This window comes from Hypanus sabinus, unplaced genomic scaffold (genome assembly GCF_030144855.1).
Source record: "Hypanus sabinus isolate sHypSab1 unplaced genomic scaffold, sHypSab1.hap1 scaffold_1142, whole genome shotgun sequence".
Taxonomy (NCBI): domain Eukaryota; kingdom Metazoa; phylum Chordata; class Chondrichthyes; order Myliobatiformes; family Dasyatidae; genus Hypanus; species Hypanus sabinus.
This window is the reverse complement of record NW_026779200.1, coordinates 1-117,500: the sequence shown is the minus strand read 5'-3', so window position 1 is coordinate 117,500 and position 117,500 is coordinate 1. Positions and strand designations below refer to the sequence as shown.

The 117,500-nt window shown below is 48.3% G+C and overlaps 2 protein-coding genes across 20 annotated transcripts; one reads left to right on the top strand and one right to left on the bottom strand.

The window, feature by feature from the left end:
• Positions 1-21,372: 21,372 nt before the first annotated feature.
• On the bottom strand, positions 21,373-49,584 carry LOC132386398 (hepatoma-derived growth factor-related protein 2-like). Of its 10 annotated transcripts, XR_009509516.1 has the most exons (6): positions 44,056-45,206; positions 42,940-43,109; positions 41,948-42,045; positions 37,653-37,803; positions 28,697-28,813; positions 27,703-28,064 (listed from the first exon to the last, which is right to left on the bottom strand). XR_009509516.1 is itself a non-coding variant. In XM_059958670.1 (3 exons), exons 1-3 carry the CDS (start codon positions 43,170-43,172, stop codon positions 21,607-21,609), a joined length of 861 nt encoding a protein of 286 aa, XP_059814653.1. In that variant the 5' UTR covers positions 43,173-43,845; the 3' UTR covers positions 21,373-21,606. The 10 variants fall into 10 exon arrangements, 1 of the variants encoding a protein (XP_059814653.1); XR_009509513.1 differs by lacking the exons at positions 27,703-28,064; positions 28,697-28,813 and adding an exon at positions 21,373-22,136 and having other exon boundaries at positions 43,947-45,206; XR_009509512.1 differs by lacking the exons at positions 27,703-28,064; positions 28,697-28,813 and adding an exon at positions 21,373-22,136.
• Positions 49,585-50,900: 1,316 nt separating this feature from the next.
• On the top strand, positions 50,901-107,778 carry LOC132386397 (NACHT, LRR and PYD domains-containing protein 3-like). Of its 10 annotated transcripts, none has more exons than XM_059958663.1 (13): positions 50,902-51,003; positions 61,369-61,454; positions 65,749-65,913; positions 67,274-67,370; positions 69,459-69,728; positions 71,232-71,398; positions 79,632-79,803; positions 79,912-79,977; positions 94,322-96,059; positions 105,092-105,178; positions 105,323-105,493; positions 105,649-105,816; positions 105,979-107,778. In XM_059958663.1, exons 4-13 carry the CDS (start codon positions 67,361-67,363, stop codon positions 106,070-106,072), a joined length of 2,943 nt encoding a protein of 980 aa, XP_059814646.1. In that variant the 5' UTR covers positions 50,902-51,003; positions 61,369-61,454; positions 65,749-65,913; positions 67,274-67,360; the 3' UTR covers positions 106,073-107,778. The 10 variants fall into 10 exon arrangements, with proteins under 10 accessions (XP_059814643.1, XP_059814646.1, XP_059814644.1 ...); XM_059958661.1 differs by having other exon boundaries at positions 61,366-61,454; XM_059958659.1 differs by lacking the exon at positions 50,902-51,003 and adding an exon at positions 59,843-59,913 and having other exon boundaries at positions 61,366-61,454.
• Positions 107,779-117,500: the final 9,722 nt, after the last annotated feature.

The window sequence follows — 117,500 nt, the reverse complement described above, 5'->3', positions numbered from 1 at the left end:
TTTTGAGAGTATTTGTGGTACAATTGAACTTCTGAAGAACCTATGAGGAAGTAATGACCGCAGTTTCGTCTTTCTGACTTACCTATTATTAGCAGAATGTGAGGTGTTAAACTCTGCTGCAGAGCTAACGAATGCAATTGCAACATGCACCTTCCCTTGCTCCAGCAAAAGCAGGTAATGACCGATGTGTGCAGTTTCTATAGAATGCAGCACGGTTACTCGCTAGGACTATTCTGCGAGAACATTCGGACCTCTATTCACACCACTACCAAATACCTCACCCCCATCCTAACAACCGTTAGACAGGAATGGTCTGCAAGAATGGTCACAATTGGTGCAGCCTCTGCTGTGCAGCTCCCCAGTACAATAGGCATCAGTCGCAGCATCAAGGGGTGTGTGTGTGTGTGTGTGTAATATACATGCGCAATCTACAACTTATACATCACAGAACGTTGCAGCATAGAAATAGGCCTTTTGGCCTCTCCTGGTTCTGCCGTACCATTTTTCTGCCTTGTCCCATTGACCAGCAACCGACCCATATCCCTCCATACACCTCTCATCCGTGTAGCTGTTCAAGTTCTTCTTAAATTTTAAAAGTGAGCCTGCATTTACCACTTCATCTGGCAGCTCATTCCACACTTTCACCACTCTCTGCATGATGAAGCCCCCCCCCCCCCATGTTCTTTTCAATCTTTTCCCCCTTCACCCTTAACCCATCTCCTCTTGTTTTTTTTTTCTCCTCTAACCTCAGTGGAGAAGACTGATTTCATTAATTCTCTGTTGCCAAAATTATTTTATATACCTCTATCCAGTCTCCCCACATTTTTCCCCTCTCCAGGGAATAAAGTCCTAACCTATTCAACCTTCCTTTCTGTACTGTCGATTGTATCTTCCTAACTAAACCCCTATGCGGGACCCTGACAAAGGCCTTACTGAAGTCCACACAGGCAACATACACTGCCTTTCCTGCATTTGCACATGCACATCAAGCAACATATTTTCTCCCTGCTTCCTCGACCTGTTATACATCTCTCTCTTCCTCTTTACCAGAGTTCCACTACAGCAAGAGAACCAATGTTCCTTATCCTTAATCACTCTGCTTTTAATCCTGACATAAACATTCAAACTCTGTACTCTCAAACTTTCCCCTTTCAAGGCCTCCTACTTATCAACGACATCCTTGCCAAAGACCAACCTGTCCAAATCCACCTTTTTTATATCCTTCCTCATTTCTTCAAAATTGGCCTTTTCTCCCAGTTTTAGAACTTCAACCCAAGGATCATGTCTTATCTTCACCCATGATCAAGTTGAAACTACTGCCTGGAAACAAAATGTTCGTCCACACACACTTGCGTCGCCTGTCCTAACTCGTTTCCTAATAGGAGATCTAATATTGTATCCTCTCTCGTCGGTACCTCTATATACTGATCGAAACATGGGAAACAAACCGAGTTGCAGGAAACTTGCTGGGTGATTGGTGTGTGTCCTATGTTTTAGTAATTACTATATCCCTGAGAAACCGATTCAATGCTTGAAAGTCTGTTGAGAGTGGCTACAGTGAGGTGAGTATTAAAACCGTCAGTCCTGATGGATAAACAAACTGTTACTAACATGGACCTGTAAAACATTCAGCATGTATTTCACCATGAACTGGCCTGTGGTGCGGTGGGGGAGTGATCGATGGATAAGGAACTGCTCTATTTTGAGAGTATTCGTGGTACAATTGACCTTCTGAAGAACCTATGTGGAAGTAATGATCGCAGTTTCGTCTTTGTGACTTACCTATTATTAGCAGAATGTGAGGTGTTAAACTCTGCTACAGAGCAAACGAATGCAATTACAACATGGACCATCCTTGGCTCTAGCACCAGCAGGTAATGACCGATGTGTGCAGTTTCTATAGAATACAGTACGGTTACTCGCCCGGACTATTCTGCGAGAACATTCGGACCTCTATTCACACCACTACCAAATACCTCACCCCCAACCTAACAACCGTTCTCGCCCGGAGGGTGACGATCAGCAAAGAAAATGAGGAACTAAGTTAGACAGGAATGGTCTGCAAGAATGGTGACAATGGGTGCAGCCTCTGCTGTGCAGCTCCCCAGTACAATAGGCATCAGTCGCAGCATCACGGTGTGTGTGTGTGTGTGTGTGTGTGTGTGTGTGTGTGTGTGTGTGTGTGTGTGTGTGTAAAATACACCTCTCATCCATGCAGCTGTTCAAGTTCTTCTTAAATGTTAAAAGTGAGCCTCCATTTACCACTTCATCTGGCCGCTCATTCCACACTTTAAGCACTCTCTGTATGATGAAGCACCCCCCCATGTTCATTTCAATATTTCCCCCCTTCACCCTTAACCCATGTACTCTTGTATTTTTTTCTCCTCTAACCTCAGTGGAGAAAGCCTGATTTAATTAATTCTCTATTGCCAAAATTATTTTATATGCCTCTATCAAGTCTCCCCACATTCTTCCCCTCTCCAGGGAATAATGTCCTAACCTATTCAAATATACGGGCCCGTACCCTGTCTTTCGTATCCGGGCCCGCCACGCTGGAGCGCCACCCCGTGGCCGGTCTATCCGTATACGAGCTCGTCACCCCGGTCTACCGATATAGGGGCCCGTATCCTACATCCCGTATACGGGCCCGTCATAGATTCTACTGTCTTCAGTCAGTACGTATCTGTCCTTCACGTGCAGTTCTTTTCCGAGGTGAGCAATCCAAAATGGTAATCCAGTCACTGTTATAAACAGATCCATAGATTTATTGATGACATCGAGCTCTAGTCATTATTGAAAATGCTCCCGAATGTCTTTAGTTTTTAGTGCGCTCTGGTATACAGGACCACGCTTTTTCCCGTTCCTCCAAATGTAGTCTTTGCTCCTGGACAGTGGGTAGGTCAGGCAATTCTCCACCCCGATATACGTGGTAGCAGATGTAGCCTGTACGTACAATCTCCGGGAGCCATAGCACAATCCATACTGTAGCCAGAAGAATGGCACAAAAGACTCTGATCTACAAGGACACCGACGTGACTAGCAATGGTACGATCAGGGGCGCACAGAGTAGATTCCACACGAACGCCAGTGAAAGAAGGCCTGCGAGCTCGAGACATTAACTACTAGTAATTTTAGTAAACGAAATTTTATCTCCGATAAAGCTCTGCCAGACGCTGGCAAGCTGTGTAACCTCTTTTTGGAGACAGGATTTTACATTATGCTTCTTAAGTTTGCTCACGCTAGCTGCGATGTATTTGATGTATAGTAGAAATTCAAGAACCGATGTCGATATAGCGATTTACGAATGGACCAGTCAATTGTCAGCAGTCATTGAAGAAGTGAAGAAAACCTCTAAACTGATAAGATGAGGAACTGTATAATACTTGTAATGTAAATTACATGTAATAAACTATGCGTAGAGTAAATGTAAGAAACATATAAATATTGTATTGTATCTCTGGATGTATATTGATGAATATACTGATATACTCTATTAATAAAAAAGATATATTTTACACCATTATTATTGCTTCTATAATTCATAATATTATAAATCACCCCTTAATGGATCCACACCACCCCTTTAATAGATCCACACGATACCCATATTGGATCCACAGACATGGATGGCGCATGTGTAAGAGAGTATACCCGTCGCCCCCCTTAATAGAACAGTCCCAGATCTCTCAAGCAGAATTATTCTAAAATGAAGCAAGTATCTCAAAATTAACGAGCCTTAGATTCGTGTGCCTTTACTGCGCATGTACCAGTTTATTAACCAGAACTGAGTAATCTTGTATTGATGACTTAGTTGCTAATGTCCCAAACGACAGGAATGACTGACACAGCATACCCAAATCAAATATAACATGGGGCGGAGTTATAAGCCTCCAATGGAGAAAGGCGCCTGATTTGCACAATGCTCACTGCTGCGCCTCTATTAGCCATCTGGACTTCTTGAGAATGTTGCTGCCGTATATGGAACGGCTGTCCGGGAGTACATTCCACTGCCCACATACGGTTTAGACACCGGAAGGGGACTTTCCGTTACTCATATATGGGCCCATATCCCGCCAACCACATAGGGGCCCATATGTCGGTAGACAGGGGTGACGGGCACGTTTATGGTTGGCGGAATACGGGCCCGTCACGCCGGAGCGCCACCCGGTGGCCGGTCTATCCATATACGTGCCCGTCACCCCGGTCTACCGATATACGGGCCCGTCACCCCGGTCTACCGATATACGGGCCCGTATCCTGCCTCCCGTATACGTGCCCGTCACGCCGGAGCGCCACCCCGTGGCCGGTCTCTCCATATACGGGCCCGTCACACCCGTCTACCGATATCTGGGCCCGTATCCTGTCTCCCGATATACGGGACCGTATCCTGTCTCCCGTATACGGGCCCGTCACGCTGGAGCGCCACCCCGTGGCAATTCTATCCATATACGGGCCCGTCACCCCGGTCTACCGATATACGGGCCCGTATCCTGACTCCCGTATACGGGCACGTCACCCCCGTCTACCGATATACGGGCCCGTCACCCTGGTCTACCGATAAACGGGCCCGCATCCTGCCTCCCGTATACGGGCCCGTCACGCCGGAGCGCCATCCCGTGGCCTGTATATCCATATACGGCCCCGACACGCCGGACTACCGATATACGGGCCCGTATCCTGTCACCCGACATACGGGCCCGTATCCTGTCTCCCGTATACGGGCCCGTCACGCCGGAGCGCCATCCCGTGGCCTGTATATTCATATACGGCCCCAACACGCCGGACTACCGATATACGGGCCCGTATCCTGTCAGCCGACATACGGGCCCGTATCCTGTCTCCCGTATACGGGCCCGTCACGCTGGAGCGCCAACCCGTGGCCGGTCTCTCCGTCTACGAGCTCGTCACCCCGGTCTACCGATATACGGGCCCGTATCCTACATCCCGTATACGGGCCCGTCATAGATTCTACTGTCTTCAGTCAGTACGAATCTGTCCTTCACGTGCAGTTGTTTTCCGAGGTGAGCAAAACAAAATGGTAATCCAGTCACTGTTATAAACAGATCTATAGATATATTGATAACATCGAGCTCTGGTCATTATAGAAAATGTTCCCGAATGTCTTTAGTTGCTAGTGCGCTCTGGTATACAGGACCACGCTTTTTCCCGTTCCTCCAAATGTAGTCTTTGCTCCTGGACAGTGGGTAGGTCAGGCAATTCTCCACCTAGATATACGTGGTAGCAGATGTAGCCTGTACGTACAATCTCCGGGAGTCATAGCACAATCCATATAGTAGCCAGAAGAATGGCACAAAAGACTCTGATCTACAAGGACACCGACGTGACTAGCAATGGTTACGATCAGGGGCGCACAGAGGAGATTCCACACGAACGCCAGTGAAAGAAGGCCTGCGAGCTCGAGACAGTAAACTACTAGTAATTTTAGTAAACGAAATTTTATCTCAGATAAAGCTCTGCCAGACGCTGGCAAGCTGTGCAACCTCTTTTTGGAGACAGGATTTTACATTATGTTTCTTAGGTTTGCTCACGCTAGCTACGATGTATTTGATGTATAGTAGAAATTCAAGAACCGATGTCGATATAGCGATTTACGAATGGACCAGTCAATTGTCAGCAGTCATTGAAGAAGTGAAGAAAACCTCTAAACTGAAGATGAGGAACTGTATAATACTTGTAATGTAAATTACATGTAATAAGCTATGCGTACAGTAAATGTAAGAAACATATATATATATTACATTTTATCTCTAGATGTATATTGATGAATATACTGATATATTCTATTAATAAAAAAGATATATTTTATACAATTATTATTGCTTCTATAATTCATTATATTATAAATCACCCCTTCATGGATCCACACCACCCCCTTAACGGATTCACACCACCCCTTTAATAGATCCACACCATCCCCATAATGGATCCACAGACATGGATGGCGCATGTGTAAGAGAGTATACCCGTCGCCCCCTTAATAGAACAGTCCCAGATCTCTCAAGCAGAATTATTCTAAAATGAAGCAAGCATCTCAAAATTAACGAGCCTTAGATTCGTGTGCCTTTACTGCGCATGTACCAGTTTATTAACCATAATTGAGTAATCTTGTATTGATGACTTAGTTGCTAATGTCCCAAACGACAGGAATGACTGACACAGCATACCCAAATCAAATATAACATGGGGCGGAGTTATAAGCCTCCAATGGAGAAAGGCGCCTGATTTGCACAATGCTCACTGCTGTATTAGCCATCTGGACTTCTTGAGAATGTTGCTGCCGTATATGGAACGGCTGTCCGGGAGTACATTCCACTGCCCATATACGGTTTAGACACCGGAAGGGGACTTTCCGTTACTCATATATGGGCCCATATCCCGCCAACCACATAGGGGCCCATATGTCGGTAGACAGGGGTGACGGGCACGTTTATGGTTGGCGGAATACGGGCCCGTCACGCCGGAGCGCCACCCCGTGGCCGGTCTCTCCATATACGATTCCGTCACACCCGTCTACCGATATCTGGGCCCGTATCCTGTCTCCCGTATACGGGCCCGTCACGCTGGAGCGCCACCCCGTGGGAATTCTATCCATATACGGGCCCGTCACCCCGGTCTACCGATATACGGGCCCGTATCCTGACTCCCGTATACGGGCACGTCACCCCCGTCTACCGATATACTGGCCCGTCACCCTGGTCTACCGATAAACGGGCCCGCATCCTGCCTCCCGTATACGGGCCCGTCACGCCGGAGCGCCACCCCGTGGCCGGTCTATCCATATTCGGGCCCGTCATCCCGGTCTACCGACATACGGGCCCTCATGCTGCCTCCCGTATACGGGCCCGACACGCCGGAGCGCCATTCCGTGGCCGGTCTATCCATATACGGGCCCGTCACACCGGTCTACAGATATCCGGGCCCGTATCCGGTCTCCCGATATACGGGCCCGTATCCTGTCTCCCGTATACTGGCCCGTCACGCTGGAGCGCCAACCCGTGGCCGGTCTAAACGTATACGAGCTCGTCACCCCGGTCCTACCTCCCGTATACGGGCCCGTCATAGATTCTACTGTCTTCAGTCAGTACGTATCTGTCCTTCACGTGCAGTTCTTTTCCGAGGTGAGCAATCCAAAATGGTAATCCAGTCACTGTTATAAACAGATCTATAGATATATTGATGACATCGAGCTCTGGTCATTATAGAAAATGCTCCCGAATGTCTTTAGTTGCTAGTGCGCTCTGGTATACAGGACCACGCTTTTTCCCGTTCCTCCAAATGTAGTCTTTGCTCCTGGACAGTGGGTAGGTCAGGCAATTCTCCACCTAGATATACGTGGTAGCAGATGTAGCCTGTACGTACAATCTCCGGGAGCCATAGCACAATCCATACAGTAGCCAGAAGAATGGCAAAAAAGTCTCTGATCTACAAGGACACCGACGTGACTAGCAATGGTACGATCAGGGGCGCACAGAGGAGATTCCACACGAACGCCAGTGAAAGAAGGCCTGCGAGCTCGAGACAGTAAACTACTAGTAATTTTAGGAAACGAAATTTTATCTCTGATAAAGCTCTGCCAGACGCTGGCAAGCTGTGCAACCTCTTTTTGGAGACAGGATTTTACATTATGTTTCTTAGGTTTGCTCACGCTAGCTACGATGTATTTGATGTATAGTAGAAATTCAAGAACCGATGTCGATATAGCGATTTACGAATGGACCAGTCAATTGTCAGCAGTCATTGAAGAAGTGAAGAAAACCTCTAAACTGATAAGATGAGGAACTGTATAATACTTGTAATGTAAATTACATGTAATAAGCTATGCGTACAGTAAATGTAAGAAACATATATATATATTACATTTTATCTCTAGATGTATATTGATGAATATACTGATATATTCTATTAATAAAAAAGATATATTTTATACAATTATTATTGCTTCTATAATTCATTATATTATAAATCACCCCTTCATGGATCCACACCACCCCCTTAACGGATTCACACCACCCCTTTAATAGATCCACACCATCCCCATAATGGATCCACAGACATGGATGGCGCATGTGTAAGAGAGTATACCCGTCGCCCCCTTAATAGAACAGTCCCAGATCTCTCAAGCAGAATTATTCCAAAATGAAGCAAGCATCTCAAAATTAACGAGCCTTAGATTCGTGTGCCTTTACTGCGCATGTACCAGTTTATTAACCATAATTGAGTAATCTTGTATTGATGACTTAGTTGCTAATGTCCCTAACGACAGGAATGACTGACACAGCATAACGCAATCAAATATAACATGGGGTTGAGTTATAAGTGTTACGCCAGCCTCCAATGGAGAAAGGCGCCTGATTTGCAGAATGCTCACTGCTGCTCCTCTATTAGCCATCTGGACTTCTTGAGAATGTTGCTGCCGTATATGGAACGGCTGTCCGGGAGTACCTTCCGCTACCCATGTACGGTTTAGACCCCGGGGGGGACCTTCCGTTACTCATATATGGGCCCATATCCCGCAAACCATAGACGGGCCCGTCACGCCAGAGCGCCACCCGGTGGCCGGTCTATCCATATACGGGCCCGTCACTCCGGTCTACCGATATACGGGCCCGTCTCGCCGGAGCGCCACCCCTTGGCCGGTCTATCCATATACGGGCCCGTCACCCCGTTTAACCGATATACGGGCCCGTATCCTGTCTCCCGTATACGGGCCCGTCACGCCGGAGCGCCACCCCGTGGCAATTCTATCCATATACGGGCCCGTCACCCCGGTCTACCGATATACGGGCCCGTATCCTGCCTCCCGTATACGGGCCCGTCACGCCGGAGCGCCATCCCGTGGCCTGTATATCCATATAAGGTCCCGTCACCCCGTTTAACCGATATACGGGCCCGTATCCTGCCTCCCGTATACGTGCCCGTCACGCCGGAGCGCCACCCCGTGGACGGTCTATCCATATACGGGCCCGTCACACCGGTCTACCGATATACGGGTCCCTATGCGGCCTCCCGTATACGGGCCCGTCACGCCGGAGCGCCATTCCGTAGCCGGTCTATCCATATACGGGCCCGTCACTCCGGTCTACCGATATACGGGCCCGTATCCTGCCGCCCGTATACGGGCCCGTCACGCCGGAGCGCCACCTCGTGTCCGGTCTATCCATATACGGGCCCGTCACCCCGGTCGACTGATATACGGGCCCGTATCCTGCCGCCCGTATACGGGCCCGTCACGCCGGAGTGCCACCCCGTGGCAATTCTATCCATATACCGGCCCGTCACTCCGGTCTACCGATATACGGGCCCGTATACTGCCTCCCGTATACGGGCCCGTCACGCCGGAGCGCCATCCCGTGGCCTGTATATCCATATACGGCCCCGACACGCCGGCTACCGATATACGGGCCCGTATCCTGTCTCCCGTATACGGGCCCGTCACGCTGGAGCGCCACCCCGTGGCCGGTCTAAACGTATACGAGCTCGTCACCCCGGTCTACCGATATACGGGTCCGTCACCCCGGTCTACCGATATACGGGCCCGTATACTGCCTCCCGTATACGGGCCCGTCACGCCGGAGCGCCATCCCGTGGCCTGTATATCCATATACGGCCCCGACACGCCGGCTACCGATATACGGGCCCGTATCCTGTCTCCCGACATACGGGCCCGTATCCTGTCTCCCGTATACGGGCCCGTCACGCTGGAGCGCCACCCCGTGGCCGGTCTAAACGTATACGAGCTCGTCACCCCGGTCTACCGATATACGGGCCCGTATCCTACCTCCCGTATACGGGCCCGTCATAGATTCTACTGTCTTCAGTCAGTACGCATCTGTCCTTCACGTGCAGTTCTTTTCCGAGGTGAGCAATCCAGAATGGTAATCCAGTCAGTGTTATAAACAGATCTATAGATATATTGATTACATCGAGCTCTGGTCATTATAGAAAATGCTGCCGAATGTCTTTAGTTGCTAGTGCGCTCTGGTATACAGAACCACGCTTTTTCCCGTTCCTCCAAATGTAGTCTTTGCTCCTGGACAGTGGGTAGGTCAGGCAATTCTCCACCTCGATATACGTGGTAGCAGATGTAGCCTCTACGTACAATCTCCGGGAGCCATAGCACAATCCATACAGTAGCCAGAAGAATGGCACAAAAGACTCTGATCTACAAGGACACCGACGTGACTAGCAATGGTACGATCAGGGGCGCACAGAGGAGATTCCACAAGAACGCCAGTGAAAGAAGGCCTGCGAGCTCGAGACAGTAAACTACTAGTAATTTTAGTAATCTAAATTTTATCTCTGATAAAGCTCTGCCAGACGCTGGCAAGCTGTGCAACCCCTTTTTGGAGACAGGATTTTACATTATGTTTCTTAGGTTTGCTCACGCTAGCTACGATGTATTTGATGTATAGTAGAAATGCAAGAACCGATGTCGATATAGCGATTTACGAATGGACCAGTCAATTGTCAGCAGTCATTGAAGAAGTGAAGAAAACCTCTAAACTGATAAGATGAGGAACTGTATAATACTTGTAATGTAAATTACATGTAATAAACTATGCGTAGAGTAAATGTAAGAAACATATAAATATTGTATTGTATCTCTGGATGTATATTGATGAATATACTGATATATTCTATTAATAAAAAAGATATATTTTATACAATTATTATTGCTTCTATAATTCATTATATTATAAATCACCCCTTAATGGATCCATACCACCCCCTTAACGGATCCACACCACCCCCTTAATGGATCCACACCATCCCTTTAATGGATCCACAGACATGGATGGCGCATGTGTAAGAGAGTATACCCGTCGCCCCCCTTAATAGAACAGTCTCAGATCTCTCAAGCAAAATTATTCTAAAATGAAGCAAGCATCTCAAAATTAACGAGCCTTAGATTCGTGTGCCTTTACTGCGCATGTACCAGTTTATTAACCAGAACTGAGTAATCTTGTATTGATGACTTAGTTGCTAATGTCCCTAACGACAGGAATGACTGACACAGCATACCCCCATCAAATATAACATGGGGTGGAGTTACAAGTGTTACGCCAGCCTCCAATGGAGAAAGGCGCCTGATTTGCACAATGCTCACTACTGCTCCTCTATCAGCCAACTGGACTTCTTGAGAATGTTGCGGCCGTGTATGGAACGGCTGACCGGTAGTACCTTCCACTGCCCATATACGGTTTAGACCCCGTATATGGTTGGCGGAATACGGGCCCGTCACGCCGGAGCGCCACCCCTTGGCCGGTCTATCCATATACGGGTCCGTCACCCAGGTCTACCAATATACGGGACCGTATCCTGACTCCCGTATACGGGCACGTAACCCCCATCTACCGATATACGGGCCCGTCAACCTGGTCTACCGTTATACGGGCCCGCATCCTGCCTCCCGTATACGGCCCCGACACGCCGGAGCGCCGTCCCGTGGCCGGTCTATACATATACGGGCCCGTCACCCCGTTCAACCGATATACGGGCCCGTCTCCTGCCTAACGTATACGGGCCCGTCACCACGGTCTACCGATATACGGGCCCGTATTCTGACTCCCGTATACGGGCACGTAACCCCCGTCTACCGATATACGGGCCCGTATCCTGACTCCCGATATACGGGCCCGTATCCTGTCTCCCGTATACGGGCCCGTCACGCCGGACGCCACCCCTTGGACGGTCTATCCATATACGGGCCCGTCACACCGGTCGACCGATATACGGGCCCGTATGCTGCCTCCCGTAGACGGGCCGGTCACGCCGGAGCGCCACCCCGTGGCCGGTCTATCCATACCCGGGCCAGTCACCCCGGTCTACCGATATACGTGCCCGTATCCTGCCTCCCGTATACGGGCACGTAACCCCCGTCTACCGATATACGGGCCAGTATGCTGCCTCCCGTAGACGGGCCGGTCACGCCGGAGCGCCACCCCGTGGCCGGTCTATCCATATACGGGCCCGTCACCCGGTCTACCGATATACGGGCCCGTATCCTGACTCCCGTATATGGGCTCGTAACCCCCGTCTACCGATATACGGGCCCGTCACCCTGGTCTACCGTTATACGGGCCCGCATCCTGCCTCCCGTTTACGGGACCGTCCCGCCGGAGCGCCATCTCGTGGCCCGGTCTATCCATATACGGGCCCGTCACCCCAGTCTACCGATATACGGGCCCGTATCCTCTCTTCCGATATCCGGGCACGTATCCTTTCTCCCGTATACGGGACTGTCACGCTGGAGCGCCACCCCGTTGCCGGTCTATCCATATACGGGCCCGTCACACCGGTCTACCGATATACGGGCCCGTATCCTGACTCCCGTATACGGGCACGTAACCCCCGTCTACCGATATACGGGCCCGTCACACTGGTCTTCCGATATACGGGCCCGCATACTGCCTCCCGTATACGGGCCCGTCACGCCGGAGCGCCATTCCGTGGCCGGTCTATCCATATACGAGCTCGTCACCCCGGTCTACCGATATCCGGGCCGGTATCCTGTCTCCCGATATACGGGCCCGTATCCTGTCTCCCGTATACGGGCCCGTCACGCTGGAGCGCCACCCCGTGGCCGGTATAAACGTATACGAGCTCGTCACCCCGGTGTACCGATATACGGGCCCGTATCCTACCTCCCGTATACGGGCCCGTCATAGATTCTACTGTCTTCAGTCAGTACGTATCTGTCCTTCACGTGCAGTTCTTTTCCGAGGTGAGCAATCCAAAATGGTAATCCAGTCACTGTTACAAACATATCTATAGATATATTGATGACATCGAGCGCTGGTCATTATAGAAAATGCTCCCGAATGTCTTTAGTTGCTAGTGCGCTCTGGTATACAGGACCACGCTTTTTCCCGTTCCTCCAAATGTAGTCTTTGCTCCTGGACAGTGGGTAGGTCAGGCAATTCTCCACCTCGATATACGTGGTAGCAGATCTAGCCTGTACGTACAATCTCCGGGAGCCATAGCACAATCCATACAGTAGCCAGAAGAATGGCTCAAAAGACTCTGATCTACAAGGACACCGACGTGACTAGCAATGGTACGATCAGGGGCGCCCAGAGGAGATTCCACACGAACGCCAGTGAAAGAAGGCCTGCGAGCTCGAGACAGTAAACTACTAGTAATTTTAGTAAACTAAATTTTATCTCTGATAAAGCTCTGCCAGACGCTGGCAAGCTGTGCAACCTCTTTTTGGAGACAGGATTTTACATTATGTTTCTTAGGTTTGCTCACGCTATCTACGATGTATTTGATGTATAGTAGAAATGCAAGAACCGATGTCAATATAGTGATTTACGAATGGACCAGTCAATTGTCAGCAGTCATTAAAGAAGTGAAGAAAAGCTCTTAATTGATAAGATGAGGAACTGTATAATACTTGTAATGTAAATTACATGTAATAAGCTCTGCGTAGAGTAAATGTAAGAAACATATAAATATTGTATTGTATCTCTGGATGTATATTGAGGAATATACTGGTATATTCTATTAATAAAAAGATATATTTTATACAATTACTACTATAAATCATTATATTATAAATCACCCCTTAACGGATCCATACCACCCCCTTAATGGATCCACACCACCCCCTTAATGGATCCACACCATCCCCTTAATGGATCCACAGACATGGATGGCGCATATGTAAGAGAGTATACCCGTCGCCCCCCTTAATAGAACAGTCCCAGATCTCTCAAGCAGAATTATTCTAAAATGAAGCAAGCATATCAAAATTAACGGGCCTTAGATTCGTGTGCCTTTAACGCGCATGTACCAGTTTATTAACCATAATTCAGTAATCGTGTATTGATGACTTAGTTGCTAATGTCCCAAAGGACAGGAATGACTGACACAGCATACCCCAATCAAATATAACATGGGGCGGAGTTATAAGTGTTACGCCAGCCTCCAATGGAGAAAGGCGCCTGATTTGCACAATGCTCACTGCTGCTCCTCTATTAGCCATCTGGACTTCTTGAGAATGTTGCTGCCGTATATGGAACGGCTGTCCGGGAGTATCTTCCACTGCCCATATACGGTTTAGACCCCGGAGGGGGACTTTCCGTTACTCATATATGGGCCCATATCCCGCCAACCACATACGGGCCCGTATATCGGTAGAACGGGGTGACGGGCCCTTTTATGATTGGCGGAATACGGGCCCATCACGCCGCAGCGCCAACCCGTGGCCGGTCTATCCATATACGGGCCCGTCACCACGGTCTACCGATATACGGGCCCGTATCCTGCCTCCCGTATACGGGCCCGTCACGCCGGACCGCCTCTCCTTGGCCGGTCTATCCATATACGAGCCCGTCACCCCGTTCCACCGATATACGGGCCCGTATCCTGTCTCCCGATATACGGGCCCGTACCCTGTCTCCCGTAAACGGGCCCGTCACGCTGGAGCGCCACCCCGTGGCCGGTAAATCCATATACGGGCCCGTCACCCGGGTTGACCGATATACGGGCCGGTATCCTGCCTCCCGTATACGGGCCCATCACGCTGGAGCGCCACCCCGTGGCCGGTCTATCCATATACGGGCCAGTCACCCCGGTCTACCGATATACGGGTCCGTATCCTGACTCCCGTATACGGGCACGTAACCCCCGTCTACCGATATACGGGCCCGTCACCCTGGTCTACCGATATACGGGCCCGCATCCTGCCTCCCGTATACGGGCCCGTCACGCCGGAGCGCCATCCCGTGGCCGGTCTATCCATATACGGGCACGTAACCCCCATCTACCGATATACGGGCCCGTATCCTGTCTCCGGATATACGGCCCGTACCCTGTCTCACGTATACGGGCCCGTCACGCTGGAGCGCCACCCCGTGGCCGGTCAATCCATATACGGCCCCGTCACCCCGGTCTACCGATATACGGGCCCGTATCCTGCCTCCCGTATACGGGCACGTCATAGATTCTGCTGTCTTCACTCAGTACGTATCTGTCCTTCACGTGCAGATCTTTTCCGAGGTGAGCAATCCAAAATGGTAATCCAGTCAGTGTTATAAACAGATCTATAGATATATTGATGACATCGAGCTCTGGTCATTATAGAAAATGCTCCCGAATGTCTTTAGTTGCTAGTGCGCTCTGGTATACAGGACCACGCTTTTTCCCGTTCCTCCAAATGTAGTCTTTGCTCCTGGACAGTGGGTAGTTCAGGCAATTCTCCATCTCGATATACGTGGTAGCAGGTGTAGCCTGTACGTACAATCTCCGGGAGCCATAGCACAATCCATATAGTAGCCAGAAGAATGGCACAAAAGACTCTGATCTACAAGGACACCGACGTGACTAGCGATGGTACGATCAGGGACGCACAGAGGAGATTCCACAAGAACGCCAGTGAAGGAAGGCCTGCGAGCTCGAGACAGTAAACTACTAGTAATTTTAGTAATCTAAATTTTATCTCTGATAAAGCTCTGCCAGACGCTGGCAAGCTGTGCAACCTCTTTTTGGAGACAGGATTTTACATTATGTTTCTTAGGTTTGCTCACGCTAGCTACGATGTATTTGATGTATAGTAGAAATGCAGGAACCGATGTCGATATAGCGATTTACGAATGGACCAGTCAATTGTCAGCAGTCATTGAAGAAGTGAAGAAAACCTCTAAACTGATAAGATGAGGAACTGTATAATACTTGTAATGTAAATTGCATGTAATAAGCTATGCGTACAGTAAATATAAGAAACATATATATATATATATATAACATTTTATCTCTGGATGTATATTGATGAATATACTGATATATTCTATTAATAAAAAAGATATATTTTATACAATTATTATTGCTTCTATAATTCATTATATTAAAAATCACCCCTTAACAGATCCACACCACCCCTTTAATGGACCCACACCAACCCCTTAATGGATACACACCATCCCCTTAATGGATCCACAGACATGGATGGCGCATGTGTAAGAGAGTATACCCGTCGCACCCCTTAATAGAACAGTTCCAGATCTCTCAAGCAGAATTATTCAAAAATGAAGCAAGCATCTCAAAATTAACGGGCCTTAGATTCGTGTGACTTTACTGCGCATGTACCAGTTTATTAACAATAATTGAGTAATCTTGTATTGATGACTTAGTTGCTAATGTCCCTAACGACAGGAATGACTGACACAGCATACCCCCATCAAATATAACATGGGGTGGAGTTACAAGTGTTACGCCAGCCTCCAATGGAGAAAGGCGCCTGATTTGCTCAATGTTCACTGCTGCTCCTCTATTAGCCATCTGGACTTCTTGAGAATGTTGCTGCCGTATATGGAACGGCTGTCCGGGTGTACCTTCCACTGCCCATATACGGTTTAGACCCCGGAGGGGGACCTTCCGTTACTCTTATGTGGGCCCATATCCCGCCAACCATATACGGGCTCGTATATCGGTAGACCGGGGTGACGGGCCCGTATATGGTTGGCGGAATACGGGCCCGTCACGCCGGAGCGCCACCCGGTGGCCGGTCTATCCATATACGGGCCCGTCACCCTGGTCTACCGATATACGTGCCCGTCACGCCGGAGCGCCACCCCTTGGCCGGTCTATCCATATACGGGCCCGTCAACCGTTCAACCGATATACGGGCCCGTCTCCTGCCTCCCGTATACGGGCCCGTCACGCTGGAGCGCCACCCCGTGTCCGGTCTATCCATATACGGGATACCGATATAAGGGCCCGTATCATGACTCCCGTATACGGGCACGTAACCCCTGTCTATCCATATACGGGCCCGTCACCCCGGTCTACCGATATACGGGCCCGTATCCTGCCTCCCGTATACGGGCCCGTCATAGATTCTACTGTCTTCAGTCAGTATGTAACTGTCCTTCACGTTCAGTTCTTTTCCGAGGTGAGCAATCCAAAATGGTAATCCAGTCACTGTTATAAACAGATCCATAGATATATTGATGACATCGAGCTCTGGTCATTATTGAAAATGCTCCCGAATGTCTTTAGTTGCTAGTGCGCTCTGGTATACAGGACCAATGTTTTTCCCGTTCCTCCAAATGTAGTCTTTGCTCCTGGACAGTGGGTAGTTCAGGCAATTCTCCATCTCGATATACGTGGTAGCAGGTGTAGCCTGTACGTACAATCTCCGGGAGCCATAGCACAATCCATATAGTAGCCAGAAGAATGGCACAAAAGACTCTGATCTACAAGGACACCGACGTGACTGGCAATGGTACGATCAGGGGCGCACAGAGGAGATTCCACACGAACGCCAGTGAAAGAAGGCCTGTGAGCTCGAGACAGTGAACTACCAAGGAGACCATCGTCAATAGTATAATAGGCGATAGCGGTTTGTTCGTTGTGTGGTGTATATATAGCCAGATGGACGCGCCGCCTCCTGGTGATTAGTATCGTCTTCAAATTGGCGCTTCGTCAATTTGGCTTTGCGGCTGTCCGATGAGGCTCGCGACAACCATTATTGAATCGCGGATGGAAAGCTCCATCAAGAGCTGACAAGTGAATTGTAAAACATGAGGATGAAGCCATGGTAGAGCGACAAATGGCTGATATCTGATTGACGAGTGAAATGTAAAACACAAGTCATAAATGCGTGTTAGATGGACAAACGTTTGATATCTGGTTGACAGGTGAAATGTCACAGTTCATATTGTAATCACGGTTCATATTGGACCGAAGTTCTATCTGTCACCTAATTGATAAGTAAAGTGTAAAGTACAAAATGTAAATAACGGTGCGTAAACTATATGATGTATTTAATAAAATAATTATATTTTAAATTGTAAAAAAAAATTGTGATTGTTTTTACATTACAAAATAATTTATCTCGGATACCGACAGTACTAACGTTTAGGTTTTAGTCATCTCTGTTTCAACAATTATTGGTGATTGCGATTTTCTTTACAAACGCTGACAATACTGGTGTCTCTTTGTTCAACAACTACTGGTGGTTGAGATTGCCTTGGTTCTTTGTACAAACATTTTTGGTCAGTTAAAATACTGAATGTTCTGTGTCTACTCGTCGGCTTCCGGTTCTCCTTCGTCCCCATCATCTTCGTCGTGGCCTTGTCTGTCGTCGCTAAATGGTATACTACCGGTTGAAATGTATGCGCAGAAGACCGTGTCCTCCCCACAGTTGACCGAATTGATAAAACCGTTTATTTCATTCAAAAGTACGCGACTTTTCTTCTGTTCAGCGGGTACCAATTTGTACATGGCAAATCTCCCTGGCCCTAAGCTTAAATTCATGGAAGGTCTTTAGGTATGTTTCACAGTAAATTCATTAAACGTTAGGCTGATATTCTTATTTTGGGAGCTTTTGGAAACGATGGCCATGACAATCAGTCTCCGCTTATGATTGGGACCTGTACATTCTGACATGGCTTGGATGTCGCTTTGTTGGAAAGCTCTATTCTTCAAGCCAGGTGTGTACATTTGGAACGCTGTCATTACGTCCCTTTCCTTTGAGAGATAAAGTATTATCGTCTGTGGATTTACTATATCGCGGATCCCCTTTGATGGAAAGTTGAAGCCGTAGATCCTAATATCGTTAGGATCGTATCTCCTTGGGGTATGCCTTGGAGTCCAGCCCATTCCTCTTTGCATTCTTTTATTCGGAATATTACTGCGCCGGATGTCCAGTGATGCTCTGCTACCGGGGCTTACTTTTATTTCTACCATTGTTTTCGTCATTCCGTTTAGGGCAGGGAAGTCGGTGCCTGAGATACCGGTGAGTTGGTATTTTAGAAGTAGTTCTTTTCCCTTGTTTACTGCATATTCGTGATCAGGTGCTATTCTGTGTTTCTGCTTGCGGCGATTCGCATCTCTGATCGGTGAATGGTCGCGGTGAGCTGGTCTTGCGGCCCCGTCTGTATCGTCGCCGGTTCCGCCTCTGCGCCATTTACTAGTGAAGTGGCTAAATTTCTCATGTGCCCGCTGTTTCCTGCGCCGTCTGCGTTCTGTTTCGGGATCCCCCTGATGCTGATCTGTCTCCTCTTGGCCCTCTTGCTCTTCTTGTTCCATGTCCCCATGATCTTCCTCTTCACCTCCGTTGTCTCCATCACTGTCGTCATCGCTACTGGTACCGGAAGGTGGTGTGATTTACTCGGTTGCTCCTAATGGATGGCTTGTTGCCCCCGCGGGTCCTAGCTCGTCCGGTTCCTTCTTGATGATTGTTCGTACGGGTGTTGAGTGTGATGGTCCAGCTACGGCCTCTGTCTCTTCCGCTGAAGAATCGGACTCGATCAGAATCGGTTGCTCCGTTACCTGTTGCTGTTGTTCGATCGTGTTGCGTCGGCTTTCAAGGAGCTTGCGCTGCAACCAATGAGCCATGTCTTTACCTATGAGGAATTTAGAGTCCTCAATGTCATTGTCAGTCATTACTCCGAGGAAAGATTCATTGTTGTGTAGTTGATAGTGATGTTTTTGTGCGTGTTTAGTTAGTCTATATTTCCCGAGGGCGTCTTCGTTGGAGTGCACTGTGTCACCCTCTGGGACTGTCACAATTTCCACATCCTCCGAACGTCCGGCCTGTGCTGACGTGGATGGGGCTTGGTCGGTCGATTGCCGAATTTTAAATCCTATTGGTGGCGATTCATGGCTCATACTTGTCAAGGCTGGAGCTGGAAATGTGGTATTTTCTGGTGGCTTTAGTAGGATTTGTTTCATTTTTCTGTAGTGGGCGATTGCCCGTTGTATAGCTTTTGTCCCTTCGATGACAACTCCCTTCAAATTAATCAGCCTTTCTGTTAGGTCTTGGACCGTTTCTCGTGTCGATAACTTCCAGGCCGCCAGTTTTATGCTGTTTTTCACAAACTACAGGCCGTTATCGACTGTTATTGTAGTTCTCCTATTAAACCTATCTGCCATGATTAAATTGGGATTGATATCTATTCCACACCCTTTATAGTGAGTGTCTCTTGCTGAAGAAAAAGATCCATCGCTGTCGCTGCTGGGCTCGTGTAATTCAATACCTTCTGGTAGTCCTGGAGATTCAGCCATTGTAGGATTGGGGGTCTGACCTCTCCGTGCCCTGGATTTCCGTATTATGAGTGGCGCAGGGACGTGTTCTGGATTTAATACCGGCCCGTATTCTGTACTGCTTGTTGTTTGCCTGTCACGGTGACATCACAATCGCAATTTTCCGGACCCTCCTTCTCTGTTTGTGTCCTTTCTTCCGCGTTCCCGTTGCTTCCTTTCAGACGTCCGTTCCCTTCTTTCTCTCTCTGTACGTTTCCTTTCCTTTTCCTTTTTTCTTCTTTTCTTCCGCCTTTCAGTGTCCTCGTTGTCACCTGTGTTGTCGAATTCCTTGCTTGTTCCCGCCGTTTCTGCTCTCTTCTCCTCTGTGTGTCTTTCCATTTCTTGCCCACCCTCCTTTCCCGTGGGTCCTTCCTCTTCTCTTCCCCTCTCCTTTTCTGTGGGTCCTTCCTCGTCCCGTTGCGCTTCCCCTTCCGTGGAGTCTTCCTCTTCCTCCCAAGGAGGTACCGCTCCCGTTCCCCACTTCGCTACCGGTTCGTACCCCGCTGGCGGCTCTTCCCTTCTCCCGGGGGGTGGTCTCCGCCTCCGTCCTCCTCCCTCGATGGTGGTTCTCTCGTTCCGCCCTCCCCCTCTCCTGGGGGTTCGGCTTCTCCTCCATCGTCACCCTCCTCCACCGGGGGTTGGTCTCCCCCTCCGTCGTCCTCCTCTCCCTTCCTCGGGGGTTGGTCTCTTCCTCCGTCATCCTCCTCTCCCTCCCCTGGGGGTTGGTCTCCCCCTCCGTCGTCCTCCTACTCCCCCAGCGGTTGGTCCCCTCCATCGTCCCCCTCCTCCCCCGGGGGTTGCTCCCCCTCCGTCGTCAACCAGGGGTTGGTCTCCCCCTCCATCGTCCCCCTCCTCCACCGGGGGTTGGTCTCCCCCTCCGTCGTCCTCCTCTCCCTTCCACGGGGGTTGGTCTCTTCCTCCGTCATCCTCCTCTCTCTCCCCTGGTGGTTGGGCTCCCCCTCCGTCGTCCTCCTCCTCCCCCAGCGGTTGGTCCCCTCCATCGTCCCCCTCCTCCCCCGGGGGTTGGTCTCCCCCTCCGTCGTCCCCCAGGGGTTGGTCTCCCCCTCCATCGTCCCCCTCCTCCACCGGGGGTTGGTCTCTTCCTCCGTCATCCTCCTCCCCCTCCGTCGTCCTCCTTCCCCTCCCCCTCCCACAGTGGCTGCTCTCCCCTTCCATCCTCCGCCTCGCCCGGTGGCGACTCTCCCCTTCCGTACTGCCCCTCCGCTGGTGGCAGGTCCCCGCCTCCGTCTTCCTTCTCTCTCTCCCCCTCCCCCGGTGATGGGTCTCCGCTTCCGCCCTCCCCCTCCTCCGGTGGTGGTTCTCTCTTTCCGTCCTCCCCCGGTGGCAGCTGTCTCCCTCCGTCCTGCTCCTCCTCTCCCTCCCCTTGTGGTGTCTCTAGACCTCTGCCTTTCTCCTCTCCCTCACCCACTCCCTGTGTCGGGTCTTTGCTTCCGCCCTCCCCCTCCTCCGGTGGTGGTTCTCTCTTTCCGTCCTCCCCCGGTGGCGGCTGTCTCCCTCCGTCCTGCTCCTCCTCTCCCTCCCCTTGTGGTGTCTCTAGACCTCCGCCTTTCTCCTCTCCCTCACCCGCTCCCTGTGTCGGGTCTTTGCTTCCGCCCTCCCCCTCCTCCGCTGGTGGTTCTCTCTATCGTCCTCTCCTTCCCTCGGGGGTGTTTCGCTTTCTTTTGAGTGTCCCCGCTCCCCTTCTCCCGGTGAACACCCTTCCCTTTCCTGTCCCCCTTCACTCGGTGGTCCCTCTCCTTGCATCTCTCTCTCTTCCTCGGGTAGCGGCACTTTCGTCCCGGGTTGGTGCTCTGTTGTGTCTGTTAATCTGACCTTTTTCCCCTTTCTTCCTTTTTTCCCGTTTTGGCCTGCTTCTGTTGGGGCCTTTCGTTTACGACGCCGTATCGTTTTAAATTGTGGCGGTTCTTCATCTGAATTATCTGTGTCGATCCGGTGTTGGCGGTGGAGTTGGAGCTTTGCCTTAAAAGAAATGCGTTTCAGTCTTGGTGATAGCGGAGGCCTATCGCCTGAACGCAGTCGGGCTCTCGGGGGAGGTGATGGGCCTGTTCCTGGCATTTTAACACCTGTGTAAGAGAAATATATTAGATTATACGGTCAACAAACTCTGACTTGTACAGATCTTAAAATGGTAATAAACCCTGTAACTATATCTCGAGATAAAGACACCCTGAGACAGTACCCCGAGATATAGAGACCCGAGATAGGGACTCCTGAGACAGTCCTCCCAAATATACAGACCGGAGATAATACTCCCAAATATAAAACCCTGAGATATGTTTCTAGAATCTATTGTCTATTTAGTGGTATGACAGTAAGTTATTTGAAATACAGGACAATTACATCTATCGATGTTATATACGGCTACAGTTATCGCTTAGAGTAGTATACAGTCGAGAACTTTCAATAAATAGGTCTATGGGACCTTTTTACTTATAACTATTAGCGGGTACATTGTGTTAATAAATACGTCTGATACAGTTCATATACCAAGCTGAATTGTTGTTGTGTACAACCGGCACGGTGCCGTGTCTTTATAAATTAGTCTATATACTTTATCTACACAGTAATAGCTTATCAACGAGAGCCGATCTATTGAACAATTACTTATTGAGCAATGCCGTTTCTAGGTGAATCCGGTATAAGCACGCGTACAGACCCGATAGAGATGTTTCGGGGTGGTTGAAAATGTCACACAGTAAACGGCGGGCGCAGGTCAAGTGATACATAGCTGACTTATGGAGGAGACAAAAACCGAATTTGCTGTTAATTCTGATGCAATTGACGAATTGCTGACTGGGGGTATTGTGTCCCGGTCGTGATAGAAAGTCCGCTGCTAGTAAGGTGCCCCATCGTGGGTCCGACTCGTCCTAAAACACGAGTGTGGCTTTCTGCCTCTTTGTTGCTGTTAGTCGGGTGAGGTAACGACGCACGAGTGCTTTTTTGTAGCAATCTAGTATGGCGTTCCCGTGGTAGTCCAACAGGTTGACCTCGCCGGTAGGCCGCTAACGATGTCTGTACATTCCCCTTATCCATCAGCGATGTGATAGGTTTCCTTAACCCCTTGGCTAATTCCTGTAGTATCCCGGTAGTATCGTTTAATAGATTCCGAATGTCTTGGTCGACGACCCATCTACTGAAATGCATCCGTCTGGTACAGTATGGAGATGATGTGTTGGGGTCTGTTGTCTGTCCACGGGCAGGGTAATATGGCCACTACAGCCTGTGCAGGTGCATGGACGTCTGCGGAGGAAGAGTGGGTGCATAATGGCCCAGTGGATAGCGTGTATGGTCTGGGCGTTGGGGATGCCATTCCCGTCGTCCGAGGGGTGTTCCGCTGGGGGGAGGGTCCGTAGAGGGGGGATGCACGAACTTTCCGCGCAACCGGAACTATAAGGTGTTTCTGGGCAGTTAATCGTTGCCAGTATATAGTTAGATTGCTGTATACAATGCATTGCCATTAGTATTTACATCATATTTGTTACAGAGAGATATCGTTAGTTACACAAACCACCCGTTGGTGAGGCAGGTAAACATCTTCTTCATGGTATCTTATATAAGAAGCATTAGATGCGGTGGTATGACAGTGGTTTCTTCCAGTCTTGCAAAAAATAAAAAAACGACCTGTTGGTAAAGAGGGTGTGTTCTCTATTTCTTCGTAAGGACACTCCGTGTCCTATCCCTATCGCTATTCCCAGTATTATCACAAATTTCAAATGACCGAGGCGACCAGTTTCTGCGGCACTTCGGTTGCAATCATGCTTGTATTCCGCAGATTAATATTAAAATGACTTGATACTGTGATTAAACTATTAAACGAATTTAATAGTTATCATGACGCTGAACTTGGAACCATTAGGAACGCTAATAACAGCTGCTCCTGCGGGTGGGCTTATTGTTTATACAGCTCTTATGAAGCAGATCATTGCGAATGTGCACGCGACCGCCATTGCACAAAGTATCATTGCCAGAAAGCGAAGTGTTGCTGGTATTACAAATGAAAGGAAGAAGAGCTTGCAGCTGCTAGCTCCTATTACATTTCAAAAGCCCAACGAATTCAGGGTCGTTTATCAATCTTTGATATTTACGTAGCGTCATATGACTGTAAAAGAATTGACGTATTCTGAAGATCAGGCTCCACACGTATACGGGAAAGCACATTGATATGGCAGGGGTTCCAACCGATCTAAATGGGCGCGTAATCAATGACTCCCTTCACGATGTGCCTTTAATGGTTTTAATAGATTCACTGATGCAGAATAGACGACTGAATGAAAACGATGTTGTACGGGCGCGCCGGGAACGGCTACCCGAACATCTACGGCATCGATACAAAAATACACCTGAATATACATTTATCCTCTTGACCCGTAATGAATTCTATTCCAACATGTGTTCGATAGCTACATCTGATGAAATGTTTCGTCAAACGTTGGAACACACGACTAACTCGTTCGATGGCAGACAATTGCTAATTCATTACATATTTCAGCTCTTTCAGACGGACCCCGACCCCTCTGCGGCAATCGGGCTCAGTGGAGATCTAATACATGCAACGAAAGATATCATTACAGTTTGGTACCCTAATATCTTTTGCGAATTCATTTCGTGGTTCGTACTGATGCAGATGGTTCCATACGCCTACGTGACACTCACCGATCTGGGGAAATATATCAATTGTCCCGACCATCTATCTGCTTCCACCTGTTCCTTTTACACAACGGCCGATGCTGTGCGATTCCTGGAATCGCACAGACAGTTCATCGCTATTCTCAGACTTCTACATTAATCTGCTGATCAAACACTTGCTTTACTTCACGACCTGCAATTTGACGAATCGACCTGTCCCAATACTGCCGAGCTCCGACGTGGTAGACCTGACAATAGTTTGTCAAATACAGCGCGTAAATTATAGGTGTTGTTATACCAAACTATTGTTTACACCTGGTGACAAATAGGTGGTATATATAATATACATCGGTGAATACAGGTTATACCTAGTTATGATAGTTTGTATATCTATGCCATTTGTGCAATTCTGATATCATAATCAACCTGCAATTTGACGAATCCAAGGGAAGGCGTCTCTGTAGTCGGCCCACTATTAGATCTCTCTGCTGTGGCAACCGTACTCATCTGGCTAGTGTCTGGACGACCACTTAACGATCAGTTATGTCAGCGAGCTATGAGCATGAACACACCGTGTGTGACCCAGCGGGGCGCCGCTTACAGACGTTTGCTCATCAGATGCAGACGGAGTGGGCTTATGGAGTATTAGATTTATTCTTTCTCACCAGGGACACGTCTATGATGTTATTACTAACCGGTGACGCTGGGACCGGGAAGTCCTACTCGATCCGTCTTCTTGTTTCGCTAATGCACGATGTTGGATTGCATGATTGTACAACTCTAACTACAACTACCAGGGCTGCCGCCGGCGCGCTGAATAATCAGATACCGTTCCATGACGTCACAACATATTCGGAATAAATGACAGTGAGTTATTAAATACCGAGCAGGATCTAGATACAGAAATATAAAAGTAAATATCGGGATATCGTGCTGACTGGCATCAATGCACCATCATTGTATACGTCTCTCTTTGAGATGTAGAAAGCGTGCCACCCGCATAAAATTTGCCGTGACGTCGAGGTGCAGTTTTGCTCCTTCGTGCATCCGGAGCGCGGTTGTAGTCGTTGATGAATATGGCATCTCGTCAGCCCAGGCTATGCGAAAGTTATTTCGATCACCAGAGGAAACGGATGCGACCGAGCGCGATAAGAGGATCATTATCCTATCGGGCAGCGTCTCCCAGTTCGCACCACACGTGGATCCCAGATCAGACTCTTCTATACACCTGGCCAGGAGGGACGTGAAGAAAAGGATGTTTCATACTCAGATATTGTGGTTTAATCAAAGACAGATGGAGGACCCTTTATTTTCTGAGGCTATTGGATCTATGCAATTCAATGTTGTGACAAGGTGAACGGTTGATATTCTAAATTCAAGGGTCCTACCGGACGGGTGCGACCCCACAGACCCCCTGTACATTGCGGATATTCGACAGTAACAGGGGTAGGAGTGAATACACTGATAGTTGTTTCAGAGCAGCCAGGGGGCGGAGCCTACAGCTGTCATATAAGATCTCCTGTCGGAACCCAAATTTGGAAGCGAGACAGATGCAACAGCAGTTTCTAAGGTATCTCCAACAGAGATAGAGTTTCATCTTTACCGAGGAGGGGGCAAAGTATTTATGAGAAAGGTAACGTTTGGGTGGTACAGGGCAAGCAGATACCAACTTGCAGCAGACTTGCTGTTGTCGACCGTATAGAGGATGGGGTCGTGACCGTTCGGTATAATGATGGTACACATCAGGAAATCACGAGAGAAACAGTTGAATGTCAGATGTATAGTGGTCTTTATGTGACATTTTACCCTTTAGCCCCAGCGGCAGGAATCAACACCTACTCCGCCCAAGGACAAACTTTCGACTGTGATGTCATTTACCTCCCACCCTTAATTATCTTTTTTTCTCCAGTTAAACCATCAAAGGAAAAGGAACCATAAAAAGGAAATTGAGTTAGGATGCACTGTGAAATTCCCCTGAACAGTTTGGTAGAAAGGACTATGACCCCGCGTCCCTATTACATGACAGGTTTGCGGCTGCTATGAACCAATTAATAATAAATAACATAGCGACATGGTCCTGGTTTAGGGTCACTCTCGTCCCTGCTCTCGTCAAAGCGTTTTAGGGGCGGTAGGTCTGCCGCAGCGATGGCGGTGGCAACGTTTACAGCGTCGCTGCCCTGCCCACCCGCCATCGGCCTTCCCTGCGCTTCCATTACCGCTACCGACGCCGCATTCCTGCCTCGCCTGTTCTACTTCCATCTCCTCTTCTTCTTCCTCCATCTCTTCTCCTACAACGACTCTCCTGATCAGATCTGCTTTCTGCGACCCGAGCCACGGTCGGTCATCTCTTCTCCTACAACGACTCTCCTGATCAGATCTGCTTTCTGCGACCCGAGCCACGGTCGGTCATCTCTTCTCCTACAACGACTCTCCTGATCAGATCTGCTTTCTGCGACCCGAGCCACGGTCGGTCATCTCTTCTCCTACAACGACTCTCCTGATCAGATCTGCTTTCTGCGACCCGAGCCACGGTCGGTCATCTCTTCTCCTACAACGACTCTCCTGATCAGATCTGCTTTCTGCGACCCGAGCCACGGTCGGTCATCTCTTCTCCTACAACGACTCTCCTGATCAGATCTGCTTTCTGCGACCCGAGCCACGGTCGGTCATCTCTTCTCCTACAACGACTCTCCTGATCAGATCTGCTTTCTGCGACCCGAGCCACGGTCGGTCATCTCTTCTCCTACAACGACTCTCCTGATCAGATCTGCTTTCTGCGACCCGAGCCACGGTCGGTCATCTCTTTTCCTACAACGACTCTCCTGATCAGATCTGCTTTCTGCGATCCGAGCCACGGTCGGTCATCTCTTCTCCTACAACGACCCTCCTGATCAGATCTGCTTTCTGCGACCCGAGCCACGGTCGGCCATCTCTTCTCCTACAACGACTCTCCTGATCAGATCTGCTTTCTGCGACCCGAGCCACGGTCGGTCATCTCTTCTCCTACAACGACTCTCCTGATCAGATCTGCTTTCTGCGACCCGAGCCACGGTCGGTCATCTCTTCTCCTACAACGACTCTCCTGATCAGATCTGCTTTCTGCGACCCGAGCCACGGTCGGTCATCTCTTCTCCTACAACGACTCTCCTGATCAGATCTGCTTTCTGCGACCCGAGCCACGGTCGGTCATCTCTTCTCCTACAACGACTCTCCTGATCAGATCTGCTTTCTGCGACCCGAGCCACGGTCGGTCATCCGAGTGCGTGGATATCGACCAGGTGTTTTGGCAGCTTTGCCATCATCCGATGGATTCATACAAAAATAAAGGAGTGACCTACGTTTTTGCTTTCAGCATTGTGACAGATCTGTGACAGGGGACAAAGAAAGTATAGGGGTAATAGATGGCAGTGACAGATATGGACAGCACGTAGCAAATACTGTCAAATCACCCCATTGACTTTGCTTTGCTCCAAGTCCTGTGCCCGGTATGACAACTGTCTATCTCTTTCTCGACTGTTCTAACATGAAAACGAGTAGGGTGTGTAAGCCATAGCTAAATATAACTGAGGAATAATGAGTTTGCAATATGGGTAAGCGCTCGTGACACAGAGCGCGCATTGATGTTTCTCCCATGTGGGCATAGGGCTCCTGAAAAACAAGTTAGATAATGCTACTGACCCTCCCCAGCGACCAGGATAGCGTGCAATTTCAGACAAAGGAGCTTGCGTAGATGAGGATCAGGTGATACATAAAGGACAAACTGGTATGGGAGGTTGGAGGTTGAGTACACCCGGTACAGAGATAATAAATCAACCTTACATAATTCTGCTCCGGGGCTAGTTATGGCTTCAGGAGAATAGGTATGGAAACAAGTTGAGGGGGTTGGTGCAGTTAACTCATTATTCCACTGGATGAAAAAAACAGAAGGCGTGTTTTGACATGAAATACACCTGTTAGCTCCTCTCCTAAAACTGCCAGGTCACCATCATCAAGATACCTCCAATAAGTGATTGGCCAATAGAGACCTTTCAGCCATATCCCGTCCATCGTGGCATTTAAAAAAGAGGTGTATACGCGGTGTGATTTCCTTTCATCTGTTCGGCAAAACTGCAATCTGTCACAGAGCAAACTGCATCACCGCATTACCAAAGGAAAGGCTTTCATCACAAAAAAGGTACGTGCAGGTTCTCCGATATCACAGTCCCTTTAGACACGCTTTTCAATGTGATACACTACGGTTACACAAGATCTTTCTCCAAGCACCGTCCCTTCAAACTGGCTTTTCTGAGTGATGCATCAGGTTTCTATTGTCTTATATTTCATATATTCTATTGTTTACCGAAAGGGTTTTTCCCTAATAGATGCTTTCGATTTCGGTCATTCCTCGAAAATAACAATGTGTTATGTTGTTACTATCTGTATCAGTATTGTGTTTATTGATAATCACCTGTGATGATGGACGCAATATATCTAATCCTACGCATCCAAATAATGGGTTTACTCTGACAGTAATTTGCACCCGGACCCCCGGAACTCATGATACCCTCCCTCACACTGTCATATAAAAGGCCACCCGTAATAGGGTGTCATCTCTCAAATTCCTGTGCCTCCCGTGGTAAGGTGTCACTTTTCAAATTCCTGTATCACCAAACCATGGCTTTGTCCCCCAACGCTGACCCGAACACCGCGATTAGAGAGGATATGTTTCAGGACCTAATCAGGCCCAGGCCGAGCACCGACGCCACAGTGTCCCCTCCTCGTCATCTGTAGAAAGACAGGACGCTGACAGTGAGAGATGTGGGCCACCTAATATAGAACGGATATACCAGGATGAACAGTGGGAAGAAGTTAAGAGGAATGCCAGTATCATTCATCGCGTCTCACCCGCAGTGGCATCCAAACCAGTAGTAGTCGAGGCAGAAGTGCGGTACCGCACCGATGGGGCCCCTCTGTCTATTCCACCCTGTGGCCAACAGCGCCCGGTTATACCAAGTGCTATCAGTGCTGCTGTCGATAGCTTTCTATACTGTGTCGCCGTAACCCGGGCTGTGTGGCAATCTATACAGAGGCGATTGATAGGGCAAGGGAAAAGCCCAATTTTAATCTGAATACATTTTGGGCGATTGACGACCGCCGTGTCAGGAATAAAATTACTGGTCAGATACAGACCCTGCTCAACGAGCTGGTGGTCATGTTTGACACTCTGGGTTCACGTGATCAGTCAGAATATTCACGTCTCAGCTCTACATGGTCTCATTCGCCCGTTTGGGAATCGATTACAGTATATTTGCACTAGGAAACCACGCTTCCTTGAGTAATATGGAGTGGTGCGTTGTCAGCCTCGAAACAGAATCGCCCAGCCCCAACTTTCAATCACCTCGCTGCTCTCTATTTACTGCTTGCTGCAATGTTGTTCGACAGCACTCTGTGTTCTTGAGCGGTTTACCCACTCTCGTGCAGCAGTATCTTCACCGTTCCACATGCGACAGGTAACTGCTTCACTTACAAAGTAAACATCTTTCACTTCCACCTGTTCTGCAAGATCGTTATACCGGTCCGTACCTGTGAATGTGTATGTTTGTCTTGCTCTGGACTGCTCTTTATTATTTCATGTTAAAGTATTGCAAAAATATAAAATATATAAAAGTAATATGGATTGGCCTGACAATGACCGAAATGGAATACGTTGAGCTTTGACATAAAATTGCGACCTGAATTTCGAATCCCGATCAACCCTGAAGGGAACTAATATTAAAGGAGAATATGTTCAGTGGAAAGAAGGATGCGAGCGGGCTACATCTGGGGATCAGAAATGGGAACAGAAGAACAGAAAGCTGCCACGGGACAGGTGGGGAAAACAACCCTTTTAGAAACGGACAAGCAAGGATGTGATTTCCACCCCTCAGGAAGAGCCCAATGTAATATTGCAAGTTTCTGGAATTCCAATTCCGTTTATGATTGATATGCGGGCAACCACAACCACTCTCGATCAGGAAACAGTATCAGAAAAGGGATTCCAGCTAACAGACGCCGCAGTCACTGTGTCTGGCTTTGAAGGCATAGGATGTACGTGTTCACATAACCAGCCACTGCAGGTGGAATTCCAGGGGAACCAGTGTGAGGTTTCATTTACAGTCACCACCAGTCGGGGGTGTAAACTAGCAGGGAGAGACTTGCTCTGTCTGTCGGAAGTCGAGATCCTATGCAGAGACACTGGTATCACCCTGCAACTAGCGATCAACCGACAGCTTCCCCAATTTCTGAACCCCCGCAGTGGTGGGCACTTAATTTGGACTCCACTGAGTTTGAACCCCTTCTGCCAGCGGCCGACACTCATGTGACTCTGTACTTTGACCCCACGGGGTGCTCAACTGAGGAAAGTCATATTTATGCAGCCCTCGAGGGACAGAAGTTCCCATTCAGGGTGATTGGACAGGTCAAAGGAAGAGAGGGCAGTTCATTACTGTCTGAAGTTCTGGATTTCCTTTTGCGACAGACAGGACTGGTGGCTGCCCATACCAGCATCAGGGTTTGCCCTGGGTTCCCTGCCTACACCCTGACAAAACAAGCCTCCAGCACGGAAGGAGACTGGTGAGATTTCCCGTGGGCCAACTCCGATACTGGAAGGAGTCAGAAGTGAAGACGGGACATCTAGTAAAACTCTCTTTTAATATTGACCAAACCCAAGATGTTGCAACACATCTCTGGGCAATTTCAGGCCATGAAGTCGGCCGCACCAACTGCCCCCTGTCTGGATCACAGTGAAAGAAGGACAGACTCTCCCATCCATTCTGCAATACCCCCTCAAGCCTGAAGCAACGTTTTACGAGGATGGAAGCTCTTTTGCGGATCCATCAGGAAAACGAGATTCTGACTATGCGATAGTGACGGACAGTGAAGTAATTGAGCAGGCCTCTTTTGAAGCAGCTGTCTCCGTCCAGAAGGCTGAGCTGTTTGCTCTGACTCATGTCTGTATCCCAGCAACAGACAGAAATGGGAACGTTTACACAGACTCCCGTTATGCGTTTGGAATGGTACATGACTACGGGGCTCTCTGGGAACAGGGGGATTCCTGACTTCCTCTGGCCACCCCATTAGTAATGCCACCTTTGTAAACAACTTACTCACCGCTCTGCAGCTACCTCGAGTTTCGGCTATTATTAAGTGTGCAGCCCACGCCCGCATGTCTAACCTGGTCACTACAGGCAATGCTTTAGCAGATGAGACAGCGAAAAGTGCGGCACAATCCTCGGTAGTTGTAGTCCGCTCGGGTTCCCGTCAAGCAACCCTCCGTGATTCAAGCAGAATGGGTTTGCCAGACATGAGGGAGGTGCGTACTTTTCAGGGGGATGTCTCTGAGGATGAGCGCAAACTGTAGTCCCAGATGGGATGCCGGAAAGACCCCGACCTAGGTTTTTGGATCACCCAGTGGGACAGGTTTGTGTTCCTACACAGTTTTTACCAACATTGGTCAATTATGTACATAACTGTACACACTTGGAAAAGGAGGGAATGGTTGGTAACCTGTACCCTGCACACCGGGTACGACTCCCTTGACAGGTGAAACTTTTTCGTGTCTACAATTTGATTTCATTGAATTGCCTCGAGTACATTACTATAGATACTGCTTATTTATTATAGACGCGCTTAGTAGATGGGTTGAAGCTTTTCGAACTACCATTAATACTGCTGACTGTTGTGAAGGTATTATTACGGGAAATAATTCCCATGTACGGCCTGCCAGAGATGCTGAGCTCTGACAATGGTCCACACTTTGTGGTGAAAGCAAACGAAGGGGTATGTAACGAACTAGCTATCAAGCAACAATTCCACTATGTACACCACCCACGGGCCGCTGGCAGAGTGGAGAGAGCCAATGGCACTCTGAAGAGTAAACTGGCCAGACTAACAGCGGAGACTGGACTCACTTGGTTGAAGGTCCGACCATTAGCCCGATTCCACATGAGGGTTACCCCACAGGGGAAAACAGGGTTGTCACCAGCTGAAATCATTTCCGGATGGCCCAACAGGACACCCTGGGAACAAAGTCTCAGGATTAAAGGCTAAATGAATAAGAATAAGGAACCTTGGTTCTCGAGGGAACTCTGATAAAGAAAAAGAGAGACGTATGACATGTATAAGAAACTGGGAGCAAATAAGGTACTAGAGGAGTATAAAAAGAGTAAGAAAATACTTAAGAAAAAAATCAGGAGGGCTAAAAGAAGTCATGAGGTTGCTTTGGCAGTCAGGGTGAACGATAATCAGAACAGCTACATCAGGTATTTTAAGAGCAAAAGGATAGTAAGGGATAAAATTGGTCCTCTTGAAGATCAGAGTGGTCGGCTATGCATGGAACCAAAAGAAATGGGGGAGATCTTAAATGTTCTTTTTGCGTCAGTATTTAATAAGGAAACTGGCATGGAGTCAATGGAAATAAGGCAAACAAGTATTGAGGTTATGGAACCTATACAGATAGAAGAAGAGGAGGTGCTTGCTATCTTGAGGCGAGTAGATAAATATCCAGGAGCTGACAGGGTATTCCCTCAGACCTTGAAGGAGACGAGTGTTGAAATTGCAGGGGCCCTGGCAGATATATTTAAATGTCGTTATCTACGGGTGAGGTGCCAGAGATGTGGAGGACAGCTCATGTTGTTCCGTTGTTTAAAGCAGGCTCTAAAAGCAATTCCCGAAATTATAGGCTGGTAAGTTTGATGTCGGTAGTGGGTAAAATATTGGAGGAGTACTAAGAGACAGGATCGACAATTATTTAGATAGACAGGGTCTTATTATGGAGAGTCAACATGGCTTTGTGTGCGGTTGTTCATGTTTAACAAATATATTAAGAGTGTTTTGAGGAGTTTACAAGGAAAGTGGATGAAAGCAAGGAAGTGAATGTTGTCTACATGGACTTCAGTAAGGCCTTTGACAAAGTCCCGCATGGGAGGTTAGTTAGGAAGATTCAGTCGCTAGGTATAGATGGTAAGGTAGTAAATTGGATTAGACATTGGCTCAATGGGAGAAACCAGAGATTGGTAGTGGAGGTAGTGGAGCCCAAAGATGTAGGGGAGAAGAAAGAAAAGGATAATAAATTTGAATGCATTGTTAGGGATGGAAAGAGAGGAGGAGATGGAGAGAATCTTAAATGTATCTATTTTAATGCTAGGAGCATTGTAAGAAAGGTGGATGAGCTTAAAGCATGGATTGATACCTGGAATTATGATGTTGTAGCTATTAGTGAAACATGGTTGCAAGAAGGGTGTGATTGGCAACTAAATATTCCTGGATTTAGTTGCTTCAGGTGTGATAGAGTAGGAGGGGCCAGAGGAGGAGGTGTTGCATTGCTTGTCCGAGAAAATCTTATGGCGGTGCTTTGGAAGGATAGATTAGAGAGCTCCTCTAGGGAGGCCATTTGGGTGGAATTGAAGAATGGGAAAGGTGCAGTAATACTGATAGGAGTGTATTATAGGCCACCTAATGGGGCGCGTGAGTTGGAAGAGCAAATGTGTAAGGAGATAGCAGATATTTGTAGTAAACACAAGGTGGTGATTGTGGGAGATTTTAATTTTCCACACGTAGACTGGGAAGCTCATTCTGTAAAAGGGTTGGATGGTTTAGAGTTTGTGAAATGTGTGCAGGATAGTTTTTTGCAACAATACATAGAAGTACCGACTAGAGATGGGGCAGTGTTGGATCTCCTGTTAGGGAATACGATAGGTCAGCTGACAGATGTATGTGTTGTGGAGCACTTCGGGTCCAGTGATCACAATAGCATTAGCTTCAATATAATTATGGAGAAGGACAGGACTGGACCTAGAGTTGAGATTTTTGATTGGAGAAAGGCTAACTTTGAGGGGATGCGAAGGGATTTAGGGAGAGTGGATTGGGTCAAGTTGTTTTATGGGAAGGATGTAATAGAGAAATGGAGGTCATTTAAGGGTGAAATTATGAGGGTACAGAACCTTTATGTTCCTGTTAGGGTGAAAGGAAAGGTTAAAGGTTTGAGAGCACCATGGTTTTCAAGGGATATTAGAAATTTGGTTCAGAAAAAGAGGGATATCTGCAATAGATATAGCCAGCATGGAGTAAAGGAATTGCTCGAGGAATATAAAGAATGTAAAAGGAATCTTAAGAAAGAGATTAGAAAAGCTAAAAGAAGATACGAGGTTGGTTTGGCAAATAAGGTGAAAGTAAATCCGAAAGGTTTCTACAGTAATATTAAAAGCAAGAGGATAATGAGGGATAAAATTGGCCCCTTAGAGAATCAGAGTAGTCAGCTATGTGTGGAACCGAAAGAGATGGAGAGATTTTGAATGATTTCTTCTCTTCGGTATTAATTAAGGAGAAGGATATTGAATTGTCTAAGGTGTGGGAAACAAGTAAGGAACTTATGGAACCTATGACAATTAAGGAGGTGGAGGTACTGGCGCTTTTAAGAAATTTAAAAGTGGATAAATCTCCGGGTCCTGACAGGATATTCCCCAGGACCTTAAGGGAAGTTTGTGTAGAGATAGCAGGAGCTCTGATGGAGATCTTTCAGATGTCATTAGAAACGGGGATTGTGCCGGAGAATTGGCGTATTGCTCATGTGGTTCCATTGTTTAAAAAAGGTTCGAGAAGTAAGCCTAGCAATTATAGACCTGTCAGTTTGATATCAGTGGTGAGTAAATTAATGGAAAGTATTCTTAGAGACAGTATTTATAATTATCTGGATAGACCGGATCTGATTAGGAGTAGCCAGCATGGATTTGTGCGTGGAAGGTCATGTTTGACAAACCTTATTGAATTTTTTGAAGAAGTTACGAGGAATGTTGACGAGGGTAAGGCAGTGGATGTAGTCTATATGGACTTCAGCAAAGCCTTTGACAAAGTTCCTCATGGAAGGTTATTTACAAAGGTTCAGTCGTTAGGTATTAATGCTGGAGTAATAAAATGGATTCAACAGTGGCTAGATGGGAGATGCCAGAGAGTAGTGGTGATAATTGTTTATCGGGATGGAGGCCGGTGACTAGCGGGGTGCCTCAGGGATCTGTTTTGGGCCCAATGTTGTTTGTAATATACATAAATGATCTGGATGATGGGGTGGTAAATTGGATTAGTAAGTATGCCGATGATACTAAGGTAGGAGGTGTTGTGGATAATGAGGTGGATTTTCAAAGCTTGCAGGGAGATTTATGCCAGTTAGAAGAATGGGCTGAACGTTGGCAGATGGAGTTTAATGCTGAGAAGTGTGAGGTTCTACATTTTGGCAGGAATAATCCAAATAGAACATACAGAGTAAATGGTAGGGCATTGAGGAATGCAGAGGAACAGAGAGATCTAGGAATAACTGTGCATAGTTCCCTGAAAGTGGAGTCTCATGTAGATAGGGTGGTGAAGAGGGCTTTTGGAACGCTGGCCTTTATAAATCAAAGCATTGAGTACAGAAGTTGGGATGTAATGCTAAAGTTGTACAAGGCATTGGTAAGGCCAAATTTGGAATATTTTGTGCAGTTCTGGTCACCGAATTATAGGAAAGATATCAATAAATTAGAGAGAGTGCAGAGACGATTTACTAGGATGTTACCTGGGTTTCAGCAATTAAGTTACAGAGAAAGGTTGAACAAGTTAGGTCTCTATTCATTGGAGCGTAGAAGGTTGAGGGGGGATTTGATCGAGGTATTTAAAATTTTGAGAGGGATAGATAGAGTTGACGTGAACAGGCTGTTTCCATTGAGAGTAGGGGAGATTCAAACTAGAGGACATGATTTGAGAGTTAGGGGGCAGAAGTTTAAGGGAAACACGAGGGGGTATTTCTTTACTCAAAGAGTGATAGCTGTGTGGAATGAGCTTCCTGTAGAAGTAGTAGAGGCCAGTTCAGTTGTGTCATTTAAGGTAAAATTGGATAGGTATATGGACAGGAAAGGAGTGGAGGGTTATGGGCTGAGTGCGGGTAGGTGGGACTAGGTGAGATTAAGGGTTTGGCACGGACTAGGAGGGCCAAGATGGCCTGTTTCCATGCTGTGATTGTTATATGGTTATATGGTTGTTTCTCTGAGTGGAGGCCTGTGACTAGTGATGTGCCACAGGGATCAGTGCAGGGTCCATTGTTATTTGTCATCTATATCAATGATCTGGATAATAATTTGGTAAATTGGATCAGCAAATTTGCTGATGGTACAAAGATCGGAGGTATAGTGGACAGTGAGGAAGGTTTTCAAAGCTTGCAAAGGGATCTGGACCAGCCAGAAAAATGGGCTGAAAAATGGCAAATGGAGTTTAATACAGACAAGTGTGAGGTATTGCACTTCGGAAGGTAAAACCAATGTAGAACAGATAAGGTAAATGGTCAGACACTGAGGAGGGCAGTAGAACAGAGGGATCTGGGAATACTGATACAAAATTCCCTAAAAGTGGCGTCACGGGTAGATAGGGTAGTAAAGAGAGCTTCTGGTACATTGGCCTTTATGAATCAAAGTACTGAGTATAAGATTTGGAATGTTATGGTGAGGTTGTGTAAGGCATTGGTGAGGCTGAATTTGGAGTAATGTGTGCAGCTCTGGTCATCGAATTACAGGAAGGATATTAATAAGGTTGAAAGAGTGCAGAGAAGGTTTACAAGGATGTTGCCGGGACTTGAGAAACTGAGTTACAGAGAAAGGTTGAATAGTTTAGGACTTCATTCCTTGGAGCAGAGACTTCATAGAGGTATTATGATGGGTATAGATAGAGTGAGCGCAAGCAGGCTTTATCCACTGAGGCTAGGGGAGAAAAAAAACAGAGGACATGGGTTAAGGGTGAAGGGCAAAAAGTTTAAAGGGAACATTGGGGGGGGGGGGGGGTCTTCACAACTGGTTCTGACAGAGGCCTAACTGGTTCTTCTGGGCACATTCTGTCTCACTCCCAACTATTCCCTACCTTCCTTTGTGCAGGTATGTAATGTCTAAAGGACCAGTGTTTGAGTAAACGAGACTCACCAATCTTTCTCCTGACTGAATCACTGGAATCTCCGAGTCAGATGGGTTCTCTCCAGTCGGTGCTCTCAGTCCTCGGGCTGGTTCACTTGTTGCTGTTCCCTCGTCTTCAGTCGTGGTTTTTCTTCCAATAAATCTCTCACTGCAGGTCTAACTTTAACATGAAAGATAATGAAGCACATTAACATTACAAAGGAGGACCAAACATTTCTGCTTAATGTTACTAGGAACAAAACTCACTGAAATTTAAACGTTGAAGGCAAATATAATTATCTCAGTGATCAATCTTTTATTGCCCCTCACGTCACAAAACAATATGGGATAAGAAGGAGCCATCATTCAGTCATGGTAAGACATAAGACACAGGAACAGAATTAGATGATTCGATCCATCTGGTCTGTCCCACCACTCAACCAGGGCTGATTTTTATTCCAACACCATATTCCTGCCTTCCTCCTGTAACCCTGAAGCTGCTTAGCAATCATGAGTATATTAATCTCTGTCATAAATATACCCAAATGGCAGCCTCAATCAGACTCCGTGGCAACAAATTCCATAGATCAGACATCTTTTGGGAAAAGAAAATTTCTCAACTGAATTTGTTCTGAGACTGTGCTGTCAGATCACAGACTCTGCATCTAATGGAAACATCCTCTCCATGTCCACTGTATCCAGGCTTTTCAGCATTCGGTAAGTTTACTTAACCATACATCCCCCCACCACCCCCACCGTCCCTCTGAACTCCATCGAGCACAGGTCCAGAACCATCAAATGCTCCTCATACATAACGCCGATTATCCATGTAAACCTTGTTAGCAACAACTGTACTGAACACATTTCCAGGAATAACAGACAAATCGGTACCAGGATAATTTAAAGGGAAACGTTGTGCTTTCTTTACTGTTCTACTATCACATGTGCTGGCTCGTGGCCAAGTGGTTAAGGCGTTGGTCTAGTGATCTGAAGGTTGCTAGTTCGAGCCTTGGCAGAGGCTGCGTGTCTGTCCTTGAGCGACGACACCTGTGCCAAGCTGTATGGGTCCTAATGACCTTTCCTTGGACAACATCGCTGGCGTGGAGAGGGGAGACTTGCAGAGACTCTAATGGAGGCCTACAAACTATCACAGCCATTTTCATTTCCAGCTTAAAACAGGTCCATTTCATGAAATATAAACCAAGAAATAAAAATAAACTGGAATTACCAGAAACACTCAGCAGGTAAGGAACAGCTTACAATACAATTCAATTAATAACATTTCATCAGATTGAGTTCAAACATTTTCAGTTTTTTGTGCAGATCTCCAGCACAGCTGCCTGATTTCCACTATGTGACAGTGGGATTTCCAAACACAGTTTGAACACCAGTCTCAGGGTCTATTTCTACTGTTGTAAACACGGAACAGCCCATTTACTCACAGCCTCTCCCTGTGAGGATGGAATGGGAACTCATCCTCTCCTCAGATTGGCAGTCATTGCTTCCAAAGGAACTCCAGAAACAAACATCTGATCCCAGACCAGAAATACTCGATCAACACCTCACAAGCCCAAACAGCTCAATCCCAGGTCCACTTTACCTGGATCAAAAACCGTGATCTCCCAGGACCCAACCTCACAGCTGAATCTGCCACTCACCGACCCTGAGAGTCTCACACATCGTCCCCACATCTCACACTGGGTAGTGCAATCTAAGATTTCACCACAACCAATGTCCAGCTGCTCAAAATTTCTGCTTCGTTGCAGGATCTGTATCTTACAGCCCCATCTGTAGAAGCTCAAAACAAAGTCAAAGCCAAAACACCAGCAGTTCCATTTGCCTGGAATGCCGATCACAGGATTGGAGCCCAAGCTCCAACTCTCCCAGTACTCTTTGTTGCCAGTAAAATGCTGCAGTGTGTCAGCCCGTCACTGTTCATAAACTAGCACCTCCACACCAATGCACAACAGAACTGGGACCTGATGACCCTCCGGCATTCCAGCTGACAATAATCGATTCTGGAAATGAGTCAGCGAGGCCAAAGGTACAAAAGAACACTTCACAATGAAGACAAGGGTTGGAAGAAAGTTTGCTGATATATAACATTGAGGAGGTTGGATACAAGGCGGACTGAGGATGACCCAGATGGTTGATGTATATCACTGAAGCGGGGTTGGGAAGTGTGAGGAGACTGGACAGAGGTTGAACAAGATGAGCAGATGGAACAAGGTGGGAGAAGGGATCAAGGACGATCACTGATGGTCCTCCATCAACTCATAGGTACTGAATGAATAGTGCATACTATTGTTCAAAAGATTCTAAAATGACAGAATTGGCAAAAATAACAGGAACTTTGCCAGATATACTTTGACCCTCACCAAAATTTTTATCAACACAACATAGAAAGTTTCCCATCCGGACACTTCACGCTTTGCACGGTAACTACTCTGCCCGTGACTGTGAGGAACGGCAGAGACCTTTGGATCCAGATCAGCACATCACAGAAACTATTCTCCCCCCTCGACTTCCCAGTCCCTCGGTAAAGCAGGCAGTGAAATCAAAGATCCCCACAACCTGGGACGTTCTCCTTGCTCACCCACCCCAGTCCGGGAGAAGACACAACAGCCATAAAGCTCCAGGACAAATGTGAGGAGCCTCAGGAAGCGAGGCGAGTTTGGGGGAAGTTAACGGGACTCAGTGGCCGACATCAGATTTCCCAACACAACATGGAGGATGCATGACCACCAATCTGGAGATTGTGAACGTGCACAAAGAGATCGTTACATCTGCGGTTAAATGGGAGGGGCAAATGGGATCACGTGACCGGTGGGGTCTAAAACCCCAGGCAGCACTCTGTGGAAATAAACAAACTTGCCCATCACATCTCCTCTCACCTTAAATGTGTCAGACATTTCAAACCCCAGGTAAAACATAACGTCTGTCCACTCTACCTATTCCTCATAATCGTATAAACGTCCGTCCAGTCTCACCCCGGCCTGCGCCGCTCTGGAGAAAACAACACAAGTTTCTCCAGCCTCTCGTTATAGTTCATGCCCTCTAATCCAGGCAGTGTCCTGGTAAACCTCTTCTGCGCCCTCTCCAAAGCCCTGACATCCTTCCGAGAATGGGGGAGACCAGAACTGTATGAAACACTCCAGATGAGGGCTAACAAGTTTTACAAAGCTGCAACACAACTTCATGACTTTTGAACTCAGTGCTTCAACTAATAAAGACAACCACGCCATTTGCCTTCTTAACCACCCGATCAATCTGTGCTGTCTCTTTCAGGGAGCGATGAACTTGGAGTCTAAGATCCCTCGGATCATCGACACTGTTCAGGGTTTTGCATTTAACACTGTACTGTCTCATACATTCAGGGGTGCAGTGTTACCAGAGCTCACCGGAGAGCCGCTCCGACACCTCTGAGAAACAGTCAAAATAAACAAGCACGGAATTTAACAGCCGCCGCATATTAAATAGAGGGAATGTTACCAAAGGGGGGGTGTTGGCTGGTGGGGAAAAATGCCACTAATAACATTAGGATATTTGATCGTTTTTTGTGAAATCCTGGAGCTGTGACTCTTTTTTATTTAGGTATTGGTCAAATTCCTTCTCGCTCGACCCATTGTCCAAGGAAGCTGGGAAATACCTGCACATAAGTGCGAGCATTTTTCCGCTCTTTCCAAAGGGTACCACTGGATTCCAGGAAGGAGCTATATTAAGCAAGGAATGAACATAGAAACCCAAGTTTAAAAGTCGAAAACAATGAAAGAAAAATTCACTGCTTCCTGATTTTGATCAAATACACAAGCTAATCATCCAAAATCCTCTTCTACACCAGGATAAATTTAGTTTTGTTTTACAAGCTAAATGGAAAAAAAGCATTTCTGGGCTATAAGCTAATTTTACGTCATTTCAACTATCATTAATAGCAGATCAACCCCTTTGCCTCGCTCCACCAACTGTAGCTGATGGGAAAAATACTCTTTTTCTCTTCGTGTTGATAGGAAAAAGAGTAATTTAGTGAGGCAATGAACGAGATGAAATGCATTTCCAAAACTCCCAAATGGTTGCTGTGCTCCCCTGTTAACATTTGTCACTTGCAAACTACGATATTTTCTATTTGTATAAATGCGATAATATTTCATGTAAAGATTCAAGCTTCTTTAACTTTTTATATATTTAAAGACTAAACAGAATCTGTAAAGGTCGAACCATGTAACACCCGACGTGTGAGAATATTGTGAGCATCGACACTCACAGGTACACTTCCCGACCAACCATTTCTGCGAGAGAAACGGTATGAGGCAGAATCGCCAACCTACCACTTTTGAGACGAATATTCAGCAATATTCCTGGCCTTAGAAACAGTTCATCAGACATTCTTTTTTCATACTTGATTACTTGGTTCCAATTTAGGTGGCTAAAAGTGTAAAAAAAAATGAATTGCTTTATTTCTGTTATTTTTATACCTCTGAGGAACACTGCTAAGCGCTGCGGGCCCTGCCGTCTGCTCTGACTCAGTCGTATTAGTGAGGCTACATCTGTGGTGGTCTGTGGATTACTCGCTAATCCTAAAGTAAATTTTTCTCACTAACAACCCTTTGGCTTCTAAGCAAACAAAGTTATTTTACTTGCTTGATAATTATATTTTATGATAATCAGTTAAGTGCAACTGCATAATACTTTATCATATTATTAAATTAAGTATTATGTTTAATTGTACCAGTTATACACTGAAATGTAGTGAGAGGCTGTAATCTTGTTAATGTGTTAGCTATCACTATATTTCTGTGGAGCTCTGGAATTCACATATTTCTTTCATCTTGGTTTACTGCTTGACATTACAAGACATTACTGCTTGACATGTCACACCCAATTTGGGTACCTGCTCATTACACGAATGGGGCAAGGAAGATGCCCAGTACATGAAATGAACAGATAGACAAATTGGGTGTCTCACACGAGTGGTGATTGATAACTTCGTGTCCTAAGGTGGAACGAGTCAATTTTACAAAACCGAGCAATTTTCAATTATCTGAAACAGAAATACCGCAAAAGTTATTAATTTCAAACTTTACGCATAATCGCTCAAAGAGTTGAACCACGTGCAGGTACCGAGAGTAGTATAACTTTCAGCCTTCTAACTTAGGCCACGAACTTATCAACCACCGCCCCCCCCCCCCCCCGTACAGCTCCGGCACCTAAAAAATTGCCACTGCACCGCTGCTCCAGCCGTACGGCAGAGCTCGGGCCCGGCCCTTTCCCTATGCAACCGGCCCACATTTGCACAATTTCGGGATCAATCCGGACTCACCCCCGCTCGTATGGGAGATCTGCAAACAGCTGCAGAGAGCACTGCGCGTGCGTATAGCAGGCGTTTCTCCGCAGCGCCACCCGTGGCCGGAGGGCCGCACAGCGCCACCTGGGGCCAGAGGTCCAAGCAGCGCCGCCAATCTCTGGAGGTCCATGCAGCGCCACTAGTGGCTGGAGGCGGGAGGGACAACGGAGAGGTAAATCACAAACACAAAGTCTGCAGATGCTGGACATTCAGAGCAACACAAACAAAATGCTGGCGGAACTCAGCAGGCCGGGCAGCCTCTATCGAAAAGAGTTTCAGTTGAACCCTCCTTCAGGACTGAGATGGGATGGGAGAAATATCTGAATAAAATCGGGGCGGGTGAGGAAATGTCTCGCTGGAAGGTGATAAGTGAAGCCAGTTTGGTGGGAAAGCTCAAGAGCAGAAGAAAATAGAGTCTAATAGGAGAGGGGAGTGGAGAATAGGAGAAGGATATGGAGCAGTGGACCCAGAGAGAAGTGACACGCAGGTGAGAGGACGTGAAAAGTCAGAGAGGAAGAGAGGGAGTGGGAGGGAGGGGTGTGAGGGAAATTTGTTCACCGGAAGGAGAAATCGATTTTCATGCCATCAGGTTCTGGGGGTGGGGGTGGGGGTACATAGACGGAATATGAAGGTAGCCTCATCTTGGCACAAGAGGAGGCGATGGTTTGACACGTCGGAACGAGTATGGGAATCGGAATGAAAATGTTTGGACACCGGGAACTCCCGCTCGGAGCGGATAGTTCAAAGCTTAATTTATTATAAAGCAGGTATCCATAAACAACTCTTAGTTTTTTTGTTCTTCTCCGGAGAACCACGAAACAAAGAAAGAGCATGAAAGTCGCTCAGGGAGAAAAATCAAACTCCCACCCCACCCCCCGCATAAAACAGAACGTCACCCTGATCATCAACTCCCAAACCCACCCCTCCAGACAAAAGGGAACTATAATATTGATGCCCCCCCAAAATACAAAAAACAACCCTACCCCGCATAACTGCGGAGGAGCCGGTGTCACGAGTGCAGAGGCGGCCGCATCGGGAGCAGGGGACACAACGGGCGACCCCGGAAGATTCACAGGTGAAGTGTCGCCTCACCTGGAAGGATGTTTGGACAACGGAGAGAGTTCGGCCGTCCGGCCCTTTCACTGTGACACCCCGAACTCCACATCAAATCCGTCCAAACGAATCCGGGTGAACTTTAATGACCAATAAATATAATTCCTCTCAGCGATCAGCTGTCTGAGTGATCCCCAGACTCTGAGAGGAAGGGGTATCTATGGTCCACACTGTCAGGGTGTTGAGTTTACCAGGAGACAAAGACTGCAGGGACGAGAGGTTTTCTGTTGATTAATACACTGTGTGTGGACCCGCTGGCAATTCTGGTGTTGTGACCCGAATCGAGACAAACACCACGCTGCCCACTCCACCAACAACACGGCACAGCCGGACACATAACAGGGGACTTTACATCTCACAACACTGGATCCAGTGATGAAACCCGTCATTAATGTTGTTGACCCACTGAAAGGTCCGTTAAGGTGCTTTTAAATGCCAGCGCTCTCCCACAGGTGACGTCACACAGCTCCTCCTCCCATGCGCCTGACGTCACACATGGGCTTCCCACGCCGGGATCTGCCCTCACGTGCGCGGTGTCTTACGTCACCCACGCGCTGCTCTGCTCGAGCTTTATCGGTTGAACGGCTGGGCTAATAATCACGTGACCAACCCCTCCCGCACCGCTGTCAACAGAGGAATCAGGAGCTGCGCTATTCCCATTGGTGCGAAGCGATGTCAGTCACCGGTTACAACCAGTCGCGGAGGCGGACAGGCCGAGTGGGCGTTACCCCGCTGAGTCCGTCTCCCGCTCCTCAGGGCGGAGAAAACCTCAAAGTAAATGTCCGCTTTCTGATTTATTTCCATTTCCCTCCGAGGGAAGTCGGGGCGTTTCTGAAGCGTCTCCCGCGGCCCGAGTCTGATGTATGGCTGAGAGGTAGGAGGAGACCGCTCGGCCCGTCGGTTCGATGCCGGTTCCCCGGGGAGGGATTTTATCGACAGGATGAAGATGGTGAGAGAGGGGGCGGACAGGATGTTTGTCCCGGTGGGGACAGGAGGGGCTCATCTGTGGAAATGTCTGGGCCCACGGTGGTGTCGAGCAGAGGGATTCACCACATTGGGGGCAAACACCGGCAGACTGTTGCCCTGCAAGCGGGGCCAGTGATCCGGACAAAATGACAATTGTTTGGGTTTTGTTGAGACTATACCTGGAATACGGTGTAATATCCCGCTCCCCACACTAACACGGGTTACACAGACCAAAGAACAAACTGCAGGAGGAACTCAGTGGGTCGGGCAGCATCTGTGGAGGGAAATGGACCGTCAACATTTCGGGCCGAGACCCTCCCTCTGGACTGAGAGTGGACGGGAAATAGTCAGAGAAAAGAGGTGAGGGGTGGGGATGGGGCAAGAGATGGGGAGTGAGAGGTGGATCCAGGTGAGGGGGGAGGTGGGAAGGGGCAAATAGTGACAGGGGTGGGAGGGGAGTGATTGGGCAACACGGGGCTGCAGAAGATTAACAAAGAGGTGAGAGAGTATTTGTTGTAGAGAGTGCGATGAAGATTCACCAGACTGATCCCTGGGGTGGTGGGGTCATCAGATGAAGAAAGATCAAATGTGATAACCCTTTCATTTAGAGAATCGGGGACTGAGAGGTGACCACATTGAAATTCACAAAATCATTACCGGCTGAACCAGGGATCCCAGACTCTGGAAAAAGGAGTGGATTGTCCGGGACTGAGATGAGGGGAAATGCCTCCACTCCGAGGGTGTCGAATGTCTGTAAATCCCCACCACAGAGGGCGGTGAAGACTCAGTGATCGTCCCCACGTAAAACAGAGGCCGGCAGATGGGTGGAGACCGAAGCGATCGAGGAAATGAGGATCGGGCAGAAACACGTGGCTGAGAGGGGAGAGCAGCTGCCATCTTGTTGATAGTTAGAGGGGCTGAATGGCCACCTCCTGCTGTTTCTCACTTGATGTTTCAGTGTTCCTGTCCAGTGAGGCAGGAGGAATGTGAGTAGGAATTAGTGTTTATAAACATAGACTGATTTACATGAAAGCTGCACAATTCTGTTTTGGATCTAAAATGTTAGTCGGATTCGAACCCGTAACAGTGACCCAGGGAGGTGGGGGGATGGGACGGGAATATACGGAGGGGAAATGTTAAACATGTACCCGGTGTAAATATGGGATAATGTGGGAGATGCGGTGGGGAGGTCGGGCAGCGTGTGAGGGGCGAGGAGTGGAGTCACCGGGTCACGTGGGAGACCCTCCACCCGTCACGTGATCCCGTTTTACCGCGGATCCGCAGCGTCTGCAGCACACACAAAATGCCGGCGGAACACAGCAGGGCAGGCAGCATCTACAGGGAGAAGCTCTGTCGACGTTTCGGGCCGAGACCCTTCGTCAGGACGTCCACCAGCATTTTGTGTGTGTTGTTCTCCAGCTTTTTACCTCTTTCCCCAATCAGATCTTCCCTTCTCCAGACAACACACACACACAACACTGGTGGAACACAGCAGGCCAGGCAGCATCCACAGGGAGAAGCTCTGTCGATGTTTCGGGTCGAGACCCTTCGTCAGGACGTCCACCAGCATTTTGTGTGTGTTGTTCTCCAGCTTTTTACCTCTTTCCCCAATCAGATCTTCCCTTCTCCAGACAACACACACACACAACACTGGTGGGATGCAGCAGGCCAGGCAGCATCTACAGGGAGAAGCTCTGTCGATGTTTCGGGCCGAGACCCTTCGTCAGGTCTGACTGAAAGGAAATATAGTAAGAGATTTGAAAGTAGATTGGGGAGGGGAAAATGCGAAATGATAGGAGAAGACCGGAGGGGGTGGGATGAAGCTGAGAGCTGAAAAGGTGATTGGCAAAAGGGATACAGAGCTGTAGAAGGGGAAGGATCATGGGACGGGAGGCCTCGGGAGAAAGAAAGAGGGAGGGGGCACCAGAGGGAGATGGAGAACAGGTAGAGTGACGGGCAGAAAGAGAGAAAAAAAGGAGGAGGGTGGAAAAAAACTAAATATATCAGGGATGGGGTAAGAAGGGGAGGAGGGTCATTAACTGAAGTTAGAGAATTCAATGTTCATGCCATCAGGTTGGAGGCTACCCAGCCGGTATATGTTATTGTTCCTGCAACCTGAGTGTGGCTTCATCTTGACAGTAGAGGAGGCCATGGGTAGACATATCAGAATGGGAATGGGACGTGGAATTAAAATGTGTGGCCTCTGGGAGATCCTGCTTTCCTTGGCAGATCGAGCGTAGGTGTTCAGCGAAACGGTCTCCCAGTCTGCGTCAGGTCTCACCAAAGGCCACACCGGGAGCACCAGACGCAGTATACCACACCAGCCGATTCACAGGTGAAGTGTCGCCTCACCTGGAAGGGCTTTATGGGGCCCTGAATGGTGGTGAGGAAGGAAGTGTAAGGGCAGGTGTAGCACTTGTTCTGCTTACAAGGATAAGTGCCAGGAGGGAGATCGGTGGGGAGGGATGGGGGGGGACAAGGGAGTCGCATAGGGAGCGATCCCTGCGGAAAGCAGAAAGGGAATGTGGAGGGAAAGTTGTGCTTCGTAGTGGGATCCTGTCGGAGGTGGCGGAAGTTACGGAGAATTATACGTTGGACCCGGAGTCTGGTGGGGTGGTAGGTGAGGACAAGGGGAACCCTATCCCGAGTCGGGTGGTGGGCAGATGTGCGGGAAATGGGAGAGATGCGTTTCAGAGCAGAGGTGATGACAGACAGACAGACATACTTTATTGACCCCGAGGGAAACTGGGTTTCGTTACAGAAGCACCACCAAGAATAGTGAAGAAATATTGCAATATAAAACCATAAATAATTAAATAATAATAAGTTAATCGTGCCAAGTGGAAATAAGTCCAGGGCCCGCCTATTGGCTCAGGGGTCTGACACTCCGAGGGAGGAGTTGTAAAGTTTGATGGCCACGGGCAGGAATGACTTCCTATGACGCTCAGTGTTACATCTCGGTGGAATGAGTCTCTGGCTGAATGTACTCCTGTGCCTAACCAGTACACTATGGAGTGGATGGGAGTCATTGTCCAAGATGGCATGCAACTTGGACAGCATCCTCTTTTCCAACACCACCGTCAGAGCCCCTTTGTTTAAAAAAGGAAGACATCTCCTTCGTCCTGGAATGAAAAGCCTCATCCTGAGAGCAGATGCGGCGGAGACGGAGGAATTGCGAGAAGGGGATAGCATTGTTGCAAGAGACAGGGTGGAAAGAATAATAGTCCAGGTAGCTGTGAGAGTCTGTAGGCTTATAGTCGATATCAGTAGATAGGCCGTCTCCAGAGATGGAAACAGACAGATCAAGAAAGGGCAGGGAGGTGTCGGAAATGAACCAGGTAAATTTGAGGGCAGGGTGAAAGTTGGAGGCAAAGTTAATGAAGTCGACGAGCTCAGCATGCGTGCAGGAGGCAGACCCAATGCAGTCGCCGATGTAGCAAAGGAAAAGAGGGGGATGGATACACGTATAGACTTGGAACATGGACTGTTCCACATAACCAACAAAAAGGCAGGCATGCGGGTGCCCATGGCTACACCCTTGGTTTGGAGGAAGTGGGAGGAGACAAAGGAGTAATGATTGAGAGTAAGAACTAATTCCGCTAGACGGAGGAGAGTGGTTGTAGAGGGGAATTGGTTAGGTCTGGAATCCAAAAAGAAGTGGAGAGCTTTGAGACCTTCCTGGACGGGGGTGGAGGTATAGAGGGTCTGGACGTCCATGGAGAAAATAAGGCGGTGGGGGCGAGGGAACTTTAAATCATTGAAGAAGTTCAAAGCGTGAGAAGTGTGACGAACATTAGGGATTGAACAAGACAGTGTCGAGGTTTGCAGAAACGAGTTCGGTGGGGCAGGAGCGATCTGAGACACTGGGTCCACCTGTCCGAGGCCCCGCCCACTCACCTGGTGACGAACATTAGGGATTGAACAAGACAGTGTCGAGGTTTGCAGAAACGAGTTCGGTGGGGCAGGAGCGATCTGAGACACTGGGTCTACCTGTCCGAGGCCCCGCCCACTCACCTGGTGACGGACATTAGGGATTGAACAAGACAGTGTCAAGGTTTGCAGAAACGAGTTCGGTGGGGCAGGAGCGATCTGAGACACTGGGTCTACCTGTCCGAGGCCCCGCCCACTCACCTGGTGACGAACATTAGGGATTGAACAAGACAGTGTCGAGGTTTGCAGAAACGAGTTCGGTGGGGCAGGAGCGATCTGAGACACTGGGTCTACCTGTCCGAGGCCCCGCCCACTCACCTGGTGACGAACATTAGGGATTGAACAAGACAGTGTCGAGGTTTGCAGAAACGAGTTCGGTGGGGCAGGAGCGATCTGAGACACTGGGTCTACCTGTCCGAGGCCCCGCCCACTCACCTGGTGACGAACATTAGGGATTGAACAAGACAGTGTCGAGGTTTGCAGAAACGAGTTCGGTGGGGCAGGAGCGATCTGAGACACTGGGTCCACCTGTCCGAGGCCCCGCCCACTCACCTGGTGACGGACATTAGGGATTGAACAAGACAGTGTCGAGGTTTGCAGAAACGAGTTCGGTGGGGCAGGAGCGATCTGAGACACTGGGTCTACCTGTCCGAGGCCCCGCCCACTCACCTGGTGACGAACATTAGGGATTGAACAAGACAGTGTCGAGGTTTGCAGAAACGAGTTCGGTGGGGCAGGAGCGATCTGAGACACTGGGTCTACCTGTCCGAGGCCCCGCCCACTCACCTGGTGACGAACATTAGGGATTGAACAAGACAGTGTCGAGGTTTGCAGAAACGAGTTCGGTGGGGCAGGAGCGATCTGAGACACTGGGTCTACCTGTCCGAGGCCCCGCCCACTCACCTGGTGACGAACATTAGGGATTGAACAAGACAGTGTCGAGGTTTGCAGAAACGAGTTCGGTGGGGCAGGAGCGATCTGAGACAATGGGTCTACCTGTCCGAGGCCCCGCCCACTCACCTGGTGACGAACATTAGGGATTGAACAAGACAGTGTCGAGGTTTGCAGAAACGAGTTCGGTGGGGCAGGAGCGATCTGAGACACTGGGTCTACCTGTCCGAGGCCCCGCCCACTCACCTGGTGACGAACATTAGGGATTGAACAAGACAGTGTCGAGGTTTGCAGAAACGAGTTCGGTGGGGCAGGAGCGATCTGAGACACTGGGTCTACCTGTCCGAGGCCCCGCCCACTCACCTGGTGACGGACATTAGGGATTGAACAAGACAGTGTCAAGGTTTGCAGAAACGAGTTCGGTGGGGCAGGAGCGATCTGAGACACTGGGTCCACCTGTCCGAGGCCCCGCCCACTCACCTGGTGACGAACATTAGGGATTGAACAAGACAGTGTCGAGGTTTGCAGAAACGAGTTCGGTGGGGCAGGAGCGATCTGAGACACTGGGTCCACCTGTCCGAGGCCCCGCCCACTCACCTGGTGACGAACATTAGGGATTGAACAAGACAGTGTCGAGGTTTGCAGAAACGAGTTCGGTGGGGCAGGAGCGATCTGAGACACTGGGTCCACCTGTCCGAGGCCCCGCCCACTCACCTGGTGACGAACATTAGGGATTGAACAAGACAGTGTCGAGGTTTGCAGAAACGAGTTCGGTGGGGCAGGAGCGATCTGAGACACTGGGTCTACCTGTCCGAGGCCCCGCCCACTCACCTGGTGACGAACATTAGGGATTGAACAAGACAGTGTCGAGGTTTGCAGAAACGAGTTCGGTGGGGCAGGAGCGATCTGAGACACTGGGTCCACCTGTCCGAGGCCCCGCCCACTCACCTGGTGACGCGCTGGCGACATCGCGCATGCTCAGTACGGAAGGGCGGTGTTGTTTTTCGTTCTTTATTGAAGCGGGCCGGCGGTGGATCGGGATCGGGATCGGGATCGGGAGGGGTCCTCACCCTCGCCCCTTGGGGCAGGGAGCCGGGGACGGATTATTCTCTGCGGGGCGACACCAAGAATTTCCTTTCGGTGAGTATTGAAGCAGGTCCGGAGCGGGGAGGTCTGACGTTAGGCCGAGAAACCCATTAACTTTCCCGGATTCAAACAGGAGAACTGGAGAACAAAAGGTGGGGGTGGGGAGGGAGAGAGAAACACAAGGTGATCGGTGAAGCCTGAAGGGGCAGGGGATGAACTTGCCCGAACTGGCGGGCTCGCCTCGCTTCCTTCACAGAATCTGCCGGGGTCGGTCCTTCACACCGAACCGTCTGAGATGAGCCGCCGCTCAGCCCGTTGTTCTGGTCCTATTAGCCGGAGGAAGTAAAACATGTTTCTATCTTGTTACTGACAGAGAATTGTACAATTTGTGTTCCGTGTGTTATCTGAATGTACTTGCCTGTGATGCTGCCACAAGTCAGTGTTTCTCTGTCCCTGTACCTTCCCGTACTTGTGACTTGGCAATAAATTCAACAGGACCTGAGAAATCTCAGTGAGATTTGATTAGTGATGATCATTTTGGCAGTTCGGTAGGTCGAATGTATGAGACGGTACACCGATAAATGCAAAACCCTGAACAGTGTCGATGATCAGAGGGATCTTAGACTCCAAGTTCATCGCTCCCTGAAAGAGACTGAACAGATTGATCGGGTGGTTAAGAAGGCAAATGGCTTGGTTGTCTTTATTAGTTGAAGCACTGAGTTCAAAAGTCGGGAAGTTGTGTTGCAGCTTTGTAAAACTAGTTAATCCACATCGGGAGTGTTTCATACAGTTCTGGTCGCACCCATTCTCGGAAGGGGCTTTGGAGAAGACGCAGAACAGGTTTACCAGGACACTGCCTGGATTAGAGGGCATGAGCTATAACGAGAGGCTGGACAAACTTGTGTTGTTTTCTCCAGAGACTGGACGGACGTTTATAAGATTACGAGAGGGACAGAGTGGATAGACGATATATTTTTGAAATTTCTAAGATAAGAGGCCATGCATTTGAGGTGAGAGGAGGTAGGTTAATGGAGATATTGTGGCGACCCACTTCCTGGCACACTCGAACCGGCTCACAAAGAGCCAGCTACAATATGTTGTTCCTCACCGAGTCTGCTGGGTTGGTCACTGGAATTTGCTCCCTGGGGAGACCCTCCGCTCTGACGTAGTAATCACCCTGCGCATGCTCACAGCCGCCGCACCTCCCCCCCCCCCCCCCTGGATGGATGCTGGTTTTTCTCCCCGTTCGTTGTTGAAACCGATCGGGTCTGCGCCCCCTCACCCCGGGGGAAATATCAGATTCCCGTCGGTGAGTACTGAGGCCAGTGTCGAGTCGGCAGCTCTGATGTTGGGCAGTGAATCCCGGTAACTTCCCGAACTGTCGGCCATTTACTCATTTTCCAACTCTCTGGGCCCCTCTAAGACGGACACACTTCACTGATCTCTCCCTGCGCACCAGCAACCCAAGCGGTCAATCTCCACACAATTAAAATGGCGAATCAGCCTCAGGGCAAAGGGGCGCCTATTTAAAACAGAGATTCGGAGACATTTCTGTAGCCAGAGTGTGGAATTAGCAGAGGGAGCTGTGGGGGTATTTACTAGGTTCTTGAGTGGTTCCGATGAGAAGGCCGTGGAGTGGGGCTGAGGAGGGGTAAAAAGGTCAGCTAGACTCGATGGGCCAAACGGCCTAATTATTCTCCTCTGTCCTATGGAGCCGGTTTGTTGTCGGGGAGACGCGCCCACCGGTCACGGTATCCTGTTTTCCGCTCTTATTCTGCCGCAGATCTGCAGGCTGCGGCTTTTTCCCGAGGCCCCCCCCCCCGGCTGTCGATGTGAGAATCGCATCGCGCATGCTCACAGTCTGCCGAATGCAGTGATTTTTGGCCGGCGGAGTCCAGTGACCGTTTTGTGCTGGCGTGGATTTTTTGGAGAAATCTAATATTGGCCAATGAGTCCCGTTAACTTCCCGAACTGTTGACTTCGCCTCGCTTCCTGGAACTTCTCAAAAACGTTTTCACTTCAGATGAGCCGCTTTTAAGCCTGGTGATATGTATCTTCTCCCCCCTAATGGGGGTGGGTGAGAAAAGGGAATGCCCAGGCTGTGGGGATCTTTGATTTTACCGAGCGAGGGAGCGGGAAGTCCAGAAGGAGTTCACGTAGGGAAGACTGGTTTCTGAGATGAGCTGATCTGTGTCCGTAACTCTGCAGTTCCTTGCAGCCATGGGCAAAGCAGTCGCCGTACCAATGCGTGGAGTATCCGGATGGGAAACTTTTTATGATGCATTGATAAAATTTGCTGATGGGCAAAGCGTATACTCTAAAGTTTTATTGGTTTGTTCTAGCTTTGTTATTTTCAGATCTTTTATACAGTAGTATTGTGGTGAGCATTCGGTCCATAACGACAGATGAGGCAGCTCGTTAAACTCAATAACAGTTTTATCGTGATAAACACAAAATAGACCGGCCAGCACGACCCAACCAGTCTCATACAGACGGGAGGTGACCATCACACACCCCGGTTACAGTTAGTGTGACCCAGAAATACACAAGCAAGTAACTGTATAATCCAAGCTAAAAGGTAACAATAAATGAACTGGAACATCATAATCCCATAAAGGCATTTTAACACAAGAACAATAAACAGTGCTGCTCATTAGAAATGTAGGGGGCGGGCTGTTGACCAACCACTCCTCCTGAGGACCATCAGTGATCGTCCTTGATCCATTCTCCCAGCTGATTCCATCTGCTCATTCCCCGCCCATCTTGTTCAACCTCGGTCCAGCCTGTATCCCACCACCTCAATGATATATATCAACCATCTTGTTCAACCTCTGTCCAGTCTGTATCCCACCACCTCAATGATATATATTAACCATCTTGTTCAACCTCTGTCCAGTCTGTTTCCCACCACCTCAATGATATACAACAACCATCTTATTCAACCTCTGTCCAGTCTGTATCCTACCACCTCAATGATGTATCTCAACATCTTGTTCAATGGAGAATGGAAGGATATGGACATTGTTCTGGCAGATGGGATTAGTTTAGTTGGCCATTTCATTCATTGAATAGACTGAGCACTGTGCTGTACTGTTCTATGTTCTGTGTCTCTTGTCGAGAGGTTTTGGGGTAATGGAGGCAAAAGGAGTGAGTGGGAACAACAGGTCACTGGAGTCCAGTTTGGGAAATGTGAGATCACCCACTTCTGTAGGAGAAACTGAAATCCTGAGTGTGTTAAAATGGAGAGTTTAACTGCAGTGGGTAGAGAGGAAGGTGAAAGGTACATTGTATTTATTGTAAGAGTTATTGGGTGTAAGAGTGAAATGACATTAACAATTACTTGCGTTTGCTTGAGATTGTACCTGGAATATGGTGTAAAATCCCGCTCCCCACACTGACATGGGTTATATAGACCTGCTGTTGAAGAAAGGCTTAAAAAAATAAACCAGCAAACTATAGACCAGTGCTTCTGACATCAGTATCAGAAGCACTGCATATATAAGTATTTGTAAAGACAAGACTTACTTGGAACAGTCAGCATGACTTTGTTTAACCATATAACATATAACCATATAACAATCACAGCACAGAAACAGGCCATCTCGGCCCTCCTAGTCCGTGCCGAGCTCTTAATCTCACCTAGTCCCACCTACCCGCACTCAGCCCATAACCCTCCACTCCTTTCCTGTCCATATACCTATCCAATTTTACCTTAAATGACACAACTGAACTGGCCTCTACTTCTACAGGAAGCTCATTCCACACAGCTATCACTCTCTGAGTAAATAAATACCCCCTCGTGTTTCCCTTAAACTTCTGCCCCCTAACTCTCAAATCATGTCCTCTCGTTTGAATCTCCCCTACTCTCAATGGAAACAGCCTATTCACGTAAACTCTATCTATCCCTCTCAAAATTTTAAATACCTCGATCAAATCCCCCCCTCAACCTTCTATGCTCCAATGAATAGAGACCTAACTTGTTCAACCTTTCTCTGTAACTTAAGTGCTGAAACCCAGGTAACATCCTAGTAAATCGTCTCTGCACTCTCTCTAATTTATTGATATCTTTCCTATAATTCCGTGACCAGAACTGTACACAATATTCCAAATTTGGCCTTACCAATGCCTTGTACAATTTTAACATTACTCCTGGCAACACACACACAATTTTTTTTTTTTGATGAGGTTATGGGGTATGTTACCAGGAAAGTAGATAAAGGCAATGAAGCGAATGTTGTTTACATGGTCTTTTGCAAGCATTTAACAATCCCGCGTGGGAGGTTGGTCAAGAAAATTCATTTGCATCACGTTCAACATAAGGAAGTAAATTGGAGTAGACAATGGCATTTTGGGAGAAGGTGGACTGCGATGGTAGATGATTGTCTCCATTAGAAGGTGGACTGCGATGGTAGATGATTGTCTCCATTAATCGTAGGGTCCGTTGCTGTTTGTCATCTATATCAATGATTGGGATGGTAATGTTTTTAACTTGATAAGCACATTTACATGTGACACCAAGATTAGGGGTGTAGTTGACAGAGAGGCAAATTATCTATCATAGGTTACAGGGATCTGGAACAGCTGGAAATACTGACCTGAAAATGGCAGATGGAATTTAATGCAGGCAAGTGCGAAGTGTTGTGCTATGGTAGGTCTTACACAGTAAACAGTAGAGCACAAACGTTGCGGTGGAACAAAAGGATCTGGGAATAGAGGTCCATAATTCATTGAAAGTAGTGCCACAGGTAGATAGGGTGGGTAATAAATGCTTTTGACATAGTGATCTTCATCAATTAAATTATTGACGACAGGGGATGGGATGTTATTTTGAAGTTGTATATGACATCGGTGAGTCCGAATTTAGAGTATTGTTTGTAGTTTTGGTCACCTACCTACAGGATAGGTTTGGACTTTAATCCTTGAAATGCTAAAAATTGAGAGGAGATTTGATAGAGCAGTGCAACATGAAGATGGGTATAGATAGGGAAATGCAAGCAGGTCTTTTCCACTGAAGTTGGGTGGAACGACAACCAGAGATCATGCATCATGGGTGAAAGATGAGAAGTTTTAGTGGGACATGAGTGGATAAGTCTTCAATCAGAGGGTCAAGATCATGTGGAACGAGCTGCCAACAGAAGTGGTACATGCGAGCACGATTTCAGAACCGATGGGAAATCCGCCAGGACCCTGGTGAAGTCGTTGTCGGACAGCGTGATGGAGTCGAGGTGAGGGGCTGGCAACTGGGCTGCACCCAGGGAGAACGTCTGAAAGGTCTCGGAGTGGACCAGTCTCTGACTCGGCAGGTCAACCAGCAGGCTGTGAGCCCGCAAAAAATCCGCTCCCAGAAGTGGTTGGACTACGGCGGCCAGTGTGAAGTCCCACGTGAACCGCTGGAGCCGAACTGCAGCTGCACCGTAAGGGTGCCATAGGTCCTAACTGTGCTGCCGTTCATGACCCTCGGGGGGGACCTGGTGCCCTGCTGCGGGTGTCGTAACTTGTCGGAGGTAAGACGCTGATCTCGGCACCGGTGTCGACCAAAAAACGGCGTCCCGACCTCCTGTCCCACACATACTGAAGGCTATCCTGATGGCCAGCTGCCATAGGCATCAGCGGTGGCTGGCCCTGGCGTTTCCTGGGAACTTGCAGGGCGGGCTACAGTGGCGGGCTTCTGTGTCCCACCGCTGGTGGTAGAAACACCATTTGTTGGGCTCCTCACCCCTGCCTGTGGGGTTAGTGGGCTCTGTGGCCGGGCCTGGTCTGGTTTGCTGCTGGGAGCGTGGCCTGGTGATCTGTGCGACGGACACCCCACTCGCCTTCTTGGCATTCCACAGTAAGTCCGCCCGGGCTGCCACATTCCGGTGGTCGCTGAAATCCGTGTCGGACAGCAGCAGGTGTATGTCCTCGGGCAGCTGCTCCAGGAATGCCTGCTCAAACATGAGGCAGGGCTTGTGTCTGCTGGCCAGAGACAACATCTCATTCATTCAAGCCGATGGAGGTCTGTCCCCCAAACCATCGAGGTGCAGTAAACGGGCAGCCCGCTTGCGCCGTGAGAGTCCGAAAGTCCTTATGAGTAGGGCTTTGAAGTCCATGTATTTGCCGTCCTCCAGGGGCGACTGTATGAACTCCTCAACCTGGGCGGCTGTCTCCTGGTCGAGGGAGCTCACCACGTAGTAGTAACGTGTGTCCTCTGAGGTTATCTGCTGAACGTGGAATTGGGCTTCAGCTTGCTGGAACCATAGGTGAGGTCGCAGCGTCCAGAAGCTTGGCAGTTTCAACAAAACCGCATGAACAGAGGCGGCATCGTCCATCTCCGATCCAAATATCATTTGGACCATCGGGGTCACCAGTTGTAGCGGTGTGCTACACGCAGCGCTAAAATAACGACACGGAGTCGGTAAACTGCAGTTAAAGAAGAAGATTTTATTCGAACTTCACAGCCTCGCTTTAAAGCCTCCCTGATCCCGCCCTCCCCAGGTGCGGATGCTGTAGGGGGCACGTACTCACTGTCCCGCGCGGGCTTTTCCCTTTGTTGGTGAAGCAGACCTGGCGCCCTTTTGGGACTGTCCTTTGTGCCAGCGCGCTGGCTATTTGTGAGCCAGTTCGAGTGCGCTAGGAAGTGGGTCGCCACAGATAGGGGAATATGGCTACTGTGCAGGTGGGTGGGAACAGGTGGTTTAAATGGCTCAGACAATGCACCTGTACTGTGTTCTGTTTCGACATGACTCTCTAACCATGACTCCTTGATCACAGACAAAAGTTTGATTGAGTAAAGATCCGAAATTAATATCAAACTTGAATAATTCACACCTGAATTCCCCAAGAATACTCAACAGCCTGGATGTGTTTTGACATGGTTTTAAACTGCCCATGCCCTCCCTGTCACGGATATTTCGTAACCAGGGAAAGACAAAATGCTGGAGTAACTCAGCAGGTCCGAGCAGTATGTATGGAACTGAGTACAACGGGAAGGTTTCGGGCCGAGACCCTTCAGTGGAACTGGAAAGGAAGAGGGAAGAGGCAATATCATTGATTGATTTGGAAGGTGCAGGTTGCTTTTGTGTGAGACTCGGAGCTCAGGGTTTGTGTTTAAACAGCTGCCTGCACATTCCTCAGAGCAGGGAGCAGCCTTTCTGCTGAAACCAATTCAAACTGGTTTGACATTTCACTCTCGATCACATAAACAAAGTCACTTCAGTGTTCTGTTTACCTATTTCTGCATATGTAAATGTGCTAAACTGTTAATAGTTTGCAAGGAACCTGTAACATGTCATAAACGGGCTTGAAGCAGCTACATTACCAGTTACAGTTGCTGTCCTGTTTGCTGTGAGTTTGCAGAGTTTAATTTTTTTTACTTCAAACTCTCATTATCTGCAGTTGTCTTTAAACTTTTTTTCACGATACTTTAAAAAAAAGATCCACGCCATTCCCAACTGTGACATTCCTTAATACAAAGACACGACACAGTGTGTGAAGAGTGCATCTTTCCCAAAATTGCCAATAACCCTTAAAATATTGTTGATGTAAGTGTAAAGGTGAGGGGCAGAATGAGGTGGAGAGGGAGAGAGGTTGAGCAGGGAGAGGGGAAAAAGTCAGGGCGAGGGTCTGTTACATACCCCGTAACTGGGTGTCTAACCAGCAGAGAAAGAAGAATTTGTTGGAGTCTGGTGGTACTGTACTAAAGGTGTTTATTAATAAAAATAAGCAAAACCATATCAATAATGCAAATATACATATAAAACCAGTTAGCAGTAATAACCTAAAAGTGTAGGAATAATAATAATATTCAATAATAAACAAGCTCTGTTGATGTCTAGGGGTGAATAAATTGCCATAGAAAAGTATAAAGTTCAGTTCAGTTCATGAGTGCTGATGTAGTTAGGGTTGTTGTAATGGTTGGAGAGAGAGAGAGAGAGCGAGATGTAACGGCTACAGTCAGGCAAATCCTTTGCTTTCTTAATCCGTCGTTTCGGTGTGGTCATTCAGTTATGACCTCTCCGTCCTTCTGCTAGACTGTTATGTGGTGGACTCGTCACTCTGGCATGAGTGGACACACGCACAAGTTCCCACCGGCCCTGTGTTAACACTGATTGCCTTAATGACCGACCGACCTGGTTCGGTCTTCGAAGCCCCCACCTTTCTTGTGGGTTCCAACACTCAATCAGTGTCCACTGGCGTGTCTGAAGGGTGTCTCTCCAGACCTGTCTTTTATCCCTGCTAACGGGGACTCAGCTATCCATCATTCCAGAATGACCGCGTCCATCAAATAAGGCCACTCCTTCAATCCACTGAGGAATGTTTATGAGCAAACTATTGTCCTTGCAGTGAAACAGTAAATAATTCAAAAAGGAGTCACAATATGGTAAATCAGCAATTTCCCCCTCTCTCTTATCTGTTGCAGATGTTCTTGCTCGTTTTTCCGTCTCTCTTTCTCATGGTCAGCATAGCAACAGTAATAGTTTGTGTTTCTCAGGAGGGGAATGGTTAACTCTGCACCCCATTGTCCATCAGGTCTATTCATCACTCACAACAGGTCTATGAGGTGGAGCAGCTAAGATGAAGGTGAGTCAGTGGAGTAGGTAGACGGGGGAGGTAGATGATGGGACACAATGGGGAGACAGCGGGAGGGAATATGATTAGAGTGAAAGGGACAGAGAGGGAGTTTGGTAAAGAAAATTTATTTGCTCCACGTTCAACGTAAGGAAGTAAATTGGCGTAGACAGTGGAGCTTTGGGCGAAGGCTGACAATGATAGTAGATGATTGTCTCCCTGATTTGGGGTTTATGACCAGTGGAGAGCCACAGAAATGGTAGTTGGGCCGTTGCTGTTTGTCATCTGTGATAATGTGTTTAACTTGATAAGCACATTTGCATAAGACAGCAGGATCAGGGGTGTGGTCGGCAGAGAGACAGGTTACAGTGGGATCTGGCGCAGCTGCAAATACTGAGCTGCAAATTGCAGATGCAGGTAAGTGCAAAGTGTTGCACTGTGTAGGTCTTACACAGTAAACGATAGCGCACTAAAGAGTGCGGTGGAATAAAAGGCATTGCTGAGTTCGAATTTGGAGTATTGACTGCAGTTTTGGTCATCTATCTATAGAAGAGAAATAAGTAAGGTTGAAAGGGTACTGGGAAAAGGTGCCGGTTGTTTTTCTGGGAGATTCCAAGCTCAGGGTCTGGTGTAAGCAGCTGTTTGGCCCTGCACATTCCACAGAACCATAGGCAGTTCTTCCGAAGCAGAACTTTAGGCCATTCTGCTAAAACCATATCCAACTGGTTTGAAGTTTCCCTCTGATTTGGGTTTGAAAACATTCACATTATTAGTCTGCTTCACTATTTCTGCTGCAGGGTGGGTCAATGAATGTGAAAGCTGATATAAAGAACACTAGCGATGATTTCGAAACCACAACGTTACCAATTACAGTTGATGCTCTGCTTGCTGTGACTTTCTGGAATTTTATCATTTCTTCCTTCAGACTCACATTGTCTATATTTGTTTCTAAAATATTCTTTTCATGATGGAGAGAGCTCGGGGTAGGTGGGGAAGGAGAGGGTGGGAGGAAAAGTGGACGGGGGGTGGGAGAAGAGCGCAGCGGGAAGGGGGCAAGTGGGAGGATAGCGCGGGAAGGAAAGCGAGTGTTTTGTAATGAGCGACAGACACTATATAACCGAATAACCTCGGGTTTAGCGGCTCAGACTGACATCTCTGTGTATGGTGAGCACACTGCTCACCCGGCACCTCACTGAACTCCGTCCGGTTTCAACATCACAGTAAGTGTTGTCTCCGATTCTTCAGAACCAGGGAGCATTTACAATGGGGTTTGGCTTTTGTCGGGCTCGGGAGGGAAGTCAGTGGGAGAAGGGAACTCCGGAATCCTCAAATTAACAATTAGTTATTGACCAAGTGGATTAAAAGAAACAATTACCTTCAACTACAAACATTCTCCAGTTGGTTTCTGCTGAGGCGCTGTAGAAAAACCTTTCTGCAGTGATATGCAAGATGTCCCCACAGGGCAGTGAAAGAGTCTCTCTCCCTCTTCGCCCTCCCTGACACACACTCACTCACATACACAGGAAAACATATTGAGAATACAGAACTACTGTAAGATATTGGCATTCGGAACATCGCCGTGGACTATGCCACACATCGATTCATTTAATTAAGTCGCAAATATACATATATTAAAACTACAGATATTGGGTGTTTGAAGTAAAATAAACTACTGGAAACTCTCAACGTCTAATAGCAATTGTAATAAGTAGACATTCAGTTTGCAGGCACTGGTGAACTTTCTTTTCTATATCGTCGGTGTTTTAATGTTTTTTTCCTGTTCCAGAAATATTTAAATTCAGTGTTAAATTAGCTTTGTTCACAGTTGAAGGTGAGCATGAAATGTTGAAGAAGTTTGCTTGTTTTCAGCAGAGAAGCCGCTCCCTGCTCCGAGGAATGCCTGCGTGAAAGAATTTGCCCTGCAGACAGGCAGCAGCTTGCACACAGAAAATTGCACTGTGAGTCTCACAGAGCGCAACATCGGCCCCTCCCCCATAGTTACTAAATGACCCTCGTCTTATGGTCTGGTGTAAAACTAGAAGAAAACGACTTGAAAATATACCCACAGGGAGACTAAACGTTCTTAGTGAATTAAGGTGAATTCAGCTTCTGTTCTTTACTTCTGATCTTTACTTCCAGTTGACACGTTACCCGTGTTTTGGATCAGTGATCAAGAAGTTACTTGCAAACAAGAGAACATTTGCAGATGCTGGAGCAACACACACAGAATGTTGGAGAAACTCAGCAGGCCAGACAGCATCTAGGAAGAGAGTGAACAGATGACGTTTTGGGCCGAAACCCTTCGGCAAGACTCCTTTCCCAGATGCTGCCTGGCCTGCTGAGCTCTTCCGGCATTTTGTGTGTGTTGGAAGAAGTTATTCGCTTTATTTTGTCTCTTCTGGCGGTTGTGGTATTTGTGTTCTTGCATTATCCTGTCTGCACGGTTGAGATTCTCCACAATTCATGTCAAGGTTAAAAACAGTTCCTGAATCAAGGGTTACGATTCCAAAGCAAGTGTGCAAAAAGATGTTTAGTCAACACGGCTTCTGTTTCCAAAACTTGTGACTTCAGATGAATGCATGTCGTTTTTCTCATGACTGTGTTTATTGTTGGTGTTTCGAGCTGATTTCCTCAACGTCCTTTAAAAGAAAAGACGTTGATTCTGTTCAAGGTCTCGATACATAACAAACATTGTGGGTGGGGTGGTGACCAGTTACAGAAAGCGACAGGTGGCATTGCAGAGCGAACACCATGATTTCACTGTGTGGGGCAGCAGGCTCGATGGGCTGAGTGGCCAATTTCTGCCTGGTCTGTGCACAAGAAAATCTCTGACTACAGTGTTACTGTAAACTAAGTTATTAAGTACGGACCTCGGCAAATAACCTACTGTTGAACAAAAAACAACTATTGCAGTAATTAAATCATCCAGAACGTTGAGCGAGATGATAAGCAACATTGAACCTAGCACCGACCCCCACTGCACCCCACGAGTCACTGGTCTCCAGTCAGAGAGTCAAACCATCTTCCACCACTTACTGGCTTCTCCCGCAAAACCAATGTCCAAACCAATTTACCACCTCATTCTGAATGCCAAACCTCCTTGACTAATCTCCCAGGTGGGACTCTGCCAAATGTCTTGCTACATTGTACTGAACTATATATTTTTAATTCAGTAAATTAACTGTTCTCTCTCCCAGAGCAGTAAGTGTCACGTTGTTCCAGTCTGATAACTGACCAACAACATTCTTGCACATCATACTTTCACTGCTCTGGGGAGAAACGAACCATAAAAGTTAGGAAATGGGGGGGGGGGGTGTGTAGAGACTTTGTGTATCTGTGTTGTTGCCCATTGTCTGAGTCTAGGATCTGATGACCCCAGGGCTGCTGCAGGACCATCCACACTGCAAGTGTCCTCTCAGGGCAGTAGGAACGAGTCTGTTTCAAAAAGCCTGGGATATCCCTGTGAACACAGCCTCAAATCGTCAATGCCCAGAGTCCGGCTCTCTGGAAAGTGAAACGATAAAGATGGTTTCCCATCACTGACGAGTGGAGCAGCGGTATTACTGGCTCACGATGGCTGTTATTGTCCCAGGGATGAGGATGTGATCTTTGGCCGTCCAGCTGCACCGTTTGCTAATGGGGAACAGAGAAGAACACGGGAAATGGATCTTCAGCCCGATGGACTCAATCGGAATTAATCCCCGAAGAGTCATCAGGAGGATGTGTCATATCACAGGCATACGTAGTCAATGTTGTTGGCTTTGTGGCAGCAGTACAATGCAATATATAATAGTAGAGAAAAAACTGCATTACAGTAAATATCTGTTACTAAAAGTTAAATAATTATTGCAAAAATGAATTCAGTGAAGTAGGTTCATGGGTTCCATGTCAATTCAGACAGAGGGAAGGAAGTGGTTCCGAACTAGTTGAGTGTGTGCCTTCAATCTCCTGTACCACCTTCCTAGTGATACCAATGAGAAGAGGGCATCTCCTTGGTGAAGCAGATCCCTTATGACTGATGCCGCCAATTTGAGGCATCGCTCCATGACGATGTCCTGGATGCTACGAAGGCTACTGCCCATGATGGAGCTGACTGTATTGACAACTTTCCTCAGAGTATTTCGATCCTGTGCAGTAGCTTCATCACTTCCCCCACCCTACCATATGAAGCAACGTGCAGATAGTTAGAACAATTTTTACGGTACAACTGTAGAAATCCACTAGTCTTTGGTCACATCCCAAATCCCATCAAACTCCTAATGAACTATAATGGCTGCCGTGCATTCTTTGTAACTGCATCGATATGCTGGGCCCTGGATAGATCCTCAGAGATGCTGACACACAGGGACATGAAGTTGCTCACTTTTCCACTGCTGACCAAACAATGATGATTGTTGTGTGAGTGTGACCTCATTTTACCCATTCAGAAGTCCACAATTAGAACATTGGTCTTACCGACATTGAGGGCAAGTTTGTTGCTGCAACACCACTCATCCAGGTGATATATCTCGCTCCTGTTTGCCTTCCCCTCACCATCTGAAAATCTGTCAACAATAGTGGTGTCATGAGCAAATTTGTCACTGGCACTTGAGCAGTGCCAAGCCGCACAGCCATGGGTGCAGAGAGAGTAGGGCAGTGGGCAAAGCACATATCCTTGAGGCGCACCAGTATCGATGGTGATGTGCAGGCGTTACATCCAAACCGCACAGATTGTGGTTTTCCATTGAGGAAATTGAGGATCCGGTTGCAGAGGGAGGTAGAAAGGCCAGCGGTTCGAGCCTTTTGATCAGAACTGTTGGAATAATTGCATTACATGCTGAGCTCTGGTTGAGAAACAGCATTCAGATGTAAGTATTCATATTGTCAAGGTAATCCAAAGCCGCGTGAGGAGCCGATGAGATTGCATTGTGACCTACTGTGGATACAGGTAAAATACAGTGGGCCCAGGTCCTTGCTGAGAGGAGAGCTAATTCTAGCCATCACAAACCTCTCAAAGCATTTCCTCACAGTAACTGTTATTGCTATGGATGATAGTCATTAATGCAACTCACACTGCTCTTCTTGGGCACTGGTGTAATTGTTAGCCTTTCGTCTGCGTAACCAAAATGCTTCCACAAATGGAGCCTTTGTTGCAGCGCAGATGGAAGTAAACACTGCAGGATAAACGTTTATGAAACCTGAACGTTTTTCTTTGTTGTACTGCATTTTTATCCTGTCCTTTAATTAGTAATTAAAATCAATAGAATTTTTTTCTCTTGTCTGTCTTCATCCTAAAATATTCATAGATGCATTTTACAAAAGAGGACACATCTATGATGTTGTGCTTTTCTCGGTCCGTGTGAAAATTTCCAGCTCAGAGCAATGGTTGATCCATGTAGCTGCAAAAATAGTCATTAGATGGAACATTGGAGACCGAACCACATTACATTCTATGCATATTAATCACGATTGAATATGGTACATTATCGTGCTTCCTGTTAGAGAGGAGATGTTAAAAGTCAATAGAGTGGACAAAACAGTTTCACCGGGAGCCTCTCTGGTATCCAGGAAATAGTAATGAATAACGCAAGAAAAATTAATAATAATTTCGCCTTGTCCGTGGGAGCGTACTGTAAGGCAATGATGCTCAGGTGCTTAACAATGTAGAACTAATTTTGAGCAGCGAATAACTAGATGGTCCATTTACTATAAATTCAAGAGCTTATCGTTTTCGTTTCTCGAAAGATCCCCATTAATGCCCCGATAATCACTTTTACTATTTTTTCAGAACACTGTGTGTTGTACCTCCCCCATTATAGGTATGAGCAAGGATGCAATCTGGGCCAAATTGCGCAATTAAGCGTTCAGCATATCACGCATCATCCTGCATAATCCCAGTTCTGATACTGGGTCTTCCACAGTGTCTTTTTCCACAGATGCAATCTGCTGCACCGAGTTTCCAGCACTATAAGGGGACGCAGGAATATGGCATTGGGGCAAAACAAAATCAACCATGTTTGAATGATGGAGGAGACTCGATGGAATGAATCACTTCATTCTGCTCTGATATCTCATCATGACTGAATGATGAGTCCTTCGTATCCCGTATCCGGATTTGTGACGTGTGAGGGACAATTACAGATTTGTTCAAAGAGATCCTTTTATTTGTCTTCAGCGTTTAAATTTCAGTGAGATTCGCTTTTGAAAAAATTGAGCAGAAATATCGTTTCTCCTTTGTATTGTTAATGTGCTTCATTATCTCTCTGGTTAAAGTTAGACCTGCGGTGAGAGATTTATTGGAAGAAAAGCCCACAGCTGGAAAGCCACGAATGAGAACGAGGGAACAGCGACAAGTGAACCAGCCCGAGGACTGAGAGTACCAACTGAAGAGAACCCTCTGACTCAGAGTTTCCATTGATTCAGTCAGGAGAAAGTTTGGTGAGTCTCATTCACTCGAACACTGGTCCTGTAAACATTACATATCTTTACAAAGGAAGGAACGAAATAGGTTGCAATCACCCCAAGTCTGCTTTCAGAAGCCCAGTTCTTTAAAGTCACTCACATTCTCTGAGTGTTTGCTCATTTGAAGGTGCTGCATCATCTGAAGAAGCTTTTGGTTAGTTCTGATGTTTCCTTGTTACGTTATAATCAGCTTAAAATGCGTTGACAATTTCCTCCCTTTATAAGAAGCCCCAAGTGTGTCGTGTTGTAGTGATTGTAGAAATGTGGAATTACCATGAACTGCAACATGCCTTTGATCCCATTGGCTATTGCAATCTGCAGTGATATACTTACCCTCGAATATATCATCGCTTCGGCTTCTGCAGAGAACAGACCATTTATAAAGGAAAATATCCCAACACTGACGTTTATTCAGTCCTAACTAGCACATGGCAACCCATAATTTACCTTGACATACCTTGGCCTCATCAAGTACTTTTCTGGTAATTACATTGTCAGAACCTGTGAAGGTGACATTAAGCAGAGGTGGAAATTCAAAGTTATGTTCCCATGGATGTTGTGCATGGGACTTCAGTAAAGCATTTGACAAGGTGTCACATGGCAGCTTAGTCTCGATGATCAGGTTCCATGCTGTCCGGAGAGAGCAAATTGGATGTATTCTAAATTAGCTTCAAGGTAGCAAGCAAAGAGTGCTGGTTGAAGATTTCTCCTCGCAAGGGAGGCGAGTAATTAGAGGTGTGCGGTGGGGCTACAAATTGGGACCTTTGATATTCGTTATTTTGTAGCAATGATTTGGATGCGGTTGCACAAGGATTACTTGACTGGTAAGTTCGCAGAATGCACAACGTTAGTATTTGTTGTTCACAGAGAAGATTATCGTAGCATCTAGGGGATCTAAATGGACAGGAGCGGATAAAGAGATTGCAAACCCAATCTGATCAGCAGCGGATTCATGCGGATGTTGGGGATCATGTGGATGAAACAGCCAGAAGTGGATGAGGCAGGTGCAGTTCCATAATTCAAAAAGCAGTTGGGGTGTGTAGATGGAGTGAAGAGGCTCGAAGGGAGATGGCGCCATCACAGGAAATTGTGACCATCTCAGTGGGCACTGTGGTTGGCATTGTCTCTTTGGGCTAAACACTCTGAATTTGCATTTTATTGCTCTGTGACTCTGTCAGCAGATGCGCCAGGTATCAGTGGACAGATGTGGTGTGGAAGTGGTTACTAACAGGGAATGTTTGGACCCCATGCCAAATGCTACAGGGGATGGAAATACTGTCATATTTGCAAAGCAGTCGTACTCTCTGACTCACTGTCTGCTTGTTGTGAAATTTAGAGCCTCACCAGCAGGTGGAGCTGTCCTGCAGAGCGACCAAAGTGTAAACAAGACGACGCCAATCAACAATCGCCAGTCAGAATCAGAATGGACAAAGGTATGATCAGAGGGATCTTTGAATTAAACTTTTATCGCGTTTGTACACAATAATTCAGATGAAAAAAAAACTGACAGAGATGTTAACAGGGCAGAGAAGAGTTTCATCCAGCAGTGTCATTTATCCCACTGGTAAAGCGGCCTTGAGTAATTGATCAACCCAACAGTTCCAGCGCAGGGACCTGACACCAGTAATGGTCGAATCACTCCGCTCATCATACAAAGCTTCAGCTGAGTGAAAGGAGCAGGGACTCCTGAATCAGGTGGTCGTGAGTGAAACACAGACAGGAATGTGACAGTGATCTTGTGGTTTATGTGAATGTTCAGGGTCAGGGTCCATTTCACCTCCAGACAAGCCCTGATATGTAAGACATCTTCAACTTTCACATAAAATTCAGAAGCAGATGATAGGAGCATTTCCGGGATTTCAGAGATTCTATGATAACACAGCATTTCAGGTTTTGGAAGGAAAGCTACCAACTCCCCCTGGTTTTCCTTGCCAGCTCCGCAAAGGAGGAGGGGTGTCACCGAAATCTGTTTTCTGTAGTGGAGCGGAGATCATTGCCGGTGCAGGGAATGGCTGAGGATCAGGAGGCAGCTCATTGTAGATACATTTGTGATCTGCTTCGGAGTTTTAACACCCCAGTGAATGTATGGGCTGTGGAGAAATGGTGAACCTGAGTTTCTAAATATTTCCCTCTTGATATAATCTTCTACCTGAATTTAAATTCCCAGGATCTTGGCTGGGAAACCCGGCATACCCAATGACCAAATGTCTCTGTCACCGTAGACATTGTGATTGTGCTCAAATCTGAGATTCCAGGTGGAATAGAAACGATGCTCCAGCCTGGAAACAGGTCCTTCGGCCCAGATAATTCATGCTGATCTAAATATCCCATTTTCCTGCAGTTTTCCCAAATTTCCCTAGTATCTCCCATTTTTCCTGCCCACATGCTCTCAATTTTGTAATTTTATTTGTGTTTGCGGCCTCTTCCGGATGCATGTAATTTATACCCATTAGCCACCACGTGAAAAAATGCCCCTTTGGTCCCTTTTAAATCTCTGTCCTCGAGTCTCAGACTCCCCTACCCAGGGAAAAAGACTGTGACCATCTATCCTATCTGCACACCTGATTACTGTGTGTGTGTGTGTGTGTGTGTGTGTGTGTGTGTGTGTGTGTGTCTGTGTGTGTGTGTGCGCGCGTGTGTGTGTGTGTGTGTGTGTGTGTGTGTGTGTGTGTGTGTGTGTGTGTGTGTGTAAGATCACCCTTCAAGCTCCTGAGCTCCAGGGCAAGCTGTCCCAGCCCAACCATATAACACAAAAAACAACACCCTAGCCCAGTACCGTAGTGTTCATTCTTCACTTCACACTTTCCAGCTTCATCACCTCCATCCTATAGATTAGCAACTGCAACTACACACAAAGCTCTATAACCAAGACTTTGCCAGTGACATGCATAGTTGTTACATGATGATCAGCAGGTGGGGGATAAGATGGCAACCAGGGGAGAGGACAGCATAGATCTCAAGGGAATGGTCAGCCTGCAACCCAGGGGACCGGAGGATGTGCGTCTCAAGGGAATGGTCAGTCGGTGACCAAGGGGACTGGAGAAAGCAACTCCAGTTGTCCAGTCTCCAGCTCCTCGTGTGACAAAGCAAGTGGAGAATGTGTGATCCAGCAGACTGGACCATGTGTAATCCCGTTGCTGGTCTTTGTGTGACACAGACTACTGGACAGTTAGTGACCGAGGGAGATTTTAGCTTGTGGAAGATAATCACAGTGATATTTCCCAGTATCACCGGACACCGGTGCATTATGATTCCGTGGTCATCCGTGCATTCAGCTGCTGTGATTGGTATTACTGTCCCGATCGTGCTATTTTACTGGGAGTAAATGTGTCCAGTCACCAGCTTATCGGGATGGGCACCTGACAGGATATACGAGTCACATTAACCAGCTCAGTTCCACTCCCAATCTGGTCAGCCAGAGTCTCTGCTCCATTGTAGTCTGAATCAGTTTTGCTCAGATCTAAATCACACTTGTATAACCTGAAATTCATCACTTATTTCATGTGGAAAATTGAAACTAGTATGGAACGTATTGAAGAGGATTTTACCAGGCGGATCATCGAGGGAAGATGATCGGGACAAGGGAAGCAAGGTACCAGCGCAGGGTCCGATTGAGAGCGGTGTCCCAATGGAATCCGGTCCGGCCGCAGAGAAGGAGGAGAGAATTCAGCCCAGAGACAGTGACGTCAGAGACACCGAACAGGACCCTGGAACCGGCACAAGTGAGGCGACTGCCTGTCAGCTCGGAAGCTCATTGAACACAGGACTGCCAAGTCCCAAAGAAGGATCGGGTGAGTGAAATATGAGGGTGACGTGCTCACAGAGTGCGGCAGGGTGGAGGGTAAACAGGGTGGAGCCCTGTTGGAGGGTTGGTCAGAGGAGAGCGAAAATGTGTGGGTGTGGTACATGTGGTGCACTGAGCAGCCGTTACCCCACTACAGGAAATGTACTACCTGCTCTGAGGATTTCCAGGATGTGAATTGGAGGAAATGCAGCTGTCCAGATGAGGAGAGTGTTTCCGGGATGTGTATCAGGGGAAATGTATTCGCTAGGATGGAGAGAGTATCTCTGGGAAGCAAATATTACCAACCATCCCAACATTTATGCCCATCCAAATTTAAACAGGTGAATGGGTCGGATGGGGGATGGACTGGTTTATATTAAATGTGGTCCTTCTATTACGTAATGCCTAGAACATTGTTGGGTAGGCTTTAAGGCAAGTGTTAGATTCAAGTCAAGTCAAGTCACTTTTATATTGCCATTTCGACCATTACTGTTGATACAGTACATAGTAAAAATGTGTCGTTTTTCAGGACCACGGTGTTACATGACACGTTACAAAAACTAGACTGAACTACGTAAAAAAAACAACAGAGGAAAAGAAGAAAAACACACAACAACTACACTAAACTACACACCTATCTGGGACTGCATAAAGTTCACAGAACAGTGCAGACATTACAATAAATAATATACGTGACAATAGGGCAGTAAGGTGTCATGCCAGGCTCTGGGTATTGAGGAGTCTGATAGCTTGGGGGAAGAAACTGTTACATAGTCTGGCCGTGAGAGCCTGAATGCTTCGGTGCATTTTCCCAGATGGCAGGAGGGAGAAGAGATTGTTTGAGGGGTGCATGGATCCTTTATAATGCTGCTGGCTTTACGGATGCAGCGTGTAGTGTAAATGTCCATGATGGCGGGAAGAGAGACCCCGATGGTCTTCTCAGCTGACCTCACTATACGCTGCAGGGTGTTGCGATCTAAAATAGTGCAATTTCTGAACCAGGCAGTGGTGCAGCTGCTCAGGATTCTCTCAATACAACCACCATAGAATGTGATGAGGATGGGGGGTGTTGGAGATGGACTTTTCTCAGCCTTCGCAGAAAGTGGAGACACTGCTGGGCTTTCTTTGCTATGGAGCTGGTGTTGAGGGACCAGGTGAGATTCTCCGCGAGATGAACACCAAGAAATTTGTTTTGTTCACATTCAGAGCCAGGCTGCTGGCTCTGCACCAGTCCGTTAGCTGCTGCACCTCCTCTCTGTAAGCTGACTCGTCGTTCTTGCTGTGTCTTGCAGCACAGTCGTGGGTCAGCAGAGTGAACAGCAGTGGTCTGTGCACACAGCCGTAGGGCGACTCCGTGCTCAGTGTGATGGTGTTGGAGATGGAGAATTAATCCAATTTTGTATCTGGAGGCAGGTTCGAGACACGGTTTTTTTTTTGTTGAGTTGGGTGAGAGCGGTGGAGACGAGGGATATCTGAGTTCAAGCCTACATTTTCCTTTTTATATTCACAGAGCCAGAGTTTACAATCTCCGACCTCCTGGCACAGGGGGAGGAATATCGACTGTACCAACTGACAAAGTTCTACAGGGACAGACTCAAACAAGCAATTGAAGAAAAGGTTGAGAGACTGGGTTGGATGTTGACAAAGGAGGGACATTTCAGTAGAGAAGAAAATGAGGTGAGAGCAGTTCGTGTATTGTCACTGATCTGCTGGTATCAGAGGGAATAGTGATCAACATTAATCTCCTGCACGTTTTAGGAGATCGACTTGGGAATGGAGACTTTGATCTCTGACTTGTCTCTCGCAGATCTGGTTTCAGTTTTTAAGGTGGGGAGCACTGGGAACTGCAGGTTTAGCATCACCTTTTCCTGTGTCACTGCTGTATTTATCAGTGTGAAGTAAGAGCAGTGGCTGCATATCTGGACTTCCAAAAGGCATTCGGTCTGAAACTAATTTCAAATCTTGGCTGAACCGTCGGGTAGCTTCACCTCATCTCATTAATCCAGGATGAGTATTAAACTGTCAATTGGGCCAACCGGCTTCACTGCGGTACCTGAGGGAGGGAAACCAGCGAACCAGAGCTTGTCTTGGCTCCATGAGATCCCAAACAATGTGTGGCTGACTTGTCATAGTCAGAGCAAAGTACAGTACAGAAACAGGCCTTTTGGCCCATCTATTCCATGCCAGACTACAGAATCTACTTATTCCCACTGACCTGCACCGGGCCATGGCGCTCTATATGCTCATTACGCAAGCATCTATTCAGAATTCTCTTCACAACTTGCACTACTTACCCTGCTAGCTAGTTTTGCACTCTCATCACCCTCTGAGTAAACAGGTTTCACCTTTGTACCCTTTGAACTTCTCACCTTTCACCCTTTAGTGATAACCTCTTGTTGTAGGACCTCTTTACCTCAGTACAAAATGCCTGCTTGCATTTATCCTACCTATGTCCCAATGTAATTGTGTACACTTGTATCAAATCTCCGCTCAATCTTTCATGTTCCAATGAATAAAGTCCTAATCAGTTCACTCTTTTCTTAGAACTTAGGTCTTCCAGTCCAGGTAACATCCTTGTAATGTTTTTTTTTCTGTACTCTTTCAAACTTATTTCCATCTGTACTGCAGTTAGGTGTGCAGAACTGCACATAATATCCAGATGAGGCCTCTCCAACGTCTTATATAACATCATATTGTACACGATATTTTCATTTACCAAGGTTAATGCGCTAACAAACTTTCTTTCAGAGCCTAGCAACATTTGCTGCCACTTTCAATGGCTTATGTACCTGTATTCCCGATCACTTTGTTCTACCGGTCTCTCAGTAAGATCTACCCTGATCGGTCCATCTAAAGTGCAACATCTTGCACCTGTCTGAATTAAATTACATCGGCCCCTTTTAAGTCAATTCTGCAGTTGGTCCAGACCTCACTGCAAGCTCTTGTAATCTTCCTCTTTGTCAACTGCTCCTTCCCAATGTTGGAGTTATCAGCAAATTTGCTGATGCTGTTAACCATAATTTCATCCAGATCATTGATATAGATGACAAACAACAACAGGCACAGCACCGATCCCCGTGACACTGCACGAGATACAGGCGCCAAACAGAAATGCAGCAGTCTATAGTTACACTCTGGATTCTTTCCAAAAAGTTAGTGTCTAATCCAGTTTACTACTTTATCTTGAATGCGAAGCAACTGAATCTTCTTGACCAACCTCCTATACGAGACCTTGTCAAATAGCGTGCTGAAGTCCATGTAGACAACATCCACAACCTTGCCTTCATCAACTTTCCTGGTAACTTCCTCGAAATACTCCGAGATTGATTAGATGTGAAAGATCACGCACAAAGCTGATATCTCATGACCACAAACGTCAATAGTTTGATCTGAAAGGGCAGAAGAAAGCACAAAACATAAAATAAATCTGGTGACTTGCTGATATCCCATGATCCCAAAAAATCAACAGGTTGTCCTGAAAGGGAAGAAGATCAATAGGATTTCCTGAAAGGGAAGGGGCAAACAAAAAGAACTGCTAACTTGCTGAATATCTGACTAAAGAGAGACAGGGACACACCATTTCAGGTCACTCTCTTTGGAGCTCAAAAACAATGATTGTCTTGTCCGAGATCTGACCTATTCAGCCATGAGTGGTATTAGAAAATCAAGTGTGTTACACCCGTGAGTAACTCTGTTCTCGTTGGGATTCATTGGCGCTGTCTGTAATGAATCACACAGGCATTATCCAAAGGCAGGAGATAATCTGTAAATATGATGCTGATCTATAAATTCATCATATAACCATATAACAATCACAGCACGGAAACAGTCCATCTCGGCCCTCCTAGTCCATGCCGAACTCTTAATCTCACCTCGTCCCACCTACCCGCACTCAGCCCATAACCCTCCACTCCTTTCCTGTCCATATACCTATCCAACTTTACCTTAAATGACACAACTGAACTGGCCTCTACTACTTCTACAGGAAGCTCATTCCACACAGCTATCACTCTCTGAGTAAAGAAATACCCCCTCGTTTCCCTTAAACTTCTGCCCCCTAACTCTCAAATCATGTCCTCTCGTTTGAATCTCCCCTGCTCTCAATGGAAACAGCCTATTCACGTCAACTCTATCTATCCCTCTCAAAATTTTAAATACCTCGATCAAATCCCCCCTCCCCCAACCTTCTACGCTCCAATGAATAGAGACCTAACTTGTTCAACCTTTCTCTGTAACTTAAGTGCTGAAACCCAGGTAACATCCTAGTAAATCGTCTCTGCACTCTCTCTAATTTATTGATATCTTTCCTGTAATTCGGTGACCAGAACTGCACACAATATTCTAAAATTGGCCTTACCAATGCCTTGTACAATTTTAAAATTACATCCCAACTTCTGTATTCAATGCTTTGATTTATAAAGGCCAGCGTTCCAAAAGCCTTCTTGACCACCATATCTACATGAGACTCAACCTTCAGGGAACTAGGCACTGTTATTCCTAGATCTCTCTGTTCCTCTGCATTCCTCAATGCCCTACCATTTACCCTGTATGTTCTATTTGGATTATTCCTGCCAAAATGTAGAACCTCACACTTCTCAGCATTAAACTCCATCTGCCAACGTTCAGCCCATTCTTCTAACCGGCATAAATCTCCCTGCAAGCTTTGAAAACCCACCTCATTATCCAGAACACCTCCTACCATAGTTTCATCGGCATACTTACTAATCCAATTTACCACTCCATCATCCAGATCTTTTATGTATATTACAAACAACATTGGGCACAAAACAGATCCCTGCTAGTCACCGGCCTCCATCCCAATAAACAATTATCCACCACTACTCTCTGGCATCTCCCAACTAGCCACTGTTGAATCCATTTTATTACTCCAGCATTAATACCTAACGACTGAACCTTCTTAACTAACCTTCCATGTGGAACTTTGTCAAAGGCTTTGCTGAAGTCCATATAGACTACATCCACTGCCTTACCCTCGTCAACATTCCTCGTAACTTCTTCAAAAATTCAATAAGGTTTGTCAAACATGACCTTCCACGCACAAATCCATGCTGGCTACTCCTAATCAGATCCTGTCTATCCAGATAATTATTAATACTATCTCTAAGAATACTTTACATTAATTTACCCACTGATGTCAAACTGTCAGGTCTATAATTGCTAGGCTTACTTCTAGAACCCTTTTTAAACAATGGAACCACATGAGCAATACACTAATCCTCCGGCACAATCCACGTTTCTAATGACACCTTAAAGATCTCAGTCAGAGCTCCTGCTACCTCTACACAAACTTCCCTCAAGGTCCTGGGGAATATCTTGTCAGGACCCAGAGATTTATCCACTTTTAAATTTCTTAAAAGCGCCAGTACTTCCACCTCTTTAATTGTCATAGGTTCCATAACTTCCTTACTTGTTTCCCACACCTTACACAATTCAATATCCTTCTCCTTAGTGAATACCGAAGAGAAGAAATCGTTCAAAATCTCTCCCATCTCTCTCGGCTCCACACATAACTGACCACTTTGATTCTCTAAGGGGCCAATTTCATCCCTCACTATCCTCTTGCTTTTAGTATAACTGTAGAAACCTTTCGGATTTACTGTCACCTTATTTGCCAAACCAACCTCGTATCTTCTTTTAGCTTTTCTAATCTCTTTCTTAAGATTCCTTTTACATTCTTTATATTCCTCGAGCAATTCCTTTACTCTATGCTGCCTATATCTATTGTAGACATCCCTCTTTTTCTGAAACAAATTTCTAATATCCCTTGAAAACCATGGTGCTTTCAAACCTTTAACCTTTCCTTTCAACCTAACAGGAACATAAAGATTTTGTACCCTCATAATTACACCCTTAAATGACCTCCATTTCTCTATTACATCCTTCCCATAAAACAACTTGACCCAATCCACTCTCTCTAAATCCCTTCGCATCTCCTCAAAGTTAGCCTTTCTCCAATCAAAAATCTCAACTCTAGGTCCTGTCCTGTCCTTCTCCATAATTATATTGAAGCTAATGCTATTGTGATCACTGGACCTGAAGTGCTCCCCAACACATACATCTGTCAGCTGACCTATCGCATTCCCTAACAGGAGATCCAACACTGCCCCATCTCTAGTCGGTAATTCTATGTATTGTTGCAAAAAATGCACACATTTCACAAACTAAACCATCCAGCCCTTTTACAGAATGAGCTTCCCAGTCTACGTGTGGAAAATTAAAATCTCCCACAATCACCACCTTGTGTTTACTACAAATATCTGCTATCTCCTTACACATTTGCTCTTCCAATTCACGCTCCCCCTTAGGTCCTATAATACATTCCTATCAGTGTTACTATACCTTTCCCATTCCTCAATTCCACCCAAATAGCCTCGCTAGAGGAGCTCTCTAATCTACCCTTACAAAGCACCGCCATAAGATTTTCTCGGGCAAGCAATGCAACACCTCCTCCTCTGGCCCCTCCTACTCTATCACACCTGAAGCAACTAAATCCAGGAATATCATCTGGAGACGTCTGCTTTACTGGTTAAATCTCTTTCAAAACGGTAACTCATCAGACCTGGTAGCAGTGAAACTGAAGGATTATTTTACAGTGCAGTGTACCATCAGGGAATTATGATGATTTATTTCAGTACAGCACAGTACGGGCACTTTGGCCCACAATGTTGTGCTTCCCCTTAAACCCTGCCTCTCTTATTTCTCAGAACAATGTCCTAAGCCCATCCATATTCAGTTACCTTAATTCCATCATAGGTGTATGTTGCTTGAAGACTATTCAATGTTTTGTTCATAATTCCTGAGTTAATCAGGAAACCCATGCCTGCATTCAGGAAGTCATTACCATTTTACGGTATGAGTGCCAGGCAGTAACCATCTCCATTATAAGATAGCCGCACTGATACTGAATCTTCTTTTGTCTTTACACATCATGAGACCATAAGGCATCAGAGCACAATTGGCCATTAGGCTCGTCAATTCTGCTCCGCCATGACATCATGGGTGATGTACTATCCCTCTCAACCCCATTCTCCTGCCTTCTCCCAGTGAACTTTGCTGACCAGACTAGTCAAGAAGATACCAGCCTCTGTTTTAAATATACTCAATGACCTGGTCTCCGCAGCTGTCGGTTCCAATGGATTCTGCAGTTTCACTACTCCTCGGCTAAATATGATCATCATTTCTGTTCCAAATGGACGTCCCTCTAATCTGAGGCAGTTTCGTCTGGTTCTAGACTCCCCCACGTAAAACAACATCTCCACTTCCTCTCAATGTCTTTCGATATTCCACAGGTTACAATTAGATTCCCCCTCATCCTTCCACACTCCGGCCAGTACAGGTGCATCCAGGATCCATTCCCATCTGGTTTAATATCACTGGTTCTGTTCGTTTAGATTCCTCTCTGGACTTTTCACAATGCCATCACAAACTTTCTCTGATCAGGGGATCAAAATATGCGAGTGTGGTCTGGCCAGTGCTTGTTCTTATATTCTGATCCTCTCGAAGTGAATGCTAGCATTGTATTTGCCTTTCCTAACACCGACTCAACCTGAACAGAATCCAGCACCAGGTCTCCAGAGACTCTTTACAAATCCGATTTCTGAATTTTCTCCCAGATTCAAAAATAGTCTACTTCTTCATTATTTCTGCTAAAGTATATGGCCATGTACCTCACTATACTACATTCCAATTGCCACTGATGTGTCCATTTCTTCATAGGTCCATGTCCTCCCGCGAAATCCCTGCTTCCTCAACACTTCCCCTCCCTCCCCATATCTTCGTAACACCTACAATAATGGCCATAAAGCCTACAAATCATTGACATAACGGAAAAAGAAACTGTCCCAAAACCAACCACTGCAGAACACCTCTGGTCACCAACATTCGACCAGAGAAAGCCCTATTTGTTCCCATTCTGTGCTTCCTGGCAGTCAGACAAATCTGTCTGGAGAAAATCTTGGATCCTCTATCCATGCCAGTGTCTTTCTTGTCCTACTGTCGGCCCTTGTTAAACGGCGTCATGTGGGACACCTGGTCAGAGGTCCTCGGGAAGTCCAAGTAAACAACTTGCACTGACTCTCTGTTGTCGACCCAGCATGCTGTTCTCTCAAAAATTACCAACATCTCTGTCAGGCAGGATTCCCTTCCATGGATGTTGGCCTTTTTCTTATCATGTGCATCCAAATACCCCGAAACCTTATCCTCAATTATCGACTGCTGACTTCTTCCCAAACGCTGATCAGACTAACTGGCCTATAGTTTAAAATGATCAGTCCTCCGGAACCATTCCAAAATCTAGTGATTCTTGAGTGATCATTACTAATGTCTCCACAATCTCTTCAGCCTCCTCTTTCAGAAGCAATCGGGTGAGTTGATCTGGACTCATCTATCTTCACAACTTTCAGCATTCTGAGCTCCTTCTCCGCAATAACTACAAATACACTCACTTCTGCCACCTGACATTCTCAAATATCTGGCACGTTCTACTGTTTTTACTGTGAGGACTGACGCAAAATGCCGACCAATATCTTCCGGCATTTCCTTGTCCCCTGACAGTACCTCTCCACTGTCATTTTCCGGTGGTCCAATATCCACTCTCGTCTCTTTCAATCTTCATATATCAGACGTACGTTTTGGTAAGCTATTTTACATCATTCTCTAGCCTGCCTTCCTATTAAATATTTTCTCTGTTTATGGTATTTGAATTGCCTTCTGTTGATTTGTAAAAACATCCCAGTCCTCCAGCTTTCTGCTATATTTTGTAATACTCTGTACCCTCTCCGTTGCTTTTGTGCTGCTTTGACTACCTCGTCAGCCACGGTTGATCATCCTCCCTTTAGAATAATTCTTCATCATTGTGATTGTTTGTCCTCCGAGAAACTTCAGCCATTCCTGCTCTGCCATTGTCCCTGTTAGTGTCATTTTCCAATTTATTATTGCCCAGCTCCGCTCTCATGCCGAGGTATTTCCTTTATTCTACTGTAGCACTGATACCTCTAACTTTACCTTCTTCCTTTTAACCTGCTGGCTGAGTTCTGCTATTTTATGATCACTGCTTCTTAAGGGTTTATTTAGCTGAAGCTCCTTAATCAAATCTGGTTCAATACACAACACAGAATCCAGATCCGCCTTTCCTATAGTGGGCTCAACCATAGGCTTCTCTTAAATGCCATCTCATAGGCATTCTATAAATTCCCTCACTTGGGATTCAGCACCGACCTGATTTTCCAAAGCTACCTGGATATTGAAACTCCCCGTGACAATTTTAGCATTGACTATTTTCCATGCCACTTCTCTCCCCCGTTGTAATTTGTAGCCCACATCCTGGCTACTGTTAACATGCCTGTATATAATTTCCATCAGGGTCATTGTACCTATGCAGTTTCTTAACATCCACATCATCTAATCCGATATCACCTCTTTCTCAGGACCTTTCATTTTTAATGACAGCAGCTTCGACCCAACACTTTCACGTACCTGCGTATCCTTTCGATTCAATATTTATCCTTGGATTTAAGCAATCAGCTATAAACTTTTGTCAGCCACGATTCAGTGATGCCCGCCGTCCATTTGCTTTTGCTCTCTCTCTCCCCTCTCTTCCGTTCTTGATGTCACATCTTGTTGATGTAATGCTGCACATTGACAGATCAAGGAAATTAATCACATTGCATCTACTGCAGGGTGTCAGTAAATCCTTATTCTTACACACTATTGATTTAGAATCTCCTTCAGTTACTGTTTCTCTGTTAATGACTGAACCCAGTGAGGATGAGGCAGCAGCCCAGTGACTGCATCAGTTCTGAAGCTACTAGTGCCAAGAACAGATACTTTCCTGCACATTCTCCATGTCTGTCTGTCTGCTCCACAATAAGTCCATTGTTTCCATTTGTAGAAAGTCACTGAGCTGACAGAGAAGGGAAACCGGGCAGAGAGTTCCAGACTCTTCCTCAGTCTGGTGAATGGCAAAGGCTCCTGGGCCCGGAGGGCGATGTGGGAATCCTTTCTGATGTGGAGGACTGAGTTACCGAAGTTGGACAGAATACTGAGGGAAATACAGGAACTCGGTATGTTAAAACCACGCACTGAACACAAAGGCACATAGAGATAAACATTTTAGTTATTTTAATTATTTTAGCTCTGTTTCCATGGATTTTTTTTTCATATTTAAACAGGTCCTGATCCACAGGAATACATGAACATCGGCCAAGGTTTATCTGAATTACCCACACAGCTGATAGGTGAGTGATTAAATGCACAGTTCAAACCACATCTCAAGTGTTAGTCTGTGACTTGGCAAAACCTGGGAATCAAAATTCGCCATTAATCATTCGCAGATCTCTGGATTCAAGTAACAATTCAACGAATCTCTCTTTGCAGCCTGAATATTCTACAATATATTTTTCTATTAATCCAGCTGTTGGTTCTGCTGAAGCCTTCACTCCAGGTCCTAACGCTCTGGGAATCCCAACACACCCCAGGCAGGCTCCTGATACACTGTATGGCCCAGTCCAAGTGACTTTTCTATCTTCAGACCTTTCATCTTCCAAGCCCCTCTTCCTTTGTAATAGCACTACACGCAATTCTGTTCGCTGATGTTCTTTACCTTTTGGAATTCTGCCAGTGACTTGCACAGAGTTTGTCTGGCATTTCCTTTTTACCCGTTACTGCAACTACAACAGCAGTTTCTAGTGGTCCGATATCGACCCTCTCCCATTTTCCACTCTTTATATATCCGGGAAAGAAAAAAAATACTTTGGTATCCTTTCTTATATTATTGACCATTTCCTTGCATTTCCTGCACATTCATGAATAACTAGGAGCATCTATAACATAGTTGCCTCCGACATGACCCTAGTCACTAGACTCTAGACACTGGAATACTACAGCACAGTACAGGCTCTTCCGCCCTGGATGTTGTGCTGACCCATGTATTCCTTTAAAAAGAGTACTAAACCCACACTACCCCGTGACCCTCTATTTTTCTTTCATCCATGTGCCTGTCCAAGAGGTTCTTAAATACCCTTAATGTTTTCGCCTCCACCACCATCCCTGGCAAGTTGTTGCAGGCACCCACAACCCTTTGTAAAAAAACTACCCCTGATGTCTCCCCTAAACTTCCCTCCCTTAACTTTGTACATATGCCCTCTAGTGTTTGCTATTGGTGCCCCTGGGAAACAGGTTCCAGCAATCCACCCCATCTATGCCTCTCATAATTTTTTAGACCTCGATCAAGTGCCCTCTCATCCTTCTACGCTCCAAAGAGAAAAGTCCCAGCTCTGCTAACCTTGCTTCGCATTACTTGTTCTCCAAACCAGGCAACATCCTGGTAAATCTCCTCTGCACCCTCTCCATCGCTTCCACATCCTTCCTATAATGAGGTGACCGGAATTGAACACAATACTCTAAGTGCGGTCTCACCAGAGATTTGTAGATTTGCAACTTGGCCTCTCTAGTCTTGAACTCAATCCCCCTATTAATGAAGCCTAGCATCCCATGGGAGTTCTTAACTATCCTATCAACCCATGCAACGACCTTAAGGGATGTATAGATTTGAACCCCAAGGTCCCTCTGTTCATCCACACTCCTAAGTAACCAACGATTAAACTTGAACTCAACATTCTGGTTTGTCCTTCCAAAATGCATCACCTCACACTTATCCGGATTGAACCCCATCTGCTACTTTTCTGCCCAAATCTGCACCCAGTCTATATCCTCTTGTAATCTTCGACAAACTTCAGCTCCATCCACAACTCCTCCAATCTTCATGTCATCCAAAAATTTACTCGCCCATTCTTCCACCTCTACATCCAGGTCATTTATAAAAATCACAAATAGCAGGGGTCCGAGGACAGGTCCCTGCGGCACTCCACTAGTCACCGACCTCCAGGCAGAATACTTTCCTTCCACTACTACCCTCTGCTTTCTTCCTTTAAGCCAATTTTTTATCCAAACAGCCAAGGTTCCACTTATCCCGTGCCTCATGACTTTCTGGATGAGTCTCTCATGAGGGACCTTGTCAAATGCCTTGCCAAAATCCATGTAGACCACATCTACTACCGTACCTTCATCAATTGCTTTTTGTTACTTCTTCAAAAAACTCATTTAGCCTCGTGAGGCACGACCTTCCCCTCACAACGCCATGTTGACCCAGACAGTAAATTCCAAGCACCCAGAACTCTGTTAAAAAACTACCCACAATTGCTGTTCATTTACCCCATCTCACCTTAACCAAATGCCCTCTGGTAATGGACGCCAGTCATATGTAAATAAAATCAAACAAAATACAGGCTGTCAACCCAAACTCTTATCTCTCAAACTTGTACACCTCAGTCAGATTTCTATTCTAACTCCAGAATAAACAAACCAGGTTTATCAAACCTCTCCTTGCAGCACATGTCACCGAATTCAGGCAACATCCTGATGAACCTGTTCTGCTCCCTCTCCAATTCTTCCAAGAGCTGGACAATCAGAAGGGAACACAGTACTCCAGATGCTCCCTAAAACCATAAGACCCAGTAGCAGAATTAAGCCATTCGGCTCAGTGAATTTGCTCTTCAATTCCTCTCTACCCCATTATCCCAGTAAACGTTGACGCTCTTCCTAATCAGGAACATATCGACCTGCATTTTGAATATATCCAATGAAGAGTCTTCCTCAGCCGTCTATGACAATAATTTCACAGATTCACCACCCGCCAGCCAAGACATTTCTCCCAGTTTTTGTCCCCGGCAGCCAGGAGATTTCCCCACAGTTCTCAAGCATGTTAATATTCTGTATGAGCCTCCCATGTGGGACTTTGTCAAACACTCTACCAATATACAAGTAGACAATATCCATGTGTAACTGCATACATCACCTTTGTCACCTCCTGGAGGAACTCAATCAAGCTGGGAAGACACAATCCCGACCCAAAGCCTTGCTACTGAACCCCAAACCACCTCATAGATCCTCTCTGTCATACTCCCATGGGACAGAATATATAAAAGGCTCAAGGTATGTACCACCAGCCTCAACGACAGCTTTATTCTGCATTTATAAGACTACTAAATGGTCACCTACTGTGATATTATTGGCTCTAAATAATAATAAGACAATTTTATATCTAAAATTATAACATCGTACATCTCGTAACTAATAACAACTCAAACAACTTAGATAACCACAATATACCCACAGGAGAGCAGACAGAATACCATTCGGGTTTGAACAACAGATTACAGATTATCTAATTCTATTTCAAACGCTGTGGAAAGTAGAACACTTTCAGTGTTATATTGTCAATCAAAAAAAAAAACATCTGATTCTGTTCCTCGTGTGTTTTAGAGAAGTTCCAAATATATATAAAATTCATACAATACTTGTGAAATTTCTACAACTGATGAAGCATTCGCGTAAAATAATCGTCCTAGTAACAACCAGAGAGGAACAACGACCACTATCAAAATAAATGGAGGGATTTTCCAGAGCGACTCACTGAGCCCACTATGGTTTTGTCTCGCTTTAAGCCCACTCATAATTTACTGAAACAGATAAAAATCAGGTATCTAATCAGAAAAAAAATACGAATTATACCTTGACACAGCTATACATTGATGATTTGAAATTATTTGCTCTTGCATCAGTAAAGCTGAAACAAACAATTCAAATAATGGAACTAATTTCCAAATATATAAGCATGAACTTTAGACTAGGAAAGTACAGAACATGATTAAACATAAAGAAAGGTGCAATAGAGCCGGTAGAATATCAAACAGTGCATTAGGATATCAATTAGCAAAGAAAATAGATAACAGTATGATAAAGAAAAACCTTCCAACAAAATTTACTTCAAGTCTGAAGAAAATCTGCATTTACTGCGAAGCTGAACAAACTTTGAATTTACATCAAGGATCAAGAAAATCTGACAAACAATGCTGAATAGTAAAAATATAACGAAGGTAGTAAACACTCACTGTGCCCATATTGACGTATAATTTTGGTAAAATACCCTGGTCTGAAACAGATCTGGAAAATATGCAAAACAATAAGAACTTAAAAAGCAATTTCTGGAAAACACCATGTGCACTAGAGCGCACTTGGATTGATATGAACGAGGACAGTATGAGGATGATGAATAACAGATCTAAAAAAATGTGACAACAGCCAGGTAAAAATTTTCAGGATCAGGGTTAATATCATGGACACATGTCGTGAAAATTGTTTTTCTGCGCCAGCAGCACTATTACAGTCAAGTGTGTGCAGTGAGTCTGTATTTATGTATACAATTGTAGAAATAGAATTGTATCAGCGTGAATTAATCAGTCTGATGGCCTGGTGGAAGAAGCTGTTCCGGAGCCTGTTGGTCCTGGCTTTTATGCTGTGGTGCCATTTCCCGGATGGTAGCAGCTGGAACAGTTTGTGCTTGGTGAGACTTGGGTCCAGAATGATCCTTCGGGCACTTTTTACCCCCTATCTCTGAAATGACCTGAATAGTAGGAAGTTCACATCTACAGATGCACTGGGCTATCCGCACCACTCTCTGCAGAGTCCTGCGATTGAGAGAAGTACAGTTCCCATACCAGGCAGTGATGCAGCCAGTCAGGATGCACAAAATTGTGCCCCTATAGAAAATCGTTAGCATTTAGGGGCCTATCCCAAACGTCCTCAACCATCTGTTTTTCTGTTTTTCTTTTTTTTTTTGATCAGACCAGAGAATATGCCAGGCAGGATGTTGGAATTCTCCTCTTGCATGATGTGGGAAGTCAGGGAGATATCCAGTGTCCCTGACAACGATACCTGCAAGAAGTGCATCCAGCTGCAGCTCCTAACAGACCGCGTTAGGGAACTGGAGCAGAAGCAGGATGACCTCCGGATCATTCGGGAGACTGAGCAGATTATAGATAGAAGCTTCCAGGAGGTAGTTACACCTAAGGAACAGGGCACAGGTAATTGGGTTACCATCAGGCGAGCGAAGGGGAAAGGACAGTTAATGCAGAGGTTCTTCTGTGGCCATTCCCCTCCAAAATAGGTATACCAATTTGGATACTGTTGGTGGAGGGGGGGGGGGGGGATGGCTTACCTGGGACAAGCTGTGGCAGCCGGATCTCTCGCACTGAGTCTGGTTCTGCAGTGTCGAACGGAGGGAGGAGGAAGAGGAGAGCGGTAGTGATAGGGGACTCCGTAGTTAGGGGTACAGACTGGAGATTCTATCGTTGTGACAAAGGCTCCCGGATGGTTTGTTGCCTCCCGGGTGCCAGGGTTAGTGATGTCTCTGATCGCCTGCACAGCATTCTGAGGTGGGAGGGTGATCAGCCAGATGTTGTGGTACACATTGGTACCAATGACATAGGTAGAAAGAGTCAGGATGTCCTGAAGAGTGAGGACAGAGAGCTTGGTAGGAAGTTGAAAAACAGGACATAGAGGGTAGTAATCTCCGGATTGCTGCCTGTGCCACGTGCCAGTGAGGGTAAGAGTGCGATGCTCTGGCAGATGAACACGTGGCTGAGAAACTAGTGTAGGGGGCAGGGTTTCAGATTTCTAGATCATCGGGACCTCTTCAGGGGCAGGTGGGACCTGTACAAGAGAGACGGGTTACACCTGAACTACAAGGACACCAATATACTTGCAGGGAGGCTTGCTAGTTTTATTGGGGAGGGTTTAAACTAGATGGGAACCAGAGTGCCAGAGTAGATAGTGGAACGGGGGTAAAAATAAATGATGTTGTTAGTTCATGCAAAGTCACAAATAGCAAGGTTGTGTGTGCTGGTAATAATCTTCTGAGGTGTGTATATTTCAAAGCGTGGAGTATTGTGGGAAAGGCAGACGAGCTGAGGGCCTGGATTGACACATGGAATTATGACATCATAGCCATTACTGAACCTTGGCTACAGGAGGGGCAGGACTGGCAGCTCAGTGTTCCAGGGTTCCAATGTTTCAAACGTGATAGAGACAGAGGGATGAAGGGTGGGTGGTGGCTTTGCTAGTCAGGGAAAATATTACAGCGGTGCTTCGACAAGACAGATTAGATGGCTTGTCCACTGAGGCCATATGGGTGGAGCTGAGAAACAGGAAGGCATGACCACATTAATAGGGTTGTATTATGGGCTACCCAATAGTCAGAGAGAATTGGAGGAGCAAAGAGATAGCTGAGAGATAACAGACAACAGCAGGAGTCAGAAATTTATGATTGTAGAGGATTTTAATTTTCCACACATTCATTGGGACTCCCATACTGTTAAATGTCTAGATGGGTTTGAGTTTATAAAATGTGTTCAGGAAAGTTTGCTAAATCAACATATAGATGTACCAACTAGGGAGGATACAATATTAGATCTCCTATCAGGAAATGAGTTAGGGCAGGTGACGGAAGTCTGTGTAGGGGAACACTTTCGTTCCAGTGATCATAACGTCATTAGTTTCAACTTGATCGTGGATCTTGATAGATCTGGTCCTCGGGTTGACGTTCTAAACCTGAAAAGGGCCAAATTTGAAGAAATGAGAAGGGATCTAAAATTCGTAGATTGGGACAGGTTGTTCTCTGGCAAGGATGTGATTGGTAAGTGGGAGACCTTCAAAGGAGAAATTTTGAGAGTGCAGAGTTTGTATGTTCCTGTCAGGGTTAAAGGCAAAATGAATAAAAATAAGGAGCCTTGGCTATCAAAGGATATTGGAACTCTGATAAAGAAGAAGAGAGAGATGTATAACATGTATAGGCAACAGGGAGGAAATAAGACGCTTGAAGAGTATAAAAAGAGTAAGAAAATACTTAAGAAAGAAATCAGGAGGGCTAAAAGAAGACATGAGGTTGCTTTGGCAGTCAGGGTGAAGGATAATCCGAAGAGCTTCTGCAGGTATGTTAAAAGCAAAAGGATAGTAAGGGATAAAATTGGTCCTCTTGAAGATCAGAGAGGTCGGCTATGCATGGAACCGGAAGAAATGGGAGAGATATTAAATGGTTATTTTGCATCTGTATTTACGAGAGAAACTGGAATGGAGTCTATGGAAACAAGGCAAACAAGTCGGGAGATCATGGAACTTATACAGATTAAAGAGGAGGAGGTGCTTGCTATCTTGAGGCAAATCAGAGTAGATAAATCCCCGGGACCTGACAGGGTATTCCCTCGGACCTTGAAGGAGATTAATGTTGAAATTGCAGTGGCCCTGGCATAAATATTATGTCGATATCCATGGATCTGGTGCCAGAGGATTGGAGAATAACTCATGTAGTTCCATTGTTTAAAAAAGGCTCAAAAAGTAAGTCGTGAAATTATAGGCTGGTAAGTTTGACATCGGTAGTAGGTAAATTATTAGATGGAGATAGGACCTCCAGGTATTTGGATAGACAGGGACTTATTAGAAAATGTCAATAGGGCTTTGTGTGCAGTAGGTTACGTTTAACCAATCTATTGGAGTTTATCGAGGAAGTTACCCGGAAAGTGGATGAAGGGAAGGCAGTGGATGTTGTCTACATGGACTTCAGTAAGGCCTTTGACAAAGTCCCACATGGGAGGTTAGTTAGGAAGATTCAGTCGTTAGGTACACATGGGGAGGTAGTAAATTGGATTAGACATTGGCTCTGTGGAAGAAGCCAGAGAGTGGTAGTGGAGGATTGCTACTCTGAGTGGAGGCCTGTGACGAGTGATGTGCCACGGGGATCAGTGCTGGGTCCATTGTTATTTGTCATCTATCTCAGTGATCTGGATGAGAATGTGGCAAATTGGATCAGCAAATTCACTGATGATACAAAGATTGGAGGTGTAGTGGACAGTGAGGAAAGTTTTCAAAGCTTGCAGAGGGATTTGGACCAGTTGGAGGAATGGGCTGAAAAACGGCAGATGGAGTTTAATGTGGACAAGTGTGAGGTATTGCACTTCGGAAGGTCAAACCAAGTTAGAACATACAAGGTAAATGTTAGGACACGAGGAGGGCAGTAGAACAGAGGGATCTGGGAGTATAGATACATAATTCCCTAAAAGTGGCGTCATTAGTAGATAGGGTTGTAAAGAGAGCTTTTGGTAAATTGGCCTTTATAAATCAAAGTACTGAGTATAAGAGTTGGAATGTAATGGTGAGGTTGTATAAGACATTGGTGAGACCGAATTTGGAGTATTGTATGCAGTTTTGGGCACCTAATTACAGGAAGGATAGTAATAAGGTTGAAAGAGTGCAGAGAAGGTTTACAAAGATGTTGCCGGGACTTGAGAATCTGAGTTACAGGGAAAGTTTGAATAGGTTAGGACTCAATTCCCTGGCATGTTGGAGAATGAGAGGTGATTTGATAGAGGTGTATAAAATTATGATGGGTATAGATAGAGGGAATACAAGCAGGCTTTTTCAACTGAGGCTAGGGGAGAAAAAAAGAACCCCAGAGGTCATGGGTTAAGGGTGAAGGGAGAAAAGTTTAAAGGGAACATTGGGGAAGGTGCTTCTTCACGCAGAGAGTGGTGGGAGTGTGGAACGAGCTGCCAGATGAAGTTGGGGATGCGGGCTGACTTCTGACATTTAAGAAAAATTTGGACAGGTATATGGATGAGAGGTGTACGGAGGCATATGGGTCAGTGGGACTAAGCAGGAAAATGGTTTGGCACAGACAAGAAGGGCCAAAAGGCCTGTTTCTGTGCCGTAATGTTCTACGGTTCTGTCTGAGGTGAAAGAGGTGCTGTTGTGCCTTTTGTCACCACACAATTGATGTGTACAGACCACATGAGGTCCTCAGTGATGTGAATGCCGAGGAACTTGAAGCTGTTCACTCTCTCAACCCCAGATCCATTGATGTCAATAGGGGTTAGCCCGTCTTCATTCCTCTTGTCTTTGCAACACTGCATCCAGCTCCTTTGTTTTTGCGACATTGCGGGAGAAGTTGTTTTCTTGTCACCACTGTGTCAGCGTGGTGACTTCTTCTGTGTAGGCTGCCTCGTTATTATTTGAGATTTGGCCAATAAATATAGTATCCTCAGCAAATTTAACTAGCAGATTGGAGCTGTGGGTGGCGAAACAGTCATGCGCATACAGAGAGCAAAGGAGGGAACTTAGGACACAACCCTGAGGAGCTCCTGTGTTGAGGGTCAGAGGGGCAGAGGTGAGGGAGCCCACTCTTACCACTTGCTGGTGATCTGACAGGAAGTCCAGGACCCAGCTGCACAAGGCAGGGTGAAGGCCGAGGTCTCTGAGCTTCTTGTCAAGCCTGGAGGGAATGATGGTATTGAATGCTGAACTGTAGTCTAATAACATCATTCTCACACAAGCATCCCTCTTCTCCAGATGTTTAAGGAGGTGTGCAGAGCAGTGGCTGTTGTGTCATCTGTTGATCGGTTGTGTCGGTAGGTGAATTGTAGGGGGTCCAGTGTGGGTGGTAACAAGCTGCAGATGCAGTCCTTGACCAGTCTCTCAAAGCATTTGCTTATTATTGAGGTGAGTGCGACAGGACGCCAGACGTTCAGGCATGTTGCCTTAGTTGTTTTAGGTACAGGAACAATGGTGGATGATTTGAAGCAGGAGGGAACTCTACACTAGGAGAGGGAGAGATTAAAAATATCCGTAGATACACCTGCCAGTTGTGCCGCGCGCATCCTGAGTACCCGCCCTGGGACGCCGTCCGGTCCTGCAGGCTTGCGACTGTCCACTCGTTGGAAACACCTGCGAACTTCAGCCTCAGAGATGACCAATGTGCAGGTCGCTTTGTCGGCTCTCCCCGGGGTCTCAGTGTTGGCGATATCGAACCGAGCGTAGAGACTTAGATCCTCTGGGAGACAGGCAGCGGTGTTGGCAGCACCACTGCACTTAGCTCTGAAGTCTGCATTGGGGTGCAGAGCTTGCCATAAGCTGTGTTTGTTGTTGGTGGAGAGCTGTGCCTGAATACGATCTCTGTGTTGTCATTTCGCTGCCTGGATGACTTTGCACAGATCGGAGCTGAATTTTGTGAGCTCCTGCTGATCACCAGCAATGTAAGCAGTCAGTCACACGGCAAGTGCTGTTCACACGGAACTGTTGATACAAATTTTGTGGTTTGGGAAGTCCTGACCGATTCCTGAAGGAAATCATCTCCCCTCTGTGACAATAACACACAACTGGGGGATGTTGTTATTACACAGCTGTGATAATAACAGCCGGGAACTCCTTTGGCAGCCGGAAAGGTTTACACAGCAGCACCAGGTACTCCAGATCCGGGGAACAAAAGGGTTTGAGGGCATGGACATTCCGGGGTTCCACCAAGCATTAATGATCATGAAACATACCCTAAATCCTGTTCTCTTCCCAAATAGGGTGTGTGTGTGTGTGTGTGTGTGTGTATGTGTGTGTGTATGTGTGTGTGTGTGTGTGTGTGTGTGTGTGTGTGTGTGTGTGTGTGTGTGTGTGTGTGTGTGTGTGTGTGTGTGTGTGTGTGGTGGTACTGGATGACGACACGATTGTTGGTGACGGTCGGGGCCAATTCTGGATCTGTGAACTCGGGAGCAGTTGGGACAGAGGGACAGCTGGGATGCAGGCACTTGGGTAGTTGGATCCTTCTTGCATCCCCTCTTCTTTTCAGCAGTCGCTCTTCCATGTTCCTCAAAATTCCTGGCTTTTCCATGGATCAGCGGCTGCTACTCATTGACCTCCATATTTACCTGAGGGAGCTTCTGCTTAATTTGGTCCTTGTACCTCCTGCGCGGGGCACCACGATCTCTCTTGCTCTGAGAGAGTTCTCCGTAGAGTACTGCTTTCGGTAACCTGGAGTTATCCATGCGAGACATGTGGCCTGTCAGAGGGTGGATTGGTGAAACACTATCGATGGGTTAAATGTCCATTCAGAAACTGGATGGCAGAGGAGAAGTTGCTCCTGAATCGTTAGGTGTGCACCTTACTCCGTTCCTCATGAACCAGACGGTGATGCAGCCAGTTACAATGCTCTGCAAGTTACACCTGTAGAAATATTCAAGTGATGTTGGAAACTCCTGATGAAATGTAGCCACTGTTGTGCCTTCTCTGTAGTTGCATCGATATATTGGGTCCAGGTTAGATACTCGGAGATATTGACAGCCAGGAATTTGGAATTGCTCACTCTTTCCACATCAAATCCCTCTGTGAGGACTGGTGTGTCGTGTTCCCTCATCTTGCCTTTTCTGAAATCCACAGTTAGCTCTATTGACACACTGTCATAACGCAAGCAGGATTCAGCACTCCATACATGCATATGCAATTCCGATAAGCGGTACACATCACTGACCGTGAATGAAAGCATAACCCATAAAAATGAAGAAACTGTCATAATAGTAGAAAACGTTAACCAATGGAAGAGTCTGACTCCCCACGGAGGACATCCCCACAATCTGAGCCGATTAGATGTCGACAAGGAAGTGTCGAGCTCCTGTCTCAGAGTTGGAGACTTCTTCCCAGAAACAGAAGAGATCATTGTAGCAATACAGGACAAGGTTGTTGACACATGTAGTTATCAATAATACAGAATAAACGACCAATAGGTCCAAGACGATATATGCTGAAAATTATAAGAGAAACTACAAACAATCCGACTTTACATGATCCTGCAGTAGTTCAACAGAATCTCAATGCTTGCACAAGCACAATAAAATGGCGGACAACATTCACAAAAACATACCTTAAACTACAACTGATGAAAAACACTATAATTTACTAAACATCCAAGCCTCTTCCACTTTTTGAGTTAGAGTCCTTCATATCATACTCCGTCCGATCATTATTTCAGGTAGGATAATACATGATCTGCGTTCGGATGTAATTTTACAGGATAAGCAAGCAAAAGCAACTTTTTAAATATATGTAGCCATTCTAAACACACATAACTTACAGAAATGAATTAGTAAAAAAATACCAGAAATATGTTGAATTGAAAGGGCAAAATGAAAGACTATGGAACACGAACAGGGTATTATTTATCCCAATCGTAATATCAATAACTGGTATCATCCTAAAGGCTTTACAGAATAGTATTAATAAATTAGGCCCACACGGCGATACTTGTGGAAATCTTCAAAAACCCATAGCACTATACACCACGAGAAAAGTCTGAAATCTCCTATCAATTCAGACATGTGTGTGCTTGGCTATGCCTGTACCTCAAGTTTTACCAGTTTAGGCTAAGATGATAATAATAATAATAATAATAATGACTTATTTATAAAGCACCTTACATCCATACGATGCTGTTCAAACTGCATCACAACGGGATAAAGTGCAAACTAGAAAATAAAAGACAAAATGTTGTCGGTCGTAATATACAAGTCAAGTCACTTTTTATTGTTATTTCGACCATAAGGGCTGGTACAGTACATAGTAAAAATGAGACAACATTTTTCAGAACTATGATGCTGCATGACACAGTACTAGACTACAGACCTACCCAGGACTGATACAGTGCACAAAACAGTGCAGGCATTACAATAAATAATAAACAAGAGAACAGGCACAGGAGACATCTGCACAGTGCTGTACTTTAAGGTGTTGAATTCTAAACTTTAGGAACATAGTTCCAAAAAAACTCAACGCTGACCTCCCAATGATCCTTTGGCCTTCTACCTTATCCTCTGCCTGCACTGCATTTTCTGGGGAACTGAAACACTGTTTCCCTGAACTATTCTGTTCCATTTTTCCTTGTACAACCTCATTGCACCGATGTGATGTAACGATCTATTTGGATCGCATGCAGAAAAGTTTTCCAATTTACAGTGGTGCATGTCACAATAATAAACCAATTTACCGATTCAATGTCAATAATACATCGCCCCTCAGTTGCTTAAGATTGTTATAACCGGGGGGTGGGTGACAGTGCGGATGAGCTGCCATGACCTATTAAATGCTCCCAGTGGCGAGTAGCCTCTGTCCAGCTCTTGGCCTTCACGTGCGGTTTAGCCACTAATCCCGGTGGAAGTGTTTCTTCTGACAGGAGAAGGGGCAGAGGTGGGTTACTGGTGCCTTACAACCAGTCGCTTTGGGCAGATGGGGCTCATCGGCCGTGATTGTTCACTCCCCAGGAGTAGGAAAACTCTACTCTCAAAACTCCACTGCCTTGTAACTGTAACCCCTCATGGGGAAGAGTTTGGGAGTAAACCCAATGGGAAAGCCTGGAGCTGGAGTCCCTGAGTCAGTGTTAAATGGTGTTCAACGCAGACTGGCATCTCCTGCGACACCTCTGGTGCCAAGCTGTGTCAGTCTATGTCGTTCCTTTGTGCACATCAGATGCATGGAGAGAGGCTACATCGGCAGAAGCTTCCTCTCCATATTGGAGTGTCCCGGCTTGCAGGAACAGGACATCCATGGTCGACTCTGACAGACGGAGGCCTCCTAAGACAGAAACCACACCCCCACAGCAAGACTGATGAGTAGCAGTTGCCAAGACTTCACCACCCTCTCACACAGACACAATGTACTTCACTGAGACAGACCCTTGTGGCTTCTTCCATTAACACAGATTCCATCTTTCCACCAATCCTCCATCACTGCGATTGAAAACTACCCTTTTTCATTCCTGTCATTCCGGTGGGTTATCGATCCGCAACTTAACTGTGATTCTCCCCCAGACGCTGCCCGACTTGAGTATTTCCCGCGTATTCTGGTCCTGTTTTGATGCAAGAGCAGTGGACACCTGTGACTCCCCAGTGTGCAGCCTTGCCAAAATGCACAGTGACCTGCTCTCCATAGTTCCACACCAGAACATTAACATCGTCTGTTAATGAGTCAAACAATGCTTTAAATATAGTGAAATGTTGTTGCAATGGGAGGTGCAGTCAGGATTGCAATAGGATATTCAAGATTCAAAAATATTATTGTCGTTCCAACCGTACATCAGCTCTGCAGGGCAGAATGAGACAGCGTTTCCCAGGAGCAGTGCAATCATAACATAACAAACGCAACACTAAATAATAAACACAACAATAAATAATAAAACACAACAGCCACATGTCGCTTTAAATCAAGTTATAAGTGTCCGGTGCAAGTTAAAAGTGTCCAGAGCAGAGTCAGATAGAGCAGCTATTCAGCAGTCTGACTGCCGGTGGGAGGAAGCTGTTTAGTAGCCTTGTGGTTTTAGTTTTGATGCTCCTGTAATGTTTACCTGATGGCAGAAGAACAAACAGTTCATGGAGAGGGTGTGAGGGGTTGTTAATGATGTACCGTATCTTCTGGAGCCATCAACGTTGAAAGAGGTCTTGGAAGAAGGTAGGGAGACCCCAATAACCTTCTCTGCTCCCCTAACCACCCCCTGCAAGGCTTTTTTGTCGGCAGCACTGCAGCTGGAGTACCAGGTTGTGATGCAAAAGGTCAGCACACTCTCAACCATGCCTCTGTAGAATGTAGTTAAGATGTTAGTGGGAAGTGATGCTTGTTTAAGCTTCCTCAGAAAGTGCAATCAGGGGAATGTTCACCTTCACAAATAACTAGAACCAGAACATGAGGATTGGACATTTTCAGGGACATCCATTGCTGTCAGTTCCGTGTCTGTGAACAGAATTTAACTTTCTGTCCTAATATCCATGGAAGCAGTGAATTGATTCATGTAATCTCAAACACTGAATGCTGAAATACCGTTATAAAGTTCTTTGTCAGATAAGCCATTTAACGTTTTGAATATGTTCTCTGTTCCCATGGAAGATGTTCAACAGAAATACAAGGAGACTCTGCGGACACAAACTGAAACACTGAGAGTGAACACGATCCTGATGAGGGAGAAGGTGAAGGTTTTCCAGCTGGCTGATCGATACGCTGAGCTCACGGTCATTTCTACTGTTCGAGATTGGACACTGGTGGAACATGAGCTGCTGGCAAGAGGCAGAGACCATGAGGATTATAGAGAGGAACAACTCCGCAGACAGCTGGAAAAAATCCGTACTGATCAGTTATTCCAGAGCAGCTTTTCCCGGAGTAAATCCAAATCTGGGAGTTCAGCAGCAGTGGCCGGAGTCCCGGGGATCGGGAAAACAACGATGGTACAAAAGATTGTTTATGACTGGGCCATGGGGAAAATATACCAACAGTTCCAGTTTGTCTTCAGTTTCAAATTCCGAGATTTAAACAGTATTGACTGTCGAATAAACCTGAAGGAACTGATTCTGGATCAGTATCCTTACTTTGGGAATATCCTGAGAGAAGTCTGGAGGAACCCAAAGGGATTACTGTTTATATTCGATGGTTTAGATGAATTCAAACACAAAATCGATTTTGCGGACAGTCGGAGAGATACAGATCCCAAGCACCAGTGCCCAGATCCCGAGTGGAGGTGTGAAGTGTTGGACATTGTGTACAGTTTAATCCAGGGCAAGCTGCTCCCAGGGTGTTCAGTGCTGGTGACCACCCGCCCAACTGCGTTACATTTATTGGAAAAGGCGAATATCAGTGTCCGGGCTGAAATCCTGGGATTTGTTGGTGAGGAACGGAAGGAATATTTCATCAGACATTTTGAAGATCAGACGGTGGCCGAAGCTGTTTTCAATTATGTGAAGGAGAACGAGATCCTCTACACCATGAGCTACAACCCCTCCTATTGCTGGATCCTCGCTCTGGCACTAGGCCCCTTCTTCACACAAAGAGTCGGGGACCCACAGCGAGTTCCCAAGACCATCACCCAACTGTACTCCTACTATATTTACAACATCCTGAAAAACCACGGCCGTGAGATTGAGAATCCCCGTCATGTGTTACTCAGGGTTGGTCAGATGGCCTTCAGAGGAGTGTCCGAGAAGAAGATTGTGTTTACAGAAGGAGATTTGGTCATCTACAGTCTGCAGCCTTCCCAGTTCCTGTCCGGGTTCCTGATGGAGCTTTTGGAGAGAGAGGATTCTGCCCAAAGTGTGGTGTACACATTCCCACACCTCACCATCCAAGAGTTTGTAGCTGCAGTCGCACAATTCCTGAATCCACATCCCGGGGATATCCTGAAATTCCTCACTAAAGCCCACAACACGACAGATGGGCGATTTGAGGTATTTTTCCGTTTTGTTGCTGGTCTCTCCAACCCAATGACAGCTCGGGGCCTGGTGGAGATTCTGGGTCCATTTCCTCATGAAACAACCTGCCGGGTGATTGACTGGGTGAAGGAGGAGGTTAAACGTCAGTGTGGAAACACGGAGAATGAAGCTGGTAAAAGGAGCCTCCTGAACACATTGCACTACCTGTTTGAGTCTCAGAATCGTGGACTGGCTAAGGAAACACTGGGATCTGTGGAAAGACTTTCATTCAGTGGAATGACACTGACCCCGATTGACTGTGCGGTCCTGTCTCATGTCATTGGACTCTGTGATACAATAAAACACCTCGACCTGGAGAACTGCCACATTCAGTGTGAAGGAATCCAGCGGCTGGGACCCGGGCTGCACAAGTGCCAGGAGTTGAGGTAACTTGATTTATCTCTCACTCAGAACTGTGAAACTGTTCTATTGTGTCATTTCAATGTAAAGGGATTTGGGTTAAACTGTGATAAATCAGATTGTGAAGAATTGTGACAAATGCCCAGGGGATTGGTCAGCAATTCCCCAAGGACAGGAGGGTGCTGTGGTTCCTTGTGAAGGGATGTTGGAGACTTCATCAGATCAGTGAACAACGACCATTGGTTTAATGGTAGTAAATCACAGGAATGGACGTGTTTCCTGCTGCCTGTGACACGTCCATTGACAATGTTCCTTCTCACTGTTACTGACACCCAGACTGACACTGACTGCAGCAGATGGGTCAGAGATTCACACCCCCTTCCCGGTGAGGGACAAGAGACCGTCTGCAGACTGTCCCAGTGAGAAGGAAAGAAATACCATTGTGAGATTGCCCTCCCCTGCCCTTTCCTGTTTGTGACTTTGCTCACTACCAGATACACAGAGAGCGAGGCCGCATCTCCTCTGGGTCTCTGTTCAGACCCAACACACACGTACAAAAATTTTCTGCATCCTCTCATCTTGTCGGATTATCGTTTACCCTTGGAATCCTCCTGTGGGACCTCTTATCCCAATCCCCCTTCGATTCTTAGGGATCTCGTCCCCATCCCCATTCCTCCTGTGGGCTCTCTATTACCCTTTCCTCATCCAGTGGAATGTCTTTTCCCCACACGCCTTCCTGCGGGATCTTTCTTCCCCATTCCCCATCCTCCTGTGGGTTCTCTCTTCCCCATTCCCTTCCCTCCAGTGGCATCCCTTCCCATCCCCCTTTCTTCTGTCAGATCTCTTTTCCCCATCCCCCATCCGCCTAAGGGATCTCTCATCGCAAACCCCCTTCATCCTGTGGGATCTCACTTCCCCATCCCCCTCCGTCCTGTTGGATCTCTCCTCCCCATTCCCCTTTCATCCTGTGGGATATCTCTTCCCCATTCCCCTTCTTCCTGTCAGATCTCTTTTCCCCATCCCCCTTCCTCCTGTGGGATCTCTCTTCCCCATTCCACTTCCTCCTGTAGGATCTCTCTTCCCCATTCCCTTCCCTCCACTGGTATCCCTTCCCATTCCACTTTCAGCCTGTGGGATCTATCTTCCCCATCCCCTTTCCTCCTGTGGGATCTCTCTTCCCCATTCCACATCCTCCTGTAGGATCTCTCTTCCCCATTCCCTTCCCTCCACTGGTATCCCTTCCCATTCCACTTTCAGCCTGTGGGATCTGTCTTCCCCATCTCCCTTCCTCCTGTGGGATCTGTCTTCCCCATCCCCCTTCTTCCTGTGGGAACTGTCCGCCCCATATTCCTTCATAGAATCGTAAAATCATAGAACACAACAGCACAGAAAACAAGCCATTCGGCCATTCTGCTCTGTGCCAAAACTTTATTCCACTAGTCCCATTGACCTGCACCGTCCATAACCCTCCAGACCTCTCCCATCCATGCATCTATCAGATTTATTCTTAAAACCAAAGAGTGTGTCCGCATTTTCCACATCAGATACCAGCTCGTTCCGCATTCTCACAACTCTCTGAGTGAGGACGTTCCCCCTAAACCTTTCCCCTTTCACCCTGAAGCAAAGTCCTTTTGTACTGAGCAGTGGTGCCCTGGGGAAGAGGCGCTTCCTCTGTCTATTCCTCTTAATATCTTGTGCACCTCTATCATGTCTCCTCTCATCCTCCTTCTCTCCAAAGAGAAAAGCCCTAGCTCCCTTCATCTCTGATCATAAACCCTAGAGTCTAAACCAGGCAGAATCCTGGTAATTCTCCTCTGTACCCTTTCCAATGCTTCCACATCCTTCCTATAGTGAGGCAACCGGAACTGGGTGCAGTATTCCAAGTGTGGCCTAACTAGAGTTTTATAGAGCTGCATCATTACATCGTGTCTCTTAAACTCTATCCATTGACTTATGAAAGCTAACACCCCATAAACTGACTTAACTACCCTTGCTACCTGAGAGGCAACTTTCAGGGATCTGTGGACATGTATCCCCTGATCTCTCTGCTCCTCCACATTACCAACTATACTGCCATTTACTTTGTACTCTGCTTTGGAGTTTGTCCTTCCGAAGTGTTCCACTTCACACTTCTCCGGGTTGAACTCCATCTGCCACTTCTCAGTCCACTTCTGCATCCTATCAATGTCTCTCTGGAATCTTCGACAATCCTCTACACTATCTAGAACACCACCAACCTTTGTGTCATCTGCAAACTTACCAACCCACCATTCTACCCCCACATCCAGGTCGTTAATAAAAATCACAAAAAGTAGAGGTCCCAGAACAGATCCTTGAGGGACACCACTAGTCACAACCCTCCAATATGAATGTTCTACCTCTGCCATGACCATCTGCCTTCCGCAGGCAAGCCAATTCTTAATCCAACTGCCCAAACATCCCTGGATCCAATGCCTTCTGACTTTCTGAATAAGCCTACTGTGTGGAACCTTGTCAAATGCCTTACTAAAATCCTTGTAGATCACATCCACTGCACTACCCTCATCTATAAGCCTGGTCACCTCCACAAAAAACTCTATCAGGCTTGTTAGGCACGATCTGCCATTCACAAAGCCATGCTGACCGTCCCTGATCAGACCATGATACTCTGAATGCCCAAAGATCCTATCTCTAAGAATCTTTTCCAACAGCTTTCCCAACCCAGATGTAAGGCTCACTGATCTATAATTACCTGGACTATCCCTACTACATTTTTTGAACAAGGTTCCAATCTGCACAGGTCCCACCTTCCCCAGAAGAGATCCCAATGGTCCAAAAATCTAAAACCCTGCCCCCTGTAGCAACTCCTCAGCCACCTATTCAACTGCCATCTCCCCCAATTCTTACCATCACTATCACGTAGCACTGGCAGCAATCCTGAGAACACCACCCTTGAGGTCCTGTTCTTCAGCCTTCTGCCTAGTTCCCGAAACTCACACTTCAGGACCTCATCCCTCTTCCTGTCTATGTCATTGGTAGCAACATGTATCACGACATCTGGTTGCTTTCCCTCTTGTACCAGGATGTCATGCACCCGGTCAGAGACAACCCGGACCCTGGTACCCGGGAGGCAACAAACCATGCGTGTTTCCTTCTCACGTCCACAAAATTTCCTGTCTGCTCCCCTGACTATAGAGTCTCCAATGACGACAGCTCTCCTCCACTCCGTCCCACCCTTCTGCACCACAGGGTCAGACTCAGTGACAGAGGCCTTGCCACCGTGGCTCACACCTGGTCGGTCGTCCTCACCAACAGTATCCAGGACGGTAAACTTATTATTCAGGGGAATGGCTACACGGGTGTTCTGTACCTCCTGTCTACTCAACTTCGCTTTCCCCCCTCGGACTGTCACCCAACGACCTGCTTCCGGCAGCCTAGGTGTGACTACCCCCCTGTAGCTCTCATCTATGGCAGCCTCATTCTCCCTTATGAGTCGAAGGTCATCCAGCTGCTGCTCCAGATTCCTCACACGGTCTTCCAGATCGCCCAGCCGCAAGCACTTCTGGCAGATGTGACTCTGCAGGAGAGGGGGGTTCCCCCAAGACTGCCTCATCTCACAGGAGAGTCACATCACCGTCTCAGCAGGCATTGTAAGGACCTGTCAAAGCCTCAAATCTCCACTCACTCACTGGCCGCTTTCCACGGGCCGCTCAGCTTGAGCTACCCCTCTATTTATTTGCTTGAGCTTTTCAAACTGCTTGGTCAATCAGCTGCTTTCTGCTGAGTCTGAGCTATTCAAATCTTTGTTGTCTTGATTTGCACAGTCCAATTGCCAAAACTGCCAGAATCACTCAAGTCAAAGCCTCATATTTCCACTCACTCACTGGCCGCGTTCCATGACACTACTGTTTGTTTCCTTTAATTCCATATCCGCTATGCCAGTTTCCTGAGTAGACACTGACGCAAAAAAAAACATTTAAGACCTTCCCCATCTCGTGATGCTCCACACATAGACAACCACTCTGATCTTCTAGGGGACCAATTTTGTCCTTTACTATCCTTTTACTCTTAATATACTTGTAGAAACCCTTCGGGTTTACCTTCACATTATCTGCCAACACAACCTCATGTCTTCTTTATGCCTTCCTGATTTCCTTCTTTAGTATTCCCTTACATTCTCTATACTTTTCAAGTATCTCATTTGTTCCTAGTTGCCTGTACCTGTTAAACACCTACTTAACCAGATCTCCAATATCCCTTGAAAAACAAGGTTCCCTATCCCTGTTAACTTTGCCTTTAATCCTGGCAGGAACATGCAAACTCCGGATGTAAGCGCAGTTCAGTAACTCACAGTAACAGTAACTTACTGAATACATCACTGCCAGAAAACAAATTATCCCAATCCACTCTTCCCAGATCCTCTCTCATTTCCACAAAATTAGCCCTTCTCCAATTCAGAAGCTTAACTGGTGGACCAGTCCTATCCTTATCCATAATTATCTTGAAACTAATGACATTATGGTCACTGGACCCAAAATGTTCGCTTTCACATACTTCAGTCACCAGACCTGTCTGATTTCCTAATAGGAGATCAGGTACTGCACCCTCTCTCGTTGGTACCTCAATATATTGATTTAGAAAACTTTCCTGAACACATTTGACAAACTCCACGCCATCTAACCCTTTCACAGAGTGGGAGTCCAGGTCAATATGTGGGAAGTTAAAACCCCTACGATTATTAATTTCTGTTTCTTACATTGGTGTGCTAACTCTCAACAGGCTTGCTCCTCCGATTGGGCCGTATATAATAATACCCTATTAGTGTGGTCACAGCTTTCCCGTTCCTCAGCTCCACCCATACGGCCTCTGTAGACGAGCCCTCCGGGCTGTCCCGTCTGCACACAGCTGTGAGATTCCCCTGACTAGTAATGCCACTCCTCCCCCTTTCATCCCTCCCCCTCTATCACGTCTGAAACAACATAACCTCGGAACATGAAGCTGCCAGTCCTGCCCCTCCTGCAAACCAAGTCTTACTAATAGCAATAATGTCGAGATCATCATGTGCCAATCCACACCCTAAACTCATCTGCCTTACACACAATAATCCTTGCATTGAAATAGATGCACCTGAGAACATTTCTATCACCGACAAACCATTGATATCTGTCTATACAGGCAGTCCTCGCATGACCATTATCACTCTCCACATCACTATCTGCTCGAACACTCAGCCCCCTCCCTCTGCAACCTTGTTTAAAACCCCCGGAGCAGAACTTGCTAACCTAACGGCAAGGATGTTAGTCCCCTCCAGTTCAGGTGCAAACTGCCCAATTCGAACTGGTCCCACCTCCCCTGGAAGAAAGCCCAATTGTCCAGAAACATGAACCTCTCCATCATGCACCATCCCCTCATCCACGTATTTAGCTGCATTATTTCTAGCCTCACTAGCACGTGGCACAGGCAGCAAACCACCTGTGGGATCTCACATTCCCATCCCCATTCATCCTGTGGGCTCTCTGTTTCCATTCCCCCTTCCTGCTATTGGATCTCTCCTCAGCATCCCTCTTTCTCCTGTGGGATCACTCTCCCACATTCCCCTTCCTCCTGTGGGATTTCTCATCCCCATCCCTCTTCCTCCTGTGGGATCTCTCATTTTCATCCCCCTTCCTCCTTTGGGATCCCTCTCCCCGTCCCCCTTCCACCCTGTGGGATCCCTCTCCCCCGTCCTCCTGTGGGATCACCCTCCCCGTCCCCCTTCCTCCTGTCGAATCTACCTCCCCCGTCCCCCTTCACCCCTGTGGGATCACTCTTCCCCATCTCACTTCCCGCTTTTGGGATCCCCCTTCCCCCCTGTGGAATCTCCCTCCCGCGTCCCTGTTCACCCCTGTGGGATCCCTCTCCACTGTCCCCTTCCCCCTGTGGGATCTCATTCCCCCGTCCACCTTCCACCCTGTGGGATCTCCCTCCGGTGTCCCCCTTCACCCTTGTGGGATCTCTCTGCCCCGTCATCCGTCCACCTGTTGGATCTCTCTGCCACGTCCACCTTCCCCCCTGTGGGATTTCTCTCCCCCGTTCCCCTTCCTCCTGTGGGATCTCTCTACACCGTCCCCCTTCCTCCTGTGGGATCTCTCTTACCCGTCCACCTTCCTCCTGTGGGATCTCTCTGCCCCGTCCTCCGTCCACCTGTTGGATCTCCCTCCCCCGTTCACCTTCCCCTGTGGGATCTCGAACCCCCCGTCCCCCTTCCCCACTGTGGGTTCTCCATCCCGCTTCCCCTTCCCCCCTGTGGGATCCATCTCTACCGTCCTCCTTCCCCCTGTGGGATCTGACTCCCGTGTCCCCCTTCCTCCTGTGGGATCACTCTCCCACATTCCCCTTCCTCCTGTGGGATTTCTCATCCCCATCCCTCTTCCTCCTGTGGGATCTCTCATTTTCATCCCCCTTCCTCCTTTGGGATCCCTCTCCCCGTCCCCCTTCCACCCTGTGGGATCCCTCTCCCCCGTCCTCCTGTGGGATCACCCTCCCCGTCCCCCTTCCTCCTGTCGAATCTACCTCCCCCGTCCCCCTTCACCCCTGTGGGATCACTCTTCCCCATCTCACTTCCCGCTTTTGGGATCCCCCTTCCCCCCTGTGGAATCTCCCTCCCGCGTCCCTGTTCACCCCTGTGGGATCCCTCTCCACTGTCCCCTTCCCCCTGTGGGATCTCATTCCCCCGTCCACCTTCCACCCTGTGGGATCTCCCTCCGGTGTCCCCCTTCACCCTTGTGGGATCTCTCTGCCCCGTCATCCGTCCACCTGTTGGATCTCTCTGCCACGTCCACCTTCCCCCCTGTGGGATTTCTCTCCCCCGTTCCCCTTCCTCCTGTGGGATCTCTCTACACCGTCCCCCTTCCTCCTGTGGGATCTCTCTTACCCGTCCACCTTCCTCCTGTGGGATCTCTCTGCCCCGTCCTCCGTCCACCTGTTGGATCTCCCTCCCCCGTTCACCTTCCCCTGTGGGATCTCGAACCCCCCGTCCCCCTTCCCCACTGTGGGTTCTCCATCCCGCTTCCCCTTCCCCCCTGTGGGATCCATCTCTACCGTCCTCCTTCCCCCTGTGGGATCTGACTCCCGTGTCCCCCTTCCTCCTGTGGGATCTGCCTCCCACGTCCCCCTTCCTCCTGTGGGATTTCTCTTCTCCGTCCCCCTTCCTCCTGGGGGATCTCACTCCCCCGTCCCCCTTCCTCCTGTGGGATCTCACTCCCCCGTCCCCCTTCCTCCTGTGGGATCTCTCTACACCGTCCCCCTTCCTCCTGTGGGATCTCTCTTACCCGTCCCCCTTCCTCCTGTGGGATCTCCCTCCCCCGTCCCCCTTCCCTCCTGTGGGATCTCTCTGCCCCGTCCCCCTTCCCCCGGTGGGATCTGACTCCCGTGTCCCCCGTCCACCTGTTGGATCCCCCTCCCCCATCCCCCTTTCTCCTGTGGGATCTCTCTGCCCCGTCCCCCTTCCCCCTGTGGGATCCATCTCTACCGTCCTCCTTCCCCCTGTGGGATCTGACTCCCGTGTCCCCCTTCCTCCTGTGGGATCTGCCTCCCACGTCCCCCTTCCTCCTGTGGGATTTCTCTTCTCCGTCCCCCTTCCTCCTGGGGGATCTCACTCCCCCGTCACCCTTCCTCCTGTGGGATCTCACTCCCCCGTCCCCCTTCCTCCTGTGGGATCTCTCTACACCGTCCCCCTTCCTCCTGTGGGATCTCTCTTACCCGTCCCCCTTCCTCCTGTGGGATCTCCCTCCCCCGTCCCCCTTCTCTCCTGTGGGATCTCTCTGCCCCGTCCCCCTTCCCCCAGTGGGATCTGACTCCCGTGTCCCCCGTCCACCTGTTGGATCCCCCTCCCCCATCCCCCTTTCTCCTGTGGGATCTCTCTGCCCTGTCCCCCTTCCTCCTGTGGGATCTCCCTCCCCCATCCCCCTTCCTCCTGTGGTATCTCCCCTCCCCCGTCCCCCTTCCTCCTGTGGGATCTCTCTGCCCCGTCCCCCTTCCTCCTGTGGGATCTCCCTCCCCCATCCCCCTTCCTCCTGTGGTATCTCCCCTCCCCCGTCCTCCTGTGGGATCTCTCTGCGCCATCCCCCTTCCTCCTGTGGGATCTCTCTGCCCCGTCCCCCTTCCTCCTGTGGTATCTCCCACCCCTATCCCCCTTCCTCCTGTGGTATCTCCCCTCCCCCGTCCTCCTGTGGGATCTCTCTGCCCCGTCCCCCTTCCTCCTGTGGGATCTCCCTCCCCCGTCCCCCTTCCTGTGGGATCTCCCTCCCCCGTCCCTCTTCCTCCTGTGGTATCTCCCTCCCCCTTCCGCCTTCCTCCTGTGGGATCTCCCTCCCACGTCCCCCTTCCCCCTGTGGGATCTACCCTCCCCCATCCCCCTTCCTGTGGGATCTCCCTCCCCCGTCACCCTTCCCCCTGTGGGATCTCCCCTCCCCCGTCCCCCTTCCCCCTGTGGGATCTCCCCTCCCCCATCCCCCTTCCTCGTGTGGGATCTCTCTTACCCGTCCCCCTTCCTCCTGTGGGATCCCCCTCCCCCGTCCCCCTTCCTCCTGTGGGATCTCTCTCCCCAATCCCGCTTTCTCCTAAGGGATCCCCCTCCCCAGTCCCCCTTCCTCGTGTGGGATCTCTCTTCCTCATCCCCCTCCTCTACTGGGATCTTTCTTCCACATCCGCTTCCTTCTGTGTCTTTCCATCCTTTACCTTAGGTGATGTCTCTTCCTCCATCTCCCATCGACATTTCCCGATTCTCAAATCTTCCTCACTGTTTGACTTCTCCCCTTCACACCTGTCCTTTCCGACTGTCTCACGTCAGGAACACTTTTCTAACCATTAGGGAATGAAAGAGAATATGTGGAGTTTACAGGGTCACACCGACAGACGAAATTACTGACATTCGGTGAATTCATTGGAGCTGGGCAGTGAGGGACATTGACAGTGATGGGATCTACGATCAGTGAATTACTGAAGGGTTTAACGTTCCCTGAAATATCCGGGTGAGAGAAATGCCCTCAGACGGACGATTTTAATCACATTGTTCATCAATTTGTCTGTTTGTGTTTAGACTGAACAATAATAAACTGGGGGATTCAGGAGTGAAACTGGTGTCTGCCGCTCTGAGGAACCCGGAGTGTAAAATACAGACACTGTGGTAAGTACTAGACTGTGGGAGATTGTGTTTACAGTCACTGGGTGTCTGACACTGACATTAATGTGATCAGTAATTGAGTTACTAGGGATTTGTACCGTCTCCTGTCTCTCTGTGTCCTTCACCCTCACTCTCTCTCATCTCCAGGCTGAACAATGTCGGTCTTACACTTTCTGGTGCCGAGGATCTCGTCTCCGCTCTCAGTACAAACCCATCACTGACGGAGCTGGGCCTGAGTTATAATAAACTGGGAGATTCAGGAGTGAAACTGGAGTCTGCGGCTCTGAGGAACCCGGAGTGTAAAATACAGAGACTGTGGTAAGTACCAGACTGTGGGAGATTGTGTTTACAGTCACTGGGTGTCTGACACTGAACATTAATGTGATCAGTAATTCTGTTACTGATAAACACTGGGGATTTGTACCGTCTCCTGTCTCTCTGTGTCCTTCACCCTCACTCTCTCTCATCTCCAGGCTGGGGGGTGTCGGTCTCACAGATTCTGGTGCCGAGGATCTCGTCTCCGCTCTCAGTACAAACCCATCACTGACGGTGCTGTACCTGGAATCAAACTCTCTGACAGACCGATCTGTCCCCGCTCTCCGCCGCCTCATACAGACCCTCCCGAGTCTGGAGTGGATCGGGTGAGTGTTTGTGTTAATGTTCAATGTGATAAAATATCAGCGGATCTGCGGGTTTTCTGGTGATATTTGTCTGTGAGTGTTGTTGAAACATTAACCCCGGTCCCGTTACTGACACTGTTATGTGATTTGTTTATTTCATCTTTATTCTCCCATCTGTTTCAGGCTGGGGTACAATCGGTTCAGTGAGACCGGGATGAAGGAACTGAGATCTCTACAGGAACCCAGACCCGGACTGAGAGTGGATCTGAACATCTGAATGTGGTGAATCGGTTCAGTGAGACCGGGATGAAGGAACTGAGATCTCTACAGGGAGTCAGACCCGGACTGAGAGTGGATCTGTGAACATCTGAATGTGGGGAATCGGTTCAGTGAGACCGGGAGGAAGGAACTGAGATCTCTACAGGGAGTCAGACCCGGACTGAGAGTGGATCTGTGAACATCTGAATGTGGGGAATCGGTTCAGTGAGACCGGGATGAAGGAACTGAGATCTCTACAGGAACCCAGACCCGGACTGATGGTGGATCTGTGAACATCTGAATGTGGGGAATCGGTTCAGTGAGACCGGGATGAAGGAACTGAGATCTCTACAGGAAACCAGACCCGGACTGAGAGTGGATCTGTGAACATCTGAATGTGGTGAATCGATTCAGTGAGACCGGGATGAAGGAACTGAGATCTCTACAGGAACCCAGACCCGGACTGATGGTGGATCTGTGAACATCTGAATGTGGGGAATCGGTTCAGTGAGACCGGGATGAAGGAACTGAGATCTCTACAGGAACCCAGACCCAGACTGAGAGTGGATCTGTGAACATCTGAATGTGGGGAATCGGTTCAGTGAGACCGGGAAGAAGGAACTGAGATCTCTACAGGGAGTCAGACCCGGACTGAGAGTGGATCTGTGAACATCTGAATGTGGGGAATCGGTTCAGTGAGACCGGGATGAAGGAACTGAGATCTCTACAGGAACCCAGACCCGGACTGAGAGTGGATCTGTGAACATCTGAATGTGGGGAATCGGTTCAGTGAGACCGGGATGAAGGAACTGAGATCTCTACAGGAACCCAGACCCGGACTGAGAGTGGATCTGTGAACATCTGAATGTGGTGAATCGGTTCAGTGAGACCGGGAGGAAGGAACTGAGATCTCTGCAGGAACCCAGACCCGGACTGAGAGTGGATCTGTGAACATCTGAATGTGGTGAATCGGTTCAGTGAGACCGGGGGGAAGGAACTGAGATCTCTACAGGGAGTCAGACCCGGACTGATGGTGGATCTGAACATCTGAATGTGTGAACATCCCCGCCCGCGGGATGGGGACATTTGGCCGACTCCCCGCCCTCCCCTTTAACTCCCGCACTTACCTTTAACGGCCGCGCGCCGGGGCTGATTCCCAACGGTTTTAACGGAACCGGCTCGGGCCTCGCGCTGTGTGCGTCGCTCGCAGCGGTCCCGCAGTGACGTGTTTCCGCCTGTTGTCCGGCGGGGCAGCTTCCGCCGGAAGTGCGTATACGAGACTCCCCACGTGACTCCCCGGGGAATTACCCGGACAGGAAGAGCCCGGGGTCCGGGGCTCAGTCTGGGACACCGGTGTCCCGGGGTGTGGGGGATGGTCCCGGGAGAATCCTTTTGCCCCCTTTGCTGAGGACGGAGCATTCGGCAGCCTGGCCGATATAATGATGTTAAATGGACAAATCCCTCGGCAGTGAACCTGGATCTGCAGCGATCCCGGACACGGCCCCGAAGTGTGATTTTATAATCAGTTTTATAATTTTATAATCAGTTCCCCGATGCCGAGTGACGGTGAGAAACGGGACTGATTATTCAACCGGTCACCCCTTGTCGCCGGTCAGTTAATTGTGTGTGACTGTGAGCAGATTATTTATTCCCGCACGTTAGCAGCTCACACATTGTTTCATTGATATATCTCATAAAAAATCAATAAACCAATGTATCTTCCTGTCTTGTGTCGGACTCGAGTTTTATTTGAGGTTTCTGTTGCCCTCCACACCCTGTGCACTGCAACAGTGGGTCGGAGCTCCTCACACTGACACAGTAGCGTCTCAGCTCCAGGCTGAGGGAGGTTGGACAAGCAGAGTCTAGGAGCCCAGGTTTTCATCTCCACCAAAGCCCATTTCTGGCAAATTGACCCCCGCCTGTCCCCCGGTGTCAGACACAGAGTGAATCTCCCTCCACACCGTCCCATCACACACTCCCGGTGTCAGACACAGAGTGAATCTCCCTCCACACCGTCCCATCACACACCCCCGGTGTCAGGCACAGAGTGAATCTCCCTCCACACCGTCCCATCACAGACTCCTGGTGTCAGACACAGAGTGAATGTCCCTCCGCACCGTCCCATCACACACTCGCGGGGACAGACACAGAGTGAATCTCCCTCCACACCGTCCCATCACACTCTCCCGGGGTCGGACACAGAGTGAATCTCCCTCCTCACCATCCCATCACACACTCCCGGGGTCAGACACAGAGTGAATCTCCCTCCACACCGTCCCATCACACACTCCTGGTGTCAGACACAGAGTGAATCTCCCTCCACACCGTCCCATCACACACTCCCGGTGTCAGACACAGAGTGAATCTCCCTCCACACCGTCCCATCACACACTCCCGGGTCAGACACAGAGTGAACCTCCCTCCTTACCGTCCCATCACACACTCCCGGGGTCAGACACAGAGTGAAGCTCCCTCCACACCGTCCCATCACACACTCCCGGGGTCAGACACAGAGTGAATCTCCCTCCACACCGTCCCATCACACACTCCTGGTGTCAGACACAGAGTGAATCTCCCTCCGCACCGTCCCATCACACACTCGCGGGGTCGGACACAGAGTGAATCTCCCTCCTCACCATCCCATCACACACTCCCGGGGTCAGACACAGAGTGAATCTCCCTCCACACCGTCCCAACACACACTCCCGGTGTCAGACACAGAGTGAATCTCCCTCCGCACGGTCCCATCACACACTCGCGGGGTCAGACACAGAGTGAATCTCCCTCCACACCGTCCCATCACACTCTCCCGGGGTCGGACACAGAGTGAATCTCCCTCCTCACCGTCCCATCACACACTCCCGGGGTCAGACACAGAGTGAATCTCCCTCCACACCGTCCCATCACACACTCCCGGTGTCAGACACAGAGTGAATCTCCCTCCACACCGTCCGATCACACACTCGTGGGGTCAGACACAGAGTGAACCTCCCTCCTCACCGTCCCATCACACACTCCCGGGGTCAGACACAGAGTGAAGCTCCCTCCACACCGTGCCATCACACACTCCCGGGGTCAGACACAGAGTGAATCTCCCTCCGCACCGTCCCATCACACACTCGCGGGGTCAGACACAGAGTGAATCTCCCTCCACACCGTCCCATCACACACTCCCGGTGTCAGACACAGAGTGAATCTCCCTCCACACCGTCCCATCACACACTCCCGGGGTCAGACACAGAGTGAATCTCCCTCCACACCGTCCCATCACTCACTCCCGGGGTCAGACACAGAGTGAACCTCCCTCCACACCGTCCCATCACACACTCCTTGGGTCAGACACAGAGTGAATCTCCCTCCACACTGTCCCATCACACACTCCCGGGGTCAGACACAGAGTGAATCTCCCTCCACACGGTCCCATCACACACTCCCGGGGTCAGACACAGAGTGAAGCTCCCTCCACACCATCCCATCTCATACTCCCGGGGTCAGAAACAGAGTGAATCTCCCTCCACACACCCCTGGGGTCAGACACAGAGTTGAGGGCCGGTTCACTGTCCGGCACGAGGGGGTAGATTATCAGGTGTATTGGAGCTCTGAGCGCCCACCGTGCCATGCGTGCGGGGAGGTGGGGCACTTTCGGAGGGACTGTCCTAGCACCCGAAAACCCAGGGATTCCACTTCAGGAACTTGTGCCCCAGCTACCTCTGCCCCTGATCCCATCCCTGCTCCAAAACCTGTGCCGACCCCTGCTCCTGCCCCTGACCCTGTCCCTAACCCTGCCCCTATTCCTACGTCTGCTCAAACCCCTGTGGTTCAGGCGGGTGATCCTGGGGCTACGTGTGGGGAGGTTCAGGCGAGGGACGGGGTGGAGTCCGGGCGGGGCAAGAAAGCGAGGAAGAAGTCGAAACTCGTGAAGAAGTCGGCCCCCGAGACCGCAGAGCTCACGCCCATTTGCCCTGAGGTGGAGGGGGAGACTCGGGGAAGCGTACGGTTGGACGGGGCGATAGGAGCGGAGAGTACCGCGCTGTCGGTGAATTCCGCACCTGTGTGCTCCTCCGGCTTGAAGAGGAGATGGGATTGTTCCCCCAAGAGGGCAGAGAATGCAGATGAGGGGGAGTCCCAGAAAGGGGTGGGGATCCAGGTGGGAGTTGTGTCTAACCCTGAATCCCCAGATGTAGACACCAGTCCTGGGGTGGGTGGTGTGGTTGTGCATGAAGCTAGTGCTGGGCCTGTTTGCACGCCTAAAACAGACCTGGAGCCCTCCACCCAGGACTTAGCAGTCAGCGCCTCCCTGGAGGCAAATGTATTAAGTAGTACAGGTGGAGAGGAGACCAGGCTCTCTCACAGTCAGCATCAGGCTGCCAGTGAATCCATTGGGCCAGAGCTGCTGGGGTCCCCTTCATGCCTGTCTCCTAGGGAGGGTGATGTAACCTGCATGCCGACCCCGTCAACTAATGGCCTGCAGGGAGTCCCTTGGGATTTTCCTTCCATCGGCGCAACTGTGGGTAAGACTGCTGCGACGGTGGAGCGGGAAGGTATGGGGGAGGTACCCACTGTGCAGTGTAGGTTACAGGGGCAGCCACCTTATACACCACCTGAGGAGGACGGTGGGGGATCTGTCTGCAGTGAGGGGTTGGAGGGGGATTCATTTGATAGCGAGACAATGGACATCCTCACCCCTCCAGAGAAGTCCCCATTGATACCTGTGGAGGAGATCAGAGAGTTTATTCACTCCTCCGTTGGTGCAAAGCATCGGCCTAAACTAGCCTCGCTTCGCTGGCCTAGCATGCCGAGGCTGGTGAAGTCCCTGAGGGTCATCCTCAGACGGAAGGGGAAGGGGAAGAGGAATGCTGTGTCAGGGAATGACAGACGGCAGCTGAAATCCTTCCTGGATGACCTGGTGCGGGACATCAGGATGAAAAGCAGCCTCGCTCCTTCGGGAGATGGTGGGTCACAGGGGTTGGGTGGCGATCCTGTTGGCCCCAACCTTCCGGCCAGAAATCGTAGGAGTCCAAGATGTTGTGCCCGGCCGTCTGCTCCACCTGGCTGTGCGCCTGGATGGTGTACCGTTACATTTTATCAACGTGTATGCTCCGAGGCGCGGGGTGATGCAGACGCGCCTATTCTGTCAGCTGTCCACCTTGCTGAGTTCCATCGACCCGGGGGACTGCGTCGTCCTCGGGGGAGACTTCAACTGTACCCTCTAGGTGGAGGACCGCTCGGGCCTCCGACGCGACCCGGCATCAGCGAAAAAGTTAAAGGAGCTAGTCGGCTCCTTTGACTTGGTGGACAGCTGGCGGAATCTTCACCCCGACTCTAGCGCCTTCTCCAGAAGATCGAGAGAGGGGGGTTCCCGGATAGACCGCCTGTATATCTCTCGGGCTTATGTCTCCCGCGTGTCGGCTTCCTCCATGCGGCCGGTGTCGTGCTCGGATCATCACCTTGTGTGGATGGAATTTACTCCTCTGCACCCTCGGGTGGGATCCGGGTATTGGCACTTTAACAACCGGCTGCTGGCGGACAGCCGATTCCATGATTCATTCCGAGCGTTCTGGGCCGCCTGGAGAGAGAGACGGAGAGAGTTCTGCTCCCTACGGCTGTGGTGGGATGTGGGCAAGGCCCACATCCGGTTTTTATGTCGGGAGTACACTAGGGGGTCGACAAAGAGGCGGGACTCTGAGATTGAGCGGCTTGAGAGAGCGTTGCTTGACCTGGAGACCCGTCTTGGTTCGACCGGTGGTGACCAACAACTGTGGCAGGAATACCAGGAGACGAAAGACGCACTCAGGAATCTGGAGCTTCAGCAGTCCCGAGGTGCGTATGTGAGGTCGCGGATCCAAATGCTGCAAGATTTGGACCGTGGCTCACCCTTCTTCTACTCGTTGGAGAAGTGGCGGGGAGTTCAAAAGCAGCTGGTGGAGCTATTGGCTGCTGATGGCTCCTCCATCACGGATCCTGACGAAATTATCGAAGAAGTCCGCACTTTCTATCGGTCCTTATTCTCCCCGGATCCGTCAAATGCGGGGACGTGCAGTGAGGTCTGGGAAGATTTGCCAAAGGTCAGCCCTGATGACGCAGCGCGTCTGGACGCCTCCCTGACTGGGGAGGAGCTGTCTGCTGCCCTTCGGCAACTCCGGAGGGGTAAATCCCCTGGCTTAGATGGTCTGAGTGTGGAGTTTTATCAGGCTTTTTGGGATGTCCTGGGGATCGATTACAGCCTTGTTCTAGGGGAGAGCCTAGCCACCGGGGAATTGCCCCTCTCATGGCGGAGAGCTGTCGTGGTCCTGCTGCCCAAGAAGGGAGACCTTCGCCTGCTAACGAACTGGCGCCCGGTCTCCCTCTTGTGCGCGGACTACAAGATCTTCGCCCGGGCAATGGCCAACCGTCTTGGTTCAGTACTGAGACAGGTGATTCATCCTGACCAATCTTACACAGTCCCGGGCCGCTCCATCCAGGACAATGTCCACCTAGTACGGGACCTGATCCACCTGTACCAGGAGACTGGGACCCCGGCAGCGTTTCTTTCTCTTGACCAGGAGAAGGCGTTTGACCGGGTAGACCACAGTTTCCTGGTGGGCACTCTGCAGGCCTTTGGGCTCGGACCACAATTTGTGGCCCGAGTTCGGCTCCTCTACTCTGCCGCAGAGTGCCTTGTTAAGGTCAATGGATCACTGGCAGCACCCATTCCCTTCAGGAGAGGAGTACGTCAGGGATGCCCCATGTCCGGTCAATTGTACGCGATCTGTGTCGAGCCATTCCTGAGCCTCCTACGGCGAAGGCTGACAGGTCTGGTTCTGCGTGAACCGGACATGGAGGTCGTCCTCTCGGCCTACGCCGATGATGTACTCCTCATGATGACAGATCCCAATGACCTGCGGAGGATGCGCGAGTGCCAAGACATTTTCTCGGCAGCATCCTCCGCCAGGATCAACTGGGCGAAATGTTCCGGACTCTTAGTGGGTCAGTGGCAGGTGGACTCCCTGCCGGAGGAGATGAGAGCTTTTGAGTGGAGTACTCGGCGTCTCCTCTATCTGGGAGTCTACCTGAGACCTTCTGGGGAGACCTGGCTGGCGAACTGGCAGGACCTGGAGATGAAAGTCATGGCCCGGCTGGGGCGCTGGTCAGGCCTTCTCAGGGTGCTTTCCTATCGAGGCAGGGTGGTGGTCATAAACCAGCTGGTGGCCTCCATGTTGTGGTATCGGATGGTCACCTTGGCCCCTCCTGCCCCGTTTGTTGCAAGACTGCAGAGGAAATTAGTGGACTTCTTCTGGGGCAACAGGAAACACTGGGTCTCTGCAGCGGTCTTGAGTCTCCCAGTGGGAGAGGGCGGACAGTCGCTGGTGTGCGTCCGAACGCAGCTGGCGGCTCTCCGCCTCAGGACTCTGCAGAGATTCCTGTACGCCGAGCACCCTCACAGGTGGCACGTGTTGGCGACTTTCTTCCTCCGGAGGGGCTACTGTCTTCATGAAGACATGCGGCTACCACCGGCGGGTGTCAGCCGTACTGCTTTGCGGAGTCTGCCCGGCTTCTATCAGGACCTACTGAGAGTCTGGAACATGGTCACCTCAGGCCGGGAATCCCCTCCTCAGGCGGAGGGCGAGGTCCTGGCCGGCCCTTGCCCTACCTCAGTGGCTGTCGGTGCGGCTCAGTTGTGTGGACCGACTCAGGCCGAGCTGCTGGTCGGGCCCAGACCCCGCAATCTTCTCCGGGAGCCGTGTCCGCACAACTTGACCCGTCTCTCATCGATACCCACAGTCCCATTCAGGATGCAAGTAGGAGGTATCTGTATAGGCTGCCTACTCCACATCCTCCACTTCCTTGCCCTTGTACACCGTCCCGACACGCCATGGCGGTCGGTCCTTCCACCCAGAGGTGAGGAGGGTCCCCACTGGAAGTCCCTTTACGCCGGGGTTCTTCCCATGCACCTGGGGATCTCGGCTGGAGGGTACTGCATAGGGCAGTGCCCTGCAATAATTTTTTCAGTTTGTACATGGACTTCCCACCCGCATGCCACTTCTGCGGGCTGGGAGGAGACCGTGTACCACATGTACATGGAGTGTGTGAGGCTGCAGCCTCTTTTTGCATATTTGCGTGGGCTGCTTCTCGCCTTCTGGCTGCATTTTAGTCCCACCCTGTTTATATATGGTCATCCAGTAAGGAAGGGGGCATGGAGGGATGAGGATGTCCTAGTCAACTTGCTCCTGGGGCTGGCGAAATCCGCCATCCGAGGGTCTTGTAAACGGGTGGCGGGAGTATCTCCCCGGGCAGACTGCCTGGCAATGTTTGGGGGGTATGTTCGTGCTCGGGTAACTATTGAAAAGGAACACGCGCAGTCCACAGTGGCCTTGGAGGAGTTTCGAGACCGTGGGCTCCGCGAGGTGTAAATGCCATCGTGGATAGAGATGGCAACATTCTGGTGTAATGTCTATTGTCTATTTGTAGTGCAGTAATTGTGTTTGCCACTGTTTTGTATATATTGTATAGCACCGAAATTTGTAATAAAGGATTTTGTAATAAAAAAAAAAGTGGTCAGACGCAGAGTGAATCTCCCTCCACACCGTCCCATCACACAGTCCCCGGGGTCAGACACAGACTGAATCTCCCTCCGCACCGTCCCATCACCTTCCGGGGTCAGACACAGAGTGAATCTTCCTCCGCACCGTCCCATCACACACTCCCGGGGTCAGACACAGAGTGAATCTCCCTCCACACCATCCCATCACACACTCCCGGTGTCAGACACAGAGTGAATCTCCCTCCACACCGTCCCATCACACACTCCCGGGGTCAGACACAGAGCGAATCTCCCTCCATCTGAAGGCTTGTTCATTCAGACCCACTTCATGCCGGTCTGAATCCCGGCCCCTTCCCGACCCCTCAGCCCGGACGTCTTCACCTCCCAGAGGATCCAGTCCGCCCCCCTTCAGCAGGATCTCCTTCGTCTTGTCCCAGTCGCTCCGCCGTAGCGCCCTCTTCAGCCTGTGGGGACAAGAGTGGAGGGGAGCGGGAAGAAGGGGAAAAGAGTGAGGGGGATTGAAAAAGATTTATGTCCTGTCATCACCCTGATAGCGAGGGAGTGTCCCCAATTTCCTGTGAGTTATGGAGCGTCCGAATTTCCCTGGCAGATCAGGGAGTGCTGACGTTCACGTCCCAGATGGAGGCAACTCAGAATTGATAACCCTTCGCCTTGGGCGCTTCAGAAATTCACCCCCTCCCGTTAAGTACGGGGGCATCACAAGTTCCCCCGCCCTTAAAAAATGAGCACCCAGAAAGATCCATTACTCAAACAGGGGACGTCCGCAAATACACCAACCCCTGAATGAGGGAATGTCCACAAATACCCCAACCCCTAAATTAGGGGACATCCACAAATACCCCACCCCTGAATTAGGGGACGTCCACAAATTCCCCGACCCCTCTATTTCAGGACATCCACAAATACCCCAACCCCTCTGTCAGGGGAGCGTCCACAAATTCCCCAACCCCTCTGTCAGGGGACGTCCACAAGTACCCCAACCCTTGAATTAGGGAACGTACACTAACTCCCCAATCCCTGAATGAGGGAACGTACACAAATACCCCAAACCCTGAATGAGGGAATGCCCACAAATTCCATCCCCCCTCCCCCCCTGGAGTGCCTGCATTTTCCCTTCCACTGTCTGGAAGCGTCACCGTGATGTTATCCCTGTGAGAGAGCGTCCCCGTTTTCCTCCCCTCACAGTGAGAGGGACACCTCCCTCCATGAGCCTGCGACCATCTCCCCTCGGTTAGGGATCGCCTCTGAATTCCTCTCACCTCCAGTCGTGCCTGCCATACAGGTTGGTGAAGATACGGTCCTCATCCTTCAGCGGGCCGTATTTGGTCTTGGCGGGAGCCTCCTGTGATGGGAGGGAGGGGCACCGTCGTCAGCGAGATCCCACTCTCCGACAACTGTGACCGGTGGGGGAAGTCGAGGGACAGGGGGACCTCGGGGTACGAGGGTGGGACATGCACCGTGAACTGTGGGGAGTGTCGAGGGACAAGGGGACCTCGGCGTACGAGGGTAGGACACACACCGTGAACGGTGGGGAGTGTCGAGGGACAGGGGGACCTCGGCGTACGAGGGTCGGACACGCACCGTGAATGGTGAGGAGTGTCGAGAGACAGGGTGACCTCGGGGTACGAGGGTGGGACACACACCGTGAACGGTGGGGAGTGTCGAGGGACGGGGGTACCTCGGCGTACGAGGGTCGGACACGCACCATGAACGGTGGGGGAGTGTCGAGGGACAGGGGGACGTCGGCATATGAGGGTAGGACAGACGCCGTGAACGGTGGGGAGTGCTGAGGGACGTTGGGACCTCGGTGTACGAGGGTAGGACATGCACCGTGAACGGTGGGGAGTGTCGAGGGACGGGGGGACCTCGGTGTACGAGGGTAAGACACGCACCGTGAACGGTGGGGAGTGTCGAGGGACGGGGGACCTTGGCGTTCGAGGGTATGACATGCTCCATGAACAGTGGGGTGTGTCGAGGAACAGGGGGATACCTGGAAAGGACTGTCTGGGGCCCTGAACGGAGGTGAGCGGGCAGGCGAGGTCCCGGAGGACTGATGGGTGATTCGCCGGTAAGGAAGGGGACCAGGATCATCCTGGGAACTAGAGAATGGCGACTGTCCCATCAGCAGCCGGACAGAATTCTCAGCAATAGGATTTACGGGCACTTGGAAACCCTTGGCCTAATTGTGGACTGCCAGCTTGGCTCTGTGCGGAGCAAGTCAGGAAAATGATTCCGGGATTGTGGGGAATCGCAAAAGGTCGGTTTGCAGGGGCAGCAGGCTATCAAGAAGGAAAATAGGACTCTGGCCTTCGTTGCTGGAGGGGTCGAATTCAAGAGCAGGGAGGTCATGCTGTAACTATACAGGGTACTGGTGAGGCCGCACCGGGAGTACTGTGTGCAGTTCCGGTCTTCGTACTTGAGGAAGGATATACTGGCTTTGGAGACAGTGCAGAGGAGGCTCACCGGGCTGATTCCAGGGATGAAGGGGTTAACCTATGAGGAGCGATTGAGTCGCCTGGGACTGTACTCTCTGGAGTTCAGAAGAATGAGAGGGGATCTTATAGAAACAGACAAAATTTTGAAAGGGACAGATAAGATAGATGTACGAAAGTTGTTTCCATTGGTGGGTGAGACTCGAACTAGGGGACATTGCCTCAAGGTTCAGGGGAGAAGATTTAGGACGGAGATGGGGAGAAACTGTTTTTCCCAGAGAGTTGTGAATCTGTGGAATTCTCTGCCCAGGGAAGCAGCTGAGGCTTCCTCACTAAATATACTTAAGAAACAGTTAGGGTAGGTTTTTACACAGCAAAGTAATTAAGGGTTCTGGGGAAAAGACAGGTCGATGGAGCTGAGTTTACGGACAGATCGGCCATCATCTCATTGAATGACTGAACAGGATCGATGG

Excerpts from the sequence above, each read along its gene's own strand:
- LOC132386398 (XM_059958670.1), bottom strand. The coding sequence starts at position 43,172 with ATGTCCAGCATCTGCAGACTTTGTGTTTGTGATTTACCTCTCCGTTGT. Across the intron at positions 42,046-42,939 it reads GATCTCCCATACGAGCGGGG|CCACCTAAATTGGAACCAAG; the intron begins GTGAGTCCGGAT and ends TTACACTTTTAG. Across the intron at positions 22,137-41,947 it reads GAATATTCGTCTCAAAAGTG|GTGTTAAAATGCCAGGAACA; the intron begins GTAGGTTGGCGA and ends TCTCTTACACAG.
- LOC132386397 (XM_059958660.1), top strand. Across the intron at positions 79,804-79,911 it reads GAGGGAAATACAGGAACTCG|GTCCTGATCCACAGGAATAC; the intron begins GTATGTTAAAAC and ends ATATTTAAACAG. Across the intron at positions 79,978-94,321 it reads ATTACCCACACAGCTGATAG|ATGTTCAACAGAAATACAAG; the intron begins GTGAGTGATTAA and ends TTCCCATGGAAG.